Source organism: Lytechinus pictus, chromosome 5 (genome assembly GCF_037042905.1).
Source record: "Lytechinus pictus isolate F3 Inbred chromosome 5, Lp3.0, whole genome shotgun sequence".
In the NCBI taxonomy this organism is placed as follows: Eukaryota; Metazoa; Echinodermata; class Echinoidea; order Temnopleuroida; family Toxopneustidae; genus Lytechinus; species Lytechinus pictus.
This window is the reverse complement of record NC_087249.1, coordinates 54,129,321-54,273,499: the sequence shown is the minus strand read 5'-3', so window position 1 is coordinate 54,273,499 and position 144,179 is coordinate 54,129,321. Positions and strand designations below refer to the sequence as shown.

Sequence of the window (144,179 nt, the reverse complement as noted above, 5' to 3'; positions counted from 1 at the left end):
ATGAGATGCGATTTTGTACTTTAATTTGCTGCACTTCTTGTGCTTCTTTTGATGCCTCACAACCTTTATAAGCAGCCGAATGATTACCATTGCAATTTACACATTTGAAATGTTGTCGCTCCAGTTCGCAATTTTCTACCGAATGTCCTAGGCCACATCTGGGGCACCTTTCCTTAGCACTACATCCACTTGCTAAATGCCCGTATCTTTGGCATTTAAAGCACCTGGGTGCTGGTGGAATGTATTCCTTGACTCTTATTTTCTGGAAGCAAAATTCAACATGTTCTGGAATTTGGGGGGTAGAGAAGAACAATATTACTGTCTTTAGGGGCTTCAAATCACCCTCAATTCGTTTCTTCATTCTCTCAACCTTCACTACTCTGCTTTGTTCTAGCTCCTTCAGAATATCTTCCTCAGAAGTTTCTAGAGAAATTCCAAATATGACCCCTTTCGAGGCATATGTTTTTTCCTCTATTTTGACTGGAATATTGCCAATCTCTGGTATCTGAGTTAAGGCTTTACGTTGCTTGTCATTTTTACACTTTACTAAGAGACCCTTCCCACCTCGTACAAACTTAATGAAGTCAGGGGGAGACATGCAAGCCTTTCCAATATCCTTCTTGACAGTTAGTTCATTAACTACACTAAGGTTTTTATTTCTATCAATAGGTACTAAGAGTACCTTTAGGTGGTCTGCTTTTGGGGCATTTATTCCTGTTTTGAAAGGAGTTGACGGCGGTGTGCCAAAATCGGTATCCGCTGCCAGCTCTTCAACATCACTTAAAGAGAAATTCCAGTAGTTGCAGTAAACATTGATTTTATGAGAAAGTCTTAAAACAAGGATTAATTGCCAGTATATCATCGAGGATCTAGATCTGGTACAGTTACATAAACTGAACTTTGTGAAATCTTGAAATCTACGCTGAAAAATGTTCACACTGAAGATCACCAACACAGATAGGCACACGTGGGACAGTGTATTATTATTGCTGGAATAAAGACCCGACGGAAGTGAACGAATCCGCGCTTATTTTGCTTATTTCTCAGCAATTACACAATTTCTTCCAGAATCCTTTGGCACCTATTTTTTATTTATACAAACAGACACTTGGATGGTCATTATGTTAGATTCTGTAAAAAGTCATTTTGAGATCGTTACCAAAACTGGAATTTATCTTTAAACTACCTCACTATGTATAACGTATCTAGTGTATCTAGTGTATATAGTACAGTAGTTACAATTGTATGCATTTATCTACGCTTTTTAAACACATAGTTAAGATTAGGCTTTTCTCTATTTGCTACATAAAAAGGGCTGGCACATTGACGCCTACCCCTCTCAGGGGGCTGTCAAAGTCACGCCCTCTGGCTATATCATGTTGTACAGTGTGTATCAAAATTAATGCAACCACATTTCATTTCCAATTTGTGAAAAAAAATTTGGCTTTATAGTCCAGGAAAAATTACTGATTTAGGGGTTCAACCACAAACAAATTAAAACAATTTTTTTTCCCACAATGCATTTCCTTCAAGTTCCCAAAATTTCATACTAAAAGTGTTTCTAAAATCCATGTAGTGGAAAGACGTCTTATTTGCATAAATCCAAAATGGCGGCCATCGTAAGAATTTTCAGTAATGATAGTAGTACAAACACTTGTCTGATCATAGCACTTTAAAAAATATGATTAAAGCATTTACCTTTCACCAGTGTTATATCTTACCTTAGGCTTCGTATCAAAATTAGGATGCATGTCAGATTTGGCCTCTGCTGACCTCCAAAGTTCAATGACCTTAAGGTCAACGACCTCAAATATCAGAAAATTGATTTTTTTTTTTTTTTTTTTTTTTTTTTTTTTTTGCACCATTAGCTCATGATAAATATAGTAATAATGCAAACAAAATTATTATTAAATATTGACTTTCAAGGTAACCTGATATTCTAAAAAGAATTTTGTGTATCATAAATGTTGACCTTTGACCCTGGAGCACTGGCAAAGGTCAATAAACTTAACATATCACAATATTGATGCTTAGCATACTTTTGATAAACGGGCCTCTCGTGAAAAAAATGCAATACAATTTATTTCAGCACAATGCATTTCCATGAAGTCTCCAAAATGACATAAAAGTCCAGAAAAATCCATGTAGTGGAAAAATATCTAGTTTGCATAAGTCCAAAATGGAGGCCATCGTGAGAATTTTTCATTTTTACAAATAATATTAAAAAACACTGGTCTGATCATAGCACTTAAAAAAATAACGATAAAAGCATTTACCTTTACCAGTGTTATATCTGACCGTAGGCTTCATTTAAAAATTCCAATGCAATTCAGATTTGACCTCTCCTGACCTCTTGAGGACAATGACCTTAAGGCCAATGACTTAAAAATATTGATGTTTTGCATCCAAAGGATCTCTAAACAAATTTGACCTTAAAATGTAAAAGCATTGGTACTCGGCATCACTGGTTGATATGATAAATTGATGTTTTAAGGTAATTTACCTGTCACTTTCCCCCGCAGTCAAATGTTGAGATCTGCAATCTTTACCCAAATGATCTGTTAAAAATAACAAAACTATATCATCTGTATAGTTGTAACTCTAGGGGCACGTTTCATAAAGAGCAACTTTGCCATTATGGCAACTACCATGGCTTTAGGGTTCAGCAGCCAATCAAAATCAAGGTTACCATGGTAGTTGTCATAATGGCAACGTTACAACAGTTGTAACTCTTTATGAGTCTTTTTTGGCTAGTACATTCCTGACTGAGGTTAGAGCATTGGGAGGTTTTGAAATATGTGAAATGCCTCAATTAATTTTTTGCAATTATCATGTATGAATACATCCCGAGAGACTTGCAAGTTTTCCTATTTGGCTAGATTGTAACCTGGTGTATTTGCTCTTTAGAAGGGAGATGCAGCTTACCACGATCCTGGTTGGCACTGCACTTCTCTTCCCATAACTTGCACTTAATCATAATGGTGACTGTCGGAGGTTCGACAGAATTAAAAATATGTTTCCTAGATTTTAGCCTTTTTTCAACTAGTTTGGCATCATACAGTAGATTTGATGGACGCTATATCTTCGCTGAGAGCTATGTGGTATATAGCTACTGATCTGCGTATATCAGATGGGCAATACCTGACAGGACATACAGACTCTTCACATTTTCGGGCTTCAGATAGTTTGTAATAGTCCCACAATGTTGTCTATAGAGGTAGACGTGTCCAAGACAGCACATGCATAATCTTGTAGCAGAGTATTGGTAGAGGGGTTTGTCAGTTCCTGAGAAGGTTGGATCCTCACTTTCCCCCTTCACTCTTAATGTGACTGATCAAGGGTGACACCAAGATTGGTCGCAGTGCATAAATGGAATTCAAACCATAGGTTGTTTTGAGTTTCCCCAAAGCCTGAGGACTATGGGGATGAAACAAACTAACCTTGGTCTTTGGGTTTGAAGACGGGACTCAAGCAAGAACACTACCATGAGAGAGTCAGTTCTTTTGAATTCTTTACCTGCTGGTCTTCTGTTGAGATCCATAAAGAGATGTATGTTTTCTAGTAGAAGTTTGATGAGTTCAATGATTTATATAGTTGTACGAGTAGACCACAGTATCAGATGCAGCTGCTAATTCAACAAAAATTTCTACACCCGTTAGTTAGTTGCCGTACTAAGTCGGAAGTCCTCATTGAACTGAGTCTGGTTGAGAACCTAGCCTGTATATTATTTCCAAAGCTAAAAACCAGCCTGGTTATGAATATGATATGTTGTTCTATAATGGGAACATCTTTTTGTTTAGGATGAGATGCTCAAGTAGCTTGTAGAGATATCAGAATAGGGCGATTGGCCTGTATTTTTTAGGCACATCTGGATCTTTCCCAGGTTTGAGGAATTACTTTAGCCTTCCTCAAAATTTCTGGGAGATGGGACTGTGTAGCACATTGTTAAACAGGCTGACGAGCCATTCTTGAAGCTTAAGGTGTTCATATAATCATCTCGTCCTGTCTACATATATTAAGGAAAAAAAAATAAGATAACGAAATCTCGGATCTCGTCGTGTCTACATCCTGTAAGAGAGATGATCAGATGGCAAGATCTGGGATCTCGTCATGTCTACATCTCTGAGGGAAAAGGATAAGATGACAATTTCTTAGTTCTAATCATCTCTCCCACACAATGTAAGAAATGGCGAGATCCAAGATCTTGCCATCTGATCATCTCTCACACAGGATGTAGACATGACAAGATCTAAGATATTGTCATCTTATCCTTTTCCATAAGAGATGTAGACATGACGAGATGATTAAATGAACATCTGGGCGGCAGATCAAAATGTTTCATTTACTCAGAGGGGTGTCACCGAAGCGTGCTGTCTTTCCCTTCTTTGTTCCTTCAATTTCAATATCCAGGTGAAGTCTCCATTGGACTGGTCACTTGGAAGATATCCACTTTGGTGTAGCTTGTACTGGGTTGTTCTATTCAGCAGAAGCTGGATAGAAACTAGTTATGGTTAATATTCTAAGTACAATGACTTTGAAAGTTTCAGGGTTAAAGGTCACAACTTTTAATACTTGCAAATTTTCTCATGTATCAAGGGACCTTACAAGTTAAAATTACTAGTAACTATTCTCACAATCTAACAATGTGTAAAACGAATTATAATAATGCAAAACATGATTTTTATGATATTCCGACGTCAATAATCATTTAGGTTATTGCCTCTAGAGTTCAGCACAGGTCAAATCTGAATTGCATTTTTAAAATGAAACCTATGATAAAATATAACAGTGATGAAAGTTTAATGTTTTAATCATATTCTTAGTGTTATGATCAGACCAGTGTTTGTACTACTACGATTAATCATTTTGGATCACATTTGATGCACATTAGACGATTTTCCACCACTTGGATTTTTCTGGACTTTTGGTATGTCATTGCTTAGCATCAATATTCCAAAATGTTAAGGTCATTGACCCTTTTTAGCTCTCCAGTGTTCAAAGGTCAAAGTTTATAACCCACCAAATTCTTTCTAAAATATCAGGACACCTCTGAAGTCAATGTTAAATAATTTTGTTTTTATCATTACTATTTTTATCATTAGCTAATGATGCAAAACATAATTTTTTTTCATATTTTGAGGTCATTGACCTTAATGTATTTGACCTCTTCAGATCAACGGAGGTCAAATCGGACTTGCATCCTAATTTTGAAATGAAGCATATGGTAAGATATAACACTGATGAAAGTTCAGTGCTTCAATAATAATTTTTAAAAGTGCTTTGATCAGACCAGTGATTGTACTAATAATCATGAAAAGTTTTCATGATGGTCGCCATTTTGGATTTATGCAAATAAGACGTCTTTTCCACTACATGGATTTTTCTGGACTTTTAGTATGTCATTTTGGTGACTTCATGAAAATTAATTATATTGCCATTTTTACACTAGACACCTGTTCATAAATCAGAGATGCTACGTGTCAATATTATAAATGTTAAGGTCATTGACCTTTTCCAGCTTTCCAGGGTCAAAGGTCAAGATTTATAACCCACCAAATTCAATCTAAAATATCAAGATACCTTGAAAGTCAATATTGAATCATTTTGTGTTCATTATAACCATATTTATTATGTACAGGGTGTACTAATGATGCTAAACATCCATTTTCTGATATTTAAAGGTCATTGACCACTAGAGGTCAGCGGAAATCAAATTTGACTTGCATCCTGATTTCAAAATGAAGCCTATGGTAAGATATAACACTGGTGAAAGTTTTATGCTTTTATCATAATTTTTGAAAGTGCTATGATCAGAACAATGTTTGTATTACTATCAATAAACATAAAAAAATATCTTGATAGCCGCCATTTTGGATTTATGCAAATTAGACATATTTCCACTAAATTGATTTTTCTGGACTTTTAATATGTCATTTTGGTGACTTCATGGAAATGCATCGTGCTCAAATTAATTTTATTGCAATTTGTACACTAGAAGCATGTTCATAAATCAGAGATGCTACGTGTCAACATTCTAAAATGTTAAGGTCATTGACCTTTTCCAGCTCTCCAGGGTCAAAGGTCAAGACTTATAACCCACCAAATTCTTTCTAAAATATCAAGATACCTTGAAAGTCAATATTGAATAATTTTGTTTTCATTATAACCATATTTTTTATGTACTAATGATGCAAAACATCAATTTTCTGATATTTAGAGGTCATTGACCTTAAGTTCATTGACCTCTAGATGTCAGCGGAGGTCAAATTTGACTTGCATCCTGATTTTAGAATGAAGCCTATGGTAAGATATAAGACTGGTGAAAGTTTCATGCTTTTATCATAATTTTTTGAAAGTGCTATGATCAGAACAATGTTTGTATTACTATCAATAATCATCAAAAATTCTTACGGTAGCCGCCATTTTGGATTTATGCAAATTATACATCTTTCCACTAAATGGATTTTTTCTGGACTTTTAGTATGTCATTCTGGGGACTTCATGAAAATGCATTACGTTGAAAAAAATTATATTGCAATTTGTTTGCGGTCAAACCTTATTTTTCCTGGACTAATACGGTAATCGGTCCATATGGGGCCCTAAGATATGACCTCATGAATACATAATTAGCCCCATTGAAGTCAATATTGGCCATCACGGTCCGACACTTTTGTCAGATCTGGCTTTCCTTGATTTTAATTGGCTGATAACATGAGCGGAAATCCCAGGGGGGACTCGTCCCCCTACCGAAAATAGTAGGGGGACACACTATCAAATGCCCCCTGCTAATTTTGGTCTTTTCAAAATCGAAATAAAACATGTATGATCTTACGAGAGATGACCTTATATAATATACTTTTTGGGTGAAAACTTTTTTTTTTTTGCTTGTCAAACTTTCCAGCCCCTAGAACCCTCTACCTTTGGGAGGAGCTTTCCGACCTATAGGCTGAGAAGCGCTGTTACTATGGTTACTGTCGGATAAAACAGGGTCAGAAAAAACGTCCGACAAGTCCTTCCATGAAACGCTCCCCTTGTTCCTAACATTTTTTTGTTCAGTCAAGTTGCTTCTTATTGTAAAATTTGCAAAAATTGAAATATTGTATAATCCAAAAAAAAAAAACACACAAAAGAAATAGTGAGGGACATCACCAACTATCTTATTTGCATGTAAGTGCATAGGCATATAACAATTTTGTGAAAAACAGCCGAAATTTTAAGAAGACAAAACTTTCTTTTAGGCCTATTACATCCGATTTGGATGAAGTTTCCAGTTTTATGTTTGTTGGATCTTTCTCTTTTGATTCATATCAACATTTTTCTAGGGCGGACTTGAATCGTAATAATTCCGCGCGTGTTCCACGAGGAAGTATATCTGAATTGCACATTTCAGGGGTTGATTTACGGCCGCCCCCACGGGGGAGGGCCGCAAAGCTAGGGCACACACCCCTAAACGTCTAAGAAATACATGAGAAAAGTAAAGACATATAATTTCTAAGTTTAATTTCACAAAACAGTCATTATGCACACCTTGGTCGCTGGTATGCAAATTTGAGGGATCGATTGTTCACACCCATGCACTCACTTTTCTTAAATATTTTATAATTTCCTCCCCATTACCCTGTGAGTGTGGAACATTTTTTAATTGTTTTTTGGTATAACCATTGTTTTAACTGTTTTATTTTTCATATCTTTATGTTTTATTGAACAAATAAAATGAATCAAATACAATAGTTACACATCAGTCAAGTTGGTCTTTATTGTAAAACATGCATTGTATATATAGGCCTAATTCAAACAAGAAAGTGCAAATGAAATAGTGAGGGACATCATCGCCTCTCCCATTTTGCATGTCACTCAGTATTAACGGTGTGCACAGTACATAAGCAGAACTTAAAAATGTAATAACTTTCCGTATTTTGCCTCCGAGTTGGATGACATTTTCAGCGTTATGCTTGTTTGATTCTTTTTTATTGATATCAACATTTTTTTTTGAGGGGGGGGGGGCGGACTTGACCTTTGATAGAGAAGAAGCATGGTTGATGAACTTGATGGTTCCTTCTGAAAGAGTCAATTTTTACAACTTATTCTCCTGAGACAAGCCATGAATGATGTCACTCACTTTCTCAATCTGATATCAACATTCATAAATGATTTGATATTTACATCTTATTCAGGAGCACGTGGCTCCTGCTTAATAGTTAAGCAACGCCTTGTTTTCTTTAAGCCCCCATCACACTTATTCGGAATCAGCAGGAATCAAGCAGAAGCTGGAAAGAAAAAAACATTCTAAAAATCTATAAATTTTTGGGAGGAACTTATGAATTCACCAAACTGGAGTTGAAATTCAGTAAATTGACCAGGTGTATCATCATACACTAGTCAAAATGAACCGCAATGGCGTCAGATTGATTTTTCGTGCTACGTTCTTGGACATTCTAAATATCCTGACTGCATTCTGAGTGCATTCGAAATATTTTTGTCATTTCTTTTGGCCGTCCCGAAGGTTTTGGTCATGTTCAAAACATTCGAGGGATATTTTCGAACGGTGTTCGAAGTAGATTTAAATGACCAACTGGTGGTCAAACAATAGTCCTTTCATTCAGGCCAATTCTGCTTGATTCGGAATAAGTGTGATGGGGGCTTTAACACCGGTCAAGCACATCTCCCCTGAACCACTGAACTGGAAATATTGCAATTCAGTGCCCTGAACGAGGAAAGAGTTCAGTAAGGGAACTGATTGGTTGACGCCAAGAGAGGTCGTAGCCAATGAGCGGGCCTGTGTTTAGAAAATAGCAACGGACGCCAAAAATACAACACAGAAGAATGAAAGTGATTGGTCATAGCTAAGTTGAGTATGCGTAGAATCAAGGGTAAAAGTAATTGGGTATTTGTGTTTGCTAATGCTGTTGGGAAAAGAATAAAAGAAAATTTCCATTTGTCCGCATTGGGCCTACTTCTTTTATTGGCAAATAATAGAGCAATACCATACTGATACAGATTGAATAGAGATGGATTATAGTAGGACATGGGTTGAATGAATATAGTAAGAGATATTGAAGAGCGCCATCATATTCAACTATAGCTACGGACGCACAACACTATTCGGGATTTGACTACTGGATCTGTTCAGTCCTATGGGAGAGCAGTAATTTGTCAATGCTGGATTTTATGGGAACTTAATTAGTTGCCCTAGAAACACTGTGAGCACTATGACTGCAATCATGTTTGCAGTCTGGGTTTGAGCCCCTGTAGCGCGAAAAAATGCTGAAAACCCCCTTTTCATATTTTTAGCGTTTGAAGCATATTGGATGAACTACCAAATAAAAAGGTTTGGATGGTGTCATTATCAAGACTTATTTTTTGCGATTTTTTCAAATCTCATTTTTAACACATGAGTCTATGGGGAAATAGTATAGTGGTGTGTGCCCTTACCACGTCCTTCTGTAAACGTCCAATCTGCACTCTGTATATAGCCTAACCCCGATCTATAACACATCCTGCCAAATGCGGAAAATGTTAAAAATAAAATGCCAGACCAGGGAAAACACGTTATACTTCCGTCCCAGTTAACCGAAAGCTTAATATACTTCCACCACATATTTCCCGGTTATGTCTAATAGTATTTTCAACGGTATTTCTTATCTTGCTTTGCTGATATTAACCATACATTATGAAAAAAATCAATAATAATTGTTCGAAATGGAAATAATCATCCCCCCCCATTGATCATGGGCCTGGCAGCTACCATGCATTCATGGCTGTACGCAGCGAGGGGGGGGGGGGGCAGTCGCCCCCCAGAAATGGTGAAACTTACCTTTTTATTGAAAAATTTACCAAAAAATATGCACCAAATACTTCAATTTTACCTGACAAAATGCAAAAACGTCCCAATGACAAGCTCGGTCGCTTTCGATTTTTTTTTCCGAAAAAGTTTATGAATGCGGCGTTGCTGCCCCCCAGCGAAAGAAATTCTGCGTACGACCATGCGTGCATTATCCCTTTCATAGTAACGCCAAACAGAGTAGCTAGCAGCTAATCCCATCTTTTACTCTTTTTTTTGGTCCGACTCCCGACCTCCCGGTTATGAGACGGACACTCAATCAACTGAGCCAACACATCGGTATAAAATAAAACGAAATATTCCAACGTTACAGTGAATAATTCAGTGGTTATAAAGCAAATAGGCCTAATTTTAAAATTCTTAATACTTTATCCCACTTTTTTTATAACAATAAGAATCCATCCAATATTGAGTTTCAGCGACGTGATAATGCAGGGTCGGAGGAACGTATTACCGTTTTTTTTTTTTTTTTTTTTTTTTTTTTTTTGGGGGGGGGGGCAAAACCAAAAGGGAACTTACTTGTCAAAATGGCATTTTGATGCAAACTGATATTTGCACCATGAGATTATCAAGTAGTTGTGTGTTTGAATTTGTAGTAATTAAGTTGAGCAAAGCCTTTTTGAAATGATTTCTGGTTGATGAAATACATATTTTAGGTCTTTTTTTCCGCAAGCGAGCGATTTGGAATAATTGTCAAATCTGAAGTTGTAAAACTGGCATTTTTGGTAATATAATTATACTGATTACTGTTAAAAGGACATCCTCATGTTGCGAGTGCGAATCGCGAGCTCAAACTTTTTGACATTTTATTTAAGATATGAAAATTAAACATTCTTTTAAAAGTTGTGTATCTATAACTAAAGAATTGAGGCGAACACGAAGCGCGAGTTGAAGTTTTTAAAATACTGACCAGAAAAGGGACCCGATAAGGACTGCATTGAGTGACTGATGAATAGGATACATATCTCACCAACCGAATATTGCGAGCGCGAAGAGCGAGTTGAAAATTTGTGAAAGTTCCAACCTGAAAACTGGACATGCTAAGCACTTTTGCAACCAAGAACAAAATGAGTACCTTACTAAACAATAATTGTGATTTTCTAACTTAAAAAAGTTTTCCTTCTAAAAGTGATCTAATTTAGAAAAAGGGCCCATTTCATTAAAAAAAAGGGCACTTACATTATGAAAAAAATTGCATTTTTTCCTACGTGGATTTTTTTGGGCCCCGGTTATGATGCCCCTGTGATAATGTGAGTTTCTGTATTAAAATCGAATTCTAGTTGGAGTTAGTGCTGGATGTGCATGCCTTTTAAATCCCCGACCGTATGAACAAAAATGCGAAAAGGGGATCGTTCTACAATAACTTTTTATGGTTTAAACCATTATGGAGTCAAAATAAAGTGAAATGCATTTTTTCTAAAAAGATTAAAGATGATCTTTTAGACGAGTTGCTCGGCCTATACATTTAGATATATTCATCGCTATCTTGTAGGCCTAAATTGGTTGCATAACATTATAATAAATCAATAAGCCCACCCGATTTTCAGTGACGTATTGACAATTAAGACGACATAATTTGTGTCAAAATAATGAAAACCTGCATTGTGATTACGTAATCTACACGCATTCCAATCCACTGAGACAACACGTGTTCGTTTTGCAAATAAAAACCCCTGTATTGTGCCTCCTATAGGCCTGTGTACTTGCACTAATTTTGAAATGAGAACCCTAGCTTAGCAAATATTTCTTACCTAACAATTTTAATAATCATTTATTATTTTACTTCTTGGAAGTGAGAGATTTAAAAACTCGAACGAATTCGACGTATTATTGGTGCACCCACTTATGATTCTCCCCCGGCCTGCTCCGAAGAAAAATATCGGTGTAAAGTACAAAGGTGACAAGGCCGGGCCCCCGGATCGGGCCATGCAGGGTGTACTACCAAGTTGAATGGTTTCAAATGTTTACAATGAAGAATATACGTGTACAATGGGGATAATCATTGAGGTATCATTTGCTTTCTCAGGCTAATTGCTTTCAAAGCATGCCAACAGCAACTCCCCGTGCATTCCCAGGTACTCGTTGTCGAATGCACTTCGGTATTTGTTTTACCTTGAAAAGCTAGATCCCTTGACTGTCCCGTTCTCTGTTATCAGAGCTCAGTGGTTGAATAGTCATGTCGAGAATGCTTCGTTACAGGTTTCTGCAGGGATTTTTTAAGCCTCGTCTTCCAATCGGTCCGAAATCTCAACCGGGTATATTGTGCCATGGATCACCAAGTTGTTGGTAAGTCTCAGCAGAAATATTCATTCTTAGCTTTAGCTAAAATCTAGTCTGCTATGCAGACTCTCAATGGCTCGTGAGGTGGGATCTGCTGGTTTGCGAAGCAAACCAGCCTGAAAGGGCGAGCGAAGCGAGCCATTTCGACCTAGTCTGCTATGCAGACTCGTTGAATCAGCTGAGGTACACACACTGCAGATGTGGGTCTACATTTGTAGACTAGCTAAAATCGGGGCTGAAATTACAAACTTAACGGAGAATGAAACTCTTGGAGCAAGTTAGCTTTTGTGAAAGCAGAAAAATCAAAGAATAAGATCAACAAAAGTTTGATTAAAATAGGACTAGCAATAGAAGAGTTATGAGCATTTTGAATGTCGAGATCACTAATGCTATGGAGATCCTCCTATTGGCAATGCGACCAAGATCTATGATGTCACAGATAAACAACTCTCCCCTTTTGTACACTGAAAATATACCCCAAAACATCTCTTTTTGCTCATTCTAATCTTATGACAAACAATTCATCAATGATATAATGTTGTGAAACCTATGTACTTGTCCTCTCATAAAGAGAACACCTCACCTTGTGATAGACTCTATAAAAGTGATAATATAAGTGAAATTAGTACTAAAGTAATGAGGGAGTTGTACGTGTGTGACATCACAGATCTTGGTCGCATTGCCAATAGGAGGATCTACATGGCATTAGTGATCTCGACATTCAAATGCTCATAACTTTCTTATTATTCATTCAATCTTCCTCAAACTTTCAACAATATGTTTCTTTTATTTTTCTCTTTGATATGGATTCAGCTGGTTTCAAGGGTTTCATTCTCCTTTAATAGAGCCGGGCGCTGTGGCGTGCGCCTGTGATCCAATCTATACATCGGGGAATTGCATTTATTCATTTATTTCAATATATTTAAGCAGGGTAGCCCACTCAGCAATAAACTGGTCTCCCGTGGGGCCCTGGAAGACATGATAAAAACAAGTAATAATAATAATAATAATAATAGGCATTTATATAGCGCCATCTATTTAGAATATTCTATTCCGAGGCGCGTTGTTATATTACCCCGGCTTTAGCTCGAGCTGCCTTTCAGCGCTCATGCATTCAAGGAATTAATCCTGCCGGGTACCCATTCGCCTCACCTGGGTCGAGTACAGCACAATGTGGATACATTTCTTGCTGAAGGAAATAACGCCATGGCTGGGATTCGAACCCACGACCCTCTGTTTCAAAGTCAGAAGACTTATCCACTGGGCCACAAGTAGGAAACATTTAAATGCATATGAAATATACACAGAAATATTCTAAATAACCTAACTCATATCATAACAGTAATCATAACAGAGTAGCAAACATACGGCATCGTTAAAACATGATACTAATTAACAAAATTGCACACAAAGCAATACATATATATAGAATAAAGTAGATAGACATAAAAAAGTTGATTTAAAATTCTAAAAAGGCAATAATAAAACTTAAAATTAAAAAAGATGCACTTTAAGTTACTGTTTAAAGATTGATAGAGATTTTGACTGTTTCAAATTAAATGGCAAGTTGTTCCAAAGTAAAATCGCTGAGTAAGATAAAGAGTGTTTAAAAATGTCGGTATGAGTTTTTTGGGGTCATCAAAATTTTGCTGCATATCTAGTGTTAAAACAATGAGAGTCACTTGCAAAAGTAAACACATTACGATAGAATTCCGACGACAGACCAATGATACATCTATACATAAAAATGCACTTGAAATAGGTAACGCGATCGTTGAAGGGGAGCCATTGGAGTTCACGAAACATTTCTTTTGAGGGGGTATAAAATTACATTTTAGGATTAATCTAGCCGCTCTTTTTTAAAGTTTGATTATACGATCAGTGTGCATATTGAAACCAACCCCCAGATTTCACAGCAATTAAACATATAGGTATAGAGTCTTGAGGGTATTTTGGTCAATAAGGCCTAACCCTTCTTAGCATATACCTATATAGGCTGGCATACACCTTTTAATAAACTTGGTTGATCAATTATGACTCCAAGACATTTAATCGTTGTACATCGTTCTATAACATCTCCATTAAATTTGGTAATTACATTTTCCATAGAAAAATTAGATAGCTTTTGCGGTGTCCCTATTAACATGAACTTTGTTTTATCCGTGTTAAGTTTTAGTTTATTTACGTTTAACCATTATTTTAAGGAATTCATATCATCTTGAAGCTTATATTGAATATCTTGTGAAGACTTAATGTGAATATGATAATGTGGTGTCGTCTGCATTGATGCAGAGTGGTTTGAGCCCGGTAAAATATTTCGGATGGTGACGTTAAACGGATGCTCCGGGCTGAAAACAATCATAGCTAAATAAATAGAATATAATTCACGGAGCAATATGCTGAAAATTTCATCAAAATCTGATATAACGAAGTTATTGAATTTCAAAATTTTGCAATATGTATTTTGTGAAAACAGTTACATGCACGTCGTCATGAGGTGGGCTGATGACGTCACATCTCCACTTTCCTTTTACTTATGTTATTACATGAAATCAAAATTGTTTTATTTTTCATGCATGTGTGAATGATATGTCTCCATAACAATGAAATAAGTTGCAGCAATGAATATCTAATGTATTCGGTTTTTATTCCAATTATTTTAGTTCTTGGAGGAACAAACACCCCAGATAAACCTAATTTTCATATAATAAAATGCCAAAGAACAAGTGGGGATGGGGGATATGCCATCATCAGTTTGCTCTTTGAATATTCATGAAGACATGCCTATACAATTGTTTCAACAGAATAATGCAAATCTAGAATTTGCCATAACTTCGTTAGTCCTTGTCTGATTTTGATCAAATTTTCAATGTGTTGTTTGTCTGATATTCCTTGATCTGATCATATCATATTGATTTATTGATTGATTTGATAGCATTTTTTTTTCAAATTCAATTCGGTTTTATTAAACAATACTCATCAAAAAGTCCGAAGACTAACAATGTGAGTTTACATTTTTTAAAATACATAACAGAGAAATACATAACATGCAGTGACCATTAAAGATAAAAAAAAACATTATGTTTAAAATGCAATAATAGTATAAAAAGAAGAAGAATGAGCAGATGCATGTAATAAGACAGATTTAATGTATATATATATATATAAAAAAGAGCAGGTGAGGATCAAGAAAGGGGAGCAAGAAAGGCAAGAGTAAGCATGTGAAAAGGTGAGAATAGAGAGGGGGATGTAGCAAAAATAAAGGAAAGAGGGAAAAAAGGAAAGAATTAGGGGGAAAAAGACCCACAAGTAAACAATAAATTGCAGATTACAAATATAAGAATTATGTTTTTGTTTGTTTGTTTGTTTGTTTTATTTTTATTTCTGCGTTCACAATACATTATCATAAATATTTACATTGTTTGTAATATACAAAATAATTCATAATGCATACAATATAAACATAATACATAATTTGAAGGAAAAAATGGTGTGGGCATATACTTCACATTTTGATAATAAAAAAGGAACATTAACAAAATTTAAATGAACGCAGGAGACCGCCATCGTGAGCGATTAAGCTTGTAATTGATGGCGGCCTCATAAAAAGGGTTCGTGACTATGATTGGTATAATTACTGAACAAGTGGGTGCAATGCAGGTGCAGGTGCGGGTGCAGAAGATAGCTGTAGAATTTATATTTTTTATTTAATTTATAGTGGTAAATGAGGATTAATTTGAAGGTTGGGATGAATAAGATCGAATGATATTTCTTTTAACAGTTGATTTTAAAGAGTATAAAGTGGAACAAGATTTAATATTTTCTGCAAGATTATTCCAAATGTCTGGACCATGATGTCGAATTGATTTAGAGGTAATTAACAGTCTGGGGTTTGTGAGATGAAAGTTTCCAGATGTACGAGTTGGGTAGGTATGGACAGAACTATTGAACTTAAACATATCATCAAAAGACGAAGGGAGTAGGTTATTAATATACTTAAACATAATGATAGCTACTTGAAGAGTATACAAGTCGGCAACTTTTAGTGTTTTCTGTTTGAAAAATAATGGATCAGTGTGAGCCAAGTAATGAGATCCTGTACAAATGCGAACAACTCTCTTTTGTAATTTGAAAATAGAAGTCAGCTTTGTTGAGCCACAATTAGCCCAAACAACGTTACAATAAGTAATATACGGGAGTACTAAGGAATTGTACAATAGGAATAAAGTTTTAAGAGGCAAAATACATTTTAACTTAGAAATAATTCCAATGCTTCTCGAAATACACATTGTAATATGGTGCAGATGCTCATTCCAAGATAAAGCTTCATCTATGATAACCCCTAAAAATTTAGAGTGAGTTTTCCGTTCTAATGATTTGCCGTCAATCTGTAGGTGAAATTGAGTGTTAGAAATATGAGAGTGATGTTTAAAATATATGTAGTGAGTTTTTTGTGTGTTCAAAGATAATTTGTTAGCTTTGAACCACTGTGATACTTTGTTTATTTCATGATTTATAATATTGTATAACGAAGTAGGATTTGTATGAGAAAAAAAAATATTTGTGTCGTCGGCGAATAATACAAAAGATAAAATGGATGATGTATTAATAATGTCATTGATATATAGTAAAAATAATAGTGGGCCTAATATGGAGCCTTGAGGGACACCACAACGAACTAAAAGTGAGTCAGAGTCATAACCATTAAATGCGACGTATTGTTTTCGATTTCTTAAGTAATCTTTAAACCAAAGGAGGGATTGACCTCGTACGCCATAATAATTAAGTTTTGAGAGTAGAATGTCGTGATTAAGTGTATCAAATGCCTTACTAAGGTCACAAAATATGCCAATGACATGTTCTTTATTTGCAATGGCGTTTGTAATTTTATCATAGATTTGGATTAAAGCCAAGTTTGTTGAGTAATTTTTCCTAAAGCCATATTGATTAGAATTTAGCAGATTGTGTTTGCTGATGAATTTATAAAGTCTGCTATATACTATTTTTTCTAAGATTTTTGATATAGTTGGGAGAAGAGAAATGGGGCGATAATTATTAATTTCATGAGGATTGTCTTTTTTGAAAATTGGATTTACTTTGGCGATTTTGAATAAGTCAGGAAATACTCCTTGTGATAATGATTTATTAAAAATGTTACTAAGAGGATTAGCAAGTGGTTGAATTATTTCTTTTAAAAGAGACATACTAATTCTATCATGTCCATGCGATTTTGAACTGTTAAGAGACCGTGTAATATTGATAATTTCAGTTGGGTCCGTAGGGTTAAAAAATATAGAGTGTGGATTAGGTTCGGGGAGATAGTCGGTAAAACGCGCATTAGGGCTATTAATTTTGCTTGAAAGTTCGGGTCCGATATTTGTGAAAAATGAATTAAATGAATTTGCTTGAAGGGAAGAGTCAATTTTAAAACCGTTAAGAGTCATATCATCAGTAGGAGGGGAATCTGTTTTTGTTCCCATTACCTCTTTAATGATTTTCCAAGTTGCATTAGTGTTTGAACTGGCATTCTTTATTCTATTAGCGTAATACATTTTACGTGATATACGAATTAATTTTGTCAATTTGTTTCGATATACTTTATATGTTTTTAAGTTAGCTTCGGACGGTTTGTGTAAATGTGACTTGTAAAGGCGATTACGTGTATGTATTGATTTCAATATACCTTTTGTTATCCAGGGATGTTTGGGGGTCTTTTTTCGATTATTTTTCATTCTACCTATGGGGATATTCTTATCGTAATAATGTTGTAATTTATCATTAAAGCGATTATAAGATGTGTTTGCTCCAACTTCATTATAGACATCCTCCCATTCCTCAATTGTTAAGTCTTGTTTCAATAATTCAATATTACGTTTAGATTCTCTTCTATATGTATGTTGGTTAAATGTTTTGAGGTGTGGTAGTTTTAAATCACAAGTTAGAAATATTGGTAAGTGGTCTGAAACTTCAGAGCATAGAATTCCTCCTATCATTTTGTTGTTCATGTTATGTACGTTGGAAAAAATGTTGTCAATTTGAGTTGATGAATTTTGGTTGATTCTAGTGGGATTATTTATGAATGAATTGAAGCCGAATGAGTACATTAGTTTCATGAAATTATTTGATTTATTATTGTCGATTGAGGGTAAGAAATTGATATTAAAATCACCAATAATAAAACAGTTTTTATTTTCATTACTTATTATATGGAGATATTGCTCTGTTTCCTCATAAAATGAATCAAAATTAAAACATGGTGGTCTATAAATTAAACCTATGACGACATTTTTAAATTCTGTGTTTTCAATTTCAATAAACAAAGATTCAGCATGTAAAAGTTTCACGTCGGAACGGATCTTAAATTTCAGTTTTTCGGCAATATAGAAGGCTACCCCTCCGCCTCTTTTCCCTTTGCGGTCTACCCTAATCAGCTTATAATCTGGTAAATTAAACAAATCTGGGGAATTTTCGTGTAACCATGTCTCGCTAATACCAATAACAGAAAATTTAAAATTGTTTAACGTGTGTAAGAGATTTTCAAAATATTCGAAGTTTCTATTCAGACTTCTTAAATTTGCATGTAAAAGAGAAATATCATCATGATTATTATTAAATATGTTATTAAATTCTTGAGGTGTGTAATATTTACTGTTGTGTGAATTTTCTATTAAATTATCAGGAATAAAAGAGAGTGAATCCATCAAAATTGATATAATGTAAAGTACCGGCGATTATGTAAGGGATATACTGCGAGCGTGCTTGTGGTGAAGGTGCGTGTGATAGTGATTGTGTGTATATTCATGTGTAACTGTGGTGCTGATGTGCAGTTAATATAAATGAAAAATATGTCTACAAAAATAACAAGACCCATCTTGGTCAGCATATACAATATAGGAAGCACTACGGCAGAGCTCTGCCACCTAAGTACATATATACAAGAGTTGAAATAATTACATATAAATAATGAACGATTACATACAAATGAATTAAGAGCAAACCCAAAATATGTGTAACAAAAAAAAAGGGAAAAAAAAAGAAAGTGACATGATGGCGATCATAATAGACGAGACAGTGGGAAAGAGCAACAGGGAGAGAGAGAGAGAAGGAGGGAGAATGACAGAAAGAGAGAAATAGAAAGGTCAGACAGAATCCATTCACCATAAGAAAACAAAGCGCATATAATTAAAGTTAACATACATTACATGGGAAAATTGTAAATGCAATAACATCTGGGAAACATTTGAAGAAAAAAAAGAGTGTACATAATTTATAAATGAATGAGGAGGCAACTAGAAAGGGAAAGCCTTATTAGCGCTGCCACCTTTACAAAAACTGGAAACTGAATATGTATGTTATGAATATCTGATATAAACATTGAACATAAAAGGGGGAAATACAAATTTAACACAATGACAAAAAATATATATCAACGATAATTCCTATATGAGGGGGGGGGGGGGGAGGAAAGAAACCCGATCATACATTGTTTGAATAATTACTGAGAAGTTGGGTTTATATCTCCTTTTTGAAAACATTTAATGATGGACTGCATTTAACAGAAAATGTTATCTTGTTCCAGATAATGGTCCTTTGTAAAAAATACAGTTCTTTGCTAAACAGGTGCGTATTTTGGGTATGTGGAAGTCTGAATATCCTCGCGTATGATAAGAATGAACATCGGCATTGTAACAGCGGCGTACCCAGGATTTTCCAAAAGGGGGGAGCATTTTTTGTAGGATATTTCGTCCGCGAAAAAAATTGACAAGCAAAAAAAAAAAAAGGTCTTCAACCACAAATAAAGGATTTCGTACGAGAAAAAAAATTGACAAGCCAAAAAAAAAAAAGGTCTTCAACTTCAAAAGAGGGGGCACACGTCTGTTTTTATTGCAGTTTTACATTACAAATTATTAATTTTGCTTCTCAAAAGGGGGGCGGGGGACACGTCCCCTGGGTCAGTTGTGACTCGTCAGGGGGGCAGGGGTACGTCCCCTGCATGAGTTGTGACTCGTCAGGGGGGGCAGTCTGCCCCCTGCCCCCCCCCTTAGGTACGATATAGTGCATTGTAACATATTTCTGAGATATTGTTTGGAATATAGCTTTTGTAACATAAATACATAAAAATTGCAATTTCATAATCAGAGAAATCATATACATTCAACAAATTTAACTGACTAAACAGCGACTTGGTACGGGCAAAAAAATTGGCACGTGTAATGATTCTCACTGCTCTTTTAGTAGCCGCTATAACGTTGGATTGAATATGACGTACAGGATCTCCAGGCAATGTTGCAGTATCGAAAATATTATGGTGAAATGATAGAATTATAAATCGATTTTAGAGCCTTTTTTTTAAAACAAACTTTAACTTGTTTAGGATACCTATACTTTTCGAAATTTTCATGCAGATAATATCAATGTATTCTTTAGTAGCACCCAGAAATTTTTAAAGAAGTACATCTATTAACAATTATAATCAATGAACTTGTTAGAAAAAATATCATGTTATGACCAATCTATTGGAGATCAGACGTGAACTCATTTTATTGATTTCGTTATTAAAATTAAGAATCAAATTTACAATATTGTAATCACTCAAGAACACACTGGTGTCATCTGCAAATAGTATATATTTAAGAATGCGAGATGTATTACAAATGTCATTCATATATATTAAAAACAAAAGCGGGCCAAGTATGGATCCCTGGGGTACTCCACATCCAATGACCTGTAAATCAGACTTGTGATAGTTAACTAAGACATATTGCATACGATTTAAAAAATAACTTTTTAAGAAGATCTAAGAGAACACCTCGTATACCATAATTATTTAATTCAAATAAAGCTTTGCTCAAATCGAGAAATAATCCATAAATATTTTCTTGTTATCTATTGAATGATTACAAACTTTACCAACAAAATCAACTAAAGCAGAAGATGTGGGGTACCCAGGACGAAAACCGTATTGACTATTAGATAAGATATTGTATTGAACAAGAAATTTAAATAATCGATTGTAAATACACTTTCCAACCTGGAGCATCCCTATCGGTCCAGAAATGAATACATGCATATGATCGAATCTGATTGATACAAATTTCAAAAAAGAACTCAATCACATACGCACTAACACATCAATAGTATTTACTTGTTCTGTTTTTAAAGAAATGAACAACCAAATTCATGATAAATTCTGCTTTACTTTTTTGACACAATTATTCGTTTTGTTTGTCGACATCTGAAAGCAAGTTGTGTCAAAATGTAGGCCTATGTGTGTGCGCGCATGGGATGGGAGTATAAATATAATTATGTGCAATAATTATGAGATGTACAAACGAAGTTCTATCTCACACCTCGTGAAAGAAATTTAAATTTTCTATTTCATCACAAAACACGGAAATCAAGAGAAATTTATCATTCCTTTGATTGTAAAGTGACCGAAAACGGGTTATCTTACCAGTTCAGTTTTTAATTACTGTTTATCTATGTTTAGATAAAGTTGAAAAGGGCACAGAAACAACAATCGGATAGGAATGTGGAATCCAGATGTTGGTAAACAACCATTAACCTCTTGTGTTTCAAGGTAGAACTTCTGGCCTATAGGCCCACTCGTATGCAAATATTTATACTTTGCCAAACAGACAGAACCTAAAACCCTGTAAAAGAATAAGTTCAGGGAACACATCGATTCAAGAGAGGTTCAGCTCCGAGTAACACTTCATGGCGGAGGACTTCGAGGTGATTAAATACTTTTTCCAGTCCCGATTCAAGTCCAATATACATTTCATTAGTGGCGTAATAAGCCAAAATCTTTCAGGAGCGAGATATGGTGTATCGAACAAAATCTATCTATCTTTACAAATTGTGAGTGAGCGAAGCGAGCTAGCGAGCAAAAATTTCGATATTTTCATTTAAAAAATTCAGGATTTAGGATTCTTTTAAGGATTGTAATTTTCACAGTTATCTTTTGGGATTTATCATTTTACAATGGAGGGTTTTTATTGTCGTTGATTCGAGGCTAAACCCATGTGTAAGCAAGCGAGGTTTTGAAATTCGTTCCCATAATTTCCTCCATGATGAACAACTGGAAGTGACATGATAATATTAAAAACTGACTATATTTTTCTGGCAGCGACGATTGATTTGTTCTTTCACCCATTTACTGGCAAATGTAATGGTATAATAAGGCATACATGTAGGTGGTTTCAAACCGCCTCGATCACAAGAATCCCCGTTAAATTACGAGAACTTTTTTAGGCTGAAAAATACCCATTAATTATTCCTGCATTCACACCGCCCTGAAACATATCCTTCGGGATAAGTTCCTGGGGGCGTTTCATGAAAGGACTTGTCGGATGTTTTATCCGACAAGTCCCATTTTATCCGACAGTTACCATAGGAACAGTGCCTCTCAGCCAATCAAAATCATGGAAAGATGTCAGATCTGACAACTTGTCGGATGAAAATATTGATGAAACGCTCCCCTGAAGTAACGAGCATGCGCAGTATGGTCTAATAAGCAGGCAAGGCGCGAGATTCAAAATCACTAGCCCAGCAGCCACCCACGGCGCCGCACCCAACGACACGCTGGGCTAAAAGTTCCCGTAATTTGCTTTCACATCGCCAAAATACCTGCGACCTTGGAAAAATCCCCGCGAAAGTTCTCGTAATTTCGCCAAGTACCTACTATTTAGCAGGTATTTTGTTTCGGGGAAATTACGCGTAGTTTGCTTTCACATTACCAAAATACCTGATATTTTCTGATCGGGGTAAATTTCCCGATCAGAGAATACCTGGAACTGACGAACTTCGAGGCGGTCTGAAACCACCCATTGAGAGGGCTGTTGGTTTTGAAAACATCTTCATGCGTAGCACTACCCAAATAAAACAACAAACAAACAAAAATCAAGCAAAGCGAGATAGCCAACACCTATTTAATGAAAAACAAATATATTTCATTACAGATTTGGTATCTAACAATAGCCAGGATTTGCCATAAAGGGTTTCTGCGACGGTTGATCCCTTGCTATGTAGGTGTATGGGGGGGATGAAGGGGGGGGGGGGGAGCTTACACCGCACCCCGACGCTATTGTCATCTGATGATAAGATATATCTCACATATTCAATAATAATACATAATCAATACTTAATCAATGCTTCTGCAGGAAGTATAACAGGAAACTATATGTCTACCAATTCCACCTTTCTTAAGAAAGTATTACTCATCCATTTTTCAGCTAAACTTCTGACCACACACATTTTATGGGTTTGTTATTCACCACATTTCATGTTCTCCCTATAAGGTCAACTCCCCCAATTCAGAGTAAAGTTATGACGCACAGATTGTTTTGGTCAAGCGTCCAAGGTTGACCAACACCTGTTTGGTTGTAAAGAGTCTAGACCAGACCAATATAAAAGGGGTTCACTTCTGAACCCAAATCAGAATGCAGATTGGTTTACAGATAACTTTGGAGATTGTTTCAGCATACAGACAGCTACAGAATAGTTTATATTTTATACTGCAGAATTTATACTATCTTCATCTTTAGAGTATAGTCACCATCAGACTTACTCATGTTCCTGTATTATTTGTTATCATCATCAACTTATTTATAATCTTCAATAAATGTATATATGAACTGTACAGACTTTGTATTGCTTCGTCTCATTTAAGTCTGGTTGAAAGTAAAAGCGCAATCGATCCAACCCCAACACAACACTATGTGTCCTTTTGTGTTATTCGTCATAATAATGGTAACAGTCTTTGATCATATTGTTTTTTTTTCTTCGTTTTTATCTGGTTTATGCCCATGAAATGGCGCTCATGTAGATACGACATTCCCGACCAAGCTGTGCTGATCCATTCAGCATTGTTTACCTACAATAATTTCAATTTAAATAAGCTTTTAATTTCTTCAATTTTTCACAAAATATAATTATCAATATGAATTATACCAAATCATTTGTCATAAAAATATAAATGTATACAATTTTTGTCAACGGAAGAAGACATAGTTCTCTTGAAGCAAAAGCTTGTGACGGGAAGCGCCTGTAACAAAACTACAATGACATGACATTGCCAATTAAGGTTATATAAATAGAATAACACGTATGATGTGAAAGTCTTTTTGGCGATGGGAAACTTCATTTCCTCCACATTTTCCCTGGCCATTGCTCTTATTACTTAGTGTATTGAACTTTTCAATAAAAAGGGTTTGAACCAAATAAAGTAAGTGCGCCTATGCTGTTTTACTGACTACCTTCTGTGTGAAAGTTAATATTTTCCCTTAAGTCTTGTAGTAGAGCGGATAAGCCGAACAATTGTGCAAATTATGACTAAAGCATGAAACTTTCACAAGTATTAGTATATGCCGTAAGTTTTATTTTAAAGATGGGAGGTAAATTTTTAAATGCCATTTTCGGCCGTTGCCATGGCAACGGATTAATTTCTCCAAAATAACATACACTCCCATGTAAATGGTAAATAAACATGATATAGATGACCCAAATGATAATTTTCAGGCTCCCAATTGAATACATATGTTATTTAGAAATATTCAAGATCACCGATATAGTTCCAATTGGTCCGTTGCCATGGCAACGGCTTGTTTTTCCCCAGAAAAATAAAAATTTTGATTAAAAAACCGTTGTAGAATATGATTTATCTTTAATTTCCCCTAATTCTACAATGTTAAACAAAGATATTTTGGTTGCTAAATGTGTAAATTACATCTCAAGCCATTGCCATGGCAACCAAATAACATCTAATTTACAAAAATAACATGGTTGACAAGACAATGGACAGGTGGAAAATACAATTAGAATTGACTTAATCTGTATGCTTAAGTTTTGATCCCCTCATTTGAACAAAAATACACTGTGTTCTGCAGGAGTTCTTTATAAAGATAACAAATTATGTTGCCTTGGTAATGCTTGAATTAAATTTAAAAAGAAACAATTTTTCAAAGGGCCCGTTGCCATGGCAACAGCTTATTTCCCTCTAGAAAGGTAAAAATATTGATAAAAATGTAGAATACATGTATGATCATCATTCCATTTTCCCTAATTTTAAGGTATTAATCGATATATGTTTGTGACTAAATTTATAAATTGTATTTTATTATATGAAATATGAAATATACTAATTTTCTCCTCATTGTCAAGTGATACAAAGATAAATTCCTCCCTGAACATGTGGAATTAGCATTGTTTAATACTATATGGTTCAGTCAAGTTGGTCCTTATTGTCAAATCTATAAAAATGAAATATTGTATAATTCAAACAATAAAAACCAAAAGAAATAGTAAGTGATGGACATCATTGACTGACTCACTTAGTTGTGCATATCACTGTTTTGTGAAAAATAAGCGAAACTTTAAAATGTCATAACTTTCTTATTTTACATCCGATTTTGATGAAATTTTCAGCAGCTATGCTGGTTTGAATTTTCTTTATTTATTCAATTCATAATTTTCCTGGGGTGGACTTGACCTTTCAGTTAATTTTATTGTATTTTCTGCCTGTCCATTATCTTGTCAGCCATGTTATTTTTGGTAAAATTAAATGTTATTTTATTGCCATGGCAATGCCTTAAGATGTTATTTATACATTTAACAACAAACATGTACGTGTATGTTTGGCACCCTAAACTAACTTAGTGGAAATGAATGAAAAATAAGATTCTACGGGGTATTGCTTTTATCAAAGATTGTATTTTCTGGGGAAAAAATGATCCGTTGCCATGGCAACAGAACACACATTTGCAAACATTAATATCATTAAATTTAAGCATTACCAAGGCAACATAAGTTTTTATCATACTAATGAACTCATGCGGAACACTTAATGTAATTTTTGTTCAAAACTTAATGACTGGTCAAACCTTATGTAGATTAAGTAAATCTTTACTTTACATTCCACCTGTCCATTATCATTTCAACTGTGTTATTTTTTTATTGTATCTTAATTGGTTTTGGTTGCCATGGCAATGGCAGAAGATGTTATTTATATATTTACAGCAAGCATATATATGCTTAGCACCCTAACATTAGGGGAAATGAAATAAAAATCAGATTTTACAATGTTTTTGTTTATCAAAGCTGATACTTTTCTGGGGGGAAATGAGCTGTTGCCATGGCAACGGGACATTCGAAACACTAATATTTTTCATTAAATTCAAGTATTACCCAGGCAACATAATTTTATTATTCTAATGAACTCATGCAGAACACTTACTTAAATTTTTGTTCAAAATAAAATGACTGGCCAAACCTTTCGCATATTGAGTTATTTATAATTGTATTTTCCACCTGTCCATAATCTTGTCATCCAAATTATTGTTTTTTTTTTGTAAATTAGATATTATTTGGTTGCCATGGCAATAGCTTCAGATGTTATTCATACATTCTGCATCAAACATATCTATGTTTAGCACACTAAGAATAGGGGAAATGCAAGAAAAATCAGATTCTACAGTTCCTTTTTTAATAAAAACTGGTACTAAATGATCAGTTGCTATGGCAACAGGCCATTTGGAACATTGATGTTTGTCGTTGAATTCAAGTATTACCAAAGCAACATCAATGTTTACCATTCTAATTAGTTCATGCAGAACACTCACTATATTATTTCCCCTAAATTAATTGAGTAGGTCAAACATTACGCATGTACATTAATTTAATTTTCATTGTATTTTTCACCTGTCCATAACCTTGTCATCTATGTTGTTGTTTTTTAAAATTAGATGTTATCTGGTTGCCATGGCAATGGCTTCAGATGTTATATTTATAAATTTAGTCACAAACATATCTCGATTAGTACCTTAAAATTAGGGAAAATGGAATGATGATCATACATGTATTCTACATTTTTATCAATATTTTTACCTTTCTAGAGGGAAATAAGATGTTGTCATGGCAACAGGCCTTGTGCAAAATTGTTTCTTTTTAAATTTAATTCAAGCATTACCAAGGCAACATAACTTTTTATCTTGATAAAGAACTCCTGCAGAACACTTTGTGTATTTTTCGTTCAAATGAGGGGGTCAAAACTTAAGCATACAGATTGAGTCAATTCTAATTGTATTTTCCACCTGTCCATTGTCTTGTCAACCATGTTATTTTTGTAAATTAGATGTTATTTGGTTGCCATGGCAATGGCTTGAGATGTAATTTACACATTTAGCAACCAAAATATCTTCGTTTAGCACTGTAAAATTAGGGGAAATTAAATATAAATCATATTCTACAACGTTTTTTTTATCAAAATTTTTATTTTTCTCGGGAAAAACAAGCCGTTGCCATGGCAACGGACCAATTGGAACTATATTGGTGATCTTGAATATTTCTAAATTTCATATGTATTCAATTGGGAGCCTGAAAATTATCATTTGGGTCATCTATATCATGTTTATTTACCATTTACATGGGAATGTATGTAATTTTGGAGAAATTAATCCGTTGCCATGGCAACGGCCGAAAATGGCATTTAAAATTTACCTCCCATCTTTAAAATAAATCTTACGGCATATACTTATACTTGTGAAAGTTTCATGCTTTAGTCAAAATTTGCACAATTGTTGTGATTTTTGGAGCTTATCCGCTCTACTATTGGTAATAATGGATGCTTGCTGTTTCTTTTGATAACACACAGGACTCTAACCAGGGGGCAGTGGCGGAATGAGCCAACAAAAATATTGGGGGGGGGGCTCGATATGGCGTATCGCGTATATTTATTGCAAAAATCCAAGTTTGTGATAGATTTTACATAATAAAAAATAATATCATATTTAAGCCTATTCTTTTCACTCTCTTTCTTTTTTCTCTCCTTTGTCGTGAATTTTTTTTTTTGAGGGGGCGGGGGGGGGGCAAGACCCAATGCCGAGGGGGGGGGGGGTGGTAGCTAATTCAAAGTGCTGTAATTATCACAATAATTTGGCAGACCATTTCATACCCATCCTCACGTCGTTGATCAATCATCTTAAATTTGGAATTGCAAAGTCCATAGAGGCATGTTTTCTCTGTCCATGTAAATAAAATATTAAGTCCCACTTTATGGGGAATGTATATTCTCAATCTCATGCATATCTCTTTTAATAAAAAACAATTTCATTCTATTTTCATTTATTATGTAAGGTGCCTCTTTTCTACCCCAAGTATAATCAGTTCTATTGAATACGTTTTTTCAATCGGAAACTGCATTTTCTTTACAAATTACCTTTGTTTGAATAAATATTTACCGATGTGCATTTTGTTACAGTATTGAAGTAATACATAATGAATTAATTTTGATCCATTCAGCACTCGTTTCATGAAAGGACTTGTCGGAAGTGTTATCTGAGGATTTTATTTGACAGTTACCATGGCTACAATGCTTCTCAGCCAATCAGAATCTAGGAAAGATGTGAGATCTTGTCGGACAAAAATGTTGATTAACTGCTCCTCTGATCATGCTGATTCACACAAGAAAATACTTCTTATTTTATTACTGTGTGACGTTGAACTCATTGACAAACCCATATAGCTTTTTGCCTCGCCCACCAGAGGTGAATTAAGGCGAGACTAAGGGATCCAAATGTCGTCCGTCCGTCACAAACATAATTTATGACACAAAACTCCGCAACCGTAAGTCACTTTTCAACCAAACTTGAATGGTAAATTTCCTTGTGGGACCTGCACGTGATGCTGCAGTTGGAGGTCACATGGTAAGGTCAAAGGTCATTTTCAGTTCAACGTTAAAGTTTACGTGCAAGACTCTCTTATGACACATAACTCCACAACCGCAAGTCACTTTTTAACCAAACTTGGATGGTAGATGTAGTTAGGGGACCTGCATCTTATGCTGCAGTCAGATGTCACATGATAAGGTCAAAGGTCATTTTCAGGTCAACGTTAAAGTTTACGTTCAAGACTCACTTATGACACATAACTCCGAAACCGTAATTCAGTTTTTCACCCAAACTTGGGTTGTAGATGTACTTAGGAGACCTGCATATCATGGCGCAGTTAGAGGTCACATGGTAAGGTCAAAGTTCATTTTTTGAGGTAATTGTTATGACATAACTCCGCAACCGTAAGTCACTTTTGAACCAAACTTGAATGGTAGATTTCCTTGGGGACCTGCATGTGATGCTGCAGTAGGAGGTCACATGGTATGGTCAAAGGTCATTTTCAGTTCAACGTTAAAGTTTACGTGCAAGACTCTTATGACACACAACTCCACAACCGCAAGTCACTTTTTAACCAAACTTGGATGGTATCTAGATGTAGTTAGGGGACCTGCATCTTATGCTGCAGTCAGAGGTCACATGGTAAGGTCAAAGGTCATTCTCAGGTCAACATTAGAGTTTACGTGCAGGACTCTTATGACAAAAAGTTATTCCATCCCAGTTATTTTACAATGAACTTTTGATACAATTCTGTTTTTTTGCATTGGCCGCCTTGTTAGATGGATAGGCCTGCGTTATAGCCATAATGTTTATTGACTTATGGATATTTACTTTGGCTTAGTTCTCATATGGGGCAAGACTTGCCATTCTTACATTATTACCACCACAGCAATTACATTTTCATAGCTATAGAGAAAATGCTATTTTTCTGAAAATAGCCGTATCATAGGGGGCAGGGGCAGTTCCCCCCAAAATAATAGTAAAAACCTAACCTTTTTTTTAATACTGAAATTCTCACAAAATTCACCGAAGTGTGCAAGTGTGCATGTAATCTTTAAATTGGACTTTGAAAAATGAAAAAGCCCCGAGGATAGCTCGACCGCTGCGGTTGCTCCTTCGCTTAAGTTATTTAAAGTTTTCATACGTATTACCCCCCCCCCCCGAAAAAATCTGCGTAGGCCATCTTTTTGAAAGAATGTAATGAAAACCAAGAACAAGCAGTGTGGATGTGTATTCACATGGTCATAAGAAGTAATAATTCGGTAGTTCGATTGTTTCATTGTTCTTCACATATTTTGATATAAATTAGAATCCTTCGAACAATAAACTGTGACCTTATTTTTGTCTCGCCTGCATAGCACAGCGAGACGCTTTTCCGACGGCGACGTAAAAATAGAAGAAAATAAAAATGATTCTAAAAGACTTTGGCAGAATCTAAAAAGTTTGGGATTAAAAAAGAAAAATGGAAAGGACCAAGAATTAGTCGTTTCAATTGACGGAGAATTATGTCATGATAAGATAACTATTTCCAATGAATTCAATTCCTATTTTACAAATGTCGCAGCTACGTTGGTAGATAAACTTCCATCTTGCAAAGACATTTTCAGTGCAGACAGTGAAAACATTCGTAAATTTTATGAAAAAAAGGGTATAAGCCAAGATAAATTTGAATTATTACCTGTTAGTGATCAATTCATTTTTAATGAGTTGCGTAAATTAAATGTATCAAAAAGCACTGGGTTAGATTTGATACCTGCTAAATTTCTAAAAGAAGGAGCAAAGAGTTTGTACAAACCATTAAATTTCTTAATAAATCTATCTATCTTTACTAGCACTTTCCCAGAGGATATGAAAATTGCAAAAGTAACTCCTATTCATAAGAAGAAAGATAAAACTGCTGTTGAAAACTATAGACCTATCAGTGTTTTAAGCATAGTATCCAAAATTCTAGAAAAGGCGGTATGTGTTCAGATCGAAAAATATTTTAAAGAAAATGATATGATTTACGAATATCAGTCAGGTTTTCGACATGACTATTCGACTGAGACATGCCTTATTCACTTGACTGATTATCTGAGAACAAATATGTCTAAGGGACAATTCGTTGGGATGGTACTCCTAGATCTTCAAAAAGCATTTGATACAGTTAATCACGGCATCTTATTGAAAAAATTACAAATAATGGGTTTTAACCAGGCTACTGTAGCATGGTTCAAATCCTACTTGTCGAATCGACATCAAGTAGTGGCTATTCGCGATATTTGTTCCAAAATTATGCCTATAACGTGTGGAGTTCCACAGGGAAGTATTTTAGGCCCAATCCTATTTTCAACTTATATCAATGACATGTCTATTTGTTTAAAAGCTGACTGTAAATTATTATTGTATGCAGATGATAGCGTACTACTTTGTTCAAATGCCAACCCAAAATTTGTTGAGGAAAAACTTAGCGAACAGCTGTCTACATGTGTCGATTGGATGACTGATAATAGATTATCGTTACACTTAGGCAAAACCGAAAGCATTCTGTTTTGTTCTAAAAGTAATCATAAAACTTCATTTGAATTTGAAGTATCATACAATAATAAGATAATTCAGAGGAAAGAATCTGTAAAGTATTTAGGCATTGAGTTGACTAGCTCCCTTTCATTTTCATCTTTAGTAGAATCAATCGTAAAAAGGGCGAATGCCCGTTTGAAATTTTTGTACAGGTATCAAAGTTGTATGGATCAAAAAGCAAGGCGTATTCTCTGTTTTGCTCTTATTCAGAGTTTATTTGACTATGCCAACCCTGCTTGGTTTAGTGGCATAAGCGAACTCGATAAAAAGAAGTTGAAAATTATACAGAATAAAATGGTTAGATTCATTAGCTGTTCTGGTCCCAGAACCCATGTTGGCTACACCGAACTCTCTGGAGCAGGTTTTCTTGAAGTCAACAAAAGATCAAAACAGCTTATTTTGCACCACGTGCATAAAATCTATCACAATAGATCGAATCATTACATTGGATCAAACTTTAATCTAGTTACCGAAATACATAACTATAATACAAGAAACAGCCATTTCAATTTTTGCTTACCAGAAAGGGTAGGTAGTATTGGTAACTCATTTTATTACAATGCTATAAAACATTGGAATTCCCTTCCCAATGATATAAAGGAAATAGGAAACTTTTTGCATTTTAAGAGGAAATTGAAAGAATATCTTTCACTTGAGAGTCAAAAAGAAGATGCAAATGATATGTTGTACGGTTGATTTAGCCTGAATACTGACCTAGTTCTTTTCTCTTCTCTACTAGGTATTATTATGTATTTTACATAGTTTGATTGAAGCTTCGATATGTCCTTTCTTCTATTCTTTCTATTTCTTTTATTTCTTCCTATTCTCCTCTTCTTGTTGTTATTGTCGTCACGTTTATGCTGTTGTTCTTCTCCTTATTTATTTCCCTTCGTTATCAGTTTCTTCCGTCTCCTTCTACTCCTCGTCCCCTCTCTTCTTCTGTTCCTCCTCTTCCTTCTCCTTCTTTTCTTCTTCTTCTTCGTTATATTCTTGTATATATCTTATTTATTGTCTTTATATCTTATTTATTGGTAATAGTAAATTCTGATTTTTTTCTTCATTTTTAATATGTAAATAGTATAATTTTAACATTTTATTATCTTAATTCTGTATATTGAGGACCCCACTGGAAATAAGCTTTCGAGCTTTCGTGGGTCATCCTGTGCAAGCCTGTTGTTTTAATGCTACTGTATATATGTTATGGTGACTTGCCAAATAAAATCAATCAATCAATCAATCAATCAATCAACATTGAAATCTTAACCGAAGGTTAAGTTTTTAAGTTTTTGAGATGACATCATAACTTAAAAAGTATATATACCTAGTTCATGAAACTTGGACAAAGGGTCAATTTCGTATTCCTAAAAATCCTGCTCGAGTTTCACATGACCAAGGTTAAAGATTATTCAGGCTCAATGAGCTTAGACCATGATGGGGGAATAAACATCAAAATCTTAACCTAAGTTAAGTTTTTGAAATGTCACATCATAACTTCGAAAGTATATGAAGTTAGTTCATGAAACTTGAACTTTAAGGTAGTAATGAAGTATTACTAAATACCCTGCTTGAATTTCGGGTCACATGACCAAGGTCAAAGGTCAGGGTCAATGAATTTTGGCCTAGTTGGAGGTATTTGTTAAATTACTGTCATAGCTTTGATAGTTTATGGATCTATAAAAATTGGACATAAGATTACTAGTAATCAAGTATCACTTAACATCCCGTGCGAGTTTCAGGTCACATGACCAAGGTCAAAGGTCATTTAAGGTCAATGAACTTTGGCCAGGTTGGGGGTAATTGTTGAATTGCCATCATAACTTTAAAATTTTATGGATATAGTTTATGAAATGTGAGAAATGTGGACATAGGGGTAATCAAGTATCACTGACAATTAAGTCTTAGGTCACATGATCGATGTCAAATGTCATTTAGGGTAAATGTAGTATTTTATATGAAACCTAGATAGATCCTTGTGTTTTGATTGGTTGTTTGATATCGTTCATTCAGCCCATTTTGCAATGTCGTCATCAACCATGCAATTTTGGATCCATTCATCGTGCAATTTTGGATCCATACGATTTTGTCCATTGCACTCGCGCACCGAGACTGCAGCTCATGCACCAGCAGTGCGCATGTTGTATAATGACGTAACAATCACTGCAACAGACCGAACTCGCACTGCTGAGCATGTTTTGCAGCGAAATTCATGTATTTCATGTGGGAAAAAAAATCATTTTCTAGGTGTCATATAAACCAAATAATGAATGTTTTTTCATTCGTGCAATGGACAGAATACTTCATTCGGTGAGAGATTAAATAATAATCCATTCAACTCGGCTACGCCTCGTTGAATGGATCATTTCATCTTTCACCTCATTAAGTATTTTGTCCATTGCACTCATAAACATTCATTATTTGTATAATTTTATTATATGAATGGTGTTTTTTGTGAATAATTATTTTATAGGAGTTTTCAAAGTCAGCACTGCTGCCATATGTAGTCGCGTATTACCAGAGGCGCTCCACTTGTTTTTTAAGCTACAGAGGCCCGTATTCTGAAGTCGGGTTAAGTTCCAACTCTATGATTAAGCCCTGGTTTAAAGTTGTGGTTAAACTATGGAGAGCCAATTGGGGCACAAATCCATAACAGTATACATCCAATTTTTTAACTCATCTGACACTCAAATTGTCCATAATTTGTCTGTGAATGATATCTGAAGCATTTTTCTTCATTATGAAAGCAAAATGAAAATAAGCATAATAAATATATAATATAAACATAATTTTTTGAATTTTTGGCTCCCCATAATTTAAGTACAGAGTTAGACCGTGGTCTAAGTTAAACCTGACTTCAGAATACGAGCCGGAAAGTCTAGTGTAACAATGTCATATAACAATGCATACCAAAGATAATATCAATAAAAAATAATTATTTGACTTTATCTAAAATAATCCCTACAGCTTGCGGACAAAGTACAAATCTAGTTATGCCCAAGGCCATGATCTTTTCCCGAATTTGCCAGTCCTTGTCGGCAAAACCGTAGGTAAGGTCCTCGATGAGGTTACGAATGAACATCCCGATCGAGAGTTCGTTGTGTTTCGTGAAGATGGAATCAGAAAGACTTATTATCAATTCCAACAAGAGGTGAGCATTGATTGATAAATATTTTTTGTGTGTAAATCTCCCTCTCTGCAATTATGTTGTTTTATTCCTTATTCTCATCTTCATTTCTGCCCCTTTTCTCTTTCTTCTTCGTCTCCTCCAACCCCTACGCCCAATACCACCACTATTATAATAACAGCTAAGATTTCTCGCCCACCTGGAGGTGAATGTCGTCCGTCACAAACATTATGACACATAATTTTGCAACAATAAGTCACTTATCAACCAAACTTGCATGGTAGAAGTACTTAGGGGACCTGCATGTTATGGTACCTTCGCAGGTCACATGGTAAGGTCGAAGGTCATTTTGAGGTCAACGTTAATGTTTACATGCAAGACTCTCTTAAGACCTCCAACTCCGCAACCGTGAGTCACTTTTCAACCAAACTTGGGTTGTCGAGATACTTAGGATCGGAGACCTGCATGTTATGCTGCATTCGGAGGTCACATGGTAAGGTCAAAGGTGATTTTGAGGACAACGTTAAAGTTTACGTGCAAGACTCTCTTATGACTAATGTTATTTCATCCCGGTTATTTCACAATGAACTTTTGATACAATTCTGTTGAGTGCCGTCGCAAATCGCGACATTTCTGGTCATTTTCACAAGTGGACGAGACACAACATCGCTTATGTCCTGTTTATACAGTGCGTATAAAAAAAAAAGTTTACACTTTGAAAAAGCACTGGGAATTAAAAAATAAACAACATGTGGGTAATTTTTCCAAATATAATCTTGGGTTTGGGTCTCATCTATCCAATGAAAGTAAAAGTTTTGTCAGAATGTTACAGTTGAGTGAGCACTGTCCATTTTTGTAAAGCTCGCAGAAATCTGTTTGCGCAGAAATGCTCGTTTTCACGCTGTGTCAAGGGGAAAGGGCGAAATCAAACTTACCCTGCGAAACATTTCTCATACATTTCCCTTGCACTTTTAGTCAATTGAAATAAAACAGATACATTCAAGCATTTTGTAACAATTTTGCCACCCATATTGAAATTTCAACACTAAGTAAGCACAATCTTTACCCTTTTGTGCCAGCTGGATCTGAAGACATAACTAAATCTGAACAAAAGTTTATATCAGACATCTCCAGCATTTTTTCACTAAGTTTTTATCATTGAAAGTGGGTTTACATTTCATTTTTCATTTAATACTTGTTTCTCCACACTTTTCCCAAGCTTTGCAATGATTAACAAATTAAAATCAGGCTTAAGCCATTCCATGTAAATCACAGCTCAGTGTAAAGCAAATATCCTCATAATGGCCTCGGTGTGTGGGGGAGTGGGGCGGGGCAAAATGCACTCTTCGAAGTGTTTTGGGCAAGGAAACAACTCAAAAAATGTAAAAGATATCTTCAAATCAATTTTACTAGCTTAATTTCACGTGTTCTTCATGATTAAGGTCTACTTTTATTCTCATAACAATTTCAAAGTTCTGCGCAAATCATTTTTCACTAAATTTTCAAAAGTAATTGGTGCTCACTCAAGCGGAAATATTTTTCGACAGTATACGTCACATTTGCTTAAATGGATCTGTACCGATGTTAAAATGTGGAAAAATCTTCAGGATATTACAAATGTATAATTTTACAGTGTAAACTTTTTTTTGATACGCACTGTATAGCGCTTTTCCCATAACGGCTCAAAGCGCTTTACAGCATATTATTACCCCGGTCATTGGATTCATTTCAATCCCGCACAAAAAGCGCACAATTTCCACTCCCTGGGGAGCATTCCTTGCATTCATCGCAGCCTTTTAATGGCGCTGGCAAATTCAAACATACAATAACTTTCGCATCCTACCGGGTGTATTTAGCACCTGGGTCGAGAGTGGCAAAGTGTGGAATAACGCCTTGTCAAAGGACGCTAGACCGCGGTGGGATTCGAACACACGACCCTCTGTTTACAAGGCGAGAGTCAGAATGACTACACCACGGCTCTTCTAACACTACTACTACTACTACTACTACTACTACTACTCCTACTACTCCTACTACTACTACTACTACTACTACTACTACTACTACTACTACTACTACTACTACTACTACCACTACTACTACTACTACTACTACTACTACTACTACTACTTCTACTACTACTACTATTACTTCTACTACTACTACTGATGCTACTACTACTGTATACTACTACTACTACTACTACTACTACTACTACTACTACTACTACTACTACTACTACTACTACTACTTCTACTACTACTACTACTACTACTACTACTACTACTACTACTATTACTACTACTACTACTGCTGCTACTACTACTACAACACCACTACTACCACTTCTTCTTATTTCTCTTCTTCTAATTTCAATTCATCTCCTTTCTTCCCAGTCTCCTTCTTTCTTTTCCTTCTTCTTCTTCTTTTGTTCTTCATTTAATTAACTTTCCTCGGAAAATGAATCTTGAAAATATTGTGATATATATTTTTTTCTAATTGAGAGTTGACTGAGACACCCATTTATTTGGATTCTCTTAGTTTAGTGGTCCTTATACCACTCCCCCCTTCCCTGGTTGGTCTATTACATTTCTCTCGGGGTAACCTCTGTTTCCGTGGCCCTTTAATTCAACCCTGAGTTGATATCATAAAATTATATCTGAAGCATTTTTTATTCAAACTCTAGATCAGAAAGTCTTATATTCTTTTCAAAACATTATCTCTGTGCATTTCATGCATACATATATACAATATATGTACAAAATATCACCACCCAGTAAGATTAGCTGAACATGACACACAGTCATTTACAATGATTAGCTGTACTGGTACCAATGAGATGTGTTACCTCCATGGTAGTACGTGTATTTCATATTCTTCATACTGCGTGGATTCGTATGGAGAAATATCACTAAGACCTTAACACGCATTCAACTAGAAAACAGTCTATTCATGGGGGTAAAATATTCATGGTCTCTATTCATGAAAACCGTCAAGCATTATGACGCCTGAAATACAACTCGATCTGCTCAAAACCCCAGGGTTGAAACAGCCAGTCAACTCTATATCAACAATCTAAACCACTATTGTTGTACAGTCCCAACATTTTTATTTTGCACTATTAATTACCCTGCATTCCTTCTCATACGTGTCGTTTCGATACAATTAAGGTCAGCGGCGTAACAGGGGTCGGTGTCCAGGGGGGGGGGGGGGGGGGGAAGAGCCAAAAATTTCCCGGTCATATCATGGTATGAACAGGCGTAATGGTGTAATGAGGCGACTATTTTAAGAAGGCCAGATATTGCGTGAGTGCTTAAAAGCTGCTTTATATAAGTCCCGAGGGAGCGAAGCGAGCGAGAAAAAATAACCTTTTCATGAGAATCTAACTTTGAGCTATTTTTTGACATTATATTCAGTAAATAAAATCAAATCCTACACTTTTCCTTTGCTTTCCTTTCCTCCTTTTTTTGTTCTTGTTTGTAAAACTTTTGGGGCCATGGCCCAACCCTTCCATACGCAGTGTTGTACAGTTGGGGTCCGGGGCGGAGCCCCTGGAACTTCTTGATATCAAAGCCATTTAAATCCGCAGATTGCCGCTATTTTAATCAAATCGCGGGCATATACAGAATATAGCTTTTACACAACACATTTATTCAACCCAGTTGCGTAATGAACCAAATATTTTGAGGGGGCAAAACATAGCAATGTGGGAAAAAATTGTAAATAGTCGCCAGCGTACAAAGCGAGCTGGAAAAAATAGCCTATTGAAATTTAATTCTAATTATGCCTAGATTTTCCAATTATATTCAGCAAATAACACATTTCATTATACACTCTAAAAAAAGAAGAGCTACGAAGAGCTGATTTAGCTCTTAAAGAGCGTGTCTAGTGACTGCACTTCGGAGTGCTGATTTTTCTCGTTCAAATTGAACTAGACAAATCAGCACTCCGAAGTGCAGTCATATACACGCTCTTTAAGAGCTAAATTAGCTCTTCGTTTTTTAGAGTGTACGTTGTCTCCTATAATTTCTGTTATTTCCTCTTGGGTGTGGAACCAAGATCCCCCTCGCCTGTATGCCAATGATTGAACGTGATTGAACGGGGGGGGGGGGGGTTATAGAGCCATTTGAAGGTTATAAATGAAGAGCCCCTACTGCGTGGGGTCTGGGGCAAAGGTAGCTTATTTGCATAAAATTTAGCAAGCTTATCGCAGAATGTTGTATGCAGTCCATCTTTCTTCCCGCTCTTTAATTTCAATCATCGGCAGCCCGAATGATTTGTTCTTTATCAAATGTTCTTCTTTCTTACATTTTCCCGCTTTCCTTCCTTTTCCATTAAAAAAAGTTTTCTTTTCGCTTTTCGCTTTCCTTTTCCTCCTTCCCCTTTTCTTTCCCCTTTTTTTCCCCATTCCCTTTATTTCTTTCTCCCTCCTTTTTTTCTTCTTTTTCCCGTTTTTCTTTTATTTTCCCGGTGAAATCCGCCAGGGGGAGGGGGCAGCTTGCCCCCCTGTCCCCCACCTGTTACGCCACTGTACAAGGTGGGTGTGTATATGACGTTTTTCCCCAATCCGAATGCTCATAATATAAACCCCTAATTGATGGTCCCTTATCACATAACAATTAAGCCACTTTTCTAAATGGTTGGATGTATATACATATTCACTTGTCGTCGAATGAGTGTGTCTATGATCGATGAATTGGTGCTTCTGAAAGCTGTGATTTAAGATCTCGGCCTGTTTCATTTTCTGTATGAAGATCTTTATGTCTTCATGTTCAAACATGAACGACTCTCAGTTGTTACTTGGATGACGTCTTCATAACAATCATCCCTATACCCCCATGTTTACAGCTGATCAGTGTGGGTTAAGGGGGTATCACAAAATTTGTCAGTTTCCCTGATTTAGGCGCAAAGCAATTTGTGACGCTGGAACAAATTTGTTAGTGCTCGCTCAAGTTTGAATTAATGTTTGACATTTTGATATCATCAGATAAAAGGGAGTATCTACTAGCACAAACGTAGCTGTAGTTATGTCTTCAATAGTACTTTTGACAAATAATTTTGACACGCATGTGTGATACAGTTAAATGAACACTGCAAGAAAGAAGAACTTTAAATTGACCCCACTGGTTTTAAATCGAATTCAAATGTGAATAAAGGATTTGCACGTCATATGAGTTGAGATGTATCACATTTCGCTGGTGTCAATTATTATTACGCTTTACACAGGTTGATCGACCGAACAGTTATCTGTTTGGTCGGGCTCAAACAAATTATATTTAGTATATTGTATAGTGAATCACTGCAATTCTTTTACACGTGGTCCTGCGACTGCACCTTTTCTGCACAAGTACGACAATACTCTACAAGAGGGATGTGTCTAATGCAGCGCTTCTCAACCGGTGGGCCGCGAGAAGATCCAGATGAAAAAAAATAGGGGAAAAACTACAGTATATTTCACAGACCTGTCCAAAAGTGTCATGTTCGATCAGTCTACGTGGGTCAAACAAAGCTAAAGCACCCATCGGTATCATGTATGTTGCATGTACATGCACATTGTATGATCATAAGGATGGTTTCGATCTAACTTTGATGTGAACCTTACCGGACCTTATCGAATGTGCTTTAGAGCTTTATGTTCAATTTTCACGAAACATACTTAGGCCCTACATAAAAATGGACCGTTTTTTTTTAAAGCGAAATGGTGAGGGAGGAAACAAATCTACTGTTGAAAAGTCTCAGATGGTAACTTTGAGAAAATATTATCATGAATACATTAAATTTGGATTCCTGACTGGCAGTGATGCAAAACTAAAAGCAATGTATGTCAAATGTGTCAGCATGTTCAAAGACTTCTTTGATGTTTTTTTTGCCTTGAAGGGCACTTGACAATACATTTTCAGTTCTTGAGCGCGTCGTGTGTCGCGGAAGAACTCCTTAAGTAGTGTCGAATTCGACTATCATAATTCCGGTGTTAATACCAGATCACATCCCTTTAAACCTGTTGTTTTCACATTGTTTGTTTTTCTTACTGTATCAAGCTGTTAAGCGAGGAATTCTTTTTCTCATTAATATGATGCAGGGAACAGGGCGGCAGAACCGAGGGGGGGGGGGGGGGCAGGGGGCAAGTGCCCCCCAATCCCGTAGGAAAAAATTCCCTCTTTCAAAATGAAATGTGCTCTTTTTTCAAAATTAAATAACCTTTTTCAAAATGAAATACCCTTTTTGAAGTAAAACACAATACATTTTAGGTTAGAAAATCACAAAATTTTTGGCTCACGCTTCGCGCTCGCATCAATTATTGTTTATTATAAGGTATTTGTCCTAGAATATATAGTTTTTAGGTGAGAAAATCACAATTTTCCGGCTCGCACTCGCATCAATAATTGTTTAGTAAGATTGTCATCCTGTTCATACAAAAATGCTCAGAATGTCCAGTTTTCAAGTTGGAATATCACACATGTTTGGCTCGTATTTTGCGCTCGCCCCAATTATTGTTAATTAAGGTAGTCATTCTGTTCCTGGTAATGCCTAGAATGTCAAGTTTTCTTGTTAGAATATCACAAATTTTCAGCTCGCGCTTCGCGCTCGCATTATTCGATTGGTGAGATATGTAGCCCGTATTGAATGCAGTCTTTAAAGTGTTCGTTTTCTGGTCAGTATATTAAAAATTTCGCGCTCGCGTTAATTCTTTAGATTAGATTCACATCCTATTTTATGATTACAAAAACTGCTCGGAATGTTTACTTTTCATGTCTTATTACATGAAATTTCCAAAAGTTTGAGCTCGTAATTCGGGCTCGCAACATCTCGCTACGCTCGCTCGCGAAAAAACAAATCCTAAATGTATATCTTATCAATGAGAAATCACTTCCAAACAGATTTGCTCAACTAGTACAAAACACACAACTTCACACAGATGATAATCTCATGGTGAAAATATATGTTTGCACCAAAATGCCCTTTTTGGCATATGAGTGCCCTGCTTTGGCTTTGCCCCCAAACGAAAATACGTTCCACCGCCCCTGGCAGGGAAATATATCTGTCGTAGGAAGAATGATATGAATTAAAATACAAGTAAATGTTTCAGACCTTTGGACGTATATTCATTACACTATAGGGCCTATCCATGGAGCATGTGTTGCTTTCAACATGTTCAAGGAAAACAAAAATTCGGTCAGTAGCAAACATTATTCGATAATACTCGTATATTGGAACGTTATTGTGAAAGCGAAGGAGTTCTTACATAAAAAATAGGTCTACACAGGAAAACTTCACTCCATTTTATATTATTCTAGGTTGATCGCCTTGCAGCCGGGTTAGCATCGATCGGGGCGAAGAGGGGAGATCGCGTCGGTATCTGGGGACCAAACTCCCTAGAATGGACACTCACCCTCTTTGCATGTGCCCGTTTAGGCGCCATCTTGGTCAACCTGAGCCCAGCTTATCTTGAGAGGGAGATCGAGTATGCACTGGACAAGGTGAGGACAGAGGCCAAGATACCTGTTTCGGTTCGGGGGGGGGGGGGTGACAAAAATGTCATTTTTTTCGGCGCCATAACAGAATGTTGCATAAAAATGACAAATTTATTTGTCATTATTTTGATACTATTTTTATGCCAAGTTTAATGAATTTAAAGTTCCTTCCAATGATATTCCATGGCATATCATACTTTTTTTCGAGTTGTTAAAATTGTTGGAGGAATCGATATGTTTGCCCCAAATATTTCAAGGGGGATACTCGCAGTGTCCCCCGAAATGACACTTTTGTGTGAGGTTGCTCTCTGACTAAATCTGTCAGTCTTTCATGTGAGTTAGTTTGTGCTATCAAGTAGAAGAAAAACAGTCCTTTTATGCGACCATTACGACGTTATTGGGCCAAAAGTCTTGGATACGAATTCTTGTTTGTCAGGTATACATAGTTCCAATTTTGTGGATTACTGAGTAAAATAATGGATAGCCGCACTCCCCCTTTTCATAAAAAAAGGTACATGAATGCTAATATCAAATTTTCTAATAGGTAGTAGAACTGCACTCATTTCTGAGTGACTTTCACTCTTTAGTTTACAGGCGGTAAATTATTTTGTTTCTTCCCCTTGCAGGCTCATGTGAAGCTGTTAATAGCATCTAAACCATTCAAGACACAAAGGTATTATGATATTATCTCAAACATCTGTCCTGAGCTAGAGAAAGCAACCCCCGGTCATCTCAACAGTAAACGGTAACTATAAAATAGTGCTTATCCATGGCCTTACGCAGATTTTTTTTCCAGTGGGAGTAGAGGGAGGGAGGGGGGAACAAGCATAACATTTTTCGAAGAAAATCGAAAGCGAAGGGAGCGAAGCAACCAAGCTTGTCACCGTGACGGCGCGCTTTTGCATTTTATGAAGTGAATTTGAAGGATTTCGTGCACACTTTTGGTGAATTTTGTAAAAAAAGTAATAAATGTGAGTTTTCAAAATTTCGGGGATGGGGGGCAACTTCACCCTGAAAAGGCTTAATTGTTATATAGGCCGCAATAGTACTCGCTGGCTAAAATTGTTCAGTTCAGTTCAGTTCATTTATTCATTTATAAAAAAGGCAATGAGTACAGATATATAAACATAAAAAAATACACTTCGAATATATACATCAGTATTTTAAAAATGTAAACATGCAAAAAAAACTACTTAAAATAAATACAATGATATTCGTGTATAATTAGGCCCGTGTACAGTAATAATATGAGAAACGAAAAGGAGGACTTAGAATAAAGCCATTAGTGGCCTTGTGAGTTAAAGTCTCCTAAAAATAATAAATGCTAATTTGGAGGCTACTTGGTATATACAATAATCAAAGCATATATGAGAACTTAGGTTACAAAAGTAAATGAATAAAACGGACATACGGTATAAGATAAGCAAAAAAAAAAAAAAATGATGACAAATTTTCTATAATATTGTAACATAGCTGCAAAAATTAGGAATATTTTGAATAAAAGTATTGTTTTAATTTTCTTTTAAAGAGGGAAAGAGACTCGCATGTGCGAACAAATTTCGGAATAGAATTCCAGATTGTTGGGAAGCTGAAACGTATAGCTTTTTGTACATAGGACTTTCCAACTTTCCATAAATGAAACAAATTACTTATACGTGTAGTGTGACAATGTACAACTTTATTGATACAAAACATTTTACTGATCTTATTTGGTAATAGTTTTTTAAAGAAGAAAAACCCCAATATTGCAACTTGATATTGATAAAGATGGAAAATATTCAAAGTATAAAAGTTTACGGAATAAAGGAGTTGAGGGTGAAAGGTAATGACTGTTGGTGCATGTACGAAATGCTCTCTTTTGTAATTTAAATAGTTTATCTAATTTGGATTTACTGCAATTACCCCAAACAGCAATACAATACAGAATGTGTGATAATATTAACGAATTGTAAATAGAGAGTAATGCAGGTCTAGGAAGAAAACTTCTTAATTTATACATAATTCCAGTACATTTCGATACCTTAGTAGTTAAATAGTTTATATGTGAATCCCAATTCAAATTTTCATCAACATGAACCCCTAAAAAATAAACAACTTTAGACTTAGATAATCGGATTGAATCAATACTTAGAGTAAGATCATTACATATATTGATAGCATTAGATAATTTTTATGAAAGTATATAAACGAGGATTTATCAATGTTTACCACCAGTTTCTGGCTTTAAACCATCGGGATACATGTAGTAATTCAGAATTAATGTTTTCATTTATATATTTAAAGTCTGGTTGAGTATAAAAAAGTGTACTATCGTCTGCATACACTATGAAATCAAATTTACTAGATGACATTACAATATCGTTTGCGTAAATGAGAAAGAGCAAGGGACCTAATATCGAACCTTGGGGGAACTCCATGTTTAACTAAGCTATAAGTAGATGATTTATTGTTAAAGTGTGTAAATTGATAACGATTATGTCAATAAGTTTTAAACCAGAAAAATGGAAGCCCACGTACACCATAATATTGTAATTTGGTTAACAAAATATTGTGATTTACTATATCAAACGCCTTGGAAAGGTCAATGAATATTCCTACCCCAAACTTATTAATGTTCAATGCCGATACCACTGTATCCTGAAGGTCTATTATAGCATGACATGTGGAATGATTACTTCTAAATCCATATTGGCTATCAGTTAGTATATTATTAAGTATTAGGAATGAGTACAAACGATTATATATACATTTTTCTAATATTTTTGAGAAGCATGGTAATATTGAAATAGGTCTGTAGTTTTTGCAAATATGTGGATCTTCTTTTTTATAAACTGGTACAATTTTAGCAATCTCTAATTTGTCGGGAACATTACCTGATGATATAGACAGATTAAATGTGTGATACAAAGGTTTTACAATAGAATATATGACTTTCTTTACAACATTAATATTAATGCCATCAATGAGAGTTGCCTTTTTTGAGTGATTTGGTGATTTCTATAATCTCTGATTCAGTAATGGGTTTTAAAAACAGTGAGTTATTGAATGAGTTACTTAGATATACAGTGTAGTCATCAGTTACAGCAGTATTCTCAGATGATCTTAAAATATTGGTACAGCAATTTTCAAAGTAACAATTAAATTCATTTGCAATATACTGTGGGTCATCAACTTTTTTTATCATTACATATAATATATATTGTGGTAGACTATGTTTGCGCTTACAGAGAAGTTTATTTATGATAGACCAGGTACCCTTGATATCATTTTTATTTTTTGATATTTTTTCACAGAAATACTTCTTTTTAGCATGACGTAATAAATTATTGGTTATATTTCTATGCTTTTTATACTTTGTTTCACTAGAAGTTGATCGATTGTTAAGGAATTTTTTATATAATGTATTTTTCTTTCTGATGTGTCTAAATAATTCAGGAGTAATCCATGGCTTACGTATAAAAGTTTTCTTCTTCTTTTGCAAAATCAAAGGCAAATTCCTATCATACAAATTGTTAAACTTATTCAAAAATATATCATATGCACTATTTACTTCATTGCAAGAATACAATGATGACCAATCAGTATTATAAAGTTCTTTTTATACATTTTTCACACCAGCATCAGTAATTTTACGTCTATATGTGTTAGTAGTCCTTTGCTGATTCTTTGATAGCAAGTCAGTTTTATTTAATATAAGAAATACAGGTAAATGATCAGTTATATCAACAACTTCTGGCTAAAATTGTGAACTTTGCGAATGCTGAAAAACTGCCCTTTCCTCTCAGCACGAAAAATATCAAAGAAAAAAACAAAAAAAACAATCGTGTCCGAAAATGTTTTTTCTTGTTATTGCGAGGTCTTGTTAGTCTATCGAAAATTCCCAGCTTTCGTCTAATGACCCTCTATAATTGTATTTGTCATTTACGGGATGTACTGAGAATTTAAGAACTTCGCAATATAGATGTAGAACGCGTTTGTGAATTAATTTTAGGAACCAGTTTAATGATGAAAATCGTGAAAACAGAAATTGCATAGAAAATACATATTTATTGACTCGTTTATTTACACCGATGTGCCACATCTGATCTTACTCTAAAAGCTAAGTTTGTTCCCGATCTTTTTCTTAATACCAGACTCCCAGATTTGGAATCCCTGATCATGATGGGTAGCGATGAACATCCAGGTTCTTTCACATTTAGTGACGTCATTGACATGGGAAGGCAAGAACATTTTGACACCGTTGAAAAGGAACAGAAACATTTACAGTTTGACGACATCTTTAATATCCAGTTTACCTCAGTAAGTAATTTACGAATATAATTGTGACCTAATTCGTCATTCTGTGTATTACTAATTGACAAGCAACAGAAAACAATCTCCAGTTTCATAAACGGCATCTTTATATCCAGTTTACTTCACACTCTAAAAAAGGAATTACCCAATTTTTGGTAAAATGGGAACATGCATGTTTGTGGGGTAAAAAGATACCAAATATTTTGTAAATTTTACGCAATGTTGCGTTTAAAGTTGCAGAAAACATGCTTGTAATCCAATATTGGGGGAAAAATACCCAGCAAACATGCATGTTCCCTTTTTACCGAATATTGGGTTATAATTTTTACTCGATGTTTTTAGAGTGCAGTAAGTAATTTGTTATATAGAAGAATTTTAAGAGAAATTAAAGTTATGGTATTTTAAAGATTTGCATTATTCCGGTGGAACAGTGTTAGGCATGTCTTCATGGATATTCAATGAGCAAACTGTTGATGTCATATCCCCATTTGTTTGTTTGTATTTCATTTTATGAAATTAGGTTTATTCGGTTTTTTTTCTCCAAGAATTAAAGTTATTGGATCGACAACAGATTCAGTGCATTAGATATTTATTGCTGCAATTTATTTCACAAGAAGGGAGACATAATATTCACACATGTATGGAAAAAATCAAACAATTATGATTTCATGTAATAATATAAGAAAAAAGGAAAGTAGGGATGTGACATCATCAGCCCACCCAATGAATATTCATGACAACGTGCATATAAACTGTTTTCACACTATATTGCTAAACTTTAAAATTCAATTACTTCGCGGTCTGTTATCAGATTTTGATGGAATTTTCAGTGTTTTTCTCTGGGAATTTTACTCTATTTATTCACATATATAGTATTCCGGAGTTGCTTCTAGTGTGTCATCGATATTAAGGTGCACCGTGTGCTATCATACCCATGGGGGACTAGATTGTTAAAACAAAGACTAAAGAAACCATCATGTCTATATATTTGATAAAACATTGGACAATGAAAATGACCAAAAATGGTAACTACTAATTAAACGATAATTACCAATAAAAAGGATTAGGCGTATCTATTGTATTTGTAATATTTATTTTTTCATTCTTTATATTTATATTGCATTTTCACAGGGTACTACTGATTCACCAAAGGCAATTGTGTGCACCATGTGCTATCATAAACCCGTGGGGGACTAGATTGTTAAAACAAAGACTAAAGAAACCATCTATGTCTATATCTTTGATAAAACAATGGACATTGAAAATGCCCAAAATTATTACCAATTGAACGATAATTACCAATAAAAAGGATTAGCCCTATCTATTGTATTTGTAAAATGGGAAAAAATCTTCTAAAGTGGTTAGTTAAAAGATGTCAGCCGTCTTTGTTAAATGATACCAAGTCTTTTATGTTACAATGCGCCAAAGCATTTTTTTTCCCTTTTAAAAAATTTTGCTCTTTACTCTGACTTTACTCTTTTTGTTTAAATTTTATTAAGAATTTTCGATTCATTTTTGTATTTTCACAGGGTACTACTGGTTCACCTAAGGCAACGTGTCTCACTCATTATCATATCGTCAATAACTTGGTGATCGTAGAAGATGTCACCAAAGACAGTGCAATCGAATCGGTAGGATCTTTTCATAAACTCGAAATATTTCCATTGTTGATCTGCTTTACATCTCTCTACACTCGTTATATCAATTACAATTTCGATACTATTTTGTAGCCTCTCTTGAAATAATGATGACAGCCCTTGTACAAACGTGATGTAAAGACATACTGCAGAGCTCCCAAGTAGAACTGATTTTTTGTATTTAGTACTGACAAAATGTGATGACTACTGATGGTTTCATGCAAAAATAATGATTTATAAAGTTTCTGTTTTTAGAAATTTTCCTATATGGTATGTCTTTGAACGTACTGATTTCCTCGCCAAAATACTGATTTTTCAGCTTTTTTCAGGTTGGCAGCTTTCTTGACAGATTATGATTATTTTCCTTCAATATGTATTTCAAGTTGATGTATTTGCATTTAAGTTGATGACCTACTCATTTATGTTTGGTATGTGCATGTGTGGGTGGATGTGGTTGTAGGTGTTTGTAATAGTTGTCCATTCTATCTTAGCATCTTAACCTTATTATATATTTTTTCTCTCTCTTTTTTTTGTAGATTAGTATATCCTATATTCTATGTTAATAATCATAAGTATTCCAGGGCCCTACTCACAAGCTTTGCTTTTAAAGGGGTCCTAAAACCAATTCGACTATGCTATAATCTAATTGATGTGTGTTTATGTACTCTATTTACGTTGTATGTATATCCATTTCCTTTAATAATAATAATAATAATAAGTAATAATATCCAAGTCCTTTGGAAGCGCATAGATACATTATTCATAATTGTGATATGCGCTATACAAGAACTGTTTATTATTATTATTATTATCCATTTTGATTATTATGTGATGTTTTTGGTTTTAGATAAAATAAACTTGAACTTGATTCTGCTAAGCAATTTCATCTTGTCGAATATCGACTGATTTGTATATTCTATGGAATTATTGCTGCGATTCGATCATTATTCAACAATAATTTTATCCTCACTTTTTTTATTCAGGCAGCATGTCTTAATTTACCTCTGTTTCATATTGGCGGTATGTCTGGTCTTCTCCTTGGATTGATCAACAAGAGTAAGACCATCTTTCCTTCTGCTGCGTTCGATGCGATCACCTGTTTACGAGCACTGGAGAAAGAGAGGTACAGAGAGGGCGCATTATTCTCAGTAGAGTAACGTTGTGAAAAAAAATAGCGACAACGCAATGTTTAATTTGGGCCCGTACATGGCGTGCCAATGAAACGCCAAGCCAGTTCGGAGTTCCATTCTGCGCATGATCAGATCATCAGAAGAAGGTCATTCGTCCTAAACATGCTAATGTATTCAAAGTAGACTCCCCCCCAAAAAAGAACCTTCATAGATTGTTCATTGGTGTGTTATTCTAGTCACCAGGGGCCCGTTACACAAAACTTAGCAATGATCGTAGAACATTTTTCTACGATTGATTTCATTGACTACAATCATGACAATGTACAATCAATGGTGAAAATCAAGTGCACGATTGATCGCTAACCTTTGTGTTACGGGCCCCTGGTCTATTCAACGTGCATCCTGCTATGTAAGACATGCTCGCATTATATCTTGCTTTAAAATCTACTTAACACACTGAAAGAAATAAAAGGTAATTTGACCAAAATTGCACATGAGGTAACTCCGAACTGGTCTATTACAATATTCAAACCAGTTTGTTAGAAAAATAAGACCACAATTAATTTCTTTAATAAACATGATATACCCTGATAAACCACAACAGGCATAAGTTTAAACAAATATAAATATTAGTAAAGAGGAAAAAAGAACATTAAACAACCCCGTAAAGTTTTAATATTGGGAGAACAACCTTGAAAGCTACCGGCGTCAAAAGTACAATGGGACGAATGCAATTTAACATTAACTTCCGACGTCAGGTGCTAGAAGGGCGGCGCTATTTCCACGCTAATCCCCCGACGTCAGAAAAAAGGCGTAATTTAGGCGCTTACCCTACCCTAACATTTTGGAAGGACGGCGCAATTTAGGCATCTGCTCCGAGCACTATTACATAGAGTCTTATTTCGATTTTTCGGCCGCCCTAAAAAGTGTAAATATTTTATTGGTTGATTTATTATTTCATCCACTCTAATAATGTATTCATTTAATTACAATATTCATAGATGCACAGATTTATATGCAGTTCCCACAATGGTAATCGATATCGTAAATCACCCTGAGCTGTCGACCTTTGACCTAAGTTCTCTCATGTATCTGACATCCGGCGGAAGTGCCATGCCTTCACAAGTGCGCAAGGATGCAGAAGAAAAATTGAAAGTTCAGGCAACGGTAATTTGATGTTCACATACATTGATACAAATCTACCACAACAAAAAGTTTATTTGAATAGAAAGAGAAAAATCCAACAAGCATAACGCTGAAAATTTGATCAAAATTGAAAAAAATTAGAAAGTTATGACATTTTACTTAATTTCACAAAAGCAGTAATATATGCACATCCCAGTCGGTATGCAAATGAGGGAACTGATGACATTACTGATTCACTGTTTCTTTTGTATTTCATTACATGAAATATTCTGATTTTCTGGAATGGCGGTTTTAACGACATTTTCAGCATTATGCTTGTATGGTTTTTCTCTGTTAATTTAAATCAACTTTTTTTCTGAGGTGGACTTTATCTTTAACAAATGAAAATTGGTGCCAAGTCAGAAATATGAGTTTAAGTGAAATAACTTTACCATCAAACATCAACATGAATTGACTTGAAGAAACTATAGGCGTTATTGTGTCATCAAAGCCCACGAAGATGAGATGAAAGTATAAAGGAGATCTTTAGATAAGTATTTTTGAGGGGGTGGTGTCTTCACTGTCCACTCAACGTGGGTAATAGACAATCCAATCGTATGTCTGACCATGCAGTCATATCCATAGATGTAAACCTCCCACACTTAGGACGTCAATGCAACGCAGGAAGTTTAGAAACACTTGATCATGACATATTTGAAGCTGATCTACTCAACAGGCTGTCTGATGTACATTTTGAAGGGAACATTGATCTATTGGTTCAACAAATCGATATGGTAACAAGAGAGGTGCTTGATCGGCATTCACCATTATCTACATGCTCATCTCGTGTTCGTCATCGCCCAAAGTTGTACAATGCTGCTGTAGATGATGCTCGTCGTCAGCGAAGACGTTCAGGAAGGAAGTGGCGAAAGTCTAAAACCAATGATGACCTTGTTCAATATGAAATGGCTCAAGATATGGTCAGGTCCACTGTATGTGAAGCCAAAAAGGACTATCTCAAAGAATCTTTGTCCTCGAACTCTCCACGTGAAGTCTTTTCATCCATTAATATGCTCCTAAACAGGAATGAGCATGTCCTACCGGACACATCATCATCTTATAAATTTGCCAATGCATTTTGCAGAAACTTTACTTCGAAGATCAAAAACATTCCTCGTCTTATTGATGATCAGAATGTGGCACCTTTGGACAATTCTGCATCAGGACCAGATCCCCCTTGTGAACTATCACAGTTTTGCGCTTTAACTGATGAAGAAGTCTTAAAATTAATAAAGAGATCGTCATCCAAATCGAGCCCTGCAGATCCGCTACCGACATGGCTTTTGAAACGTCACATTTCATCATTCCTCCCCACTCTGACTGAACTCATTAATGCTTCGCTGTCAACAGGGACATTTCCAGCAGCTCTTCAATTCAATTTTTTCAATTCAATTCATTTATTTTCTCTTTCAATCTTTTTACATTTACAATGATAGTTCAATATACATATTTACAAAATATAACATTTAAATCATTTTGTTATAATACAATAATACCATGAAATCGAAAGGGAAGGAGACCAACTAAAAAGCAGAGCTTGAAGGGTGAAGGCCCCCTTTTATAAGTAAATTTTATGAATAAAAAATAAGATAAAATAAAGAAATAAACAATATATATATATATATATATATATATATATATATATATATATATATATATATATATATATATATATATAAAATGAATAAAAAATAAACAAATAAAAATAAAAATAAATGAATAATAATAAAAATAAATGATTCAGTATACACTGTATACAGAAAACATAAAACGATTAAACATATATACAAAGAGGAATTAATAAACACATTTACATATTAAGTTCTGAATTACATTACTTTGGGGAAAAAAACGATAATCTAATATGAATTCAGAAGATATTTTTTAAGTTTTCCTTTGAAATTGTGTATTGAATTACATTGTATAATATCCTTTGAAAAAGAATTCCATAATTTCGGACCAGTAAAAACAAATGTCTTCTGTGCAAACGATGTTCTATTCAGAGGTAAATGAAAGGAACTCGCCTGGCGAGTGAAGTGCTTATGAATTGTATCATTTTTTACAAACATATTATTAAAAGGTAACGGTAATTGTTTATTGATAAACTTGAACATTAACTGTCCGAGTTGAAAAGAATATAAATCTTTAACCTTCAAGACTTTATTTCTCAAAAACAGAATATTTGTATGTGCCCTGATTTATGCATGACTAATAATACGAATCACTCTTTTTTGTAAAAAAAAAAAGTCTATTAATTTGAGAATTCGCTGCATTACCCCACGCAACAACTCCGTAATTCAAGTAAGGTAAAATTAACGTTGAATACAATGATAACAAAATATAATGGGGTAAGAAGTAACTTAATTTTCTAATGACACCGATGTTGCGAGCAATGATTTTACAAATATTATCAATATGTGCTTTCCAAGAAAGTTTTTCGTCAATGATCAGTCCCAAAAATTTAGTAGATCGCATTCTTTGAATGACAATATCATTTAAAATTACATCTTTTGGTACACTCGTAATCTTGTTGCTAAATAGCATGTAGCTAGTTTTTTCTAGGTTAAGAGAGAGTTTGTTAGCTGTTATCCAATTAGACACATTTTTTAGTTCGTCATTGAATATTTGCGTCAATTGCTCTGGGTCGGGGTGCGACAGAAATATATTAGAGTCATCAGCGAAAAGTATAAATTGAAGCAATCTAGATGACATATCAATATCATTTATATAAGTAATGAACAAAAGTGGGCCAAGAATGCTGCCCTGTGGAACTCCACAAAGGACAGGTTTACGTTCAGAAATATTACAATCAAGTGAAACGAACTGTGAACGCCCGGTTAGATAATTCTTGAACCACTTTAGTGGTTCCCCTCTTATTCCATAATGAGAAAGTTTATAAAGGAGAATGTTATGATCAACTGTATCGAATGCTTTTGAAAAATATAAAAACAAACCAGCTGTCATCACGCCAGTTTAAAAAAACCATCACTTGACAAAATAATTTACAAAACTACCGGCCAGTGTCAAACATTCGCTATTATGGGAAGCTGATCGAGTCTGCTGTTTCGGCTCAACTCACTAAGCACATTAAATCAAATGGACTATCTGATCCAATGTAGTCAGCGTATCGAGCTGGTTATAGTACAGAAACTGCTCTTCTCCGTCTCCAGAACTACATATGTACTTCACTTGATCATCAAAATTCAGTTGCCCTCATAAGTCTCGACCTATCAGCTGCATTCGATACGGTTGATAAGGGAATCCTCCCAAAGCGCTTAGAGGAGTTATTTTGCATCACAAGTTGTGCACTACACTGGTTCTCATCCTATCTCCAAAGTAGAAAGTTACCATGTCAGAGTAAATGGTGCTCAGTCAAATGTTGAGGACTTGAAATTTTGAATCCCCCAAGGATCAGTGATTGGTCCTAATGTTTTACTTTATCTTCAACCTGTTAAAAATATAATTGAAGAGCATGGGTTTCAGTACCGAATGTATGCTGACGATATACAAGTGTATGAAGAATTCAACATAAATGAGGCAGATGTGACTCTCAGCCGACTATCTGATTGTTTGAAGGATATCCAGAATTGGTTGCATATCAATAAATTTCACCTTAATCGTGAGAAAACGGACTTCATCATTTTTTCGTCACCAATGCATTATCGTACTCTTCAAAACGTCTCTTCGAGCATTGATGAACATACCTTATCTCCATCAGACTCTATTCGTATTCTTGGTTGTGTTCTAGATAAACAGACAATGTCAGATCAAGTTACTAGTGTGTCTAAGTCAGTTAACTACCACCTTCGAAATATTTATAGAATCAGAAAGTTTATTGATAATGACACATGTCATACTGCTGTTAGGTCGCTGGTTACATCTAGATTAGATTATTGTAATTCTCTTTATAATGGTGTCACCTCTCAGAACCTAGATCGTCTACAGAAATTACAGAACAAAGCAGCTAGGGTCATTTACTGTCAACCATCATATACACAGACAACCCCCCTGATAAGAGAATTACACTGTTTGAAAGTAAAAAATTAAATTGAGCATAAGTCTCTGACTATCACATTCAAATGTCACAATGATCAAGATCAAGCTCCACCATACCTGTCAGACCTCCTAACAGTTCGCCAACCAATTACAACACTCGGTCATCATCACATATCCCTCTTCACATCCCCCGAACATTAAAATTAGTAGGTGATAGGTCATTTTATGTGTTTGCCCCCAAATATTGGAATAGATTAAACTTAGACAATGTTCTTCTATTGATGTGTTTAAGAGGATGCTTAATTTGTTAATTAATCTCATTTGTTTTAACATGTTTAATATATTGCAATTAGTGTTTCATTTTGTGTAGTTTTGTTTTAAGTTTTCACCGATTGTATTTGTTTTGTCATTTGTACAGCGCTTTGTAGCTTTTGAAAAAGCGCTTATTAAGAAGTAATTATCATTATTGATGATTATTAATTAAACAGGATTATGTAAATGGGGGAATCAAATGGATATTTGTATGTTTTATTCTTACTGGCTAGAATTACTGCTCTCACGCGATTGTATTTTTGTGATTCATATTTTGTATTATCTCATCTATAATTTTGTGTCACTTACATTGAATGTTCTGTAGTCTCTGTCCTGTGTGGATGATCTTGAGAGTAAATTAAATCATTCCAAATCAAATGAAACAGAATCAAATATTTTACATATTATCCAATGATCTTGAGCATTGATAGGAGTATATCTCTACATCAGTAAATACGGATCTTATAATCAAGTTAACAGAAAATGTACATGTTCATGAATGCAAAAAGAAGTGAAAAATATATAGACCACATCTAGAATATTTTATTTAATTCAATATTGTTTAAATGTTAACAGTATTTTTTTCATGAAATTGAATAGATTACATCAACTAAACTGATGTATTTGGTGAACCAACGACTCGCAATGGATAAACCCCTTTTCGTGTAGTAGTGTTGAGAGAAACCTGTATTATTTTCAAATCGCTTACCATAAACTTGTGTCTAAATATAAAGTCCTGAATTCAAATTCAACTTTCTTTTTTTTGTAATCAGGTTTTATATGGTATGACAGAACTTGCTCTTGGTGCTACGGTGTCGCTGAACACTGACCCGGAAGAACAATGGGCTAAATCGGCAGGTCGTGTGCTCCCATGGATGGAGGTATTGAATTGAATTGTATTTTGAACAACAATAAATAATCATTATATAAGAAACAGTTTAAAAATAACAGATGTGGGTAGTTATTATAATACCCCCCAAATGATATGGTATGTTTTATAAGATGTGGATCCTTATTATTTTGATTAACCATCCTCCCTATCTTCATCTCAAAACCATGACCGGTTATGAAAGCCCATCACCGGTCATGCGCGTTCTACATGTTCTATTGACAAACCAGTCACGTGTGCGCCGCGCAGCCAATCATATCACCAGGATCCACATTGCATTCCCCTCGGATGAAAAAAACAACAACTAGATTTACAAGAATTCATTAAAAGAATGTCGCACGATTTCCACTTTTTTGTGGCAGGGTAATATGATAATTATTTTCAGTAGGATTTATTCGCCACTAATACTTTTTATTCTATCCATTAACATAATAATATTTTTAGACAGTCGTTATAATCAATATAATACAATAGCAGTTACCTGCTTATTATAGCTGGCCCCTGCATTTTTACCCACTTTACTATTTTACGTGCTTCATTTATGTATTTTTCAGCCTTATTCATTATTTATATTTTCGATTGTCACACAAAAATGTACTCATTTATGTCATTGTTATTGTATCATTCTATTTTCATTTGTTGATTTATGAATAAAATGCAGAAACTCCTGCAAAAAAAAAAAAATATATATTGACAAATCTAAAACATGATACTTATCAGTTTCATATTTGGGTTTTGTATGTTTGTCGCTCACTAATTTCATAACAATGCCCCGTAAATCTAGTCGCCATATTTTTGTAAACCTCATTACAATTGATTGAAGGCATTGTGTCTTATACATGACCTTGGCAAACCTATTTCATTTATCACGGTTTTCACCTCTTATTCTTCACTAATATTTGAGGCCAAGATCACGAATCCGTCAACGAATGAGATCGTGGATGTGAACACTCCCGGTGAGCTATGTATTCGAAGTCCTTGTGTGATGTCGGGTTATTATGACGACGATGAGATGACCAAGGAAACCATCGATCATGCAAGATGGCTTCATTCAGGGTAAGTAAGCAAGCACTAATACTTTGTATTAACTCCAAAAAATATTTGCACCGCATTGGATTGTATTCTTATAGTATTCAAGTTGGCTAAATGAGAACATGGAGAAGGAAATCATGGAGGGAAATCTATTCAAATGAAAAGAGAGGATACAGAAATACAGAGAATAATGTTAAGAAAGTTAGATCATAATCATAATGAACATGAAAAGTAGATCACTAAGCTTTATTGACCCTATTGACCAATTGAAAAATAATTGAATATATTGACATGACAATTTGTCATTTTAAGCACATTTTTTAATTGTCAGGGGAATAAATATGTCATCAAGCCAACAGTGCGAACGCAAAGCGCGAGTTTAATTTGTGGCATGTTGACCTGAAAATGGAACATTAACATGTTTGAAAAAAAATCGCTAAATAATGCGATTACGAAGCGCGAGCTGATTAAAAAAAATATATATCTGTAAAAGAGTCTTAACAATGCCTTATAATTTTGAATGATATACTCCTTCAGGGGACATTTTATTACACTTTACCTATCAACCGGGGACGTCCTATAACCAGGGGACATCCCAAGTCCAGAAAAACCATGATATTTGATTCCCCATTTCATAATAGTTAACGCATGGTTGGTAAAAAGTTCCCGTTCTGTCAATAAAACTCTAGTTTAATGTATAGGTAAGGTAAAAAGATACACTGCAAAACTCCGATGTTGATTTAACACAAGCCCGGAATCTAAATATGTCCACACCAGAGAAGTATTGAAACAACACCAGTTTGGAATCAAACCGATGCTGTTTAAAATTAATTGGTGTTGTATATACACATATCTGGTGTTAGACCAAAAGGAAACTGGTGTTGATTAACACTTCTCTGGTGTGGACATATACATTCCGGGCTGGTGTTAAATCACCACCAGAGTTTTTGCAGTGTAGAAAGTGTCCCCGGTTATTAGCCAACTATGCTAAGATTTTGTCCGAAAATGAGCCTGGTATGTGGATTAATACAATTTATGAGTTTGTGAAACCGAAAACACACGTTTTCACTTTAGCGATTAATGGTCAGTGAGTCCCCAATTGTCCAAGTGGGTGACTGTGTGTATGTGTGAGGAAGGGGGGGGGGGGGGATGACGCCTCCGATAGTTAGTTGCTCACCAGACCCTAATATTAAAACCTAATTGATATGTCATGGATTTTCGCTTTCTTGTATGAATAAATTTCTCACTCTTGTTTTTCAAGAGATCTGGCTTCTATGGATGAAGATGGGTATATTGTGATCATTGGTCGTACCAAGGATATGGTGATTCGAGGAGGAGAGAATATATTCCCAGCTCAGATAGAGGCATTGCTGCATGAATACCCAAAGATCGAAGACGTTCAGGTCATTTTTTGTCATTATTTATCTATGGAGCGTTTGATTTAATTTAATTTTTCTTCTACTTAACAATATGATATAATATATATAACAAATATATTTTGACAATAAATAAGACATACATCATTAAACATGAAATCAGTTGCAGAAGATGGATTGCCATTGTAAGCAGAAATGCTTGTTTCATGAAAGAACTTGTTGGACATTTTATCCGACGAGTCCTGTTTCGTCCGACAGTTTCCATGGGAACCATGCTCCTCAGCCAATCAAAATCAAGGAAAGTTGTCAGATCTAACAACTTGTCGGACATTAATGTTGATGAAACGCTCTCCAGAACTTTTCAAATGAAATATTCACGAAATGATGAATATGTTGTGGAGAAGTACTTAAGGACGTTGGGTTAAATAAACAGAAACCCTCAAGCAATTATGATACTAATAATAATAATGAAAAAACAAAGTGGATTCACTATAATTTAGAGGATTTTAGCATAAATTGCAATGTGTAAAAACATAAAAATAAAGATGCATTATTCAACAAGCTGAACAATATTACAAAATAGGTCTGATGACAGGAAATTCACCAAGCTCTCTGCTACTGATCAGATAGTCATCATTTATCATTCCAGTGAGACAACAATAATTGTTTTATATTTGACTTTGTCTTCACTCTTGTAGGTGATTGGTGTTCCCGACCCTAGAATGATTGAAGAACTATGTGCGTGCGTAAAACTGAAAGCCGGAGAAGAATCATCCGAAAATGAAATAAAAAGCTTCTGCAAAGGAAAGGTAAGGAAGAAAAACGAACTATAAAATTATACACTCTTAAAAACGTTGGGCAACATACGGTCCACACAACAATTGGTTAAAACATTATCCAACTCTGGGTAGTTTTCAACCAATACTGTGTAGTTTTCACCAAAAGCACACATTATTGGTTTAAAGCTACTCAGAATTTGATAAAGTTTTAACCAATTGTTGTGTGGACCGTATGTTGCCCAACGTTTTTAAGAGTGTATCGGTTAAAAATCCAACGCAGAAAAGGTTGATTTTGATAATGATACAGGAACATTAAACATGCAAAACTCTGAGAATTTCATCAAAATCAGATGTAAAATAAGAAAGTTATGACATTGTAAATGAAATAATCGTATAGCTTTGCTAAAATCTGAATTATTAGCAATAAAAATTGTGGAGTCCCATGGAATTTACCTTGTAGGGTTCTTGATCCCATCTTGGATGGTCAGCGATCTCGATATATGATGCTTAAAGCAGATTGAACATTTTCAAACTTAGCTGGCCCTACAAAGTTCCACCTGAGCGATAGATTTGAATAACCAATTCCATTGCTCAGGTTGAATGGTGTTGTGGTGGGATTAGCAATCCTTGGCTGGAGCTGTGCATTGGACTTGACTGCTCGCTCGTCCCCAGACACCCTCCTGTCTTTCGTTTTTGTTCCTCCTTAAAACTAAGTGTTTATTGTTTGAATTAAGATGTTTATCAATAAGCATCCTTCCATCACCACCACCTTTCAGTGTTTGTATCTTTATTACTTCATTTTTTCCTTTTAGTATACATAATATATTAAGTTGCATTATATTTTCGTCATTTCAAGTTTGATGTTTTTAAATCTGTACACTCTATATGTATATAAACCTGTAAATTGTACGCAATTCAGCCTTTTGGCTGCAAAGTGCAATAATTTTAATAAAACCTTTTCAATTTCAATTTCAATTCAATTTCAATTAATTACACTTTGTTGTCTACATTTCCAGATTTCCTATTTCATGGTCCCACGCTATGTACAGTTTGTCGACTCCTATCCACTCACACCAAGTGGAAAGGTTCAAAAGTTTAAGCTGAGAGAGGACATCATCAAAGTGATGAGAGAAGAAGGGAAATTGCAGGATTAATGTTTCACACATATATTTGAATATATACTGTTAAAAATTCATTTAAGACAGAAATAACGACGAGTGAGACGTAGCTCTCAGGTTTCCTTTTTTATTGCAAGCTTTCGGCCATCACCGGCCTTCGTCAGGCCTACAAAAAAGAAAATAAGATGGAACGAACATAGTATTTACATATATATAAATTAGGTATAATATTAGGTATAATATTGCATGTGTTTATAGTACTACAGAGTTACGCTTAAGAGTTTTACATATGTGGTTAGAATATGATTAACATTTAAAATTATTTAGTTGTAGTTACCGTAATTTTATTGCTGAACTCTCATCGACCTGAGAGGGCGGTGTGTTGTCCGGTGGGACGGTGACCTGAAGGGGGCATTAATATTTGTATTATCAGTCGTTGTAAGGTCATGATCTATCATCATATCTTGAACATAATTTATCGTATTGAATAATCACCATAATATGCCATCATATTTACAATCATCATTATGTATCATCAGAATATAAACATTATAGTTATCATCAAATATTAGGAATGAACATAATTATCATCTTCATAATTATCATCATGTATATATTATCATCGTTATAATCATTATCATCATAAATCATCAGGTAAAAACATCATAATAAAGAACAGACAACGTAATAAAGTGTGAAGGTAATGAAATGACTATACCCTGTATATTCTAAGTAAATAAAACAATATGTTTGCGAATTCAGATTTAGGTCTCGTCGTTATTTCTGTCTTCCAAGTTTATCTACACTAAATGATGAGTACCTGCACTACTCGTTGTGCTGAGGGCCCCCTTACATTATATATATATATATATATATATATATATATATATACGTATATGTATATATGTATATGTATATATATGTATGTATATATATATATATATATATATATATATATGTTAGCGGGGAGTGGTGCATAAAGGCCCTAATTTCGAGTTACTGAAGGTATTTGTAGAATATTGTTTGTGTTTTTACTATACTCCATGGATGGTCTGATGATAATTGAGTTTGAATTTAAAAATGAATAACTGGAGGTTTTGAGTACTATTCTTACATTTTAGACGACTTTCAATAATTCAAATGTGATTTCGAAGTGAGACGTGATACGTTGTTGCTGACTGATGGAAATCTGCGAACTATTGGTTTAATTTTTAAATTAATTCTAGAAATTGTATTAGCATTTTGTTATTGTGTAATCGATGTTTTATTGAGGTCCTATATTTCTTTTGCGTTGATATCATTTGCTGTAAAGTTCATAATTACCCACGACTTTGCTATCACTTAGGAGCTTTTTCTTTGTCACAAATTCATACATGTGATATGATAAAAAAAATCCTTAGTTGTTTTGAATGCAATGAATGTAAGTATATATGTAAATATAAATAAGATAAATGGATCGGGTTTTGTTTTTAATCGTAAGCAAAGCTTAGAGTCGCAAAATTGAGTGGAATGCTGATGATTACGATAATGCCAATGATGATGATCCCTATGAGTCTATTGATGATAAAAACGACGATTATGATAATGACAATGAGTATCTATAGAATAACTCGTCTGGCCAGTGATATATTTAAAGCATATCATTAGGATAATTAATGTAAATGGCTAACTTTTACTACATGCACTTATCTCTCTTTGGGCATCCCCAAAGTACGATTGTAGTCGCAAATCTTTACAAACCGTTCGGACCATAATTTTTGGTAAATTCTTTTGGCCATTGCTGGTGTTTCAGATTTCCATGATTTTTTTAACTATTAAAATTGATATTTGATTAATGTCAATGTATATATACAGTATATATATATATATATATAGTAAACTCCTGATGGTTTTCTAAATATCATTTATAGTAGAAATCATTTTAAACATGGTGCTTCTGTTACCTGTTTCATTATGTAAGGTGCTTTCAATAAAATCAAATGTCAGATTCGTTTTAAGTCAGTCAATGATGAAGAGGCTATCTGGTCACGTGGCCATCTTCATCTTGAGCGTTATCGACAATATACATGATATAGGCTCACTGTGAAACGGCCGTAGTAGATCGTAGTAGACAGTTGAGCACATATTTAATAAGGAGCTTTCGAAATCAAGATGAAATGCAAATCCAACGGAATATAAATATGATCAGCGCAAGTTAATTCCCCTAAGATCGAATATGCGCAGATTCATTTTGTTTGAATATTTCCGTCATCTATTTGCACCCGTCCAATGTCATAAAATTTATCCAAAAAATATATTTCACTTTAAAAAAAAAAAAATTCTCTTAAAAAAAAATTCACTTTTCAAAATAAATATATTTCACTTTTCAAAAAAATATGTTTCACTTTTAAAAAATATATTTCACTTTTCAAAAAAAATATATTTCACTTAAAAAAAATATATATTTCACTTTTTCAAAAAAATATATTTCAACTTAAAAAAAAATATATAAATTTATTTCACTTTTCAAAAAAATATATTTCACTTTTCAAAAAAAATATATTTCACTTTTCCCAAAAATATATTTCACTTTTCAAAAAAAAAATATTTCACTTTTCCAAAAAATATATTTCACTTTTCAAAAAAATATATTTCACTTTTCCAAAAAAAATATATAAAAAAAAGACATATTTAAACAGATAATTTTTAGACAGATAGAGAGAAAAATAAATAGTTCGAGAGATAGATAGATAAATAGACAGACAGATAGATGGATAGACATATTTAAACAGATAGATATATATTAGGCAGAGAGATAGGTAGATAGATATATCATGTAGGTAGATAGATAGAATTTTACGTACGGTCTAATACGGCAGCCGCATGTGTTATCCAACAAAAGTGAAAGGATTTGTTTTCTCTCAAAATTAAAATGTAACAAGTGAAATGATTCTTCGTCGAAAAAAAATATTTTTATTGAAAAGTGAAATATATTTTTTCAAAAGTGAAACATATTTTTTTGGAAAAGTGAAATATATTTTTTGAAAAGTGAAACATATTTTGTTGAAAAGTGAAATATATTTTTTTGAAAAGTGAAATATATTTTTTTGTAAAGTGAAATATATTTTTTTGAAAAGTGAAATATATATTTTTTGAAAAGTGAAACATTTTTTTGAAAAGTGAAATGTATTTTTTTTTTTAAGTGAAATATATTTTTTTTGTTAAAAAGTGAAATATAGAGAAACATATTTTTTCAAGTGAAATATATATTTAATTGTTTCCCTATGGGCGTGCCATACACGCGCGCGCATGTTCATTCAGATACTCAACTTGTTCTCTATTTAAATCATTATCCAGTTTCAGATCACAATATAAAAAATTTCTGCTCGCGCTTTGTGCTCGCATTATTGATGTAGAAAGATCCCCTATTACTCATCCTTTTCCTGATTTACAAAACATGAATAGAATGTCCCGTTTGTAGGTCTAAATCTCGATTTTTTTTTCTGCCCGCGCTTCGCTTGCATCAATTCTTTAGTTACATAGCTACCCTGTTCACGACTACAAAAAATGATTAAAATGTTCGATTCTTTTTTGTAGAAATGTCAATTTTTTCAGCTTGCGATTCGCGCTAGCATTATTTGATTGTTCAAATATGTAACGTCTTTGTGGCTAAGTGCAAGCAGTCCTTAACAAATACCTTTTCGATCAGTTCAAATCAAACGTATATAAACTATTTTGGCTGCACTTTGCACTCGCATTATTAATGTAAGGAAGACCCCCAATTATATATTTATTTATTTCATTTCATTTCCAGGCAAGAAAACATGACAGCAATAGAAACATTACAAAGAAATTTAAAATTGAGCACCAGCCAATGCCTGGGGATTACCTAAAAGAATTGAAAATTCTGTCGAGAGGTTCTCCACATTGGCTGGTGCCTATACATAGAATAACACAAAATAGCAATAAATTTAAACATGCAATTACAATACTTCTATATAAATTAACCTTCATCGTAATATGAAGAGAGAAACAAAAAACAAGGTTATCGAATTACTTCTATAAGAAAAAATGCAGATTGGGTCAAGTCAGCAATTGTAGTCATTTATCAAATTAGAGACAGAGCTGGTAGGTCAATTGATTGAATTTTGAGAGTCTGAAATGAATTGTTGTACATGACATTTGTCACGATTATGTGCGGGTTTAACAGAAACAAAAAATAGCAAAATAAGTATATAACGAATAATGATGAAAAAAATCAAGATTCATACCCAAAGTATATTCAAGGAAACGACTTCTTAGATATCATATAAAGAAAAGTAATTAAATTTATGTGTAACAGAAAAAAATTGAGCAATAAAAAGAATGGGAAAGTATGGCAAAGCATTAGAAAATCAAATAATCAATCACGAATCAAACACACATTCAAAGAATTGGTCTGTGACATGAACTAAGTTAAGAGCTTTACACGAAATGGGGAATGGTAATAAATCATATGAAGGTGTAATAGATAATTTCAGTAGATTGAAATACACGTACAGCAAATTATTAGAAAACCAAACAATTAATCAAGATACATACAAGAGTGACATATAAAATGTTTTGATACTGCATGAGACTGTACAAATTACAAATGGTACTTATATATGGGTGCTAACAAATTAATATGATTCTACGAGGAGAGGTAATTCAAAGAGGAAATTTCGTAACACATTGAGGAAGGGGAAAACGTTGGTTCCTACACACAAGTCTCTGTCTGCCTCTGAGAGATGCTCCCAAAATCTGGGAAAAACATGGAAACAAGTAAATCTAATACAATTTGATCTTGCAAGTTGATGATTGAAGACGAGTGTGTGAGTTCGTCTATGGCTTGGGATTGGTAACAGAGAAGTAGACATGCCATAATGTCTATGCAGGCACTTTATTACAAAAGACATTGACAGGTAAACGAGTCTATTATAGAGAGGGGGTATGTTTAGGAGGGATAGGCGTTCCGTGTAAGATAAGTAATTGGCAACTTCGTACGGGAAACAAAATCTAGTGAAACGCCTTTGTACACATTCAATGGCTCTGATGAGGTTTTTTTTGATGGGGTAGCCATGTTGGAATACCATACTCAATCACAATCACAGGTCTGCATAATGAACAGAATAGCTTTGTGAGAACTGTAGCATTTCTAGATTTGGGGGGAAATGCCATCAGGGCCAGGGGGCTTATTGACTTTCAATCGTATTTCTTTAAAAAAATATCACACTCGTCTATTACAAAATCATTTAAAGGAGTCATTCCAAAGTGGGACGTACAATAATCATAATCATCGTTCCACGTTTCTAACTGTGGCGTGGAGAAGTTTCCTACAAAATGATTATTGAAAGCCTGCGCAATCATTGAAATAGATTCAACCGAAACATTATTGTATGAGAAGCATGACACATTAGATTTCTTTCTTTGAGCGTTAACAAATGACCAGAATCTTTTAGGATCACGAGCCGAATTCAAAGCCAGAGATTGCAAACAGTCATTATAGGATAGTTTAGTAAGTCTAATAATATCCTTGTTCAGTTTTTGAAACTTCTCCCACAATGTGCTATTGTGTTTGTTAGAAATGGCTTTGCGGTATGCACGTTTCTTTTTTCGGGAGAGATGGACGATATCTGCGGTGATCCATTGCTTGCGTCGCCGACCTTTTGCTTGGGCAGAGGGAACAACATCTTTGACAGCCGCATGCAATAGCATAGCAAAGTTATCCCAAGTGGTATCTATATCATTTCCATCGATAAACAAATCCCAGGGAATCGAGTGTCATGATTTACAAAACAAACAGAGTGTCTCGTTCTTAGGTCTAAATCTCATAATTTCCCGCTCGCGCTTCGCATCAATTGTTTAGTTATATACCTATTGTGTGTAAGTTACAAAAAGTGCTTAAAATTTCCATTCTTTAGCTAAAAATTTCAAAAAATTTCAGCTCGCGCTTCGCGCTCGCATTATTTGATTGTTGAAATATGTAATGTCTTCATGGCTAAACTGCAAGCAGTCTTTAACAGGTACCTTTTCCATCAGTTCATTGTGACATGGTACTAACCACCAGCTTCAAAGAAAGATGTTTTAGATGATTTTAATTTGTTACTACAATATCTGGATTCTCAGTGTCTTGATTTTATCATACTTGGTGATATGAATTGTGATGTATCAAAGAAACCTCATAACTTTCATATTAAAAAATTATTATCGCTTGCCAATGATTACAATATGAAACAATATATTTCGAAAGCTACCAGGGTAACTGACACGTCTTCCTCAACTATAGATTTACTATTTTCTTCTAATGATGACATAGTTCAATTCTGTGATGTTGTAACAGTTTCTTTAAGTGATCATTACATGATTGTTGCACGTTTGGGAAAAACTAAAATGACATTTTCTAAGCACAAATACGTCACCTATCGTGATTTAAAAAAAATGAATTTTTCCTCATTCTGTAAGGAACTGGATAAATGTTCATGGTCTCAGATCCTTTCTGAAGTTGATGTAAACACAGCCTATATGATAATTTTCTAAATATGTATAATGATATCCTAAATAGGAATCTATAGGATTGCACCTGTGAAACGTAAACGAATTCGTAAGGAAAGTGTTCCATGGATCAATGAACAGATTTTAACTATGATGAAGGTTTGTGATCAGTGTAAAGAAAGGGCTCGCTTGGATGTCTGGGCGTGAATACAGACTGTTACGCAATCAAGTCACGGCAAAGCGACGTAAATCCATAAGGGAATATATAACAAAGAACATTCTTGAGAACTCTGGCAATAGTGCTGGAATATGGAAACTGCTGGGTAAAATCCTTCCAAACAAACGCAAAAGTCAAACTTTGATATTAGAGGCAGTATATTGTCTGATTCTAAAGACATCGCAAATTATATGAATGATTATTTTGCAAATATAACCAAAGAACTTAAAGATGGTGCTCAGTTTGCTAAGAAAACGTTTGAACCAACAATCAAACACTCAACTGTGTTTCTTTTAATGAAGTTACACAGAACGATATAATAAAGTTTTTTAATGAGATTCCAAAAAATAAGTCATCAGGATTAGATGGTATACCTACCTGTATTTTAAAAGATTCAGTTTCACATAGTATTGTACCATTGTTACACATAATAAATATTTCTCTTAAGCAGGGAATAGTTCCATTAGACTGGAAAATGGCTAAGCTCACGCCATTATTTAAAGGTGGTAACTTAAAGGATCCTACTAATTATTGGCCGATTTCCGTATTGCCTGTACTATCGAACATAATGGAAAAGGTTGTTTTTAAACAAGTATATAAATATGTTTCTGATATTGATATACTTTCAAAATAATCAGTTTGGATTTCGCCCCAATTATTCAACAAATACAGCCCTCTTTACAATTACAGAAAATATTCGTAAATAATTAGATATTGGGCAAGCTGTTGGATTAGTATGGCTTGACCTTCGGAAAGCATTTGATATGGTTTCCCACGATATTCTGTTCAGAAAACTTGATCTTCTGGGGTTCGATGAGTCAAGCTTACGATGGTTCCAAAACTATTTAACTTTAAGAAAACATGTAACAGTTATCAATAATATATTTACTTCTTATAATACAGTTACCTGTGGAATTCCACAAGGGAGTATAATTGGTCCATTGATGTTTATTATTTTCATAAAAAATATTTCTACTGTTGTAAAGTTTAGCAGTATTTCAATGTACGCTGATGATACCTGTATATACTATTCCTCAGATAATGTTTCTGATTTATGCTCCTGTCTAAATGAAGATTTGACAGGATTTCAGACTGGTTGAAATGTAATTAATTATTACTGAACCCTAAGAAATGTGAATTTATCATATTTGGATCAAGGCGTAAATTATTAGCATTTGCAAATGCACAAGTTCAAATTGACGGTGAAAAAATCAAAAGAGTGGAAGAGTGCAAATACCTTGGCGTTATGCTCAGTGCACCGCTCAACTGGAATGCACATGTTAATAAATTTGTTAAGACGACAGCGACAAAAACCCTGTATTGTTTGAAACGGCTCAGGCCGTACATCAGTCTGAATACTGCTATAATGCTTTACAAATCACTCTTTCAACCACACTTTGATTACTGCTCTATAGTATGGTTCAATAGCTCTATGGAGGGAAAGTTTTGAGTGTTCTTGAAAATCGAGCACTGCGTATGGTCATAAGAGTTGATTATAGATATAGTACCAACCTGTTGTATTCTACTCTGAACATTGACAAGTTAGAATTGCGATGGAAAAAACTGGCAGTTTCCTTTATATTTAAATTACTTCATGGACAACTTCCATCTTTCTTGTGCTCCAAAATAAGTATCAAGAAAAGTAATTATTCTCTTCGAAATTACCAGTGTAGGATTAATCTCGAAAAACCAAAAACAAATTTCATAAGGGACGGCGGTCTCTATATAGGTATTCAATAATTTAATTCCTTACCAAGTAATACCCGTCAATTGGATCAGTTCTCTTTATTTATGAAATTAGTTAATTCCATCGACTTCTAACTCATCTGCCGGGGGGGGGGGGGGGCTAGAGAATTTCTATAATTTTTCTTCGCACTGCGGTTTTATGTAGATTTGATTATCATTTTTTTCATTTTAATTATGCCGTATGTTTTATTTCATGTGTTACTGTAATATTTTTAAATATTTTCGTATTGTCTCACTTTTACATGTTTTTTAATGTTCACGGACTTGCTGAAAAGCAGTCTGTTATGACTGAATGTAAGTTTTACCGTGATTAAATAAATACAATACAATACAATACATTTCTGCTCGCACTTCGCGTTCGTAGTAATTATTTAGTTGCATACACATCTTTTTCAGGATAACAAACATTGCCCAGAATGTTCAAATTTTAGAAAAAAAACATAAAATTTCAACCAAAAAAATTTATATAAATAAGGATTATGATATTGTATATTTATGTTGATTTATAAGAATAAAGCTAAGAAGTGACCATGAGGACTATCCCTTCAACGAAAAAACAAAAATCATCTTCGAGCGGCCGATCGGGGATTAACATATGGCTGAAAAAAGATTCGCCCCCCCCCCTATTGGCGAAGGCTGGATCCGCCCCTGTGGTCCCCCCTACCTTTCGGGACAGATTTCCGCCCATGTATCCACTCGTTATCGTAAGTGCCCCCCCCCCCCCCTGGAAAATAATATAGTTTGACTGCGATCACCTATAATGAACAGTAGTCCTAAATCCCTGAAGAAATAGGCCTACTGTAAATCTCATCTCGATGCTTCCAGCAGATAATAATCTGCGAATGAGGGCTTCTTTTGTCAGCGTATGTCGATGACCATCGTTTGTTATTACGTTGGCCATCTTTATTTTTTTGCCGGGATTTTTTGGGGAAAAGTCTGCATACAGGCAATTGTGTGATCAATCGGTTTGGATCCCGGGGGTGGGGGGGGGGGGGGTATACGGGGATGTGCCGCTGGAATTGGTCGCTTTTCTGGAAGAAATCCTTAAACATGGGGTATGGTTATATGCTGGAAAAATCCCCCAAACATGCCCCCAATTTACTGGCCTTAAAAATGGGTCCATTCTCCAATTTTGGGTGATAACCTTTTTTTTGCCTGTCAAAGTTTAATAGATCCCTAATTTACCTTATTAACCAAAATGACCCATAAATATGGGTATGAGTTGTGAACCTTCAGCCGCACACCCCCGTCCAAACCAAATCTAAGTCCCCCCCCCCCCCATCGGATTGGTTACCATTTTCCCTGGCCAGGTTTTTCCATAATATTCTAGATATATAGACGAGGCACGGGAGTTTATTATCCATGCATCGCGTGCTCCGATCGCTTGCTCTCTCGAGAGATCGAGACGCTGCATGCCACACCCCCACTTGTTGCATGATTCCTTGGCATAGAGATGTACCGGTACCTTGGTCTCAGCCGGAGCTCGGACCGGAATTAATCGTGACTGTGTATGACGGGAAATCACTTAAAACTTGAGCGCAAGGAAGTACCGTACACTGGTTGATCATGGTTTAAAGACATGTTAGAGTAACAACGTGTTTAATCTTTTTCTCGATTTTTGAATAATATACCGGTATTCTTCTTCCTTTTCTGATAATCAACCGAGACAGAGGTAATAATGATCGGGGCTGGCATCGTCTCTCTTCTGGGGTATACCCTTTTCTTCGTCTTTCTGCTCGCCTTAACTTCAGGCGTCATGTACTCTGCTTACGTGTTCATGCTGCGTAGAAAGTACGCGCATATACCCTCCGCCAAACTTGCAAGGACAAGGTTAGTGATACTGCATGCTCTTTTCATTTAGCTTTGACTGAATGTGTTTTTATGATTTCACATGAAAAGAAATATTACCTCAACCTGGGCAGTCGGAAAAGGAAGTCATGCAAAATGAATTTGGCAAATTTTTAGAAGCACAAAAGCCACAAATTCACAATCTCTGACTCTGAGCACTCATTCAATGAACAAGGGGCCTGTTGCACGATGAGATGATCGATACGTAGGAACGTCCTAGGACCATTCTTCCGAGATAGGAAGATTGGCGACAAATCAGCGCTTTCCGTTTCACGAAGGCAATCTTTTCTTCCAAGTCCGCGACATCGTTTGATATCGATATTATCAGGAAACTATTTAGTCTTCATCGTCACCTGAACCTTTTATTTCGAAATGACGACTTTTCATAAAATCATTTATTTCAATTAATGGAGATCAAATGATTTGTTGTTTATTACCGATAGTAGAAATGATGTATGGAGCTTACTTTATGAGGTAAAAGGAGAACAAAAATTGAAGATTCACAAACATACCTGGATAAAATCGAAATTGTCATTATTTCCCCTATCTAGAACACGGTGCCCTTTAAAGGACACCTTTCATTGATATTCCAACGAAAGAGACCTTGTCCGAAAATAAAAAATGAAGTAACTAAGTAATTTCGGCATTATATTATTTCAGTATTCGGACTTTTATAGAATACTCATCTGAAGTGATAATTTGCAAATTATGCTTTAAATATTATTTGTTGATGGAAAAATGGGGTTTGAATGGAATAAACAAAATAAACGTGTCTGATTGTATGAGACTATAAAGGAAAATATGAGAGGCTGCGTGTGAAAAATCGAATTTATTTATTTCATTCATCATATATAACGCAAGAAATACAAATGTGAGTGTTTAGAGTATAAACATACATTTGCATGAAAATTAAGTTTAAGTAACCGAGGACAATCAAAATATGAAACTTGCTGCAAACATGTCAAGTGGGCAAGTAGCATTACAATAATAAAACATAGAAAAATATGTGATATCAATTTAACGGGGAAAATACTATTTACAGAAACAATGCTAAAATGACAATGATCATATACGTTTAAATTTGATACTTTATGGAAGTTTAAATAACATAAGCTTCAATAATATAAAAAAAGATATATGTTCAACATGAAGTTAAGGAGTCGAGACATCATTGCTTTAACATGACATATGGCCTACCCTACGATGAGCCTTTACTTTCGAATGGACTTTCCACAACCCTGTCTATCATAATTCAATGAACTTAACTTTATTTGTAATGATTGTGATGGATTTATAAACTATAGGCCTAATATTTTAATTAAATTAGTTATTTTGTTACCGGCGGATTTTATTTCATTTATCACCTTAACACCAATTCAACAATTTTCATTGATTGACATCAATCTCAGCAAAAAATGATCATGATAAAGAAAATAAATTAAAAAGAAAGAAATGATTTAGCATGTTTAGTAACATCTCAGTTTTGTTTCGTGTTTTATTTTATTTATTTATTTTTTTGCTGAACGTTATATAAACATTTTTTTCATAATATTTATCTTATGATAAAGCATGGAGGTCAGAGTGCATGGTTGCCGCCCATTTCGATATTTCAAGTTTGGTTTTTAAAAAATGGAAAGGGGGTGGAGAAAGAGGGAGAAAATGTGAGGAAATAAAAGAAAGCATATTAAATTATATTTGGGCCTAGATTACCCCGGAGAAAAATGACCTCTGTTTTGAAATTGATGCCAACCACGTGACTTGGCGCCATCCATGCCCCATCCAAGATAAAATGCATCTGAGTGCAATCGAATGACCCCCCCCAATGTTTAAAGGTGATATGTCAGTGTGGCTTGCCGTAAACGCATTTTCTCTCAAACGCGAAGCTCACGCTTCGCGCTCACCTTGATTTTCATGATAAAAGATATATTTAGAATGCCTAGATTCTAGGTCTAAATATGATACACGCGCGCGCATGTTTATTCAGATACTCAACTTGTTCTCTATTTAAATCATTATCCAGTTTCAGATTACGATATGAAAAAATTCTGCTCGCGCTTTGTGCTCGCATTATTGATGTAGAAAGATCCCCTATTACCCATCCTTTTCATAATTTACAAAACATGATTAGAATGTCCCGTTTGTAGGTCTAAATCTCGTTTTTTTTTCTGCCCGCGCTTCGCTTGCATCAATTCTTTAGTTACATAGCTACCCTGTTCACGACTACAAAAAAATGATTAAAATGTTCGATTCTCTTTTGTAGAAATGACATGTCAATTTTTTCAGCTTGCGATTCGCGCTAGCATTATTTGATTGTTCAAATATGTAACGTCTTTGTGGCTAAACGCAAGCAGTCCTTAACTAGTACCTTTTCGATCAGTTCAAATCAAACGTATATAAACATTTTTGACTGCACTTTGCACTCGCATTATTAATGTAAGGAAGACCCCCAATTATATATTTATTTATTTCATTTCATTTCCAGGCAAGAAAACATGACAGCAATAGAAACATTAGAAAGAAATGTAAAATTGAGCACCAGCCAATGCCTGGGGATCATAAAAGAATTGAAAATTCTGTCGAGAGGTTCTCCACATTGGCTGGTGCCTATATACATAGAATAACACAAAAAAGCAATAAATTTAAACATGCAATTACAATACTTCTATATAAATTAACCTTCATCGTAATATGAAGAGAGAAACAAAAAACAAGGTTATCGAATTACTTCTATAAGAAAAAATGCAGATTGGGTCAAGTCAGCAATTGTAGTCATTTAAACACCCGTCACACTAGAGGCGGAATGAGCCGGAATGCCGTCGGAATGAAAATTCTTGGTACATTCCTGGATATTCGGGTCCATTCTTGTGACCGGCCCGAATGTTTTGCTCATGTTCAAAACTTTCGAAGTGCATTCGAAGTGGAGAAATATCGAACGACATTCGAAGTGCATTCTGACTGCTCTCTGACTGCATTTCTAAATATTCTTGCTGCATTCTAACCGCATTCTTAATATTCTTCCTGTGTTCCGACTATATTCGAGCTGCATTCGACACTCAATACACCCGGAATGTGCAAGAATCATTTGAGGCGGGATCAAAGGACGTTCTCAGTATTCGAACGACAGTTTTGCAAAAGTAGTGAAAATTTCAAATTCCCTCCCGAATGTGGCACGAATTTTGAAAGTTCTTCATTCCGGCTGGTTCTGCTCGATTCCTGCTGATTCCGAATAAGTGTGACGGGGGTATTATCAAATTAGAGACAGAGATGGTAGGTCAATTGATTGAATTTTGAGAGTCTGAAATGAATTGTTGTACATGACATTTGTCACGATTATGTGCGGGTTTAACAGAAACAAAAAATAGCAAAATTAGTATATAACGAATGATGATAAAAAAATCAAGATTCATACCCAAAGTATATTCAAGGAAACGACTTCTTAGATATCATATAAAGAAAAGTAATTAAATTTATGTGTAACAGAAAAAAAATTGAGCAATAAAAAGAATGGGAAAGTATGGCAAAGCATTAGAAAATCAAATAATCAATCACGAATCAAACACACATTCAAAGAATTGGTCTGTGACATGAACGAAGTTAAGATCTTTACACGAAATGGGGAATGGTAATTAATTATATGAAGATGTAATAGAGAATTTCAGTAGATTGAAATACACGTACGGCAAATTATTAGAAAACCAAACAATTAATCAAGATACATACAAGAGTGACATATTAAATGTTTTGATACTGTATGAGACTGTACAAATTACAAATGGTACTTATATATGGGTGCTAACAAATTAATATGATTCTACGAGGAGAGGTAATTCAAAGAGGAAATTTCGTAACACATTGAGGAAGGGGAAAACGTTGGTTCCTACACACAAGTCTCTGTCTGCCTCTGAGAGATGCTCCCAAAATCTGGGGAAAACATGGAAACAAGTAAATCTAAGACAATTTGATCTTGCAAGTTGATGATTGAAGACGAGTGTGTGAGTTCGTCTCTGGCTTGGTATTGGTAACAGAGAAGCCTACATTGACGAGTGGATACCATGCGCGACCAAAAAAACATGTAAAAAGGATGTCTTTTTCAAGATAGGGCACGCCCGGGGGGGGGGGGGGCACTCAGTATATAATGCATAGTGGGTATGTGCCGCGGAGGGGACCCCCATTTTTACACTCAAATTTCCGTTCCAAGGCATAGCATTTTTGTCTTATTGAGACAAAGAACAAAGAAAGTCGCTCCAAAGCATAGCATTTTCTTCTTATCGAGGAAAAAGAAGAAAGAAATCCGCTCCAAAGCTTCGCATATTTTCCGTTACGCTGTTCCGTCCACATTGATCTGCTACGATGAGCCGCAATTTTGGTGAAAAGCGGCCGCAAAGCGCTGTCCGACCATCGCCTCTGCGCTAGCGCACCCGGCGCCCGTGCCGCCGGGTTCACGTATGCCCGTTCCATAGGGATGAATACGCACTCATGCACGCGAAGGCGACCCGTTCCAAGGACCCCCGTTTTCACAAACATTTGTAGTTCCGAAGCCCGTTCCGAGGACCCTCCTTTTTACAATAAGCCCGCTCCAAGGCCCCCGTTTTTTGTCTCGCCCGCGGCACAGGCCTACTACTTTTTTGGTCGAGTGCCCCCCCCCCCGGAGGGCACGTTACGTACGTAACGTGATAAGGGTGTCAAAAACACAAAAATGTTGAAAAAAGGGTATCTATTTCGCTCGGAAAAATATACGTGTTTAGGGTCAAATATGCGAGGATGATAAAACAAAATCAAAATGTTTTATAAAGGATGTCCTTTTTGCCCCAACACTACGTGTTTAGAGTCCGATTTGCGCGAGGTGTGGAAGGTGGGGCCGTAGGCCTACTAAACCAAAATAATGGTGTCTAAAGGTAAAACCGACGACCGACGGACGCGTGACATAACAATAAGATATCTCTGTACTTGTTTAGGGGTTCATTTCAGGGAATACTTGCTAAGAGTATCGTTTTGTTTCCAATACTTGTTAAGGGGTGCATTTTCAGAATATGGAAAATACATCGCTGTACTTGTTTAGGGGCTCAGTTCTGGGAATACTTGCCAATAGTATTTCTTTCCAATACTTGTTAAGGGGGTTAAGGGTAGGGTTTCACACGCCAATACTTGTTAAGGGGTGCATTTTCAGAATATGGAAAATACGTGTTTAGGGTGCTTTTCAAGACCCCGTGGTCGCGCATGGTATCCACTCGTCAATGGAAGTGGCCCCCCCCCCCCCCGGGCAGAGAAGTAGACATGTCATAATGTCTATGCAGGCACTTTATTACAAAATACATTGACAGGTAAACGAGTCTATTATAGAGAGGGGGTATGTTTAGGAGGGATAGGCGTTCCGTGTGTGTAAGATAAGGAATTGGTAACTTCGCACGGGAAACAAAATCTAGTGAAACGCCTTTGTACACATTCAATGGCTCTGATGAGGTTTTTTTGATGGGGTAGCCATGTTGGAATACCATACTCAATCACAACCACAGGTCTGCATAATGAACAGAATAGCTTTGTGAGAACTGTAGCATTTCTAGATTTGGGGGAAAATGCCATCAGGGCCAGGGGGCTTATTGACTTTCAATCGTATTTCTTTAAAAAATATCACACTCGTCTATTACAAAATCATTTAAAGGAGTCATTCCAAAGTGGGACGTACAAGAATCATAATCATCGTTCCACGTTTCTAACTGTGGCGTGGAGAAGTTTCCTACAAAATGATTATTGAAAGCCTGCGCAATCATTGAAATAGATTCAACCGAAACATTATTGTATGAGAAGCATGACACATTAGATTTCTTTCTTTGAGCGTTAACAAATGACCAGAATCTTTTAGGATCACGAGCCGAATTCAAAGTCAGAGATTGCAAACAGTCATTATAGGATAGTTTAGTAAGTCTAATAATATCCTTGTTCAGTTTTTGAAACTTCTCCCACAATGTGCTATTGTGTTTGTTAGAAATGGCTTTGCGGTATGCACGTTTCTTTTTTCGGGAGAGATGGACGATATCTGAGGTGATCCATTGCTTGCGTCGCCGACCTTTTGCTTGGGCAGAGGGAACAACATCTTTGACAGCCGCATGCAATAGCATAGCAAAGTTATCCCAAGTGGTATCTATATCATTTCCATCGATAAACAAATCCCAGGGAATCAATTACTCATCATTTTCATGATTTACGAAACAAACAGAGTGGGACAGAGTGTCATGATTTACAAAACAAACAGAGTGTCTCGTTCTTAGGTCTAAATCTCATAATTTCCAGCTCGCGCTTCGCATCAATTGTTTAGTTATATACCTATTGTGTGTAAGTTACAAAAAGTGCTTAAAATTTCCATTCTTTAGCTAAAAATTTCAAAAAATTTCAGCTCGCGCTTCGCGCTCGCATTATTTGATTGTTGAAATATGTAACGTCTTCATGGCTAAACTGCAAGCAGTCTTTAACAGGTACCTTTTCCATCAGTTCATTGTGACATGGTACTAACCACCAGCTTCAAAGAAAGATGTTTTAGATGATTTTAATTTGTTACTACAATATCTGGATTCTCAGTGTCTTGATTTTATCATACTTGGTGATATGAATTGTGATGTATCAAAGAAACCTCATAACTTTCATACTAAAAAATTATTATCGCTTGCCAATGATTACAATATGAAACAATATATTTCGAAAGCTACCAGGGTAGCTGACACGTCTTCCTCAACTATAGATTTACTATTTTCTTCTAATGATGACATAGTTCAATTCTGTGATGTTGTAACAGTTTCTTTAAGTGATCATTACATGATTGTTGCACGTTTGGGAAAAACTAAAATGACATTTTCTAAGCACAAATACGTCACCTATCGTGATTTAAAAAAAATGAATTTTTCCTCATTCTGTAAGGAACTGGATAAATGTTCATGGTCTCAGATCCTTTCTGAAGTTGATGTAAACACAGCCTATATGATAATTTTCTAAATATGTATAATGATATCCTAAATAGGATTGCACCTGTGAAACGTAAACGAATTCGTAAGGAAAGTGTTCCATGGATCAATGAACAGATTTTAACGATGATGAAGGTTTGTGATCAGTGTAAAGAAAGGGCTCGCTTGGATGTCTGGCGTGAATACAGACTGTTACGCAATCAAGTCACGGCAAAGCGACGTAAATCCATAAGGGAATATAAAACAAAGAACATTCTTGAGAACTCTGGCAAGAGTGCTGGAATATGGAAACTGCTGGGTAAAATCCTTCCAAACAAACGCAAAAGTCAAACTTTGAAATCACTTGATATTAGAGGCAGTATATTGTCTGATTCTAAAGACATCGCAAATTATATGAATGATTATTTTGCAAATATAACCAAAGAACTTAAAGATGGTGCTCAGTTTGCTAAGAAAACGTTTGAACCAACAATCAAACACTCAACTGTGTTTCTTTTAATGAAGTTACACAGAACGATATAGTAAAGTTTTTTTAATGAGATTCCAAAAAATAAGTCATCAGGATTAAATGGTATACCTACCTGTATTTTAAAAGATTCAGTTTCACATAGTATTGTACCATTGTTACACATAATAAATATTTCTCTTAAGCAGGGAATAGTTCCATTAGACTGGAAAATGGCTAAGCTCACGCCATTATTTAAAGGTGGTAACTTAAAGGATCCTACTAATTATTGGCCGATTTCCGTATTGCCTGTACTATCGAACATAATGGAAAAGGTTGTTTTTAAACAAGTATATAAATATGTTTCTGATATTGATATACTTTCAAAATAATCAGTTTGGATTTCGCCCCAATTATTCAACAAATACAGCCCTCTTTACAATTACAGAAAATATTCGTAAAGAATTAGATATTGGGCAAGCTGTTGGATTAGTATGGCTTGACCTTCGGAAAGCATTTGATATGGTTTCCCACGATATTCTGTTCAGAAAACTTGATCTTCTGGGGTTCGATGAGTCAAGCTTACGATGGTTCCAAAACTATTTAACTTTAAGAAAACATGTAACAGTTATCAATAATACATTTACTTCTTATAATACAGTTACCTGTGGAATTCCACAAGGGAGTATAATTGGTCCCTTGATGTTTATTATTTTCATAAAAAATATTTCTACTGTTGTAAAGTTTAGCAGTATTTCAATGTACGCTGATGATACCTGTATATACTATTCCTCAGATAATGTTTCTGATTTATGTTCCTGTCTAAATGAAGATTTGACAGGATTTCAGACTGGTTGAAATGTAATTAATTATTACTGAACCCTAAGAAATGTGAATTTATCATATTTGGATCAAGGCGTAAATTATTAGCATTTGCAAATGCACAAGTTCAAATTGACGGTGAAAAAATCAAAAGAGTGGAAGAGTGCAAATACCTTGGCGTTATGCTCAGTGCACCGCTCAACTGGAATGCACATGTTAATAAATTTGTTAAGACGACAGCGACAAAAACCCTGTATTGTTTGAAACGGCTCAGGCCGTACATCAGTCTGAATACTGCTATAATGCTTTACAAATCACTCTTTCAACCACACTTTGATTACTGCTCTATAGTATGGTTCAATAGCTCTATGGAGGGAAAGTTTTGAGTGTTCTTGAAAATCGAGCACTGCGTATGGTCATAAGAGTTGATTATAGATATAGTACCAACCTGTTGTATTCTACTCTGAACATTGACAAGTTAGAATTGCGATGGAAAAAACTGGCAGTTTCCTTTATATTTAAATTACTTCATGGACAACTTCCATCTTTCTTGTGCTCCAAAATAAGTATCAAGAAAAGTAATTATTCTCTTCGAAAATGCAGTGTAGGATTAATCTCAAAAAACCAAAAACAAATTTTATAAGGGACGGCGGTCTCTATATAGGTATTCAATTATTGAATTCCTTACCAAGTAATACCCGTCAATTGGATCAGTTCTCTTTATTTATGAAATCAGTTAATTCCATCGACTTCTAACTCATCTGCCGGGGGGGGGGGGGCTAGATAATTTTTATAATTTTTCTTCGCACTGCGGTTTTATGTAGATTTGATTATCATTTTTTTCATTTTAATTATGCCGTATGTTTTATTTCATGTGTTACTGTAATATTTTTAAATATTTTCGTATTGTCTCACTTTTACATGTTTTTTAATGTTCACGGACTTGCTGAAAAGCAGTCTGTTATGACTGAATGTAAGTTTTACCGTGATTAAATAAATACAATACAATACAATACATTTCTGCTCGCACTTCGCGTTCGTAGTAATTATTTAGTTGCATACACATCTTTTTCAGGATAACAAACATTGCCCAGAATGTTCAAATTTTAGAAAAAAAACATAAAATTTCAACCAAAAAAATTTATATAAATAAGGATTATGATATTGTATATTTATGTTGATTTATAAGAATAAAGCTAAGAAGTGACCATGAGGACTATCCCTTCAACGAAAAAACAAAAATCATCTTCGAGCGGCCGATCGGGGATTAACATATGGCTGAAAAAAGATTCGCCCCCCCCCCCTATTGGCGAAGGCTGGATCCGCCCCTGTGGTCCCCCCTACCTTTCGGGACAGATTTCCGCCCATGTATCCACTCGTTATTGTAAGTGCCCCCCCCCCCTGGAAAATAATGTAGTTTGACTGCGATCACCTATAATGAACAGTAGTCCCAAATCCCTGAAGAAATAGGCCTACTGTAAATCTCATCTCGATGCTTCCAGCAGATAATAATCTGCGAATGAGGGCTTCTTTTGTCAGCGTATGTCGATGACCATCGTTTGTTATAATACGTTGGCCATCTTTATTTGTTTGCCGGGATTTTTTGGGGAAAAGTCTGCATACAGGCAATTGTGTGATCAATCGGTTTGGATCCCGGGGGGTGGGGGGGGGGTATACGGGGATGTGCCGCTGGAATTGGTCGCTTTTCTGGAAGAAATCCTTAAACATGGGGTATGGTTATATGCTGGAAAAATCCCCCAAACATGCCCCCAATTTACTGGCCTTAAAAATGGGTCCATTCTCCAATTTTGGGTGATAACCTTTTTTTTGCCTGTCAAAGTTTAATAGATCCCTAATTTACCTTTTTAACCAAAATGACCCATAAATATGGGTATGAGTTGTGAACCTTCAGCCGCACACCCCCGTCCAAACCAAATCTAAGTCCCCCCCCCCCCCCCCCATCGGATTGGTTACCATTTTCCCTGGCCAGGTTTTTCCATAATATTCTAGATATATAGACGAGGCACGGGAGTTTATTATCCATGCATCGCGTGCTCCGATCGCTTACTCTCTCGAGAGATCGAGACGCTGCATGCCACACCCCCCACTTGTTGCATGATTCCTTGGCATAGAGATGTACCGGTACCTTGGTCTCAGCTGGAGCTCGGACCGGAATTAATCGTGACTGTGTATGACGGGAAATCACTTAAAACTTGAGCGCAAGGAAGTACCGTACACTGGTTGATCATGGTTTAAAGACATGTTAGAGTAACAACGTGTTTAATCTTTTTCTCGATTTTTGAATAATATACCAGTATTCTTCTTCCTTTTCTGATAATCAACTGAGACAGAGGTAATAATGATCGGGGCTGGCATCGTCTCTCTTCTGGGGTATACCCTTTTCTTCGTCTTTCTGCTCGCCTTAACTTCAGGCGTCACGTACTCTGCTTACGTGTTCATGCTGCGTAGAAAGTACGCGCATATACCCTCCGCCAAACTTGCAAGGACAAGGTTAGTGATACTGCTCTTTTCATTTAGCTTTGACTGAATGTGTTTTTATGATTTCACATGAAAAGAAATATTACCTCAACCTGGACAGTCGGAAAAGGAAGTCATGCAAAATGAATTTGGCAAATTTTTAGAAGCACAAAAGCCACAAATTCACAATCTCTGACTCTGAGCACTCATTCAATGAACAAGGGGCCTGTTGCACGATGAGATGAGCGATACGTAGGAACGTCCTAGGACCATTCTTCCGAGATAGGAAGATTGGCGACAAATCAGCGCTTTCCGTTTCACGAAGGCAATCTTGTCTTCCAAGTCCGCGACATCGTTTGATATCGATATTATCAGGAAAATATTTAGTCTTCATCGTCACCTGAACCTTTTATTTCGAAATGACGACTTTTCATAAAATCATTTATTTCAATTAATGGAGATCATATGATTTGTTGTTTATTACCGATAGTAGAAATGATGTATGGAGCTTACTTTATGAGGTAAAAGGAGAACAAAAATTGAAGATTCACAAACATACCTGGATAAAATCGAAATTGTCATTATTTCCCCTATCTAGAACACGGTGCCCTTTAAAGGACACCTTTCATTGATATTCCAACGAAAGAGACCTTGTCCGAAAATAAAAAATGAAGTAACTAAGTAATTTCGGCATTATATTATTTCAGTATTCGGACTTTTATAGAATACTCATCTGAAGTGATAATTTGCAAATTATGCTTTAAATATTATTTGTTGATGGAAAAATGGGGTTTGAATGGAATAAACAAAATAAACGTGTCTGATTGTATGATATTATAAAGGAAAATATGAGAGGCTGCGTGTGAAAAATCGAATTTATTTATTTCATTCATCATATATAACGCAAGAAATACAAATGTGAGTGTTTAGAGTATAAACATACATTTGCATGAAAATTAAGTTTAAGTAACCGAGGACAATCAAAATATGAAACTTGCTGCAAACATGTCAAGTGGGCAAGTAGCATTACAATAATAAAACAGAAAAATATGTGATATCAATTTAACGGGGAAAAATACTATTTACAGAAACAATGCTAAAATGACAATGATCATATACGTTTAAATTTGATACTTTATGGAAGTTTAAATAACATAAGCTTCAATAATATAAAAAAAGATATATGTTCAACATGAAGTTAAGGAGTCGAGACATCATTGCTTTAACATGACATATGGCCTACCCTACGATGAGTCTTTACTTTCGAATGGACTTTCCACAACCCTGTCTATCATAATTCAATGAACTTAACTTTATTTGTAATGATTGTGATGGATTTATAAACTATAGGCCTAATATTTTAATTCAATTAGTTATTTTGTTACCGGCATATTTTATTTCATTTATCACCTTAACACCAATTCAACAATTTTCATTGATTGACATCAATCTCAGCAAAAAATGATCATGATAAAGAAAATAAATTAAAAAGAAAGAAATGATTTAGCATGTTTAGTAACATCTCAGTTTTGTTTCGTGTTTTATTTTATTTATTTATTTTTTTGGCTGAACGTTATATAAACATTTTTTTCATAATATTTATCTTATGATAAAGCATGGAGGTCAGAAGTGCATGGTTGCCGCCCATTTCGATATTTCAAGTTTGGTTTTTAAAAAATGGAAAGGGGGTGGAGAAAGAGGGAGAAAATGTGAGGAAATAAAAGAAAGCATATTAAATTATATTTGGGCCTAGATTACCCCGGAGAAAAATGACCTCTGTTTTGAAATTGATGCCAACCACGTGACTTGGCGCCATCCATGCCCCATCCAAGATAAAATGCATCTGAGTGCAATCGAATGACCCCCCCAATGTTTAAAGGTGATATGTCAGTGTGGCTTGCCGTAAACGCATTTTCTCTCAAATGCGAAGCTCACGCTTCGCGCTCACTTTGATTTTCATGATAAAAGATATATTTAGAATGCCTAGATTCTAGGTCTAAATATGATACACGCGCGCGCATGTTTATTCAGATACTCAACTTGTTCTCTATTTAAATCATTATCCAGTTTCAGATTACGATATGAAAAAATTCTGCTCGCGCTTTGTGCTCGCATTATTGAGGTAGAAAGATCCCCTATTACCCATCCTTTTCATGATTTACAAAACATGAATAGAATGTCCCGTTTGTAGGTCTAAATCTCGATTTTTTTTCTGCCCGCGCTTCGCTTGCATCAATTCTTTAGTTACATAGCTACCCTGTTCACGACTACAAAAAAATGATTAAAATGTTCGATTCTCTGTTGTAGAAATGACATGTCAATTTTTTCAGCTTGCGATTCGCGCTAGCATTATTTGATTGTTCAAATATGTAACGTCTTTGTGGCTAAACGCAAGCAGTCCTTAACTAGTACCTTTTCGATCAGTTCAAATCAAACGTATATAAACATTTTTGACTGCACTTTGCACTCGCATTATTAATGTAAGGAAGACCCCCAATTATATATTTATTTATTTCATTTCATTTCCAGGCAAGAAAACATGACAGCAATGGAAACATTAGAAAGAAATGTAAAATTGAGCACCAGCCAATGCCTGGGGATCATAAAAGAATTGAAAATTCTGTCGGGGGTTCTCCACATTGGCTGGTGCCTATATACATAGAATAACACAAAATAGCAATAAATTTAAACATGCAATTACAATACTTCTATATAAATTAACCTTCATCGTAATATGAAGAGAGAAACAAAAAACAAGGTTATCGAATTACTACTATAAGAAAAAAAATGCAGATTGGGTCAAGTCAGCAATTGTAGTCATTTAAACCCCCGTCACACTAGAGGCGGAACCCGGGGGGGGGGGGGGGCACTCAGTATATAATGCATAGTGGGTATGTGCCGCGGAGGGGACCCCCATTTTTACACTCAAATTTCCGTTCCAAGGCATAGCATTTTTGTCTTATTGAGAAAAAGAACAAAGAAAGCCGCTCCAAGGCATAGCATTTCCTTCTTATCGAGAAAAAAGAAGAAAGATATCCGCTCCAAAGCTTCGCATATTTTTCGTTACGCCGTTCCGGTCGCATTGATCTGCTACAATTTTGGTGAAAAGCGGCCGTAGAGCGCTTTTCGACCATCGCCTAAGCGGGAGCGCAACCGGCGGAGGCCGCGCTAGCTGCGTTATGCACGATTGCCCGTTCCATAGGGATGCATACGCACTCACAGAGATACGGAGATCCGTTCCGAGGACCCCCGTTTTCACAAACATTTGTAGTTCCGAGCCCGTTCCGAGGACCCTCCTTTTTAAAATAAGCCCGCTCCAAGGCCCCCGTTTTTTGCCTCGCCCGCGGCACACCCCTACCACTTTTTTGGTCGAGTGCCCCCCCCCCCCCGGAGGCGGAATGAGCCGGAATGCCGTCGGAATGAAAATTCTTGGTACATTCCTGGATATTCGGGTCCATTCTTGTGACCGGCCCGAATGTTTTGCTCATGTTCAAAACTTTCGAAGTGCATTCGAAGTGGAGAAATATCGAACGACATTCGAAGTGCATTCTGACTGCTCTCTGACTGCATTCTAAATATTCTTGCTGCATTCTAACCGCATTCTTAAAGGAGAATGAAAGTCTTGGAGCAAGTTAGCTTTTGTGAAAGCAGAAAAATCAAAGAATAAGATCAACAAAAGTTTGAGTAAAATAGGACTAGCAATAAAAGAGTTATGAGCATTTGAATGTCGAGATCACTAATGCTATGGAGATCCTCCCATTGGCAATGCGACCAAGATCTATGATGTCACATGCATATGAACAACTCTCCCCTTTTGGACACTGAAAATATACCCCAAAACATCTCCTTTTGATCATTCTAATCATATGACAAACGATTCATCAATGATATAATGTTGTGAAACCTCTGTACTTGTCCTCTCATAAAGAGAACACCTCACCTTGTGACTCTATATATAGACTCTATAAAAGTGAGAATATAAGTGAAATAAGTACTAAAGTAATGAGGGAGTTGTACGTGTGTGACTTCATAGATCTTGGTCGCATTGCCAATGGGAGGAACTACATGGCATTAGTGATCTTGATATTCAAATGCTCATAACTTTCTTATTATTCATTCAATCTTCCTCAAACTTTCAACAATATGTTTCTTTGATTTTTCTCTTTGATATGGTTTCAGCTGGTTTCAAGGGTTTCATTCTCCTTTAATATTCTTCCTGTGTTCCGACTATATTCGAGCTGCATTCGACACTCAATACACCCGGAATGTGCAAGAATCATTTGAGGCGGGATCAAAGGACGTTCTCAGTATTCGAACGACAGTTTTGCAAAAGTAGTGAAAATTTCAAATTCCCTCCCGAATGTGGCACGAATTTTGAAAGTTCTTCATTCCGGCTGGTTCTGCTCGATTCCTGCTGATTCCGAATAAGTGTGACGGGGGTATTATCAAATTAGAGACAGAGATGGTAGGTCAATTGATTGAATTTTGAGAGTCTGAAATGAATTGTTGTACATGACATTTGTCACGATTATGTGCGGGTTTAACAGAAACAAAAAATAGCCAAATTAGTATATAACGAATGATGACAAAAAAATCAAGATTCATACCCAAAGTATATTCAAGGAAACGACTTCTTAGATATCATATAAAGAAAAGTAATTAAATTTATGTGTAACAGGAAAAAAATTGAGCAATAAAAAGAATGGGAAAGTATGGCAAAGCATTAGAAAATCAAATAATCAATCACGAATCAAACACACATTCAAAGAATTGGTCTGTGACATGAACGAAGTTAAGAGCTTTACACGAAATGGGGAATGGTAATTAATTATATGAAGATGTAATAGAGAATTTCAGTAGATTGAAATACACGTACGGCAAATTATTAGAAAACCAAACAATTAATCAAGATACATACAAGAGTGACATATTAAATGTTTTGATACTGTATGAGACTGTACAAATTACAAATGGTACTTATATATGGGTGCTAACAAATTAATATGATTCTACGAGGAGAGGTAATTCAAAGAGGAAATTTCGTAACACATTGAGGAAGGGGAAAACGTTGGTTCCTACACACAAGTCTCTGTCTGCCTCTGAGAGATGCTCCCAAAATCTGGGAAAAACATGGAAACAAGTAAATCTAAGACAATTTGATCTTGCAAGTTGATGATTGAAGACGAGTGTGTGAGTTCGTCTCTGGCTTGGTATTGGTAACAGAGAAGCCTACATTGACGAGTGGATACCATGCGCGACCAAAAAAACACGTAAAAAGGATGTCTTTTTCAAGATAGGGCACGCCCGGGGGGGGGGGGGGGCACTCAGTATATAATGCATAGTGGGTATGTGCCGCGGAGGGGACCCCCATTTTTACACTCAAATTTCCGTTCCAAGGCATAGCATTTTTGTCTTATTGAGACAAAGAACAAAGAAAGTCGCTCCAAAGCATAGCATTTTTTCTTATCGAGGAAAAAGAAGAAAGAAATCCGCTCCAAAGCTTCGCATATTTTCCGTTACGCTGTTCCGTCCACATTGATCTGCTACGATGAGCCGCAATTTTGGTGAAAAGCGGCCGCAAAGCGCTGTCCGACTAGCGCACCCGGCCCCGTGCCGCCGGGTTCACGTATGCCCGTTCCATAGGGATGAATACGCACTCATGCACGCGAAGGCGACCCGTTTCAAGGACCCCCGTTTTCACAAACATTTGTAGTTCCGAAGCCCGTTCCGAGGACCCTTCTTTTTACAATAAGCCCGCTCCAAGGCCCCCGTTTTTTGTCTCGCCCGCGGCACAGGCCTACTACTTTTTTGGTCGAGTGCCCCCCCCCCCCCCGGGAGGGCACGTTACGTACGTAACGTGATAAGGGTGTCAAAAACACAAAAATGTTGAAAAAAGGGTATCTATTTCGCTCGGAAAAATATACGTGTTTAGGGTCAAATATGCGAGGATGATAAAACAAAATCAAAATGTTTTATAAAGGATGTCCTTTTTGCCCCAACACTACGTGTTTAGAGTCCGATTTGCGCGAGGTGTGGAAGGTGGGGCCGTACTAAACCAAAATAATTGTGTCTAAAGGTAAAACCGACGACCGACGGACGCGTGACATAACAATAAGATATCTCTGTACTTGTTTAGGGGTTCATTTCAGGGAATACTTGCTAAGAGTATCGTTTTGTTTCCAATACTTGTTAAGGGGTGCATTTTCAGAATATGGAAAATACATCGCTGTACTTGTTTAGGGGCTCAGTTCTGGGAATACTTGCCAATGGTATTTCTTTCCAATACTTGTTAAGGGTAGGGTTTCACACGCCAATACTTGTTAAGGGGTGCATTTTCAGAATATGGAAAATACGTGTTTAGGGTGCTTTTCAAAACCCCGTGGTCGCGCATGGTATCCACTCGTCAATGGAAGTGCCCCCCCCCCCCCGGGCAGAGAAGTAGACATGTCATAATGTCTATGCAGGCACTTTATTACAAAATACATTGACAAAATCTAGTGAAACGCCTTTGTACACATTCAATGGCTCTGATGAGGTTTTTTTGATGGGGTAGCCATGTTGGAATACCATACTCAATCACAACCACAGGTCTGCATAATGAACAGAATAGCTTTGTGAGAACTGTAGCATTTCTAGATTTGGGGGAAAATGCCATCAGGGCCAGGGGGCTTATTGACTTTCAATCGTATTTCTTTAAAAAATATCACACTCGTCTATTACAAAATCATTTAAAGGAGTCATTCCAAAGTGGGACGTACAAGAATCATAATCATCTTTCCACGTTTCTAACTGTGGCGTGGAGAAGTTTCCTACAAAATGATTATTGAAAGCCTGCGCAATCATTGAAATAGATTCAACCGAAACATTATTGTATGAGAAGCATGACACATTAGATTTCTTTCTTTGAGCGTTAACAAATGACCAGAATCTTTTAGGATCACGAGCCGAATTCAAAGCCAGAGATTGCAAATAGTCATTATAGGATAGTTTAGTAAGTCTAATATATCCTTGTTCAGTTTTTGAAACTTCTCCCACAATGTGCTATTGTGTTTATAAGAAATGGATTTGCGGTATGCACGTTTCTTTTTTCGGGAGAGATGGACGATATCTGCGGTGATCCATTGCTTGCGTCGCCGACCTTTTGCTTGGGCAGAGGGAACAACATCTTTGACAGCCGCATGCAATAGCATAGCAAAGTTATCCCAAGTGGTATCTATATCATTTTCATCGATAAACAAATCCCAGGGAATCGAGTGTCATGATTTACAAAACAAACAGAGTGTCTCGTTCTTAGGTCTAAATCTCATAATTTCCCGCTCGCGCTTCGCATCAATTGTTTAGTTATATACCTATTATGTGTACGTAAAGTGCTTAGAATTTCTATTCTTTAGCTAAAAATTTCAAAAAATTTCAGCTCGCGCTTCGCGCTCGCATTATTTGATAGTTGAAATATGTAACGTCTTCATGGCTAAACTGCAAGCAGTCTTTAACAGGTACCTTTTCCATCAGTTCATTGTGACATGGTACAGACCACCAGATTCAAAGAAAGATGTTTTAGATGATTTTAATTTGTAACTACAATATCTGGATTCTCAGTGTCTTGATTTTATCATACTTGGTGATATGAATTGTGATGTATCAAAGAAACCTCATAACTTTCATACCAAAAAATTATTATCGCTTGCCAATGATTACAATATGAAACAATATATTTCGAAAGCTACCAGGGTAACTGACACGTCTTCCTCAACTATAGATTTACTATTATCTTCTAATGATGACATAGTTCAATTCTGTGATGTTGTAACAGTTTCTTTAAGTGATCATTACATGATTGTTGCACGTTTGGGAAAAACTAAAATGACATTTTCTAAACACAAATACGTCACCTATCGTGATTTGAAAAAAATGATTTTTTCCTCATTCTGTAAGGAACTGGATAAATGTTCATGGTCTCAGATCCTTTCTGAAGTTGATGTAAGCACAGCCTATATGATAATTTTCTAAATATGTATAATGATATCCTAAATAGGATTGCACCTGTGAAACGTAAACGAATTCGTAAGAAAAGTGTTCCATGGATCAATGAACATATTTTAACGATGATGAAGGTTTGTGATCAGTGTAAAGAAAGGGCTCGCTTGGATGTCTGGCGTGAATACAGACTGTTACGCAATCAAGTCACGGCAAAGCGACGTAAATCCATAAGGGAATATATAACAAAGAACATTCTTGAGAACTCTGGCAATAGTGCTGGAATATGGAAACTGCTGGGTAAAATCCTTCCAAACAAACGCAAAAGTCAAACTTTGAAATCACTTGATATTAGAAGCAGTATATTGTCTGATTCTAAAGACATCGCAAATTATATGAATGATTATTTTGCAAATATAACCAAAGAACTTAAAGATGGTGCTCAGTTTGCTAAGAAAACGTTTGAACCAACAATCAAACACTCAACTGTGTTTCTTTTAATGAAGTTACACAGAACGATATAGTAAAGTTTTTTAATGAGATTCCAAAAAATAAGTCATCAGGATTAGATGGTATACCTACCTGTATCTTAAAAGATTCAGTTTCACATAGTATTGTACCAATGTTACACATAATAAATATTTCTCTTAAGCAGGGAATAGTTCCATTAGACTGGAAAATGGCTAAGCTCACGCCATTATTTAAAGGATTCTACTAATTATAGGCCGATTTCCGTATTGCCTGTACTATCGAAAATAATGTAAAAGGTTGTTTTTAAACAAGTATATAAATATGTTTCTGATATTGATATACTTTCAAAATAATCAGTTTGGATTTCGCCCCAATTATTCAACAAATACAGCCCTCTTTACAATTACAGAAAATATTCGTAAAGAATTAGATATTGGGCAAGCTGTTGGATTAGTATGGATTGACCTTCGGAAAGCATTTGATATGGTTTCCCAAGATATTCTGTTAAGAATACTTGATCTTCTGGGGTTCGATGAGTCAAGCTTACGATGGTTCCAAAACTATTTAACTTTAAGAAAACATGTGATTTGATTTGATTTTCATTCTTCATAAAAACACATACACTGTATAAAAGTCAATACATATAAGTAAAAAACAATGATGAACATATAAATACATGGTTATAGAAAAAATAATATAAGAGAACAAAAAAAACAATTTATGTCGAATGAGGGGTCAACAAAAAAGAGCAATTTGCCTTGTTGAGCGTTGACCCCAAAATAAATACATCATAGTAAGAAGGGGGGGGGGGGTGACAAAAAAGAAAAAGTCGTGGTAAACATACATGTATAATATTAAGTTACTGAGTACAAGTTTAATAAAAATAATCGAAAGGAACGTTTAAAGCTATTAACAGAAAGTTGATTCTTAAGATGATTTGGAATAGTACTCCAAAGATGAGGACCTCTATAAAATACAGTATTCTTTGAAAAATTTGTTCTGACTTTAGGAAGATGGTATTCTACATGTAACAGTTATTAATAATACATTTTCTTCTTATATATTACAGTTACCTGTGGAATTCCACAAGGGAGTATAATTGGTCCCTTGATGTTTATTATTTTCATAAATGATATTTCTACTGTTGTAAAGTTTAGCAGTATTTCAATGTACGCTGATGATACCTGTATATACTATTCCTCAGATAATGTTTCTGATTTATGTTCCTGTCTAAATGAAGATTTGGCACGGATTTCAGACTGGTTGAAATGTAATGAATTATTACTGAACCCTAAGAAATGTGAATTTATCATATTTGGATCAAGGCGTAAATTATTAGCATTTGCAAATGCACAAGTTCAAATTGACGGTGAAAATATCAAGAGTGGAAGAGTGCAAATACCTTGGCGTTATGCTCAGTGCACCGCTCAACTGGAATGCACATAAAACCATGTAGGGCACACATGAGTATTACAGACCCCCATTCACTCACGTGTTATATCATAGCTCATCAAAAAATCATTAAAAATCAATCCCTCGATAGATTTTGCTTTAATTCACTGACATTAGTCACAATTAACAGTACATTAAGACTTGATATGTTAATCAGGTACTTGCCCAGCTCAATCAAAAGTTAAATGGCCTGAAATAAGACTAATATAATTTCGGCCAGTTCATTGCCAGAAAAACCAGAACTGCATTGTGGGTAATAATAATTAAAATGAAATACAAAAATGCAGTCTAGCCTCCCCAAACGCCTTAATTATGAAAGAGTATGAACATAGCATTATCTCTATTGTTTTTCTTTTGATAGACAAACATTTGATATATTTTTAATGAATTATGTTAATCAATAAAGTCATGTGATCTTTACTTACGCCTGTCCGGCATGCTTTGCGCGCAGATGAATTACTCTCGTGTGCCCTATACTGAGGGTCAAATGACAAAAAGTTGAAAATTTTTGTCTCAAAAGAAAGAGTGGGTTCTCCTGAAGAGATTGATACCTTGCATTCAATACCTAATCTGACTAAACGTATTAAAAAAAAGAAAACGTCTCATTAGACACCCCTCATTTTAATGTAAAAATGCAGTGTTCCATTCATATATTTTGTGAGCTTCCTATGGTATTACAGCTACAAGTTCTACTTGCTCGATGTCCATCAATGGGCTAAATATGTATTGTGTGGATTTACAACTTCTTGTTTACATGTTTAATTTTGTTCGAGGCGATTTATTACCTTTGTATTCGCATAAAAATAAACAAAGTAAATAAAAGAAAATTGATAACAAACAAAGAATGTAAGCATTTCTTTTGCTCATTTCGCCTCTCTTCCTCATTATAACCGTCAATTTGGAGGAAGAATGGGGGGGGGGGTGCTATAGGGATCAACCCCGCCCTGCTTACAAGCCAGGAGGATGGGGGTATGTACCCCGACTCAGTTCCACCCCCAACCCCCCGCCTGTAGCTTTCAACGAAGTGAATAGTATTCAATTGCGCAATCTATGATGTATAACATCTGACTGAGACAAGTTTATGTATTTTAATGTTTTGTTCATCTTTCTTTCTCTGCGCGCTCTAAATATTGAAAATAGGAATCCTGATGATAATTAGAAGTTATTTATCATTTTGAAATTCCTACTTATTTCATTTCACACTCTCAAACCAACCAGATCTCCTATTGGCAGTAGAAACTCGCATTTCTGCATAATAAATGATAAAAAGCATTGAATATACATTTGAAAGCGTCATTTCAGCATCGTAAGCGATAAATGCACTAAATGCCGAGTTACATACTTATCAACTGTTGTTAAACATAACCTATCACTTTGCATAAAACTTCTTGAAGCTTTCTCACCACCGATTTCTAGCAGACGACGCCCAGCCATAGCAACGACTGTGTAGAAGTGTAGTCGCGATATAGGGCACACATGAGTATTACAGACCCCCATTCACTCACGTGTTATATCATAGCTCATCAAAAAATCATTAAAAATCAATCCCTCGATAGATTTTGCTTTAATTCACTGACATTAGTCACAATTAACAGTACATTAAGACTTGATATGTTAATCAGGTACTTGCCCAGCTCAATCAAAAGTTAAATGGCCTGAAATAAGACTAATATAATTTCGGCCAGTTCATTGCCAGAAAAACCAGAACTGCATTGTGGGTAATAATAATTAAAATGAAATACAAAAATGCAGTCTAGCCTCCCCAAACGCCTTAATTATGAAAGAGTATGAACATAGCATTATCTCTATTGTTTTTCTTTTGATAGACAAACATTTGATATATTTTTAATGAATTATTTTAATCAATAAAGTCATGTGATCTTTACTTACGCCTGTCCGGCATGCTTTGCGCGCAGATGAATTACTCTCGTGTGCCCTGTATCGTTTGAAACGGCTCAGGCCGTACATCAGTCTGAATACTGCTATAATGCTTTACAAATCACTCTTTCAACCACACTTTGCTCTATAGTATGGTTCAATAGCTTTAAGGTTCAATGCAGGGAAAGTTTTGAGTGTTCTTCAAAATCGAGCACTGCGTATGGTCTTAAGAGTTTATTATAGATAGGCCTATAGTACCAACCTGTTGTATTCTACTCTGAACATTGACAAGTTAGAATTGCGATGGAAAAAACAGGCAGTTTCCTTTATATTTAAATTACTTCATGGACAACTTCCATCTTTCTTGTGCTCCAAAATAAGTATCAAGAAAAGTAATTATTCTTTTCGAAATTACCAGTGTAGGATTAATCTCGAAAAACCAAAAACAAATTTTATAAGGGACGGCGGTCTCTATATAGGTATTCAATAATTTAATTCCTTACCAAGTAATACCCGTCAATTGGATCAGTTCTTTTTATTTATGAAATCAGTTAATTCCATCGACTTCTAACTCATCTGCCGGGGGGGGGGGGTAGAGAATTTCTAAAATTTATCTTTGCACTGCGGTTTTATGTAGATTTAATTATCATTGTTTTTCATTTTAATTACGTATGTTTTATTTTATGTCTTACTGTAATATTTTTTTTATATTTTCGTATTGTCTCACTTTTACATGTTTTTTAATGTTCACGGACTTGCTGAAAAGCAGTCTGTTATGACTGAATGTAAGTTTTACCGTGATTAAATAAATACAATACGATACAATACATTTTTGCTCGCACTTCGCGTTCGTAGTAATTATTTAGTTGCATACATATCTTTTTCAGGATAACAAACATTGCCCAGCGACAGTAAGGAAGACACAACGATAACAATAATTACATTTGGGCCTACCATTTATTGAGGAAACATTGTCTTTACAACACGGCGCCGAAAAGGGCGAGGAATAATATTTTGGTAACGAACTAGCTAGCTTCACAAGGTGGCGCTGTAACACATCATATAATGGCGTGACATTTTCTTTCCTTCTTTATCTCCCTGTTTGAAACAAATCCACCAATCAAGTAAAAATATTTAAAAAAATGCAACGCAACACAAGTATGCCTAAACCACCATCCATTACAAAGGTCCATCACAATTGTAACATGTTTTAACGTTCACTGAAACATGCAAAAGAAGCCTAAATCATCATCAATAAACAAAAGTCCCTCAAATTGGAACATGTGTCTACTTTAACTAAAAGATGAAAAAACTAACTATAAACAAAAATAACACACAATGCTATTTATACATCTACACTACACTGTACTAATAAAATTACAATTCCACACTGTTCTAGTTATTACACTACTACAACCTTTTCTCTTAGATAAAAAGAATACATAGCATATACAACGAGATATCCATTCCCTATAAACGAAAAGGTACGTAGTCACAATACAAGTGAGGTACATAATAACAACACATATTAATTTTTTTTTAAAGGTGATGCATACAACGACCACCATCCCAATCACTGCTCTAAGGAAAAGCTATGAAAATGTTATATACGAGATCTTAACTTCTTAACATGATATGGTACATCCAGAAAAAAGGTATTATAGTAAGCATAGTACATGTACTAGAAAATATACACTGGCTGTATATAATGACAGCTAAAATACAAAATGAAGTCAACTATAACCAAAGTGGGAAACTACCAGATGTAATGAGAAAGTGTATTAAAAAATGTGACCCTTCTCATATTCAAACAGCAAACAACGATTAGGACAAGAAAACCAAATATAATAACTTCACATGGTAATATATGCAAATCGTAATATAACACCTTTAACATAATAGTATTTCAATTAATTAAAGGAAAAAGTGACAAGTGAATAATGATGAAAATCTTGCCAATTTTTAAAACAAAATTGGGGGTTGAAACATAATAATTTATGACACATCACTCTAATTAATGCTATCAATAAATCATCTGGATAAGCATAGCAATCAAACAGCAAATATCAGCTATCATCATCATGACGACAAATGACTAAAACCACACTTTAAGACAAAAGTAAAAAAATGCCCTTTGCATGGCAATAACTCACACAATAGGCAACTGTCCCAATTATAAACACAACAACCAACATATGTTTGCTAGTTTTTATTTATTTTTGTTTTATGTATTAACATATTGGGAAACAAAAATACTCATGTAAACTGCAAGCAGCAAAACAGTAACATTCAAATGAAATAAAAAAAAGGTAAAGTAATAAAGGGATAAAAATCAGTCCAAGAATTAACAGTAATCTACACCAACCTAAAAAAAGCTCATTAAAAAAAATATGTACAAACATCACATAATATTGTAATGACTCACAACCCAAAATAGGTGCTGTAAAAAGAACATGCATCAATATAATTTAAAATCATGTAAAAAGGCATAAAAATCTGTAAAAATTCATACTGTTATTATAACTAAAAAGCAAAAGAATGACATGGTTAAAAAGAGTAACGAAACACATTGACGTAAAATATCAAGTCCGGAAAGCTAACGCTATGGTAAACAGAGTTCATCACAATATCATCATAGGAATGCCAATCGTCATCAGCATCGAGATCATTGGATACAGTACTGAGTAATACTCAAGAATGGCATTGCCAGGACAGATGTAAAAAAAACTATGTGCGCAGTGATAGCATGGACACATGACGCGACATCTGGGGGGCGACCCGGGGAGCGTTTCATGAAAGGACTTGTCGGACGTTTTATCCGACAAGTCCCATTTTATCCGACAGTTACCATAGTAACAGTACCTCTCAGCCAATCAACATCAGAGAAAGATGTCAGATCTGACAACTTGTCGGATGAAAATGTTGATGAAACACTCCCCAGGTGGTGGTGTAGCTCGTCTATTGCCATGGCGATAAGTGTGCCCCACATGAACTGTAGATGATATAACACCTGGAGCAATCTGGGCACCTATAGGGCAGCTAGGAGGTATGTCCATCTTCTCAGACTGGGGGCAACAGTAGTGGTCATCAACTTTCGTCACACGTGATAGTGACAAAGTCCTTTCGAGTTTGTCTTCAACCGTTGTCGGCATGGGGTCAGCGAGAGTTTGGTGAGAATTAGGACCCTGATATCTTCCGCGGGCAGGGTTTACTGAGGCAGTACCCGCAACCTGGGTCCGGTGAACTGAAGACCTTGTGTCGAGAACAGTGGGGCATTGCACTACGCGATTGGAAGGTCCAGGCCGATTATCACTAGATATACTAAAACTTGTGCCCTGAGTAGTAAACATGTCAGATCTGGTAGGGTCAAGATGGTCAATGTCCGGGCTATCATGCTTGGGGCATGTAATAGGTGTGACTGCCGAAGATGGTACAGCGGACTGGGCACACACTCTGGAGGATGACACATTATTGCGAATGTCTGGCTGCAGATCAGCTAGGTATGGATGGTACAGCAGTTGACTTGGAAGAGGGGGACAATGTGACATTGTCAGAGAGCCGAGGGTTGGAAGTGATGATGTGTTCGGATCCTCCAAAATAACGACGATCCCCTAAGTCCGCATAGGCCGTAGGCTGATCAGGTGTCAGGGCCAACGAGTGAGGCTGAGATGGTTGGAGTCTTGCATTGGTTGCCATGGTTACGGAGCCGATCGAAAACACGTCGCGCTCACGTGCCGGCGCAATCTCACCGTCGGTATGAGATCGTACGTAGCATACAATTCGGCATGGATGAACCATATGTAAGAGCAGGTCCATTACCGAGGCAAATTAGACGTTTTGCAGGTCTTATCGTAACATCATGCATCTCTAAAAACGGTATGCCTGCTTGTACCTCTATACCGAGTGACTCAACAACAGTTCCAATGAAGAGAAACTGGCTACTACCAATAGTGAAGACAAGAGAAGTTTCACCAACAATACCTAATGAAGCACCATTAGTGTGGTCTTTGGCAGATATGACTCTGCCGCCAAGTCTGCAGACTGTGGAGTATCGTATAAGATTCATTGTGGCACCACTGATAAAGGAAACCAGGACTTTCTCATTTCCAGAAGAAAACTCGGCCTGAGGAGTCATGGTGGCCCGATTGGGCACCCCAGAGGAACTGGCCACATTCGAAGACAGTGGCAAAGAATTGATCCCGTGGAGCTCACCTGACCCTGGCGAGTTACCACTGCAGCCTTGAGTGTCTACCAAATAATTAGGCGACTCCTCTATCTCTGACAAGTCAGCAGCACGACCAAGAGTCCTATCAATGTCTGAAGACGACGCGGAGGGGTAGCATCCAGCAGTAAGAATATCGTCATCAACGACAGACAACTTATCTGAGAGGTCACGATCAGCATCACAATAACCGACGTCTAGGTCCTGTAAGTCAATGTCAAGAATATCGTCATGCCCAAGGATTTTTGCAACACGATGGGCTTGTATAACACACAGTCTATCCTCTAAAGGCAAGAAGGGGCAAACACTGATATGGTGTTGGTACGAAACGTTACCCCTTGCGCTAGAGCAAAGCGGACACCTATCTGTGCTATCTATGCCGTCATGTTTTGAATGGGCAGAACTAGTATTATTGGCATAAGTCTGTGTTTGGCGTGTTGACAGTGTATGTTGTGATATATGGGAGAGAGAATGAGGTTGAACCCTATCCCACATGTACTCATCTCCTTCATCATAACATTCCTGCGAGTCTATGTTTCTTTGCAATAACCAACACTCTCATCACCGTTATCCTGATTACTAATATCATAATTACCAATGTTATATCCTTCTTCATAGTATTCCTGCGAGTCTACATTATTACAGTAATCAACCGGTGAACTGAAGACCTTGTGTCGAGAACAGTGGGGCATTGCACTACGCGATTGGAAGGTCCAGGCCGATTATCACTAGATATACTAAAACTTGTGCCCTGAGTAGTAAACATGTCAGATCTGGTAGGGTCAAGATGGTCAATGTCCGGGCTATCATGCTTGGGGCATGTAATAGGTGTGACTGCCGAAGATGGTACAGCGGACTGGGCACACACTCTGGAGGATGACACATTATTGCGAATGTCTGGCTGCAGATCAGCTAGGTATGGATGGTACAGCAGTTGACTTGGAAGAGGGGGACAATGTGACATTGTCAGAGAGCCGAGGGTTGGAAGTGATGATGTGTTCGGATCCTCCAAAATAACGACGATCCCCTAAGTCCGCATAGGCCGTAGGCTGATCAGGTGTCAGGGCCAACGAGTGAGGCTGAGATGGTTGGAGTCTTGCATTGGTTGCCATGGTTACGGAGCCGATCGAAAACACGTCGCGCTCACGTGCCGGCGCAATCTCACCGTCGGTATGAGATCGTACGTAGCATACAATTCGGCATGGATGAACCATATGTAAGAGCAGGTCCATTACCGAGGCAAATTAGACGTTTTGCAGGTCTTATCGTAACATCATGCATCTCTAAAAACGGTATGCCTGCTTGTACCTCTATACCGAGTGACTCAACAACAGTTCCAATGAAGAGAAACTGGCTACTACCAATAGTGAAGACAAGAGAAGTTTCACCAACAATACCTAATGAAGCACCATTAGTGTGGTCTTTGGCAGATATGACTCTGCCGCCAAGTCTGCAGACTGTGGAGTATCGTATAAGATTCATTGTGGCACCACTGATAAAGGAAACCAGGACTTTCTCATTTCCAGAAGAAAACTCGGCCTGAGGAGTCATGGTGGCCCGATTGGGCACCCCAGAGGAACTGGCCACATTCGAAGACAGTGGCAAAGAATTGATCCCGTGGAGCTCACCTGACCCTGGCGAGTTACCACTGCAGCCTTGAGTGTCTACCAAATAATTAGGCGACTCCTCTATCTCTGACAAGTCAGCAGCACGACCAAGAGTCCTATCAATGTCTGAAGACGACGCGGAGGGGTAGCATCCAGCAGTAAGAATATCGTCATCAACGACAGACAACTTATCTGAGAGGTCACGATCAGCATCACAATAACCGACGTCTAGGTCCTGTAAGTCAATGTCAAGAATATCGTCATGCCCAAGGATTTTTGCAACACGATGGGCTTGTATAACACACAGTCTATCCTCTAAAGGCAAGAAGGGGCAAACACTGATATGGTGTTGGTACGAAACGTTACCCCTTGCGCTAGAGCAAAGCGGACACCTATCTGTGCTATCTATGCCGTCATGTTTTGAATGGGCAGAACTAGTATTATTGGCATAAGTCTGTGTTTGGCGTGTTGACAGTGTATGTTGTGATATATGGGAGAGAGAATGAGGTTGAACCCTATCCCACATGTACTCATCTCCTTCATCATAACATTCCTGCGAGTCTATGTTTCTTTGCAATAACCAACACTCTCATCACCGTTATCCTGATTACTAATATCATAATTACCAATGTTATATCCTTCTTCATAGTATTCCTGCGAGTCTACATTATTACAGTAATCAACACAACTCTCATCAATATCACTATCCTCTTGATTACCGTTATCAAAATAACTAGCAGATTCATAATGATCATATCCTTCATCATCACATTCTTGTGAGCCTACATTCTTCTTCATCATCACATTCTTGGTTCATGTCATTAAAATAATAATCATCTGCATAATCATTGCTCTCTCTCTCAAACTCATTTTGATTAAAATTAGTGTCAGTTTTGCATTTGTCACTTTGAGAATAACTAAATTCTATGTTAGATCCTAGACTAGGAGTCGGACCTATATCAAGTCCACTCTGATGGTGGAATTTGTTGGGGGTTGTACCCATGCACTGAACTAGTTCAGTGGTTGTACCATTCACTCGGGCCTGGGGACGAGGTTGGCAGTAACGGTAATAGTACCGCGGGTAAGCCAACATAATGGGCTATGTGTGGGACTGTATTAGCCGTGAGAAAGAACAATTCACCAAAGCAATTACCTATCACGGGATATGTCATTCCCGACCGACCGTTTGCCAGTTTTAGCAGTGGCCATTTTACTGCACATGTTATGTATGAATGACAGGCCTTCAATCCAGCTGCCACCACGACAGTAAGGAAGACACAACGATCACAATAATTACATTTGGGCCTACCATTTATTGAGGAAATATTGTCTTTACAACACGGCGCCGAAAAGGGCGAGGAATAATATTTTGGTAACGAACTAGCTAGCGTCACAAGGTGGCGCTATAACACATCATCATATAATGGCGCAGAATGTTCAAATTTTAGGAAAAAATACATAAAATTTCAACCAAAAAAATTTGCTCGCGCTTCGCGCTCGCATTATATAAAAAAAGATTATGATATTGTATATTTATGTTGATTTATAAGAATAAAGCTAAGAAGTGACCATGAGGACTACCCCTTCAATGAAAAAACAAAAATCATCTTCAAGCGGCCGATCGGGGATTAACATATATGGCTGAAAAAAAATTCGCCCCCCCTATTGGCGAAGGCTGGATCCGCCCCTGTGGTCCCCCCTACCTTTCGGGACAGATATCCGCCCATGTATCCACTCGTCATTGTAAGTGCCCCCCCTGGAAAATAATGTAGTTTGACTGCGATCACCTATAATGAACAGTAGTCCTAAATCCCTGAAGAAATAGGCCTACTGTAAATCTCATCTCGATGCTTCCAGCAGATCATAATCTGCGAATGAGGGCTTCTTTTGTCAGCGTATGTCGATGACCATCGTTTGTTATTACGTTGGCCATCTTTATTTTTTGCCGGGATTTTTTGGGGAAAAGTCTGTATACAGGCAATTTTGTGATCGATCGGTTCGGATCCCGGGGGTGGGGGGGGGGTATACGGGGATGTGCCGCTGGAATTGGTCGCTTTTCTGGAAGAAATCCCTAAACATGGGGTATTATATGCTGGAAAAATCCCCCAAACATGCCCCCAATTTCAACTGTATATATATGGCCTTAAAAATGGGTCCATTCTCCAAATGGGTGATATGACCTTTTTTTTTGCCTGTCAAAGTTTAATAGATCCCTAATTTACCTTTTTAACCAAAATGACCCGTAAATATGGGTATGAGTTTTGAACCTAGCTTCACCCGCACACCCCCGTCCAAACCAAATCTAAGTACCCCCCCCCCCCATCGGATTGGTTACCATTTTCCCTGGCCAGGTTTTTCCATAATATTCTAAATATATTGTCGCGTTGGGATCGGTAATTATTGAAGGGAAGCGTAATGAAGAAACTTTGGAGAAAGTTATACAGTTCAGATCACTGGGTATTTAATCATCAGTTATAGTTTACAGTAACTTCGAAGTACATGAAGATTCAGATATAACAAGAGATGATGAATATAAAATAATTTAGAAGTATCAGATTGAGATTCGGAGTGAAGTTAAAATAATATTCGATGGACGTCCAAGTCTTGAATTCAGTCAGTCTCTATGGATGAGTGTTGGTCTAGTATTCTATCGTTGTATTGTATCTCTCCAATAATCAAGAAGTCTTATTTATATGATCATTAGTTTTGGGGTGTAACAAATACAATTTAAGGTGCATGGTAGTGATCTCTAAACTTGATCTGATTGGTCTACAGGTAACTGTCTATCAAACTTTCTCTGGTATTTATAAGGGGTGTGGTGATGCTCTATGCAAGTGACTGGGGCTGGAAGTGTGAGTCATACTTTTGAACTTTTGTTCCTTGAAGTTAGCTGACGTCACTGAGGGTTGGTCTTTTTATGGTCAAGGTTTAGGACTTAAATGGTATTGGGGGTTTTGGGATTCTTAGATGACATTGGGGGGGGGGTTGTAAACAAGTGAAGGTGAATGACTGAAAGGATAACAGGAAGTTAAATACATACTACATAACAATATATACGGTACGAGGCACGGGAGTTTATTATCCATTCGCGTGCACTCCGATCGCTTGCTCGCTAGCTCGAGATATATATCGAGACGCTGCATGCATGCGATATATATATGCCACACCCACCACACGTGTTGCATGAGTTTTTGGTCTCAGCCGGAGCTAGCTAGGTCGACGGGAATCGTAACTGTGTATGACGGGAAATCTCTAGAAACTTGAGCGCAAGGAAGTACCGTACACTGGTTGATCAGACATGTTAGAGTAACAACGTGTTTAACCGTTTTCTCGATTTTTGAATAATATATTATTCTCTTTTCTGATAATCAACTGAGACAGAGGTAATAATGATCGGGGCTGGCATCGTCTCTCTTCTGGGGTATACCCTTTTCTTCGTCTTTCTGCTCGCCTTAACTTCAGGCGTCATGTACTCTGCTTACGTGTTTATGCTGCGTAGAAAGTACGCGCATATACCCTCCGCCAAACTTGCAAGGTTAGTGATACAGGGGCCTGTTGCATGAAAGGGTCTTTCGTAGAACCATTCTACGTAAGAACGAGATATCGCTCAACTGTTTCATAAAGCCGATTTGGGCGATACGAAGAATGGTCCTTGGAAAGACACCTCCAGACATGTCCTACGTAGGCATGATCTTCTTTGCACACCGCCCGCCACCGTCGGTATTGAGAGAAAATGCATTTACGGCAAGCCACACTGACATATCACCTCTAAACATTTTTTTGGTTGCACTCTGATGCATTTGATCTGGGATGGCGCCAAGTTATTTTTTCTCTGGGGGCTAGTTGTCATCAATTTCAGGTCGTCTTTTTGCACGGCAGGACAACCAAAAATGGATGTCATTTTAACTTCTCCGGGGTACATGTATTATTCCCGGGGGTAATGTATGGGGCCAAATATTTTTTAAAATATGTTTTCTTCTATTCTCCCTCCGTCTTATCCCCACCCCTTTTCTACTAAAAAAATAAACTTGAAATACTTAAAATGGGCGGCACTTTATCTCTTTAGCCGACCCCTCATGCTTTCTCATTATAGATAAACAACAAATTTCTTTAAAAGAAATTATGTAAGGTAAAAAACGTGTTCAATAACATTCAGCAAAAAAAACAAGACAAACAAAACTAAGATGTTAAACATGCTAAATCATTTATTTATTTTTATTTTATTTTCATCATAATTATTTTTTTTTGCTGAAATTTATTTTAATCAATGAAAATTAATTGTTGGATTTGAAACAGTGAAACAAAACAAAAAACCTGCAGCTAATATTGAATTTAAGATAAAGATTAAGCCTATAGCTTACGAATCCATCACAATCATTACAAATGAAGATAAGTTCATTAAAGAAAAGATTATGGAAAGTCCATACGAAGAGGCGCACTTTAAATCTTAGGGTAGGCCCCTTTCGGCCCTTTTCATAGCATATAGTCTCTATACTCCTTAACTTTGAAATGTTGAACATATATATTTTTTATGTTATTTCTTAAACCTTATATTCTTATATAAACTTCCATAGATTAAGTGATCATCTTTAAATATGACCAGCGTTTATGATCGTTGTCATATTTAGCATTATTTCTGTAAAAGTATTTTTTCCATTGCTGATTGATTCACACCTTTTTCTATGTTTTAATTATTATTGCAAAGTACTACTTTATCCACTTGGACATGTTTGCAGCAATTTTCATATTTTCATTTTCTTCTGTTACTCATCATGCAACTGAGGTATGTTTATACTCTAAATACTCACATTTGTATTTCTTGCGTTATATCTGACAAATAAAATAAATAAATTAGATTTTTCACACGCAGCCTCTCATATTTTCCTTTTTAGTCTCATACAATCAGACACTGTTGATTTCGTTTACTCCATTCAAACCCTATATTTACCTCAACAAATAACATATTAACGCATAATTTGCAAAATTATCATTATATACAAGTATTCTATAAAAATACAGAATATTGAACTAATAAATGTCGAAATTACTTATTTAAATCAATTTTTATGTCGGACAAGGGTCTCTTTCGTTGAAATATCAATAAAAGGTGTCTCTAAAAAAACACCGTGATCTAAATAAGGGAAATAATGAAAATTTCGATTTTATTTAGTTATGTTTGTGAATCTTTAAAGTTTTTTCTCTTTTAACCTCATAAAGTAAGCTCCATACATCAATTCTACTATCAGTAATAAATAAAACATTCTTTGATCTCCTACTATTGAAATATCGGATTTTATGTAAAGTCGTCATTCAGAAATAAAAGGTTCAGGTGACGATGAAGACTAAATATTTTTCCGATACTATCGATATCAAACGATGTCGCGGACTTGGAAGACAAGATTGCCTTCGTGAAACGGAAAGCGCTGATTTGTCGCCAATCTTCCTATCTCGGAAGAATGGTCCTAGGACGTTCCTACGTATCGCTCATCTCGCCATGCAACAGGCCCCTGCTCTTTTCATTTTGCTTTGACTGAATGTGTTTTTATGATTTCTCATGAAAATAAATATTACCTCAACCTGGACAGTCGGAAAAGGAAGTCATGCAAAATGAATTTGGCAAATTTTTAGAAGCACAAAAGCCACAAATTCACAATCTGACTCTGACTGAGTCTGAGACTGAGAGTGACTAGCTGAGACTGAGTGAAGTTTGATTGAATCAGATTCAGAAATCTGATAGCTATACTAGCAAACATTGTCAATGAAAACTTAGACTGAGTGAGAGAGAGAAAGGGGCTGTTTTAGCTAAAATGCCTTGGACTTGGACTGTCTTGTAGCCAGGAGGCGTTCGGGAAAATCTTCGCCAATTTGAGTTCACTAATTCAACAGGGAATCCCTGCTATGAACATGATGAGGGAGTTAACTGACCTATATTACCTCAAGGCTCAAGCGATGTTCGTGTAGGCTCCACTCCACTTAACTACCGCTACACTACGCTCTACCTACCCGAACATCGAACCCGTTAACTCGCTCTGATATTCCGAGTGACAAAGGTGGGATTTTATGGGGGTAAAATATAAAAATTAAAATGTATACATGCAACATCACGATCTTTAAAAACAAAACTAATATTCTTACTTTACAAAAAGTTTCACTTCTTTTCCATGCTTCTATCAGTCTCAAAATTGGTGATTTAGAGCCAACATGGAGTCAAATTTGCGAGGGTATAGAAAATTAAAGACTAAAATGTCTTATAAACTCAAAATAAAGGAAACAGTCAACACGTGTTTAGAGTACGATTTACCTGAGGTGTGGGAGGTGGGGCCGTACTAAACCCAAGGATGTAGGTAAAGGTAAAACCGACGTCCATGACATAACAATTAAAATATTGCTGTACTTGTTTAGGTGTTTAATCCAGGGAATACTTGCCAAGAGTATCGTTTTGTTTCCAATACTTGTTAAGGGTAGGGTTTCACACGCTAATACTTGTAAATAAGGGGTGCATTTTCAGAATATGGAAAATACTAGACAGGAATAACCGTCGTTTCTGAGGATTTACTCAACAATTTCTGACATTTTACTATCATCCCCATTCACCGACCGTAGTGTGTTTTAGTGCGAGCCTGCATGTGTAATCATTTCTTCCAATTCGGGCGACCGGGTTTTGTCTATATTTTGATTTTTAAATTCTAAATGACATTGTATTATCTTGAACGAAGGCCCACTATTTTCGTTAGACTCTAATCTTTCTTTTTATACTATAAATATTGCAAGAAAATATCAAAAATATACGTTACCGATGATTTATTCCTTATTTTTTTTATTTTTCTGCCGGAGAGGAAAAAATGGCAGCCCTGTGTTGCTGCCCTCTATGTTCAACAAGTTTTGCTTTTATCAAGGCTTTCCGATCAGAATCAATGCGAGCGACAAGTTCCGAATGCACACACATCTACAAGCACAATGCAGTGGCAAAAATCGCGATATATAGCGACTGGTAAATACATCTGTAAGGATGATGACGTCATCCAAAATGGCAACTTACGTTGGCCAACGAAAGGATCGAAGATGACTATGTTTTGATCATCATTTGAAAGGAATTAGCGGTAACTGCGGTCTAAGGTACGATATTTCTGAATTTTATACATTTTTACGTAAATTTGATGTCATTTATTTTTTATAATGTGACATTTTATGTACAAAAAATCAATCTGAAAATCGGCTTTCCGCCGAATGTTAGATCTAAAGTTAACTGCTATTACGTTATCTGTACGTACGGGCCCCAAGCTCTTCAGTCTTTGTATTGGTGAGTGAGCCAACGCAGTTCAGCGGAACGACCAAAATACAGAGACTGAAGCTTTTGGTCTAGGAAAATACTTGTTTTAGGGTGCCTTTCGAGACCCCATGGTCGCGCAACATCCTTACCAAGAAGGTTCCATTCTGGGATGGTCTTGGGATAAAAGGAGTGTGTCGGTAGTGCTCAGCAATTATTTGTTCTTATAACGTTGTATTTGAGAGTTCCCTTATGTATAGTTTGGTATCTTCCCACTGGTTGGGTTTTGAGATTGAAGGTGGGCTGATATGTTGGAGGGTACAAATCCATGTGTCTCTTTGTACAAGGTTGCCAGCCTAGCCTTCTGTGGACTTTCAGTGTATCCCTCTAGTCTTTAGTTTTTGTAGCATCTTGGTGACACTAGACTCCCTGCTGTAATCCTTCAAAGTGAAACTAGCTGTCCTATGTTGAACCCATTCTAACTTGTCCTGGTCTGATTTGTGTCTACACTTGACCCAGACCAGGGGCCCTTCTTACAAAGAGTTACAACTGATCTAATCAATCGTAACTTTAACAGGAAATTTGCACAATGTAGTTTGTAAACAAAGAGAAGCACAGTGAATTAAAAAAAAAAAAATTAATGCATGAATATGCATCATAGCTAGAAGATATTTTGAACAAACATACATAATACATGTTCATGTTGCTGGCCGTCCATTGTTGCAATTGATCGGATCCATTGCAACTCTTTGTAAGACGGGGCCCAGGTAAATGGGTAACTGGGTATGATTTTATTCCTTGAAACCATGCTCTGCTAAAGCCAGTGTAAATACATGTATGATGCAATACTGTAGCCCTTAAAGACTGATGTGAAAAGCCTAAGGTAATTAGTGCTCAGTGCTAAATATCGATACATTCAGTCATGCCAGTTGATAATTTAAATTGAATATCTCAGTACCATATCTTTGTCTTGATCATATTGAAATGGTTATCAGGGCCCCATCTTACAAAGTCAAAGTGGTACGATTGATCTGATCAATCGTAACTCTATGGAAATCCATCAGTGTCAATTTTTTTTGTACAGGAAATTTGCACTATGTCCTTAGTAAACAAAGAGAAGCACAGTGAATTTTCAAGAAAACAATGAATGCATGAATATAAATCATAGAAAATATTTTCAACAAACATGCATAATAGATGTTGATGTTCCTGGCCGTCCATAGTTGTGATTGATCAGACAACCGCAACTCGATGTAAGACGGGGCCCAGGTTTAACATTTGTCATGCCTCCATATTTATTAGGGTGAGTGGCTCCAAAAATGGTATTGCAACTAGAGATCTTGTATGTTAAAAATTTAAACCAAGTGTGAGGTGAGATCTTGGACTGAGCAATCTGGTACTAGTACTACAAAGTGAAAATTTAGCAAGCTCCTCGTATTCCCAATTTTTCTTCATTTAGACCCTGTTTACAGTTAAAAAAAGGAAGTGCTGAGCCGAGGCCGAGCCTGACCTAAAATTCACTGTAAATGCTCAAAAGGCCAAATGTGGTACCAAAGCGACTCTGCAAGTGAACGGATCATTACGTCTTGGGAAATGACTTATAGCTTGGTGTTTCGCAATTCGTTCTTTGTGCCTTTTTTAATTCCAGTGTGACCCAGGCGCGCCACAAAATAATCATTTGTAGAGCGCCACCGCGACAAAGTATTGAAAGGCTAAAATTTAGGCCAGACGGAGCCTGGCACTGTAAACGCACAAATAGGGAGGTAGAGTAGGCGAGTACCGCAATTGGCCTGGGCTCGGCCCAGCCCTGCACTGTAAACGGGGTCTAAAAATTTGTTTTTCTTTAAAGTTTAAAGAGGAAATGCTCATCACATTCTCTTGAGTTGTAAAAGCTATCATTTCATCCTCATCATTCAGCATACAGGTCTTAATACATAGTACATTGCACTATTCTTTTCTACTTTAAAAGGTAAAGTCCACCCCAGAAAAATGTTGATTTGAATAAATAGAGAAAAATCAAACTAGCATAGCAATAAAAATTTAATCAAAATCGGAGGTAAAATAAAAGAGTTTGGGTGGACTTGTCCTTTAATATTTTTTCCCTTTCCCCTTGCCTCCTCCAGTATCTAGTAAAGTAGTTAATCCATAATAGGCTACCTTGGTAAATCCATGTATGAATTTCAGTGCATAGGACTTCATAGATATTACAAAATGTATAGATTCATACTATTATAAATTTTTCTCACTTTTTTAAACAGTTTCTTCATGGGCCACTACCCGACTATCAGGGAACATATGAAGAACAATGATTGCCCTTTGGCTGGCGTACTGTATGAATGGTAAGTTATTCTTTTTTACCCGGAATTTTAATTTGCCTGGAGCCCGTTTCACAAATGGCTTGTAACTTTGTCATTATAGCAACTATAATGGTAGCAAGGCTCAGCAGCCAATCACAATCAAGGGGTCCTTGCAGAATGAGTTGCGTTTAAATGCAAGAAAAAAATCAATTGCAAGTCCCAAATGCGCGCTATTGATTGGTAGAAATCAAGTTACGCATGATATTTAGAGTTGGGATTGATTGCAACTCTTTCTGCAACGGGCCCAAGGTTTCCATGGTAGTTTTAATGGCAAAGTTACGATAGTTTTAACTCTTAATGAAACAGGGTCTGAACTGGAAAAGCAGGGGGATCATGGTTTGGAGAAATACAATAATAAGTTAAGGAATATAATATGTTTTGAAAGGGAAAAAATATACCTTTTGCCATTGTATAAACATTCGTGACGCTTAGGAAGAAGAAATAAATGAACTGATATGATGGTCTGTGCTACAATTTAGTTAGAAATGCCCTGCCCTCCAAAAATCAAATCCTCCCTAAATGCTTTAAATCTCTTTACAATACTTGACTTTCATGAGAATTTCAACAGGGCCTGGCATCAGGCCATGTAAAGCCACTAAACTTTTCCTCTCTCTATTTCAAGGACAAGCTTTGAGTCTCAAGAACCCCTACATGAAGGTAGACCCTTCCTGTCCATTTTTTTCTAAGATGAATGAGTATTGTGTTCTGAATTTCAAGTCATATTCTGTCTGCAGGATTCTTAACGTTTACCCTCTCCCTTTTAACATTTTGGAGCCTTGAAGTTATGTTTTATGACTCCAAAAGTATAGTCCCCTTCCCTTCCAAATTGAAAGGTACCGGTATGTTTAATCAGACTCCAGGGGAGCGTTTCATGAAAGGACTTGTCGGACGTTTTATCCAACAAGTCCCACTTTATCCGACAGTTACCAAAGTAACAGTGCTTCTTAGCCAATCAGAATCAAGGAAAGATGTCAGATCTGACAACTTGTCGGACGGAAATGTTGATGAAACACTCCCCAGGTGTTTAAAGTCTAGACACTAAGCATACAACAATCTGTTAGCATTGCTCTTGATATACATGGTAGTTTGAAATGTGGTTTCACTTTGAACTATCTTAGTTTATCATGTTTGCACAATCATTCTGGGGGGCGTTTCATAAAAGGACTTGTCGGACATTTTATCCGACAAGTCCTGTTTTATCCGACAGTTACCATAGTAACAGTACCTCTCAGCCAATCAACATCAGAGAAAGATGTCAGATCTGACAACTTGTCGGATGAAAATGTTGATGAAACACTCCCCAGTTCTTTTCATTGATAGTTTTGGGCAAGTCTCAATGGAATAACATTGAGGGAGAGTATAAAACTCATTTATTTCTTTCAATATACTCATACAAATAAAATACATTTGCATATATACATGTACATTGTAGCATATATATATACACAGTATGAGACATTAAGATCATCCTTAATTAAAATGAATACATAGAAATGAAAGAAAAGGTGGAGCAGAAAGCCTGAAAGGCTTGAAAAAGGAATCTTTAAATACCTGTAGTCAGTTTAACTTTAGGGATGTCTATCTTGTCAGGTTGGGGTGTGGGTTTCCTTATTTCCTCCAGAAAATGATTTTATATCATATTAGGTTTGAAATAGGTGGGTGCGTCGTGGTCTAGTGTTCTGAGTCTCGCCTTTGAAACAGAGGGTCGTGGGTTCGAATCCTAACCATGGCGTGTTTTCCTTCAAGAAATTTATCCACACTGTGCTGCACTCGACCCAGGTGAGGTGAATTAGTACCCGGCAGGAGTAATTCCTTTCATGCACTGAGCGCCGGTGATGGTAACTCGAGCTAAAGCCGGGGTAATAAGAGCAGCGCTTTGTATCCGTTTGGAAGAGCCGTGGTGTAGTGGTTCTGACTCGCCTTGTAAACAGAGGGTCGTGTGTTTGAATCCCACTGCGGTCTAGCGTCCTTTGGCAAGGCGTTAATCCACACTTTGCCTCTCTCGACCCAGGTGCTAAATGGGTATCCGGTAGGATGGGAAATATATTGTATGTTTGATTTTGCCAGCGCCATAATGAGGCTGCGATGACTGCAAGGAATGCTCCCCAGGGAGTAGAAATTGTGCACTTTTTGTGCCGGATTGAAATGAATCCAATGACCGGGGTAATAATATGCTGTAACGCGCTTTGAGCCATTCTGGGAAAAGCGCTTTATAAAAATTGGCTATTATCATTATTATTATTTTTATCCTCCGGCAAAAAGTGCTTTATATAATCCAGCTTTTATTATTATTATTGTTATTAAATAAATAAAACACAGATGGGCTATTCACTCTATTTGCTAAAAATCAATGAGTCACTGAAATAAAAGAAGGTGGGCCTGATTGGTAAGCTTAAATGACAAGTCCACCCAAAGAAAAAGTTGATTCAAATAAAAAGAGAAAAATCCAACAAGCATAACACTTGCTTAATTTCACAAAACAGTTATATTCACATCCTTGTCGGTATGCAAATGAGAAGGCTGATGACATCACTCACTATTTCTTAAAATTGTATTTTATTATATGAAATATGAACTATTCAAATTTTCTCCCTGTTGTTGTGTGAAACAACGATTAATTCCTCCCTGAAAATGTGTAATTAGCATTGTTTGATAATAATGGTTTGACAATCAAATTGGTCCTTATTGTCCAATCTGTAAAAAATGAATTATTGTATAATTCAGACAATAAAAAACAAAAGAAATAGTGAGTGATGGACATCATCGACTGTCTCATTTGCATGTCACTGAGTTGTGCATATCACTGTTTTGTGAAAAAATAATATGCTTTTCACACTGCATTTCCTTAACCCCATACTATCCTTAACCCCGGACTATCCTTAACCCCATACTATCTTTTTTTCGATTCATACTGTCTTTCTTAACCCAGTACTATTTGCTTAGCCGGGGTTAACGCCTTAACCCCGGGCAATCACACAGCTCATAAATATTGATGATTTTACTATACAGAGCGCGATAACGTGCAATTTCGACTGTGGTGCTAGCACCACAATAAGCCGGCTAACCCTGCTTTTTTGCAGGGCCAGATAGTACCGTACTATTTACTGTGCTAGCCCACTTTGCTAAAACGTAGTGTGAAAACGAAGTGGGCTAAGCTTAACCCCGGGAAATTGGTGGGGCTAAGACCCCCCCTTAGCCCCACCAATTTCCGGGGGTTAAGGGAAAAAAGTGCAGTGTGAAAAGCATATATATGTGAAACTTCGAAATGCCATAACTTTCTTTTACATCCGATTTTGATGAATTTTTTAGAATAATGTTTGTTTGATTTTTCTCTATTTATTCAAATCAACATTTTTCTGGGGTGGACTTGACCTTTAAGTAAAGGAGAGCTCTGTCTGGAGGCCCCTGAAGTTGAGCAAAACTTGTAACAGAGTTCAGTAGTTATTGGGTGAACAATGATCTTTGACATTGTGCAAACAGTGTAGATCTATATCTGATCGGATAATCAATCTCAGATAGGTTTTTAAACTTTAAAACTTTTAAAATTTTAAAACCATAAATCTGTTTTTTAGATTGTTTGTTGATTAAAGATGGGTCTCTTGGTACAGTATGCATTAGAGGGGTATTGGTATGAATGATCAGATTCAAAGTACAAGTATTATCAGATTAGAATGTTTGCTCTCAGATGGCCTGCATTCTCTTTTTATTAGGCTCAACAACATGCATGTCGATCTTCATTAATGCATTTTACTACATTTTAAATGAAATATCTATTAAATAGGATGCTGTATACTATGAATATTTACCTTTAAATAGTGTACCATCTTTATTGCATTGTACACTACCCATGCAAGTGCATGACATGAGGGGAAATGGTAATTTTTTCTATTTTTTTGGTCAGGATTGATTCTCATTTTTTCATGATAAAAAGGGAGCTAATATTAGTTCTGACTGTGGAATTGGCATGAGGGGAGGTACATGTAGTCCAAAGTTGATAGTTAAAGGACAAGTCCACCCCAACAAAAAGTTGATTTGAATAAAAAGAGAAAAATCCAACATGCATAACACTAAAACTTTCATCAAAATCGGATGTAAAATAAGAAAGTTATGACATTTTAAAGTTTCACTTAAATTTCACAAAACAGTTATATGCACATCCTGGTCGGTATGCAAATGAGGAGACTGATGACATCACTCACTCACTATTTCTTTTGTATTTTATTATATGAAATATTCTAATTTTCTCATTATCCTGTGAAACAAAGTTTTATCTCTCCCTGAACATGTGGAATTACCAGAACATTTTATGGTTCAGTCAAGTTGGTTCTTATTGTCAAATCTGTACATATTGAAATATTGTATAATTCAAACAATAAAAAACAAAAGAAATAGCGAGTGAGTGACATCATCTATTCTCTCATTTGCATGTCACTGAGTTGTGCATATCACTGTTTTGTGAAAAAATAATATGCTTTTCACACTGCATTTCCTTAACCCCATACTATCTTTTTTTCGATTCTTACTGTCTTTCTTAACCCAGTATTTGCTTATTACTAAATTGTGTATATAACTATTTTGTGAAAAATAAGCGAAACTTTAAAATGTCATAACTTTCCTATTTATCATCCAATTTTGATAAAATTTTCAAAATTATGCTTGTCTGATTTTTTCTCTGTTGATTCAAATCAACATTTTTCTGCTTGTCCAGTGTTGCAACTTGCAAATTTTGGCAGTAGGCTGTGAAAAAATACTCACCAAAAATCAATTTTGTTTTATTTCTCTTTCTCAGCATGTTGAGACAATGAGAGTCACATGTAACAGTACAGTGCGCATTCAAAGGCAATTGTGGGACTACCACACGTGGTCAGCTCGACCAACCATTACAGATATTTTGGAGTGCATGACACCATTCTCATTACAAACCTCAAAACTAATACTGGAAACCGGTTCAGGAAACCAGTTTGGAAGATTGCTTTGCTAGTGTTCCCATTTGATCACCTGAAAGTGGTTTTCAAAACCACTTCATGGAAAGTGATCTTGTTGCTATGGTTACGCTCTCAGTTTCGTGCAAAATTTGAAACCGCAGCATAGGCATTCTCAACCCAACACATGCGAAGATCGTTTCTTGAAGAACGGTTGTGTCCTCATTTACGCTAAAACCGGTTTTAACGAGGCAAAGCGATCTTCAAAAAAATACATCGCGAGGTGGTTTTCTGAACTGTTTTGGAAGATCGCTTCCAAGACCACTTCAACCGTTCTCATTACACGTTAAACTTTAGAAAGAAGGTATCTTTATGAAAAAATGAAGTAAATATTTTGAGAAAATAAAGTTTTGTAACATTTGAAGACACATAAAATGTAACATTTAGTCATTAGATGTTTGACTATGAAATAGGAATGATAGTTTATTGCCAATTCATTTGGTGATTTCATGGCATTTATGGTCTTTTCATGTCTTTTCATTTCAAATCCCTTTTACTTAAAAAAATAAACAAATATGTCCAAACTTGCACAAGCAGATACAGGGGCCACACAAATCCCCCCCCCCTTAAAAAAACCATGCTTATGAGAATAATAATAAATCCATAATCATTCTCTAGCTAATACATTTCTCATATCAAAACGCAGGTTTCCGTTTTGCCAAAGTAATATAAAATATTACATATCTTATCATTGTGTGCAATGGGGCAGGTTTTGTTGTATTGTTACCCCCTGAAAATGTGTTCATGAGCCAGCTGGCACGTATGATAAAAGGTTTATTCATATTCATTTTACACTCAATAAAATCTATTCTTAGAGAGCGAAGTTGGCTCAGTCGGTATTAGGTGTCTGGGCGGATGACTGAAAGCAGTGCGTTGTGTGTAAACGTCTCTCCCCTGTTTCATAGATGCAGGCTATGTTACAGTGGAAAACACTCCATCCCTCGGATAGGACGTTAAATGGAAGCCCTGTGTAGAGGAGAGTCAACACCTTTGCACTTTAAGAACCCACTGCACTCTTCAAATAAGAGTAGGGGGAAACCCTGGTGTAGTGGTCCACCTGCATTCCCCCAACCAGTTGGGACCCAGATTGGCTGGCTCCTCCAAAAATGCGCCTTTGAATGTCTTTGACAGATACATGGCGCTATACAAATGCTATACAAATGCTGTGCATCATCATCATCTTCAGTGCATGTTGGATGAGAGACCTGCACAATTAGGGGAAAAAATACTTGTAAATAATTAGAAGTGTTCATGCCTCAAAATATAAACTGAAATTTATAATACATTGAATGGTAAGCAATAAAACCCCCTGTTTATATATGTTCTCACTCATAAACCTAGCAAATGAGGTTGATTTCTTCTAATGCCTCCCAGGCTTCTCCATATAAAATGAAATATTTGCTTCCATGATCTACCTTCGTCATGAAAAACTGATGGCTTTACCAAATAGTACATCTCTGAAAATGTGTGAGTGGTTGTTCATTAATTTCAGTGTTTCTCTTGTTTCCCCCATTATCATTTATTAGGTATAAGGAGTTTGGATTGGTGTTTTGTGTCCATGTTCTTCATAATACATTTGTGGTTTGCTTGGACTCTAAAGTGGTCAAGGTAAGAAGAATCAGATTATTATAATTCAAATAATAATGATAATTAATTACATCATGTATTATAATATACAGACTCATTATAGCTCATATCATGTTTTCATCTAAAAATTTCTGTTGGGTTCCAACAGGCTTTCAAATATTCTTACCCTTTCTTCATCCTGACAAGCCTGTATAAAACACAAGCATTTCTAGCAATTATTTCCTGCCAGGTAACACTTTACTGCACCTTAGTCAAGTGTGGCAAATAGATTAATGTCTTGCCAAAGAAATCACTGCGTAGACCAGGGGGACGTCATTGTAAAATAATGGCTGTAAAATGTACGCGGGGGGGGGGGGGGGGGGGGGGCGGGGGGGGGGAGTAGCGGGAGGCAAGTTGACAGTCCCCACCCCCCAAAATTTTTTATTACATTTTCTTACTCATGAATTTTCACAAAGTTCACCAAACGTGTGCACAATATCATTTAATTTCACATTTGAAAATGTAAAAGCACCCTAATGACAAGTGGCGAGTGTCTTCAATATATTTTTTTAACGTGTCATGCCCCCCCCCCCCCCACCCGGGAAAAAGAATTCTGTATATGGCCATGTGTACAATAAACAGGAGATTACTTAGATAAGATTATGCAATTAATAATTACAATTTAAAATATATTGCACATCAGGCATGTATATTCTGACTGACCTTGTCCAAATGTCACTAGAACGTTACTTCCCAAGTGCAATTTTTTTTCTTAACTAACTGTTATCCATTAATATGTACTTTGTCAACAATGCTGATAAGAATTAAACCAATAAACTAGGTAATATATCTAACCACTTAAAGGAGAATGAAACCCTTGAAACCAGCTGAATCCATATAAAAGAGAAAAATCAAAGAAACATATTGTTGAAAGTTTGAGGAAGATTGAATGAATAATAAGAAAGTTATGAGCATTTGAATATTGAGATCACTAATGCCATGTAGATCCTCCCATTGGCAATGCGACCAAGATCTGTGATGTCACACACGTACAACTCCCTCATTACTTTAGTACTTATTTCACTTATATTCTCACTTTTATAGAGTCTATCACAAGGTGAGGTGTTCTCTTTATGAGAGGACAAGTACAGAGGTTTCACAACATTATATCATTGATGAATCGTTTGTCATATGATTAGAATGAGCAAAAAGAGATGTTTTGGCGTATATTTTCAGTGTCCAAAACTGGACAACTCTCCCCTTTTGGACACTGAAAATGTACCCCAAAACATCTCTTTTTGCTCATTCTAATCATATGACAAACGATTCATCATTGATATAATGTTGTGAAACCTCTGTACTTGTCCTCTCATATAAAGAGAACACCTCACCTTGTGATAGACTCTATAAAAGTGAGAATATAAGTGAAATAAGTACTAAAGTAATGAGGGAGTTGTACGTGTGTGACATCACAGATCTTGGTTGCATTGCCAATGGGAGGATCTACATGGCATTAGTGATCTCAATTTTCAAATGCTCATAACTTTCTTATTATTCATTCAATCTTTCTCAAACTTTCAACAATATGTTTCTTTGATTTTTCTCTTTGATATGGATTCAGCTGGTTTCAAGGGTTTCATTCTCCTTTAAAATATTTAGAGCCTGATCAGTAGTCTGATGATCATTCGACCCATAGCTGATCTGTTTTAGTAGGAGCTTTCGATTATATCAGAGGGTTTATTTGAAGTACTGAATTAAAATATTAGCTCATAAATGCAACTGGCAGCCTTTTTGGAATTTGTACTGATTCATGACCTTGAACATGAAGCAACCAAGTAATATATCCAGTTTTTAGATCTTTTATTATGTACATGTATCATTGGAATAACATAATGAGATTCAAGATTCAATGATATTGTATGTACAGCTATGTGAAATACCAATTAAATTAAAAAAAAGTTTTTTTAGACAATACAACTTGACAATATATATACAATGACGTGTAATTCAGACCCTGATCATTGCAATCTTATCCGGGGGGGGGGGGGGGGGGGGGGGGAGGGGGGGTATAACATGATACCTATGTGCCCTTCCAAAGTAAAAATAGGGGGCGTTGGAACTAAATCTTGGTCAATGGGGTTTTCTGGAACGACTTTTGGATCAACGAATGCACTGCTCTGGAACTGACCACAGTTGGGGCGATGAGGCGGTGGGGCGGAACTAAGTAAAAGTAAAGCCGACATCCGTGACAACATCGCTGTACTTGTTTTGGGGGTCAGTTCAGGGAAGATTTGTCAAGGGTACAGTTTTGTTGTCTCACCTGCATAGCAGAGTAAGACTATAGGTGCCGCTTTTCCGACGGCGGCGGCGGCGTCAACACCAAATCTTAACCTGAGGTTAAGTTTTTGAAATGACAGCATAACTTAGAAAGTATATGGACCTAGTTCATGAAACTTGGCCATAAGGTAAATCAAGTATTACTGAACATCCTGCCTGAGTTTCATGTCACATGACCAAGGTCAAAGGTCATTTAGGGTCAATGAACTTAGACCATGTTGGGGGAATCAACATCAAAATCTTAACCTAAGGTTAAGTTTTTGAAATGTCATCATAACTTAGAAAATATATGGACCTAGTTCATGAAACTTATACATAAGGTTAATCAAGTATCACTGAACATCCTGCATGAGTTTTACGTCACATGACCAAGGTCAAAGGTCATTTAGGGTCAATGAACTTTGGCCGAATTGGGGGTATCTGTTGAATTACCATCATAACTTTGAAAGTTTATGGATCTGATTCATGAAACTTGGACATAATAGTAATCAAGTATTACTGAACATCCTGTGCAAGTTTCAGGTCACATGATCAAGGTCAAAGGTCATTTAGGGTCAATGAACTTTGGCCAAATTGGGGTATTTGTTGAATTACAGCCATAAATTTGAAAGTGTGTTGGTCTAGTTCATAAAACTTGGACATAATAGTAATCAAGTATCACTGAACATCCTGTGCGAGTTTCAGGTCACATGATCAAGGTCAAAGGTCATGTAAGGTCAAAGAACTTTGGCCACGTTGGGGGTATTTGTTGAATTGCCATCATATCTCTATAAGTGTATTGGTCTAGTTCATAAAACGTGGAAATAAGAGTAACCAAGTATCACTGAACATCTTGTGCGAGTTATAGTAGTTTTCAAAATCAGCACTGCTGCTATATTGAATCGCGTGATGCAGGTGAGACGGCCAGAGGCATTCCACTTGTTTCCAATAGGAATTAGGGTGCTTTTCTAAACCCCATGGTCGGACCTGGTATCCACTCAATGGATGTGCCCCCCCCCCCCCAATTCTCATAAATACTTGACCACTTTAAACTAGGGTAAAAGTGCAAAAACCTGTTGGTGCATGGAGATATGCTCTTTAACTTCATTACAAAGTCAGATCAGTGTTTCCTTTTCTTTATTTGAGATTTCTGTTACCAAATGTAGAGCTTGGATATGATCTATTTATGATAACTTTATTTAGAATTATAAATTACCTGTCTTTTACACTCTATACACGTCACAAAAGATGATCAATTTATTGCAAGAAATTATGCTTGTTTGTTTTCAGTCTAATTCAAGTTTCAGTTAGCATTTATGATAGTTTGTTAAAGCTTGTCCATAGCAAGCGAAACCAAGACTGCTTTTTTTTCTTCTCAAGTTTAATGATTGAAGGCAAGAAGAAGCAGATACATACATGTAGAGCTAAGATTTTTTATAAGATTGACCATCTGATATTCTGCTTTTATTTTATTTTATTGGAAGTTTTTAAGAAGCTTATCGGTTGTGACATACTACATGTAGTATTTTTCCTCAGAAGAACAGTAGTATGAAATTATGCAGTACACTTACCATTGAATGACTTCCTTAATCCTTCTCAAGTATTTCTCTTAAATTTCTTTGACTTGAAGAAGGAAGTGAAAATCTTGCTTTTTATAATTAATGTTTCATTTTATAGTTTTGATGACATTAATAAAAACCAATGCAAAGCTGAAGGCTACATAATACTTATGCTCTGTATCTGTTAGTAGCTCTGTGGTACTGTCTATGATTTTTTCAGAGGAAAGGTTTTTCTTGAATATGAACAAGGAAATGAAATGATTTCATAGGGCAACATGTTTGTACAAAGTACATCTAAATCTTGACACAAACCTGAAAAGAAAACCGATGGTCCTTTGCAAATCTTCATTAATATGGTTTTCACATTTTGTGCTTTTCTTTAAAAAAAAAAACCTCCTCTCCATGAAGTACACTAACATTGCTGGAGCTAATCCAAAGGTCTCAAATCAAACAGATCATATCTGCATTTTTTTCTTCTTATTAATCACAAACCGCCTCGATCATACATGTAAGAATCCCCATCAAATTATGAGAACTTTTTTAGGCTAAAAAATGCCCATTAATTATTCCTGCATTCACACCGCCCCGAAACATACCCTTCGGAATAAGTTCCTGAAGTTACAAGAATGCGCAGTATGGTCTGACAAGCAGGCAAGGTGCGAGATTCAAAATCACTAGCTCAGCAGCCACCCACGGCGCCCGCGCCCAACTACACGCTGGGCTAAAAGTTCCCGTAAATTGCTTTCACATTGCCAAAATACCTGCGACTTTGGAAAAAATCCCGCGAAAGTTCTCATAATTTTGACAAGTACCTACTATTTAGTGGGTATTTTCTTTTGGGGGATTACGCATAATTTGCTTTCACATTTCCAATATTACCTGGTATTTTCTGATCGGGGTAAATTTCCCGACCAGAAAATACCTGGAACTGATTAACTTCGAGGCGGTCTGAAACCATCTAAAGAGGCCTGATGTTCTTTAATGAAAGCATTATAGGCTTTTCATAAACATTGTTTGGTGACATGACTTTGTATGCTCCTTCGACATTTGCGCCTGTCTGAATATCTTGGAGGGCATTATGGCAAGAGTTAGGATTGTAATATAATTTTTGGTTCAGAAAAATAATGTTTATTTTAGTTTTAGAGGTTAGGTTTCATGTTTTGTTTAACATGCAGATTTTCTATCAGGAGCAAACGGCATGGAACCAGTTTTCCAGACTGATAACCAGTTTTCAAACCACTCTTTAGACGAGGCAGTGGATGATTTCAAGTGTATGCATGATGATGTTGATGTTTTTGTTGATGCTGAAACTGTTGGTGTTGGTTTTGATGTCGTTGTAGGTATTGATGACTGATGTTGCTGTTGGTGTTGATGTCAGTGTTGGTATTGATGACACTGTTAGCGTTGGTGCTGACACTGTTGGTGTTGGTTATGTCATTGTTGGTATTGATGATGCTGTTAGTGTTAGTGCTGACATGCTTGGTGTTGGTGTTGATGTCAGTGTTGGTATTGATGATGCTGTTAGTGTTAGTGCTGACACTCTTGGTGTTGGTGTTGATGTCAGTGTTGGTATTGATGCTGTTAGTGTTGGTGCTGACACTCTTGGTGTCGCTGTTAGTGTTGCAGGGCTCTGGGAACAATTTTTTGAGTGGGGATGCTGAAGTAAATTTGAAAAAAAAATGGTTTTCACAACAAAATGGATATCAAATTGGTCCCGAGAAATTTGAAAAGCAAAAAAAAAAGGTTTTGTTATGAAATGAAGGTCGTTTGGTTAACATTTTTACACATCTTCCAGAATACTTGGGGGTGCTGCCTATGGAGAATAATATATGCAGCACCCCCTAGGTAATTTTTGGGGGTGCTGATCCCCAGCACCCCCGCTCTCCAGGGCCATGTTTATGTTGATGTTAGTGTACATGTAGGTGTTGTTGCTGTCATTGCTGTTGCTTTTGGTGTTGCTGTTGCATTTTTGTTGGTGGTGTTGTTGAGACCAATAGCTTGGAATAGTCTACCTAGCTGTAACCCTAAACTGCCCCAACATGCACTAACACCGGCTATTAACACTAAAGTTAGAATTACCCATGGTTAATACTTTGTGCTATTCTCTATTTCAGATGGTGATGACGAATAGCAAGCACACCAAACCTACAGTAGAGTATTCTCCTTTCCAATCTCTCTTTGGTACCAGGTTCGTAGGACGATCATTGGTCAGTGAGACTGACCACTCACGATGGGCAAAGAGGAGGGCGCTCTTTAATCCTGCTTTTCACCGTCAGTATGTATTTATCCTGTTCTTATCCCATATTGAGCCCGGGGGGGGGGGGGGGGGGGGCAGAGTTAGAGGGCAGAGATAGGGGCAGAAATCGCCCCTATCATCATTTGCACAATATTTTTACAACATTCTGTGAGGGAGGTGCTGCAGTATAGAGTAACGAAGCGATGACGTCAGTTGCCATGGTGTCATGGCTGACTGGTTCTAAACAAATGAACCCGGAATGAAAGCGTGTGTGTCTCATAAAATGGCTGCTATCGGAATGATCGCTTGCAACCTATTCAGTCGAGCCAAAATGTGTACAGACGATCGTCAGGTGCGAGTCTGTTTAGAACCAGCCCACCATGGCAACTGATGTCACACTTCGGTACTCTATTTCATGACTATTTTCTTTCAAGTCTTGTACAACTTTTGAGACCAATTCCAACATCCATGCACGAGGTTCCGAAGATACTCAACATTTTATACTCGTGTACCATTCTATTATGCAAATTTTTGATATATTTAGGAATAATTCGGAAAATAATAATAAATAATAATTAGGAAACAGAGCGAAGTTGGCTCAGTCGGTAAAGCGTCTGCCCGTCGAACCAAAGATCGTGGGTTCGAGTCCACCCCGGGCGGATGACTGAAGCCAGTGCGTTGTGTGTAAGCGTCTCTCCCCTGTTTCATAGATGCAGGCTATTTTACAGTGGAAAATACTCCGTCCCTCGGATAGGACGTTAAATGGAGGCCCCGTGTAGAGGAGTATCACCACCTTTGCACGTTAAGAACCCACTGCACTATTCGAATAAGAGTAGGGGAAAACCCTGGTGTAGTGGTCCACCTGCATTCCCCAACCAGTTCTGTGTGCGCGCCCTTCTTGGCGACCCAGATTGGCTGGCTCCTCCAATGCGCCTTTGAATGTCTTTGACAGATATGTGGCGCTATACAAATGCTGTGCATCATCATCATAATTCTGTATATAAATAACATAAAATTCTTAAAATAAAGCAAGGATACCATGCTGCATTATTCATGCAATATTTGCAAAGTCTCAATCAGCTATCCCCGTATTGGAAAGTCAAGTTTCTCATCTAGTATAATACCAATCATTGATTGTGTATCTATCAATAGTGATATCCTCCTTAAATATATACTCACTCATATGGAATATATTTTGAGTCTTTATGGAATTATCATACAGTGAATACTTACGCTACATACCATTTGTTCAATAATATTTTGTGAAACCATGGTGGCCGTTCTGGCTGTTAACGAGTTTAATTACATAATTTAGGAATATGAAATAAATGTAGTACTCTTCACATCGACCTACATGTAGTTTGTTTTCCTATGTACATTTTACACGATGTAAAATGTTACTCTGCATATATTGTTGGAATGTAGAATAAAACAAACAAGATATGTTGATTTACATGCAGATACCTGAAGGGATTAATGAACATCTTTAACGAGAGTGCCGATCAGCTAGTCCAGGACCTGATGAAGAAGTCTGATGGTGAGACTGTGGTTGCCATGGGAGATAAATTTAACATGATTACTCTAGATGTCATTGGTAAGGTAGGGAGAAGTGTTTAACTTGATATTAACAAGAATGTCAATAGTTTCCTGAAAGTAGAACTTGATTGTTTAATATTAATAATAAAGTCATATATTTATCCAGGGAGCCACTTCAGTTCCGAAAATAGTCACCCCAGCCAGCCATGCTTTAACATGATAATGTCATTATTACTCCTGCTTTAGCTGGGCTGCCTGGGCACTCACGCATTCAAGGAATTTCATCCTATTGGTACCAAATTACTACACCTGGCTGGAGAGTGGCAAATGTAGATAAATGCCTTGCAAAAGAACTTCAGCTATTTGTAATTGTAGCAAACAATATGATACTTTAAAATCAAAGTTGATTGTTGTCAAATAATCATAAATTTCTGGTTGATGTACCCATTCACCTAACTTTGTGTGAAATCATGAAATCTAAGCTTAAAATGATCGCAATAAAAATAAGTTCAGTCAGATCAGTAAAAATGTCAGTTTAAAAGATCATTTTATATACATGTGAAGTCCCCTGTTAAAGATGATATGGAAATCATGAAATAAAACTCACTCATATGTAGGGGAAGGCGGGGTAAGTTGAGCATAGGGGCAAGTTAGCCACCAGCCCCAGGCCAATAATGAATGAGTGGGACATTGTGGTGGTGTCATGTATTGATGACCCAGTGTATAACCTTTATCCCCACCACATTGTTTTCAACTTTGAAACAAAAGGTACTTTTTTAGAGGGAAAAATACAAATTTTAGCAAAAAAAGTAAAAAAAGGTGTGAAATAGATAAGTGCTTTTTACACACACATATCTTTAAATATAATAAAGAGATAAGAACAATATTGTAAGTCCAGGTAATGATCTTCATTCTTTTTATAGTCTTTTGCATGATGGATGCATAAGAAATGTGTGGATCCGAATTTGTCGCATTAAGTTCGGACTGGGGTAAGTTGAGCCAACCAACATCGGGCAAGTTGAGCCATGTTCATTCTTATAGTAGTGTATATATATATATATATATATATATATATATATAAACCTTAAAAAACCATCAATATGTAGGCAGAAAGGAGCAAATTTACATGACTCGTTTTAGAGGATGTTAGTATTTACAATGTATAGAGAATTAGCAAGTGAAAAGACTTTAAATGAAAAAAAAATGACATGCTGGTTCTTCCCTCATACAATTTGTACATAGTTTTTGTGGCTCAACTTACCCCAGAAGGTGGCTCAACTTACCCCCACAGATGGGGCAAGTTGAGCCATTTGACATATCTTTTTTCAAAGGTGACAATGACTTTCAGTGTGGGGGTAGAAAGTTATATATAAGTTAAAAATATTTCAGAAGATTTAAATTTTAAGGCAAGGTACTTATTTCTTCAAGATTATTAATCATACCAATTTTAACATGCAAAAAGCGAAAAGTGTCACAACTTACCCGCCTTCCCCTAATCATGTAATGAACTCACTTCAACAACAGAAGAAAGATAATTATTTTGAATGTAATCATAAAATTGAAGCACTGAATAACTCTAATTTCAGTACATTTGAGAATATCGTTTTGAATTTCATTGTAATTTTGTACAGGTTGGTTTTGGTCTTGATCTTGACATTCTTGAAGATTCTAACACTCCTTTTCCAAAAGCTGCTACTAAAGCCCTTCAAGGCTTGCAGAAATCACTTCTTGCTCCCTGGTACTCGGTAAGATTCTCAGACAAATTTTATTTTTAATTTTATTTTCGCTACTGTTCTAATTATTTCAATCAGTTACTAATTAGGATCTCCTTGGCCTGCTGATATACCACTACTATATATTTACATACTACAGTATAGGGTATCTGATACACTATACTATGTATTTTCTGCTGTAGAAGGAAATCGGGGGGGGGGGGGGGGGGAAACGAATTCACTGGATTTTATAGAAATTTGATTTTTTTTTAGGCCCTTTTATTTTGCAGGAGTCTAGCAATATTCATTCATTGATATACTGTATCAGTAATGCTCACAATCAACAAGGACCTTATCCTTTATAATTTGAAGGCCAAATTATCTTCTTTGTCTAATTTATTTTTAATAGTTTTTCCTCTTGTGTATAATTGTTGATTTGATATGGCGATAAGTCTAGGCAGCTCCATAAAATAATCAACCCTTTTGTTTGTCCATTCATTATTTGTCTCACCCTCATGGCAGAGCAAGGCTATATACAAGTGGGTGCCGCTTGATTGGTCACTAAGCAAAGGTCATTTGGGGGTCAATAAACTGATGTCAATTTAAATGATTTAACCAAAGTCTTAGATTTTGAATTTTTAAGATATTTTAATTGTCTTTCAGTATTATGTGAAACATTGATATCTTCATAGTTAACAGGTATCAGAAATTAATAGATGATTGTAATTTCAGGTGACTGTGTCAAGGTCAAAGGTCATTTCAGATCAATTAACTTAGATAAGAATTCACATTATTTAAAGAATATTCAATCAAATGAATGAAACTTGTATGACATGGGCATTGAATGTCACAAATGATATGAAATGAATAATAAGATTTTGAGTCAAGGTCAAAGGCCATTCGATGTCAACAAAACTTATTTTATTATCAAATGAATGTTTATTGTTTTCTCTCTTTCTGGAAAGAGCTGAATTTTGTTGTTTTTGAAAAATTGACCTGAAATTGAGCCATTTTAAGGACTCTTTTGGGTTTTCATTGCTAATACAGGCAGGACTGTCAAAGGTGTTTCACAAGGTGGTTGGTTAGAGGGGAAGTGGGCGACTGAAGATGAATGATTTACCAGAAAGAGACAGAAGAAGACAAGGAAGAAGCAAGTGGGGGAGAAGAGTAGGGGGAGGATAGTAGGGGTGTTGGGTTGAGGGGGGAGGATGCACTGAATAGAGTAAAGTGGAAGGAGGGGCTGAGGGTGATTTTTGGTGTGTGTAAGGTGAATCTGGGGACTCCCATAGTCGGGAGACTAAACTAGATTTAATACCTGGATTGTTAATACTACTATTTTCTACTAATATGGATAATCTTATTTCCTTCATTTTAACCTATCAGCTGGATTGTTGATACTACTATTTTCTACTTTATGGATAATCTATTTCCTTCAGTTTAACCTAACATCCAATGCCAGGACTTTCCGTGAGGAGGCAAGGGATGCTTGCCGTCTACTTCGTCAGATTGGTCGTGACTGTATCCTACAACGAAAAGAAGCCAGAGCTCGCGGAGATGAAGTCCCTCGGGACATTCTCACATACCTTCTAGATGCTTCGGAAGAACTGAAAGGAGATCAGGTCTTTGGTTTAGAGGAAATGATCGATGAGTTTGTCACATTTTTCATTGCAGGTGAGAATCTTGAAGCTCTTTCAAGAATCATTAATAGTTTTAACTTTAGAATTCAAGAACGGCTTTTGTCAACTTGAACATGGGTAGCTGGATTTACCTCACACTCACAGCAAAAACCCTTACCCCAGAGGCCATGGTTTCCTTTTATTTTTAAATAAAATGCCAATGTGTTCTTCTGTATTCTAATGTTTTCATATTCAAATTACACTAAATCATTAAATTTATTAGTCTGAAAGACATTGTTTTCTGTGAATTTTGTGTTCTATGGTTTTTCCATTTTCCATATGGTGAAAAACTGGGGACTCTAATCTGACCCCCTCTTTCCGCTTTTTATGTTTCAGTGCATCCTCTATCATTAGCCCAACTCTCTTCCTCCAACGGCATCTTCCATTTCTTAGTTAAGCATTATTCCGAGAACTTATGTTCATGAATGAGCATTCATGTGAAACTGTTAATCAAATCTTGAACTGCATGTATTCCTGTCTGTCTTCTTAGTCAGTGTATGTTGGTCATTTATGATGTTAAAGGTCAAAGGTCACTTCATGAACTTACTCATGTGTGGTCATCTGTAACGCGCAATCCTGTATGAAATGCCTACTTTTCAATCTTTCCATGCAGGTCAGGAAACCACAGGAAATCATTTATCTTTTACACTGCAACAAATATGCAGACATCCGGATGTCTTGAAAAAGTGAGTACAAGCGGTAACTACATTGAAACCTAAATGATATATAGTTATTGTTCATGAGAATTTGTAAAGATGTACATGTATAGTGCCATCACACCAAAAACAAGTTAATTTCATTCTTGTGTATAAAGAAGAATCAGACGAGCATAAGAGTAAAAATTTCATTAAAAATCACTGTGAAATTAGATCTTTTTGGCACTTCTAAGTATAAGAGGGCTGGATTATCTCAGAGGAGGTGGTACGTAGGGGGGGGGGGGGGGTTGGATGATGTGCCAGCTAAGCAAGACATCAATAAAAAGGTGTTCCCTGTGTATTTTGGATTAATTATACAAACATCAGAACCACCATACCATCACCTGCCATTTGTACTCTTGGGGTTAAATTTGCTTAATTTTACCAAACAATTTTCTTAAATGGGTAGCTATATTACAAAAAAAAAATGAGAATGCAAATTGTGTAATGCATTTGCTATTTTGCATTTCTTTTGTTATTTAAAATTTCAATTATTTTAGTAGTGTAAAATATTGTTTGACTGCTGATGGGATGTAGAATTACCAATATTGTAACTTATTTTGAATCAATGGATAGTTTTTTTATCATCAAATATACACTGGTATTTTCTCGATTTTAAAATCGGTGTTCGATCGATGTCATCGAACACCGATGCAGATTTTGCAAAATCGGTGCATCGAAAAAAAACACCAAAAATACGTCGGCCGGCCGATTCGTTTGGTTCACACAATCAATCATCAAAATATCAGTTATGTCCAACTTGATTACTACTTACTTGATTTCTATTGCCCCCAAAATGAAACCGATTGTGTAATTATGATGCCTTTTCACCATTAATTTGAAGTTTATTTCGATCATAGTTCGAGTCTTACTCGTCTGCTCGTGCCGAGATAATGTATGCACGATGAATTCATGAATGGAAATCATGGCCATCGATCGTGCATGCGCAGTACTGTTCTTTAATCAAACCGGAAATTGACACGATCAACGTAAAATAAATCTTGCTTTCATGAACAATATCGATATCATGACCACAGAACATTATTTAATCGTAATATTTAACAATAATTTGCATATGATAATCATTAATATGAATTAAGAGCAAGATGTGAAACGTTTGTATTTCGTTTCAATTTTTAATGGCGGACATCTCATGACGATCGACTTGAGTGAGTGCACTTGTCTAAAAAAAATAATTATCACGTCAGGATTGATTCTCGAACATTGTCTACATGCAAAATTCTTTTCAAGATCATAATATTACCATATATTATTTTACATGACAAAATAGAGAAAATTGCGTTTGATATTTTTCCCCATCAATTTGAAGCAAGTTTGTGCCCAACTTTGGGCTCTGATTTCATGAATGGAAAATATGCCATACGTCATCGAACACGCATGCGCATTACGCTTCTTTTCTCGGAGCTAGCTCGGAGGAGACGTCCAGAGTCTCGAGAGATGGAATAACAATAGAAATAATGCCAGTATTAATTCTTCCATATGAACATAACATACTTTGCTGACATCGTCAATATTCTTAGTATGACCATAAAATCTTGTTAAATCGTAATAATTTATATGAATTTAGAGCTCGATTCGAAACATTCATATTTATTTTGATCGCATGCTCTTTGTGTCTAAAAAATGGATTGTCATTATCAGGATTAATTCTCGAACATCGTCATAACTCATATTCCACAATCTTTCCTCACAATCGTTATATCAGCATTGAATAGCAATTCAAATGACCATCCAGAGAAAATTACGTATTTATTCCCATAAATCTATTTGGAGCTCATTTTGGATCCAACTACACAATCTCAGGCAAGTTACAGCGCTCTCCGTCGGTTGCACTTGTTTGCTAGCGCTGACAAGCACGCCTGTCGTTTCGGGAGAGTGAGTGTACGGGGCTGCGGACGGGGCTGGTAAATGCGAATCTGGACTACGAATGCTAGTTGACCGAAAATCATTCGGATCGACTCTGCATGATTCATGTCTTTATTATTGTTTCATTTTAAACTGATATGTTGTCATCTGCAAATATCATTGTTGAAGATATTTTTGGAAGAATTCTGCATTGGTCCCCGGCCTTTTTTGTGTGTTTTGTGATCATGGAAAATACAAACGAACTTTGCTCTGTCATCTGCTTGTGCAACGCTCACCCGGCCAACGTCAGCGCAGCGCATGCATAGCTCATCGACGCGATGGCCGGAGCAATGAAAGACTAAATTTTCCCCGCCTTCAATATTCGATGCGTCGATGTTCGATCGAATTAAAGCTGTCGAACACCGGTTTTCAAAATAATCGATATGACTCAGGCTTAGTCGAATCTACTGGGACTACATGAATCTGTGTGACTTTATTAGAAGAGGTTATTATAAAAAAAAAATTCTTCAATCTGGTCTTAACATTTGCTTTGACTTGAGTGAATGTTCTACTTGGGGAATATTCAAGTTTACTCCATATGGTTCTTTGTTGCAGGATTTTAGTTGAGTTAGAGGAAGTACTAGGTGATCGTGCATATGTAGAATACAGTGATCTGGCAAAGCTGGAATATTTGATGTTGGTAAGACTCCTCATATTTGTATGCCTCTGCTCACCATAGATGTAGATGGTGCTGGGGTATGTATGTTGTTTTCAAGTTGTAATTCTGACCCAGAGTAGTGATGCTTAATCTAAATGCTGTCATTGTATGGACTATTTTACAAGATTAAAAGGAGATGAAAGATAAATAAGCATGGCTTGGATTAATTCATGGCTTCTAAGGTTTTGAATGTTCTGTCTCAGTGCCTTTCTTAATGGCCTTTGATACTTTTGTGTCTTCTTTAAATTTCGATCAGGGGGAAGGGCGCACACTAGTGTTGAGTAAAAGTCAACTTTCACCCATTGGCACGCAGTTGTGTATAAAACATATGGGGTGATGAAGAGGGCACGGGGGACGGTGCATGAGAATAATTCCACCACCCCTTTCCCAGTAGTCTCTAAAATATATCCATTTCAAATTTTGCTAGCATTTGTTGAAGAGAAAACAAATTCTAAAATGTCAAAATTGCCCCCTCCTACCCTCGTAGCATTTCCCCCTATGTTTAATACATGATGCAAATGAAAACTTACGCAATGTCCAGTGCTCTTCCCAAGCATTTCATTATGCGCTATATTGAGTATCAAGTCTTCACCTTGCAGTGTCTTTGATCCTATTCATTAAAACTTATTTTTCTTCAAATTGTTTTAAAGGTGATGAAAGAATCGATGCGACAGTTTCCTCCAGTGAGTGGTGGTTCAAGAGTATTAGCCCATGAGATTGAATGCTGTGGATATACCTTACCAAAGGGAACAAGAGTTAGGGTAGGTCCGAGATGAAGGGATGAATGGATGGATGGATGGATGGATGGTTGGACGGATCGGATGGATAGATGGATGGGTGGATGGATGAATTAATCCTATGGACCATGAGATAGAATGCTGTGGATATTCATCAGCTAAAGGGAACCAGGGTTAGGGTTGGATGGATGGATGAATGAATAGATAGATGGATGGATGGATGGAAGGGTGGGTAGGAGGATGGATGGATAGATAGATGGATGGATGGATAGATGGAGAATGTATAAATGGATGTTTGGTTGCGTAGATAATTTGATTGGTGGATACATGGAAGGAATAATGGATGGATAAATGAATGGATGGATGGACGGATTGATAAATAAATGGATAAGATGGATGGGTACTAGCCTGCAAGTACAGACTCTTGGTTTTCGCAATGTGCATGGTGCATAATGCAGAGTCTGCAGAGGCCTATTATCTAGGCGGAGGCTGCAGTTATTGTCTTTGCTGCTATGCTGAACGTAAGCGATACGTCTGATCTGGCGAAGACTATGCATTGTGGCTGCGTTAGCAGCCACCGCCTATACACTCCCGTCTGCCTAATCAATATTCATGTATTCATCTCATCGTTTGACATGTTGTGGTACCGGGACCGTACCGGTACCACTGACAGTGACCGATACCTGTATTGCTGTTGTGTGCCAACGACTTGAGATCATAAAAGCGAAGATATTATCGTAACACAGAGGAATTGCCTGAAAGATTTCGCTTTTTCCACATCCCATCCGTTGTCAATAATGCTACGAATGGCAGATTCTTAAAGGTCCCTGATTTTTCCTCTAGGAATGCCGAGTTTATCGGCAGCATAATCCAAACTCTCGCAGAAGTTTCTCACGTGTAATCATACTTGCTATTTTGGATGAAGAAAGTGACGTCATGTCACATGACTTATATGCATAACCTTCTTTCCAACGTATTTCTGATTGGTCCGAATGAATTCTTCATACATATGCATGATAATTTTTCGTATGAAAAACTGGCGTCATTTCATAGTCGATAATAATAAAAAAAAAAACATGTAAAGCAAGACGGGAGTGTATAGGCGGTGGCTGCGTTATTCTTTGCCAGATCAGACGTATCGCTTACGTTCAGCATTACAGCAAAGACAATAACTGCAGCCTCCGCCTATATTATAGGCTAAGTCTGAAGTAATGAGACTAGCCTTATTTGATACAGACGAGAGTTTGTTGTCTAGTCTTCACTCTAGACATGGTATGATTGGATAAAGTGTAAAATATGAGTCTGTGCTTGCAGACTAGATTGGTAGATAAATGAATTAATGGATGGATAGATGGTTGAATCAATGAATAGATTGATAGATGAATGGATGGAAGTGTGGATGGGTGGATGGATGGTTAGTTGGCTGATGGGTGGACGAAGAATGGATGAATGAATTGTTGCAATGGCAGGTGATTTGAGCTGTGGACACATAGAAGGAATGATGGATGGATAGATGAATGGATGGATGGATGGATGAATGGATTGGCTGATTAATGGAGGGTGGATGAATGGATTAATAGGAAGAATGTGATGATGAATAGATTGTATGATGGTTGAATGGATTTATAGGTTGAAGGAAGAATGGATTGATTGATGCTTTAGAAATCAATGGATAGATTGGTGGATTTATGCACAATTAAATGATTTTTGTTAGTTTTAGTTACTTTTTTAAAAAGATTGGATGAATAGTTGAGGTGCCAATCTTTCAACCTGTTAAACATTAATGTAATTACTATAATTATATTTCAAACAGCAATGTGATATATGATATTGATTCCTATCAACATGAGTTACAGTACATTCAGGTTGATTGAAATATGGCTAGATATACAGTGGTGCGCAAAAGTCAGTGAACCAGAAAATGAACATATTTAAAGTGTTCAAGTTCTGCCATGTTTTAGATGGTTAATTGTGAAGTCAGGTCATAAAATATTACATTCATTAAAGTTTGTTTCACTGGGCTCGCCAAACATTGTAGTGTTGTTGTCTACATTCAACTCTCAGCACAAAGGGGTGCATTTGGAGTGGGGTTCACTAATTTTTTAGCACAACCATATGTATGAATAAAGTCACTCAATTTTCACTTTTAAAGGTCAAGTCCACCTCAGAAAAATGTTGATTTGAATCAATAGAGAAAAATCAGAGAAACATAATGCTGAAAACTTAATCAAAATCGGATGTAAAATAAGAAAGTTATGGCATTTTAAAGTTTCGCTTATTTTTCACAAAATAAATCTATGCACAATTTTAATAGTCACATGCAAATGAGAGAATCGATGATGTCCCTCACTCACTATTTCTTATGTTTTTCAGGTTTGAATAATGCAATATTTCAATTTTTACAGATTTGACAATAAGGACCAACTTGACTGAATCATAAAATTCTAAACAATGGTAATTCCACATGTTCAGGGAGAAATAAAACTCTGTTTCATCGGACAATGAGGAGAATATTACAATATTTCATATAATAAAATACAAAAGAAATAGTGAGTGATATCATCAGTTCCCTCATTTGCATACGGACCAGGATGTGCATATAATTGTTTTGTGAAATTGAGCGAAACTTTAAAATATCATATCTTTCTTATTCTACATTCGATTTTGACGAAATTTTCAGTGTTATGCTTGTTGGATTTTTCTCTTTTTATTGAAATAAACTTTTTGTGGGATGGACTTGTCCTTTAAAGTGAAAATTAAGTGACTAATAAATTACCAGATATATAATACTCTGTAAAATACTGTTTATTTCAGGTGAATCATTTCATCATGGGTAAGATGGAGTTATATTTCGATGATCCTGATGAATTCAGACCAGAACGATTTAAATCCTCAGATGAAAAGTAAGTCTACAAATCCTCTTTCTCTGCTGATCCTTCCCCCTCTCCCTTCCTCCCTACCCCCTTTTATGTCCATCTATACTTGACTGTCTCTTTCTCTCTTCCTTGCTTTCCTGTTTTACATTGATATTTCTATGCATAGATTTTTAGACAAGTGTAAAGGATGTCGCCATTCATTTTTATCATCATCACCATTTTGTCAGATAATAATATATCAGGTGCAAAATACCAAAACTTTTGCAAAAACTTTATGAAAAAACATTTCAAACAAATTATAAGATGACCAAAAAAAGACCTTTGATGTATTCTTTTTGTATTATTTGTTTGTCAAATTTGTATGTATTTTATTTATCCATCTTGCAAATCTTATTGATTTGATAACTAATCGTGTTCCAGAATTTGTTTTGATCAAATATTAATGATGAGAAATCATAATGCAAGTGCCATTCGGAATAAGCAGTATTTTCTGCCATTTTACAGAATGTAATTGCCATTTGGTTGTACACAAATTCTTGGAAAATGCATTTTTTCATTTATTTGATTACAAAATGATCATAAACTTGGTCTTAAAAAATGCACAAGACTTTAAAGAAACTACTCATTTATGGGCATATCATGATAGTCTGCAAATGTGGCGTGTTTTCCTTCAGCAAGAAATTTATCCACACTGTGCTGCACTCAAACCAGGTGAGGTAAATGGGTACCGGCAGGAAATAATTCCTCAAAAAGCTGTGTGCACCTGAATCGGGAGCCTAGCTTAGCAGGGTAATAATAATAGCAGGGCCCACTGGGAGAACAGTTTTCGGAACTGAAGTGGCTACCCTTGGTAAATATACCGTTATTATTATTATTATAATAGAGGGAAGGACAATTTGACCCCCCCACCCCCCCTGTTGGTTAGGGTGAAATTGTATTTCAGCTTGCCAATGATGATGATGAAGCAGTTTGTCTTTTCTTACTGTTAAAGAGATTTTTTTTTCTTTCATCTAGGCCTCGTCACCTATATGCATACTTCCCATTTTCATTGGGACAAAGGACATGTATTGGTCAGCCAATGGCGATGGTAAGCTTTATTTTGTGCTCGTTTATGTCTTATTTAAAGTGCAAATGTATAGAGGATTTAGAAGTAAATCATTAGCAGTGACATCAGACCCATCATCATCACTATCATCGTCGTTATCTTCACATCATCACCACCCGTATCACAATCTTTTGTTGTCATTTGATCATCATCATCATCATAATTATGATTGTAATTGTTGTCATGATCATCCATCAACATAATTTTCATAATCAACACCATTATCATCATCACCATCATCATCACCATCACCATCACAATCATCGTCATCATCATCACCATCATTATCATCAACATGGCCACCCCCATCATCTCGCATCACCATCATCATCTACATGGCCACCATCATCATCATCGCCATCACCATCGTTATCACTATTATCACCATCATTATCAACATGGCCACCATCATCATCATCAAGAACATCATCAACACCATCATCATCATAATCATCAACATGGCCACCATCATCATCATCACCACCATCATCATCATCATCATCATCGTCATCACCACCATCATCATCATCATCATCACCATCATCATCACAATCGTCATCCTCATCATCACCATCATCATCAACATGGCCACCATCATCATCACCATCATCATCATCATCTCCACCATTATCATTACATTGTAATTGATTTGCATGATAATCCTTGTGTGGGAGTTGTGGGAGGGAAGGCCTGCAGGGCGTTATGGCAATTTAGGCTATGTTACCTGGTTGGCAGCTTAAAGGCAAACAAAGTATTTCTATCCATTACGGTCATTTATTTGCATTGTATATACTGTCGTCTTGAAAGTGTCAAATAGAATAAATATGATGGTAAGCAAATGATGAACATTGATGAAGGTGATGGGCAAACTATCACTTTTGAGACATCTAGATCTTGTGCGATAATCACTGAATGTGATAGAAAAAAAAAGAGTGGCAAATGAATTTCATTTCACACATACACATACATAAGTATGCCATAATGCGTTTTGACGTGGGCTGAAAAGATCAGCAAAAAACAAGTTCCATCGCTGTGATGGATGATTGATGGGGAAACCATCCTTTATCACGTGACCGACTTCTGACCAATCCTATATAGCAAGATTCTTAGTATGTAGAATAAATCACTATCATCGTACACTTTCATCATCATCATCATCTAGCCAGTATCAATAATCATTCTCATATTTGTATGACAATTCCAATGCAGAAACTTTTCTCTGCGTTTTATCCTCTTTAGATGGAGACACGAGTTATCCTCGCCAAGCTTCTTCGCCGATTCACCTTTCAACTGGTACCAGGTCAAAGGTTTGGCCTAAAGACGGAGCTAACAAACAAACCTATCGATGGGTGCAAAACGTATATCTCACTCAGAGAATGAACAGCCCTACATGCAAGATCGCCCACTCAGCACCAATCTACCCCCAGTGCCCACCTACAACAGAATCCAGTTCTGAATTGTTGTAGGTGGGCGCTTGGTGGGTGGGCTTGTGAGTCTCCCTCTATGGTAGGCTTTGGGAAAGGTTCCCTATGCAGGGGCCATGCTGGACTATGGTATATTCTGTTTGATTTCATGTATTTTGGTCTGAGGCTGCATGACGACAGAGCGATGATATCAAAATGACATGTGACACGGCACACAGTATATCACCTTTTGTGATATTGTAAGCAATTGGTGGTTTCAAATTCTTCAAAATCTGTGTGGAAATTAATTATTGATTTAAGAGTAAGGGCTATAAAGAGTCAACATTCACATCCACCCCTTCCTACCCGAGCTATTGCACCTGTTTTATATGTTAGCATAATTTGAAAAATAAAAAGTGATATTTTGACGATTGCCATATTATGATGTTCCAGCCAGCATATTTGCATTATATTTTGCTGCAAGCCTATTCCAGGTAGTTTATGATGTACTTTGGAACAGGATCAAAAGAACTCTCTATGCAGAGGATTCCCACTTGAATAGCTTCCCTCGGTTAATGTTTTCAGAGGATTTCCTATAGAGAACAATTCTGCCAATAAAAACCCCTTCAGCCTCCGTGTAAATTGTCTTCATGCCACTCTGATGACATGTCAGGTACAGAGTTTTAGTCGAAAGAAAATGAGAAAATATCCTGATTGAAAAAAAAACGAATGACACAGACATCAAGTTCATTTGAACCAGATAATAGTTTTGGTTTCTTTGATACAATTAAAAGGGTAGTTGTCTGTGCCCCTTAAGCTTCTGATTTATTTATATTTGATTTGTCAAATTGTATTATTCATAAATCTGTATGATAATCTGTTCACATTCAGTAGACTGTGGTAGGTCCATGGGTATATGTATTAATTTGTTGCAATATATTTGATTTTACAGCATTCAAGCAATATCTGATTGAGCTACCTTCTTATTCCTTAAAAACCAAATGATTATTCTTCTTATATTTTCTTGATGAATGTACTTATTTAGAGTTTTTTTAATGCTACATTCCTTGAAGCTTATGATGTGAAAACCAAACAGAATATGATATACCTTTATACTTATTGATTCAAATTTATGAATGTTTCTTTCCTAGAAATTTAGTAGTAACAAAGAATTTCTTTGAACTGTAAGGACAAAGTCTACCCCCAACAAGAAGCTGATTTTAATGAACAGAGGAAGATCACATGGGCACAACACTGAAAATTTCATTAAAATCGGATGTAAAATAAGAAAGATGTTTTTTATTTAAAAACTTAATTTTATTAAATTGTCAGCAATATGCTTGTTTGATTTTCTCTATTCAAATCATTGGTATTTTGGTAAACTTGACCTTTATTAAGTACTTAATGAAATTAAATAATTGGAATAAGGGGGCCTTTCACATCTTTCATGTGCATGGTATATGCAATTCCGAGTATCTATCAATCACATTGCACGCTACATATCATGTGCGCGTTGGCTTCAAAGTACGACTCTAAGTCATACTTAAATCTTTGTGAAACACCCCCCAGGTTTTACATACATTTATGTGTTGCTGTGTATGACACACCTTTGTCAAGTTTTTACTTTTCCCAAAAAACCTCACAATTGTTGGAAAATAATTTAAACTGCAAATCTTTCATATTGAAGTGGTATTCTGCTTTATAGGCAATATGAATATATGCCTTGGATTCTTGAATCGCAATTCATAATGTGAAGGAATTCTATTACAGGAGAAGCATTATTATGGAATTCTGAAATAACAATGCGCTTTTGATCATTTGATCAATTTAACACCACTTTCATCATTTCATTGTATCATTTTTGTCTCGCCTGCATAGAGTGAGATTACAGGCGCCGCTTTTGTGGTGGCGGCGGCATTGTCAACATTGATATCTCAACCTCAGGTTAAGTTTTTGAAATGTCATCATTACTTAGGAAGCATATAGACCTAGTTCATGAAACTTAATAGAGCGAAAGGTAATCAAGCATTACTGAACGTCCTATCAGAGTTTTAGGTCACATGACCAAGGTCAAAGGTCATTTAGGATCAATGAACTCAATACCATGTTGGGGGGAGTCAACATAGAAATCTTAACCCAAGTTTTTTTTATGTCATAACTTCGAAAGTATACGGAACTAGTTTATGAAAATTGGACATAAGGGTATTTGAGTATTACTGAACATTCTGCCGAGTTCCAGGTCACATGACCAAGGTCAACGGTCATGGCCAATGAACATTTGCCGTGTTGGGGGTCTTTGTTTAATTGCCATAACTTTGATAGCTAATGGATCTAGTTCATGAAACTTGGAGATAAGCGTAATCAAGTATAAGTGAATATCATGTACGAGTTTCAGGTCACATGACCATACTATTTATCAGAGGAATTATGTTTTTGTGAATAAATATTCTATAGTCAGCACTGCTGCTATTGTGAATTGGATAATGTAGGCCAGATTGCCAGAGGCGCTCCACTTGGTTTTTCTTTGAAAATGATATATTTAAATATTATATTTTTCAGGATTCTTTACTTTTACAATGATTATGAGTGACAAGCAATGTATAGGATAGTAGTAATCACGTAATGATCGTCATGCTCACTTCTTGGCATACTAGAAGTCCATCCTATAATATTTGCACTCAAGTAATTCAAAGGCATGAATTCAAATAACTTATTCCCTTATGATGTCTTCCATTCTTGTGAACATCTTTTATTGTTGATACATTTTTATTATGTCAAGATATATACATATAATTAGAAATGTTTGAATATATTGTATTTGAAACTTCCAGAGCCAGATGTGTGTAAGCAACCAAAGAATAATTGTATATAAACTACTTAATTTCAAAATCATGTATTGCAATCTAATGCATTGCATTGGATTCAGTACAGCACATTTTCATGCAACAAAATCTATTCATGTTACTTAAGGTTAAGTAGAAAAGAAGGACATTCCACAGGGATGAGTATACATTGTGTATGGGTAAGCAGGAATCTGACACTCGGGGTAATGATATATTTTAAACTCGTGTTTTAAAATCAAGACATTGTTTTGTTTCTTCTCAAATTATATTGTTTTTTTTTTCAACAATCACATTGCTGCTTGTTTATGAAGACCTTCCTGTTCCTCTCTGTGTTGAAGGATCATAGATTTTATGAGATACACTTAACCCTAATACTCCCAGGGTATTTCAAAGCTTGTTATTACAGGGGAGGGGCCATTATGCCCCCCCCCCCCGAGATCTTGGCAATGAGTTGCCCAATTGCCTCAAAATTTTGCACAAGGGTCAAGAATTATGTAATCTACAAAGTTGAATAGCTAAATTTACGAAAGTTCTTTGTTTTAAATTAATTGGTTTATGCTAATTTATGCGAGAAATCATAGATTTTGGTATTTCTCACTGAATAAAGCCTCAGGAATAGCATTTTTTGTACGAATGTTTTTTATAACCCCCTCATGAATTCCTGAAAGAAAAAGATACGTTATGGTAATTATTTCCTATGTATTTTATTGTTTTTCAGTTTTCTTATGTATTTCTTTATTTTTCCTCAACATTTTTCAGATGTGTATATGTGGGTTGTGGGGGGGGGGGGGCATAATGCCCCCCCCCCCCCTCCGGAGTATTAGGGTTAGGGGAAAAGGATAACTAGCAGGTTGGCTCAATCTCGCTTGACAGCAGTCATGGTGTGATCAAAGAACATCACTCGTTCATTGTCCATTTGCCAAGGTTAATATAGTCTCCGACTTTTTATCTGCCCTGAAAATAATGTCGCCTGTGTAAGATAATCAGGTATGGCACCTGCAGTTTCCAGTGAATTTCAGTCCCGGATTTCAGTTTATTTTTCAGATGTGAACTGGGATTTTTGTCAAAGTGATGACCATTGGTAATATTGTGGTATTGGCAAATAACAACAGGGTATTTGAGTCTGCATGTGTACATGCAGTTCCAACCAAGAATTTAAGAGTTTATATTTAACTTTGTTTTGCCTCTCATAAGCTTAGGAATCTTGTCAATAGAGCTGTGCCTTTCTTGCAGGAATCCTGGAAATGGTTTTTCATTACAACTCCCCCACAGTTACCGTAGACAAAACAGTAGGGACTGCAGTGAAAGCTGAAATGAAAAGACTCATAGCATCTTCATAGCAGGATTCCTGCATGATAGAAGACAGGAAGAGACTTTTGACAAAAAGGAATTTATCTATAGATGAGCAGCCCCCGGCTCCCCCCCCATGTCATCCTAGATTTGGCCTAGTCTTACAAGATGCTGTGACAAATGAGTTTTTTATTTCCTACCATAAATGAACTTTGAGCTTTCAAGCAGCATTCTGTAAGAGAAGAACTTTTCATTCTTATTATTTGTACAAACTGTACACTTATGTTACTCTTGACATTCTGGAGTGGGTTCATTAATATATTTTTCATGTTATGTTTTGATAAAATTTAACACATTTATATATATATATATGTATGGCTTGCAAAGTTGAATGTACTTCTTATACAACTACTATGTATTATATGTTACAGAATGTATTGTGTGTAAGTAATTTCTGAAGTAAAAAAAATGGTAAATTGATTATAATTATTTCACTTATCAATGTCACTATTCTGAATTGACAATGGTGTAGTGCAGTTAAGATGAATAGTTGATTATTATACCGATGTTTGATTCTAAAGGCCACAGCACACTGTACGATTGGTCTGCGACCCGATTTTGGAATAAAACGTAGTAGAATTCGATGCTTATATTGAGACATGGAATATCTTACTATGTAATGTTCTAAATCATTGTACAAATACCTATGTTCAAATCTGTGAATATGCTATCATAATGTTTAGAATAAAATCAGATTTAATATCTAGTCGTAATGATGCCATAGCAATCGTACACTAATTTGGTCTTTACTAAAAAAATAAAGGCTTTTAATCATCCAAATTTGTTATATTAGCATTTCTACATTTCATTTGAACCTCAAATTGAAAGATACTTTTCATTTAGATATTCAGAATATGATTTGTTCCAAAATCAGATCGAGGAACAGTCATAAGGTGTGCAGTGGCCTTAAAAAATATTGTCAGTACTACAAGAGTAATATTTGTTATAACTGTACATGAATGTGTCAGATAAATGCTCGAGCTTTCAAATAATGATTTTCATTTTCTTTTTCCTATTTACTTTGTTTATCTGTTTCTTTTTTATAAATCCACTTATTCTTCTTTATTTATTTCTTTTCTTTTTTTCTTTGTATTCTTCTCCTTTCCATCTCCTCTTCCTTCTTTTCTTGGTCATCATTCTCTTTTTCTTCATTATTACCAGAGATATATTTTCAACATCACCAACTCAGTGGGGTAATGACCCAAAATTTTTGTTAGGCCAATTTTCTAAAATACTGTGAGCGATCGAAGCGAGCGAACGAAAATTTGGAAGTTTTTTATTTAAAAAAATTGTGATAGATTTTGACATAATATATTTATATTCAGGAAATAGTATATTTCCCATTTCCCTTTCTTTTTCCTTCTTTTTATCATTTGTTTTCCTTGGTGGAGAAAAATGGGGGCGGGTTGGGTCCGTGGCCCCCAAGACCTCCATCTGTACGCCAGTACACCACCTCCAGAGTTACGAAAAAAAAAGAAACTTAATGAAACTGATTTCGTCGAGTGAGAAGTGCCTTTGGTCAAGATTAATCACAGATGTGTCGTGTTTACTTGCCTATTTATTGTTGTCTTGGAAAAATATAAGGTTCATCATGGCCCAGGGAAGCGGGGGTGCTGAAGCACCCACCTATATTTTTTTCAGAGGGTCCTGCGTGTGGTATACTCCATATCGGCTGCACCCCTTAGAAAATCGGGTTGGTATGCTAAAATGTATACATTTGACCAAAATCACCATTGTGGAGCGAAAACCTTTTTTTTTCTCAATATATTTCCGACCAAAATCTCCTTCATTTTGATGATTTTGGACATTTTTTTTATTTTTGGGCTGTCAATGTTTTTCTTCGAAACTTGCACCCCCTCTTCTATGAATCGTTCCCAGGCTAAGCCATTATGATTAATGTGTGTTCAATTTGAAAAGAATGTTTTATTCTTTAAGCTTGCCTGAGGTGATACACACATTTTGAGGCACAGTCATGCCTGCTATTATAAAGATCAGAAATAATATGTAGGACATCAAATTTGGCGTGTGTTTTTGTTATTGTCTTAGTGTATTTTAGTTTAGCTTTAATGGACCGACCGAGTAAAAAGGGTTTACACTTAAACAATTGCTTATTAGCAAGGCCGTTACGCAGCGGGGGGGGGGGGGCATTTTTGTTGAAAACTTAAATTTTTTACTGAATTTTTTTTACAAAATTCACTAAAGGTATGCATGAAATCATTCAATTTCACATTGCAAAATGCAATGCCTCTCTCCCTTACTTTTGATTTTTTTTTCAAAAAAGTTTACACGTTCTGCCCCCCAGCAAAAAAATTCTGTGTACGGCCATGCTTATATGCTAAGAAATGATTTATTTTTGTTAACAAATTTTTCGGCATTACTCCTATTTGTTTAAGATCAGTATGCTCGATCTGTAAATGAAAATCATAAGATCAGTATGCTCGATCTGTAATGAAAATCATATGATCATAAGTCAGAAAAAATTGGAACCAGTGGGATTCGAACCTGCCATCTACTGCTTTCCGGGCAGCGACTCAACCACCAGGCTATTCTGGTTCACGGCTAAGCCACGATGAACTGGAATTCAAATACCCTCGATCCTCTGATCATATGATTTTCATTACAGATCGAGCATACTGATCTTATGATTTTCATTTACAGATCGAGCATACTGATCTTAAACAAATAGGAGTAATGCCGAAAAAAAATTTGTTAACAAATTATAATTTCCTCCTATAAAAGCCTCTTAATTTACTAAATGATTTATTCATAGATTATTTAACAAGTTGTACTCAATTGGTAGTAATAATATGGTAAAACCAAAGAACATTAATTTCATTAACAGTAAAATATTTTAGAAAAATAAAGACTTTTCTTGCAATTATCTGTATAATTGTGTTAACTCTATTTTGTCCTGTCTCGTGAAGTTTACATTGAATTGTATTTCTTTTTTATATTGATTATTTTCACATCAACATTTGTTGTGTGACGATTGTGGCAAGTGCATTATGTAACGAAACCGTCCAACTGCGCCCACTTGACTCCCGGGACCGATTTTTCGGGACCAAAATAACCTTCATTTTGTTCGGAAAAACTTTTTCTTTTTTGCTTGTCAAATATCTCGGGACCAAAATAACCTGAAATATTTTGTAGCGAACCCCCCCCCCCTCCATTTTTTTTGCTTGTCAAATTTACATCAGCACCCCCAGTAAAAAAAAAAATGGTTCCCAGAGGCCTGCCTTGGATCTGGGAAGCGGGGGTGCTGAAGAGTACCCCAAGATTTTCTTTAGGGGTGCTGCGTGTATTATTCTCCCTAGACCATGTAGACAGTACCTCCTGGAATTCTGACAAGATGTAGTAATGTAAGTAAAATAATGCATTAACAGGGGGTGTCAAGGTTAATTATAAATAACTTAAATTTTAGAAGAAAAGGAAAGGGAAATATAAAGAGCAATAAGAATTAACCAGTCTAGATTTTGTTCAATGAAAACTCATTTGCTCACAAAAAATAGATGACAAAAAATGGGATCATGTTTACCGGGAATAGGGAGTGGCGAAATGAGCCAAAAATTGACGGGGGGGGGGGGAGCGCCCCAATTAAGCCCCCATCTTACGCCACTGTGATTAAGGGTGCTTTATGAAATTATTACAGGCCATCACAGGTCACAATATAAACTTAAAAACGGCACAATGATGCAAATTAAAAGGAAAATATTGCAAAAAAAGAAAGATTTTGAATAAACTTTACGATTATATTGGGAGATAATGCAACATTCCATATTTTGAGCAAAATTCATATTTTAAATATTTATAAGATTGTTGTGGAATTAATGTATTTTAGAGTCTCCCATGAACGGATGAGATTGTAAAGTGTGTTATGATTTGGTCAATGTCATCAGTAACTCACTGTAAACTTAACCTGAAGTAATAGGGTATGCCTACATTTTACTTTTTTTGTGTGTACAAATTATCCTCCGCTTCCACCAAGATGCTAGGATATGACCCCCCGCAACCTTCACGCCAGTGTATCCAAAGGATGTTTTGACTGGTTTTTGATCAAAATTATGACCATGTTTAACAGTCATTGTGGTATCATACAATTCGTAAATGGACCACATGTAATATAACCATACTCTCAGGATGCAGTGATATAACCTTTGCAATGAGCTATACGTAGCTTGTCATGGCCAAATCTTCTAAGATTAGATTGAGCGTGAGAGCGGAGCGACCTCGCGAGAAATTTGGTATTTTTTTAGAACACAAAATTGGGCCAATCTAAGCACTTTGACTGCATTTAAAGATGAATTCACGCATTAACAGTATATTTTGATAATAAAAAATATAGTTTCTGTCTAGAAAAATGAGGGAGGCCGGGGTGTTGATTGTACATGCCATCCCCCTCCGTGAAAAGTGGGGGGGGGGGATATTTCCCCCATCCCCCGGGATTTACGCCCGTGCTGAGAGACGTAGACAGATCTTGCAATGCGCCCAGCATTTAGATTGGAGGAGGGTTATATTATGTTATACAGGGCCCGCTGATAGACCAGTTTTCAACCGAAGTGGCTACCCTGGGTAAATAAAACATTATTGCTATTCTCTTTGGTGGATAAAGAGAGTGATCCATTCTTAAGAAGACCCACTCAACCCTAACACCCACCCCACTAGCGTACCTACGGGGGGGGGGGGGCAGGGGGGGCAGTCTGCCCCCCTGACGAGCCACAACCCATACAAAAAACATATCCCTGCCCCCCCGACGAGCTTGAAAGACCTTTTTTGCCCCCCCCCCCCCCCCTGAGTAACTTGAAGACCTTTTTATTTTATTATTTTTTTTTTTTTTTGCTTGTCAACTTTTTTTCTGGTACGAAAACCTTTATTTTTGATTGAAGACCTTTTTTTTTTTTTTTTTTTTTTGCTTGTCAATTTTTTTGGCGGCCGATTTTGCCCCCCCCCCCTGTGGAAAATCCTAGGTACGCCACTGACCCACCCCTTACACACCCACTCTAAAAAAAAACCTGTTGGCACAATCATGAAGATTAATTTTTATAGCTCATAACACTTGATTAGTAAATAGGCCTATCTCATCTCTGGAAGCT

At 36.1% G+C, this 144,179-nt stretch overlaps 2 protein-coding genes across 4 annotated transcripts; both read left to right on the top strand.

Moving 5' to 3' along the window:
• The first annotated feature begins 29,113 nt into the window (after positions 1-29,113).
• LOC129261267 (medium-chain acyl-CoA ligase ACSF2, mitochondrial-like) lies at positions 29,114-60,445 on the top strand. The gene is made up of 13 exons (XM_054899324.2): positions 29,114-29,136; positions 34,306-34,489; positions 41,761-41,943; positions 42,564-42,682; positions 46,071-46,236; positions 47,760-47,861; positions 48,851-48,990; positions 49,999-50,164; positions 55,264-55,371; positions 56,284-56,435; positions 57,673-57,814; positions 58,486-58,596; positions 59,583-60,445. Exons 1-13 carry the CDS (start codon positions 29,114-29,116, stop codon positions 59,718-59,720), a joined length of 1,734 nt encoding a protein of 577 aa, XP_054755299.2. The 3' UTR covers positions 59,721-60,445.
• A 9,119-nt stretch (positions 60,446-69,564) lies between these two features.
• LOC129261079 (cholesterol 24-hydroxylase-like) lies at positions 69,565-136,335 on the top strand. 3 transcript variants are annotated; one of them, XM_064099257.1, is made up of 13 exons: positions 69,565-69,969; positions 107,815-107,895; positions 114,422-114,503; positions 120,451-120,611; positions 122,033-122,171; positions 123,740-123,853; positions 125,257-125,491; positions 126,110-126,182; positions 128,673-128,757; positions 129,426-129,536; positions 132,327-132,415; positions 133,403-133,475; positions 134,733-136,335. In XM_064099257.1, the coding sequence occupies exons 1-13, from the start codon at positions 69,818-69,820 to the stop codon at positions 134,871-134,873; spliced, it is 1,536 nt and encodes a 511-aa protein (XP_063955327.1). In that variant the 5' UTR covers positions 69,565-69,817; the 3' UTR covers positions 134,874-136,335. The 3 variants fall into 3 exon arrangements, with proteins under 3 accessions (XP_063955327.1, XP_054755088.2, XP_063955328.1); XM_054899113.2 differs by lacking the exon at positions 69,565-69,969 and adding an exon at positions 101,461-101,824; XM_064099258.1 differs by lacking the exon at positions 69,565-69,969 and adding an exon at positions 104,319-104,339.
• Positions 136,336-144,179: the final 7,844 nt, after the last annotated feature.

Excerpts from the sequence above, each read along its gene's own strand:
- LOC129261267 (XM_054899324.2), top strand. The coding sequence starts at position 29,114 with ATGGCGCAGTTAGAGGTCACATG. Across the intron at positions 55,372-56,283 it reads GTGTGCTCCCATGGATGGAG|GCCAAGATCACGAATCCGTC; the intron begins GTATTGAATTGA and ends CTAATATTTGAG. Across the intron at positions 57,815-58,485 it reads CAAAGATCGAAGACGTTCAG|GTGATTGGTGTTCCCGACCC; the intron begins GTCATTTTTTGT and ends TCACTCTTGTAG.
- LOC129261079 (XM_064099257.1), top strand. The coding sequence starts at position 69,818 with ATGATCGGGGCTGGCATCGTCTCTCTTCTGGGGTATACCCTTTTCTTC. Across the intron at positions 114,504-120,450 it reads TGGACTCTAAAGTGGTCAAG|ATGGTGATGACGAATAGCAA; the intron begins GTAAGAAGAATC and ends TCTCTATTTCAG. Across the intron at positions 133,476-134,732 it reads TTGGTCAGCCAATGGCGATG|ATGGAGACACGAGTTATCCT; the intron begins GTAAGCTTTATT and ends TATCCTCTTTAG.